A 144,179-nucleotide genomic window follows, 5' to 3' on the forward strand; every position below is an offset into this window, starting at 1 on the left:
AAGATTTACTAGAAAAAGTAAACCAAATTGTACTGGTTGTGAAAGATTTGTAGATAATTTAGATAATGGTTTCCAAATATTGGTAGAATAAATCCAGTAAACAATCTTCACATGTGTGCTGCAATGGATCGATTATATTTTGAATAAAATAACTGTGTATAGATAGTTTAAATAGTGAGAACTTTCAAAGAGATTACAATGACAATGCCTTCTACTCAAGGGGATTTTGCCAAAGAATTTATTCTTCCTTGTAGACAAAAAAAGAGGAGATATTTATTTCTAACTCTTACAAAACAGGAAGTAAGGAAGGAAAGAAGGAGAAGGAAGGGGAGGAAAAGGAAAGGAAATAAAGGAAGACAACAGAATAACAATAAACTGTTGGTTTTCTGGAACCTTTTACTTTTTGTATAAAATTCAAAAATTAATCTGAATGCCAACCAAAATGTAAAGGCAATTAAATTTCATAACTTATTTACAACATATGAAAGCACTGGATGGTTTAATTACAAAATGAATGAATACCAGTTTTTTTAAAATTGTAAGTCATTGCTAGAGGATATGTGTTACATGACACTTGAGTGATGCTGATATGTTTATGCCTGCCCATCTGTATTGCTATCTCAGCAGTAACTCAAAGAAAATGGTAGCAATTAAGTAGTGTTTCAGATTGCACAACATCGCCCTGAGGCATGTATGGCTTGCAAATTGCAGAAGGAAAATGTGCACACCATCTTCTGTACCTAATCAAAAGAGGTTCAGTTTCCTCCAGTGGTGGCCCAAGGCATTTTGTGGAGCACTACCTGGCCTACTGGAACACATGGGCAGATACTGGTCATTATGTGTTTTGTGAGACAAGTTTTGGTAAGAGATCTTTATATTACAATGGTATCCTGATGAGTTTCTAATGTGAGTAATTTCTAGGGTCAAATGGAGGAAAGTTTCCTTGATGGAATAGGGATTAGGGAGTTTCAACTTCTGCTTACTATAGAGTATCCTAGAGTATTATACAATAATAAGTGCATCGTGACATAAATACAATGCCAAATAGGACAGGTAAGACAGACTAGCACGGGAGTGTCTTTGGGGTTTTTAAAAATCAAGATGGCGGCAAGGCACAAACAAATATGCAACAATTTAACTCCATGCTCATGGTTACTATCTTGACTTTTTTTAACCATATCCTGCAGATGTCTCTGACTTTTGTCATAAATGGCATTTTTAGATCACCCAGAACTCCTTGGGAAATATTTGGAATGTAGTTCTTGGGGGGAAAATGTACAAGCAATTCCTTAATAACCTGATCTAATACATTTCAGTTTGAGGGGAGAAAGGCAGTGGCTTACCTAGAAAATTAATTTCCATCCTCCCAATGACATAATCCACTAAGTAGCATGCACCAAAGTGAACACATCAGGGAGAAAGGTGGAGATAGAATTTACTAATGTATATTTCCACCTTCACATCATTTCTACTCATCATTTAAATACAACTTTTTAAATACAAATACAAATACAAAATACAACTATTTAAGTCAATAACAATCATAACTTCTATGTCTGGTGTCAAAACAAGCAGCTTATTTGAAGGTAAGTCTAGCAGGCTTTAAGTATGATTTAAATATATGTACTTGCAATATCTTTGTTAAATCAAACTAGTCAGGGGTGGGTCTCCCATTTCGGACTGATTTGCCTGAACGGGTAGCAACCCACTGGTGATAAGTTCTGGCACTGTGCATGCGGTCGCCATCTTTTTTCAGATCCCCCCCCCCGGGGTTTTTGTTACTGCGCATGTGTGCATGCGCAAAACATGCCCACGCAGCACAGGAGAGAGAGAACCAGCAGCGAGGTAAGTTGGAACCTACCCCTGAAACTAGTACATTAAGCATTGTGGACAATTTTTGAAATCTCCAAATCTCTTTATCAGGCAAGAAGAAGAGAAAAACAGTTGGACTTCTACTGCAGTCATAGTAGAAAAGCATCATAAGCAAGTCATAAGAACTTGCACAAACAGGTACCTTCAGAGGTAAAACCATTAAGGTGTCGATACATCTTTAGACAAGCTGCAAAATACTGTTTCTTGGCAATGTCAGAATGCAAACATCAGGAGAAGAGCATTACTTGTTGGATCAGGAAATGGACATTTTTGTGAGAGGCCATTGGAAAAACACTGAAATATGAATATCTGATTAAGATCAGCGATATGGAAACTGCTCTAATTCTTTCTCTGTAATAATGAATTCTACAGTGCTGGAGCCAATTACAGAATTGGATTTGATGTTTTAAGTATTTATTTTTATAGGGGCTTTGATCTTATATTTATTGTTCCTACGAAAATGAGAAAAGTGTGCAAGACAGACAAGCACAAACCAAAAAGAATTCAAACCCAATAGGTGAAGCTATACTAATAGAGACATTTTAAAATTATTTTTCTAATGTGTACTTTAAAATGCTACCATATCTAAGCAGCAAATATCCAGACAATCAGTAGATTGTGTCAAAGACATGGCCACATCCCTTTTCTGAATGTTTGCATCCCAGAACTGTTAGCCTGAAGCAAAGAAATCTGAGAAGCATCTTTTGCAGTTATGCCAAGGTTGACCTTTAAAGATACAGGACAGAACCTGTATGCCACTGAGGATCTAAAGCATATCATTAAGTATGCCAGGAAAGTTATTTTCAGAAGCATTCTTCATACTGTTCCCCTATTACCACTGCGATGCTGACCGAACACACAGAAGGTGAAAATTGTATTTTAAGCACTATGAAGAAAGAAATATATTGAATTGTCTGTAATTTGGTCACACAAAGATCATTTGAAATGTGATGCTTGCTTTTACGAGCCAAAACTTCCTCACAGTAATTTTAATCTAGATGAAATCTTTTAAACCCAAAATGCAATTATTCTTGTAAATCTTCCGCATGCTACATCTCAGCATGCACCAGATTTCTTAGTTCAGGATTGGTTGTGCTTGCTTGCACAGTATCAGTGTGGTAAACTGAATGTGCTAAACAGAACAGAATAACAGTTGCAAGGGACCTTGGAGGTCTTCTAGTTCAACCCCCTGCTCCAACCAGTGTTCCCTCTAATTTTTTGGGGGGTGGGCGGAAAAGTATAGTGTCTGAGCGGCAGTTCCTTTGGGACTGGGCGGCACTCTTTCCCTCTCACTCTTTCCCTCTCGGCTTCTGGGCAGGTTTGAAAAACTCTGAGTTGATGATGATTTTTACGTGAGCGATTGCTCACTGCTCAGCTTAGAAGGAACTATGGCTCCAACAGGTAACCCTATACCAGGGGTAGGCAAAGTTGGTTCTTCCATGACTTGTGGACTTCAACTCCCAGAATTCCTAAGTCAATCATGCTAGGTCAGGAATTCTGGGAGTTGAAGTCCACACGTCACAGAAGAGCCAACTTTGCCTACCTCTGCCCTATACCATCCCAGACAAGTGGCTGTCCAGTTTCCTCTTAAAAGCCTCTAGTGATGGAGCATCCACAACTTCTGGAGGCAAACTGTTATCCTGATTAATTGTTCTCACTGTTACAAAAGGTCTCTTTAGTTCCAGGTTGCTTTTCTCCTTGATTAGTTTCTATCCATTGTTTCTTATCTTGCCTTCTGGTGCTTTGGAAAAGCACTTTTTGTGGCAGACTTTCAAATATCAGAATACTTCTCTCATGTCATCCCTAGGCCTTCTTTTCCTCTACTAGACAAACTCAATTCCTGCAAACGCCCTTCATATGTCTTAGCCTAAACATCTGTCTGGGGGAAAAAAGTTTAATGAAAATGAGGAACATGGTTGTGGTTTTTAAAGGTCATCCTTCTTAATTATGCTTCAATAAATAGCCAGATCTGGTTGGCCTTGCCTAAATTTAGCAGCAAAATAAGGTTGGTCACCTCGAGGCTCGACTACTGTAACGCTCTTTACATGGGGCTACCTTTGAAAAGTGTTCGGAAACTTCAGATCATGCAGAATGCAGCTGCGAGAGCAATCATGGGCTTTCCCAAATATGCCCATGTTACACCAACACTCCACAGTCTGCATTGGTTGCCGATCAGTTTCCGGTCACAATTCAAAGTGTTGGTTGTGACCTATAAAGCCCTTCATGGCACCGGACCAGATTGCCTCAGGGACCGCCTTCTGCTGCACGAATCCCAGCGACCAGTTAGGTCCCACAGAGTGGGACTTCTCCGGGTCCCATCAACTGAACAATGTGGCTTGGCGGGGCCCAGGGGAAGAGCCTTCTGTGGCGGCCCCGGCCCTCTGGAACCAAGTCCCCACAGAGATTAGAATTGCCCCCACCCTCCTTGCCTTTCATAAGCTTCTTAAAACCCACCTCTGCCGCCAGGCATGGGGGAATTGAGATACGCTTTCCCCCTAGGCCTTTACAATTTTATGCATGGTATGTCTGTATGTATGATTGGTTTTTATAATAATGGGTTTTTAACTGTTTTTAGTATTGGATTATTGTTATATTGTTATATGCTGTTTTATTATTGCTCTTAGCCGCCCCGAGTCTGCGGAGAGGGGTGGCATACAAATCCAATAAATACAAATACAATAATGCAGAAAATCCTTCTTGTAGCAATCCATTTAGTGACCATTTGATGTTGCAATGGCACTAAAAAAACTGACTTAGGATCATTTTTCATACTCACAATACCACCATTGCAGCAACGCCATAGTCATGTACTCAAAATTTGGATGCTTGGCAAACCAACTCATATTTTTAATATGGGATCACGCAATCAACTTTTGTGACCTTATGACAAGCAAAGTCAATGGAGAAGCCTGATTCATTTAATAATCATGTTACTAATTTAACAACTGCAGTGATTCACTTAACAACTAAGACAAGAAAAGTTGTAAAATGGGGCAAAATTCACTTAATAAATGTCTCTCTTGGCAACAGACATTTTCTACACAATTGTGGCCATAGGTCAAGGGCTACCTGTATTTGGATGAGAAACCAACAGGAAATACTATAGTATAACTATAGGATAAACTGGAAAGTTGATCCAAGGTCTCAGGACAAGGTAAAAGCAGGCCGCAACCTTTCATGAGGGAATCCAGGAAATCCAGAAGAGTTAGGTTTGCCTTAAGAACAACAGTATATTAATTTAACATTACAATAGCATATTTAGCTTTTAATTAAGTGGGGGGGAAAAGCAACAGGAGATATGTAGATATATTGCATTGCTAGTATTTTAAACATTATGTTAACAAAATGGTACTCTTAATGTCTTAATGTCAAGGTGTCACATATAATACACAATTTTTTTATTTTCATAATAGCCAGAAACCACTAAAATAAGTTTTGATTGGCCTAAAATCCCTCAATGAACTTTCGTGATTTCTACTCTAACCCCCGCAGTCTAGTCCAATCAACGAATCACAGGGTTCATCAAGCATCTCTTATTTGCTTATCTTAAGCATGCCAATAGGGATAATGATACTCAATTGGTTCAAATAAGACTCTGAATGATAGTTCTTCCCTTTAGTCCCAAGATAAAAGGACATACTTTGGCTTTCATCTATATACAGTAGATGAATTTATATATTTATCACCATAAATACCTAGTGTCTTACTTCTTCTCTTTTCTTTTACTTTGCATTACCTTGCATTCCACCATTATGAACTCATTAATTATGGTAGAAAATATCCAACATTATTAATGAGTTCACACAACACAAGTCCTAGTAAGATTTCTTCATTTTAATGTATTCAATTAAATAAAAGTATTGCTTTTGTAAATCAGTTCATGGTTGAAGACAGAGGTGGGTTCCTCCCGGTGCAGACCAGTAGAACCAGTAGTAGCTTGGTTCACTAGAACCAGCAGCGACCCATGCCTACCACACCCCCTAACCAGCTCCCTCAGCAGTGCTGTAGGCAGCGCCATTTTGTTTTTTGTCCTTGTGCGTGCGCAGAAGCTGTTTTTTGCTTTTGTGTGTGCGCAGAGGTTGGGGTTTTAGCACTGTACATGCACCCACTGGCATACCCACATGGTGCATCAGGGAGCTAGATAAGCCTGAACCTACCCCTGGTATGAGGAACCTAAACAAGGTTGGTCAGAAGCTTCCAGGGATACCTGAAGTCAACTCCATCTAACCAGTTTAATTCCTAGACATTTACTATAAACCCTTTTCCATGACCCTCCTGACTCCAGTTCTCAAACAGGTAATAAACCAGTACTTCAAACAATATCTGTGAAAGTGAATTGTGCAGATTTTGCCTTATTTATTTATTTATTTATTTATTTATTTATTTATTTATTTATTTAGTTAGTTAGTTAGTTAGTTAGTTAGTTAGTTAGTTAGTTAGTTAGTTAGTTAGTTAGTTAGTCCAATACAAATGGAAAGTTAAAGAGAATAAAAACATGTAGTAGTAAATATCTGGGAAAGGATAGGAGAAAAGATATGAGACGTACTAAGATTCTCTTTCTGTCTGCTTAAAGTTACATTCTAGAAAAGGGCAAATCTTCTGAGTTCCTCCTTTGTTTTTAAATATGTGAATGCAACCTTTTGATCAAAATAGTTTCTGCTGTTCTTTTTTTTTTAATTTGGGGAAAGTTTTTTATGCTGCTCACTTCTTCCACTGCATCATGATGTTTTTAATATGCTGTACAGGGGCAAAAGGGACAAAAACTAGCTATCTTTACTTATCTATCATCTCACTACACACACATACACAATAGATTTTGCAGAATTCCAATTTATAGGATTGCAAATAGATATTTTTTAAAAAACAAAGTGAAGGCATAGTTAATTTATGCTGTGGGTATTAAGAACAACTCATTCACGGAGTAACATTCAGGTAACAATTAATTAAAGGACTACTAATGTAAGTGCAGAGAGCCAAAAGTAAAGCTACTTTAAATCAACCTAATGAATTTATAATACACATTAAAAAATAGAGGAGAGAAGGGTGAAAAAAATGATTTGCAGGAATGCACTGCAGGGAAGGAAATGGTTCTACATTCTTTACTTATACTTTATTATGGCCAAAGATCAGCATAGCATAATTCAATATAAAAAGTTTCTAAATCATGATAAAGAGAGGGAAACATTCAAAACCCAACAAGGGTTAGTCAAAACTGTATCCACAGTAAGTATTAAAAAAAACAAAATAAAAACAGATAAAAATAAAAGAAATACATATATGTATAGAACAAGCAAATTCATCCTATACAGAAATAATATGGACAAAATGGAAATAAAATTACTCTATTACAATATATACTTGACCACATGTAATGCAGGAAAATACCAGTGCAGGAAAGAAGTAAATCTAAAAACAGTTTTCTGTTGAAAACAGAAAACATAGAAACATAGAAGACTGACGGCAGAAAAAGACCTCATGGTCCATCTAGTCTGCCCTTTTACTATTTCCTGTATTTTATCTTACAATGGATATATGTTTATCCCAGGCATGTTTAAATTCGGTTACTGTGGATTTACCAACCACGTCTGCTGGAAGTTTGTTCCAAGGATCTACTACTCTTTCAGTAAAATAATATTTTCTCATGTTGCCTTTGATCTTTCCCCCAACTAACTTCAGATTGTGTCCCCATGTCCTTGTGTTCACTTTCCTGTTAAAAACACTTCCCTCCTGAACCCTATTTAACCCTTTAACATATTTAAATGTTTCGATCATGTCCCCCCTTTTCCTTCTGTCTTCCAGACTATACAGATTGAGTTTATTAAGTCTTTCCTGATACGTTTTATACTTAAGACCTTCCACCATTCTTGTAGCCCGTCTTTGGACCCGTTCAATTTTGTCAATATCTTTTTGTAGGTGAGGTCTCCAGAACTGAACACAGTACTCCAAATGTGGTCTCACCAGCGCTCTATATAAGGGGGTCACAATTAAATACAATTAACATTATTTTAAAAAGCTATTACAAGTAGCTTTGGAGAAGAAAAAAAGCTGGTCTTAGGGGGAAAAAAGTACAGGTAGTCCTTGACTTACTTTTCATTTAGTGACTGTTCAAAGTTACAACAGTACTGAAAAACGTGACTTATGACCATTTTCCAGAGTTATGAACTTGCAGCGTTCCTCTCATGTGGTCAAAATTCAGAGGCTTGGCAACTGACTCATATTTATGACCGTTGTTGTGCCCCAAAGTCATGTGATCACCTTTGGCAAACTTCTGACAAGTAAAGTCAGTGGGGAAGCTGGATTCACTTAACAACTGGTTACTAACTTATCAACCGCAGTGATTCACTTAACAACTATGGCAAGAAGAGTCATAAAATGGGGAAGCATTCACTTAACAAATGTCTCACTTCATAACAGAACTGTAGGACTCAACTGTGAATGTAAGTCAAGGATTACCTTTATTGTTAATATTTTGGAGGGAAATTATCTTTCTCACCTTAAATGCCACCATGCAAAACTTCACTGCGTTGTACATTATGGTAAAGCTCTTGCCATACAATAGGGAAGAGAGGCTGATGTGTCTGGGATGACCTGCAAAATCTAGTAGCCCTGGTATAACAGATATAGAGCTGATTCTCAATATATGGCTATATTATCGTCAAGCAAGTAGCACATGCTCAGTTGTGTCTAACTCTCCATCAATCAAGTGCTGGTCATGACCTATAAAGCTCTTCATGGCATTGGGCCAGAATATCTCTGAGACCGCCTTCTGCCGCACAAATCCCAGCGACCAGTTAGGTCCCACAGAGTTGGTCTTCTCCGGGTCCCGTCGACTAAACAATGTCGTCTGGTGGGACCCAGGGGAAGAACCTTCTCTGTGGCGACCCCAACCCTCTGGAACCAGCTCCCCCCGGAAATTAGAATTGCCCCCACTTCCTTGTCTTTCGTAAACTTCTTAAAACCCACCTCTGCCACCAGGCATGGGGAAACTGAGACATCCCCCCCCCCCGGGCCTATACAGTTTATGCATGGTATGCTTGTGTGTATGTTTTCTTTTTAATAAGGGGTTTTTAATGACTTTTAATTATTAGATTTGTTATATACAGTGATCCCTCGAGTTTCGCGATCTCGATCTTCGCGAAACGCTATATCGCTATTTTTCCACCCGATGACGTCACTCTCTTCCTTCCTTTCTCATCTTTCTTTCTCTCTCTCTTTCTCTATCTTGCTTCTTCCTCTCTCACACTCTCGTCCTCCCTCTCTCATCTCTTTCTTTCCTTCTTTCTCTTTCTCTATCTCTCCCCCTCTTGCTGGCGGGCGGCGGGCGGCGGGCGGGCGAGCGGGGGCATCAGCGAGGAGCCGGGGTTTCCCCTTTGCGTGGGCGGCTGGGAAACCCCGATCTTTGTCTGCTCGCTGCTGCTGCGCCGAGCAGATCAGCTGCTGGGCGGCCGAAGGAACCTTCCCTGGGTCTTCCCCCTCTTGCTGGCGGGCGGGCGAGCGGCGGGCATCAGCGAGGAGCCGGGGTTTCCCCTTTGCGTGGGCGGCCGGGAAGACCCAGGGAAGGTTCCTTTGGCCGCCCAGTAGCTGATCTGTTCGGTAGCGCAGCAGCAGCGAGGAGCCGAATCGGGGTTTCCCCGCACGCAAAGGGGAAACCCCGATTCGGCTCCTCGCTGCTGCTGCGCTACCAAGCAGATCACATCATTCATTTGCCAAAGGGAAGCTTCTCCCACTGTGTCTTGATTATCCAATTTTACTTGCAAAGAGAATTATACCATGTTTCTGCTTAGCGAATTGCTGCAATCAGACCAAAAAAAAAAGATAGGCCAAACAACAACAGCAACAAATAACTCCATCAGTCATTTAGTTGCTGTGTGATTCATAACATACCTGGAGGGTAAATTTTTGTGACTATTTGTCCCCTTTCAGATGTTCTGCATTTTTTTAAATGGCTATGTTAAAGATGTGCCTTAAAGTAATCTATTCACAGTTCACCTGCTTAGCTACTTTTAGCCCTTGCTTTAAAAGATTACATTGTGATTTGTGTTTGTTTTTGCAAAAAATGAAGAAAAATACCAATTCAACTATCAGCCGAAATAGATGTACAGTGATCCCCCGCTCGTTGCGAGGGTTCCGTTCCAGGAACCCCCGCAACGAGCGGGTTTTCGCGAAGTAGCGCTGCGGAAGTACAAACAGCATCTGCGCATGTGCAGATGGTGTTTTTACTTCCGCAGCGCTAGCAAGGAGCCGAAGATTGAGGACTCAGCTCGGAAGCTGCACGGGTGTTTTAAAAGGTCTCCGCCGGCATGGGGGGCTTCTTAGCACCCCCCCAAACCCGAGTTGGGGGTTCGGGAGGTGGTAGGAAGCCCCCCATGCCGGCGGAGACCTTTTAAAACACCCGTGCAGCTTCCGAGCTGAGTCCTCAAGCCAAGCGCAGAAGTTAGCCTTGAATCCCTTTGAATCCCGCCGCTTCTGCTGGATACGGGCGATGGGGGGGCGAGCTGCCACAGCCCCTGGCTTCCGCGCCGCTCGTCCCACCCACCGCCCGTATCCAGCAGAAGCTGCTGGATTCAAAGTGCTGCTGGGAGCCACAGGCGAAAGGAGCTCGGGCATCGGAGCGCGGCGCCAGGCATTGTTCTCCGGACCCCGCCCGCTCAGCCCCGCGGCGGCCCTTTCCCTCTCCAGGCTGCGGGTGGGGTCCGGAGAACAATGCCCGAGCTCCTTTCGCCTGCGGCTCCCAGCCCACCGCCTGTCTCCTGCTGCCCGGTTTAGCCAGGACACGAGCGGCGAAATGACTTGGAGGAATGTGAAGCTGAAACCGGCCGGTTTCAGCTTCACATTCCTCCAAGTCATTTCGCCGCTCGTGTCCTGGCTAAACCGGGCAGCAGGAGACAGGCTTTGAGTTTTGGCTGCGGGGGGAGAAGTAGGACTTTCCTAACTCCCTCGCCCCGCAGCCAAAACTCAAAGCCTGTCTCCTGCTGCCCGGTTTAGCCAGGACATGAGCGGCGAAATGACTTGGAGGAATGTGAAGGCTCAGCGGATCAAGGCCGGCTCCTCTCGGCCCAAGCGGCTGCCTTGATCCGCTGATCCTGGCTGGCCCGGAAGATCGTAGCGCGCGTTGGCTGCACCGGCGGCGACATTGCTGCCGGCTTGGCTTCGCTCGCCGCTGCAGCCAACGCGCGCTACGATCTTCCGGGCGAGCCAGGCTCAGTGACGGAAGGCAGCCGCTTGGGCCGAGAGGAGCCGGCCTTGATCCGCTGAGCCTGGCTGGCCCGGAAGATCGTAGCGCGCGTTGGCGGATCAAGGCCGGCTCCTCTCGGCCCAAGCGGCTGCCTTCCGTCACTGAGCCTGGCTCGCCCGGAAGATCGTAGCGCGCGTTGGCTGCACCGGCGGCGACATCGCTCGCCGCTGCAGCCAACGCGCGCTACGATCTTCCGGGCGAGCCAGGCTCAGTGACGGAAGGCAGCCGCTTGGGCCGAGAGGAGCTGGCCTTGATCCGCTGAGCCTGGCTGGCCCGGAAGATCGTAGCGTGCGTTGGCGGATCAAGGCCGGCTCCTCTCGGCCCAAGCGGCTGCCTTCCGTCACTGAGCCTGGCTCACCCGGAAGATCGTAGCGCGCATTGGCTGCACCGGCAGCGACATTGCTGCCGGCTTGGCTTCGCTCGCCGCTGCAGCCAACGCGCGCTACGATCTTCCGGGCCAGCCAGGCTCAGTCACGGAAGGCAGCTGCTTGGCCCGGGATGCTGGGCCGAAAGGAGCCGGGCTTGAAGATCGCAGCGCGCGTTGGCTGCGGTGGCGAGGGCTTGCAATGGAGGGTGGAGGAAGCGGCCATGGGAGGGCGAGCTGCCTCAGGGAGGAGGATCGGGCGGGACCAGGTGGGGGCTGGAATTTCTCCGCCAGGGCGAAGGGCGGGCGAGCGGCGAAGGGCGGGCGAGCGGGTGCTGGGGAGGGCTTCTCGCCCTCCCGCCAGCAAGAGGGGGGAGCGAACGGCGTGGGCAGGCGAAGGGCGGGCGAGCGGCAGCGAGGAGTTTGCGTGGGCGGTGGGGAAACTCCTCGCTGACGCCAGCAAGAGGGGGAAGACCCAGGGAAGCCGCTGCCATCTACGCATGCGTGCCCGGCACGCATGCGTAGATGGTATTTTGACTTCCGGGTTGAAAAATCGCGAATTACCCTGTTCGCAATGGTCGGGGACGCAATAACCGGGGGATCACTGTATATGCATTGAATAAAAACGCAGTCTAAATTAGGAAAAGTGTAAACACAGTACCTAATATATTAATATGTTCATACAAAATTCCAAAATAGAAATAAAAATAGTGGAATATATAATCAAGATGACAACTAAAATTAGAACAGTTTGCTTGGCAGTCTTATTGCCTTTCTATTGAAAAAGAGCCAATTCAAACAATGAGAGAAAATATATACCAACAATCTATTGCTACAAATTGAGATAAGAATGATTTTTTTCAAAGCTCTGTAATACTTTTCGGGTTTTGCCATTTGACTTATTCTTGATACACAAAGATAGAAAGGCAAGAAAACAGGTGCATGTTTAACAATCAGCAGTAATTTTAAAATCATATTAACATTATGAATTTCTCCTCAAAGTTAAGTAATAGAGAAGGCCGGATTCAATAATTGTTCTGGAACTAAACTATAATTCAAGCTACATGGAATCTGCAATTAATATCACTTATATGCCACTTCATAATACTCTACAGCCTTCTCTAAGGAGGCTTACAGAGTCAGCATATTGCCCCCAACAATCTGGGTCCTCATTTTACCCACCTCGGAAGGAAGGAAGGCTGAGTGAACCTTCAGCTGCTGAAAATTGAACTGCTGACAGTCAGCAGAATTAGCCTGCAATACTGCATTCTAACCACTGTGCCACCATGGCTCTAAATTATACCGATAGCTATTTAATATTCACAACAGAATATTAAAATTCAGTTTGAAATGAATTTTAAAATGAATAAAGTCCTCAAATTACAATGGCAATTGAGACTGAATTGTCATCATTAAGTGAAGTGGTCATAAAGTATGACACCATGTGACTACGTCTGTCAGTGATGGTGATTCCAGACATCTTCTATCTTGTCATTAAGTAAGGACCACATGGGTCATTAAGTGACTTCCTGGCAACTTCCCCATTGAATTTGCTTGTGGGAGGTTGTCAGGGAATGTAGGAAATTGTGATCCCATGGCCCAGGGACACTACAACAACTAGAACTATATCATCCTTTGTAACTAATTTTTCTTCAGCGTGATTGCAGTTCTGAACAAATGGTTGTAGACAAGGGCCACCTGTATAAACATATTTCTATTGCATTTGCCTTCTGCTGAAAACCTGATAACAGCAACCTTCCATTGTAGGTAGAACTGTAGCAGATGCTACACATAATAAATCCAAGGTAAAAAGAAGAGCAGTGGTAGCATTGTGCTACAGAACATATTTATTCCTAGATGTTCTGCTATATGGGCAGTATTGGTTATCATTCTTTGCTACCTGCCCATAGGATATCTCTTATAGTCTATACCAGTGGTTCTTAACCTTTTTTTGGCCATGCCCCACCTAAGTATCTCTAAAATCCTGAAGCCTCCCCACCCTCTCATGACATATAATTCTTATTATTCAAAAAGTGAACTACTGACCCGGAGGAAGCCTAAACTAGGTTTAAACTAGGTTTAAACAAGGTTCCAGTTGCCCCCATTAAAAATGAAATTGCCGCCCCGTGGGATGTGTTGGAACAGAGGGTCCTACCGGAACAGAGTGCTCAGCCTGTTAGGACTGAGGTAAGACCTTCTGGAGGCAGATGGCTATTAAAGTACAAACAAGCATGTTCGAATGAACCAAACTTTTATTAGAAAAAGTAGAAAAATAAAGTTTGTCTTAAGAGACATAAAATGAACGACTACATTCCTAAAGAACATAGATCGTAATGTCCGCTTAATTGCTTCTCTTCCTGCAAGAAGGAGGATGTGAGCAAAGCAGTTACATCATAGAGGAGGGGCTACATTAATAAACAGAGTTAACTATCTAACTACTGGATGTTTCTTAATGTCTTTGGAGGCTGTCAATCTACAGCGTGACACCCCTTCTTTGGCAGTCATCACAGACATAAGGGACATCAAGACATCAAGGCATTAATTCACTTAAGGCATATTTTGTTGGAGAGGTATTCATGTTGATCAACTGGCAACCGCTTATTCAGCAAGTCAGCGATCTGCTCAGCAGTAGGCACATACTGAAGTTTCACGAATCCTTCTTTCACACTCTCTCTGGTATTTCTATAGCGGATGTCAATATGCCGTGAACGAGCTCCAACAAATTCAGCTTCAGCAATATATGTGACTGAAATATTATCCTCCATAATAACAATTGGTTTCTTTGGACATTCCCAAATACTATCAATGAGAGGAGAAACAAAGGTTAATGCATTACAGCAATCAGAAACACATGCATATTCAGCCTCAGTTGAAGAGCAAGAAATAAACTTCTGCTGCCTAACTTTCCAAAAGAAAGGACAACCATTTAAAAACAGTATATAACCAGAAGTACTTTTTCGTGTTTCTGTGTCACTTGCCCAGTCAGCATCTGCATAACAAATCACTTCAGGGTACTTAACATGTTTCGGCTCGAGGAACAACTTCTTGTCCTTAGTAAGCTTCATGTATCTCAACAGTCTCTTTATGCAAGACCAGTGGAACGTGGTTGCGTTGCCAACGTATCTGGACAGTAAATTCACACTCAGTGAAATGTCAGGTCTTGTCCAACTGTTGATGTACAATAGCGATCCAATCACTGACCGGTACAGCGTTTTGTTCTCAAAATCAGGATGTTCTTCTCGGGTTAACCTGAAAAAATCAGTCTGCATAGGGGAACGACAAGTGTTCGCATCAGACATGGTACAATTCTGCAAAAGCTGGTCAACCTTACTTTCTTGTGAAAGAGAGAACCCCTTCTCAGTTTTCTCAAACTGAACACCTAGATAATCATTAATATGCCCTAGGCTTTTTAAGGTGAAATGTTTCTCAAGACCCTTAGCAAAAGTTTGACTCATGCTTTCATTGGGACCAATGTAAACAATATCATCAACATAAACAAGAACAATTTCATAAGTCTTACCTTGCCCTTTTGTAAACACGCATTCATCAGAGACGGACTTAATAAAGCCCATTGAATTTAGCTTTTGGGTTAAGAGACGGTGCCACATAAGGGCACTCTGTTTGAGGCCGTATAAAGACTTGCTCAGAGACCAGACATCACCTTCTCAGTCCTGGAACCCAGGAGCACCTTTGACGTAGATCTCTTCATTCAGATCAGCATTCAAATAGGCAGTCTCTACATCGAACTGAAAAACCTCTAAGTCCAAAGCAACAGCAGTGATCAGAGCAATCTTGACACTCTCATTTTTGACTGTGGGTGAAAATGTGTCAGTGTAGTCATCTGGATAAACTTGAGAGAATCCTTGAGCTACAAGTCTAGCATTGTACAGCTTTCCTTCATTAGGTTTTTGTGTGACTTTATACACCCAGCGTGTGCCAATGACTTTCTTGTTCTTGGGAGGCTCCACCTGTTGGAACACCTTAAGTTTCTTTAAACAGTCCAGTTCGCGTTCCATAGCCTCATACCATTTTTCTTGTTCAGATTCAGGCAAAAGTTTGATCTGGTGAAAATGATCAGGTGGAAGTGTAAGATTATTACACATGAAAAGAAAAGGAGATTGAGATACTTGCTGTGCAAATCTCTTTGGAGGGGTCCCTTTAGTGGTTCTCTTTGAAAGTCTTGGAACGCTGGTCCATCCTTCATCATCATCTCCGCCTTCAAGTTCATCGTCAGGGATTTCCTCTGCGACTGTCGAAGGCTGTTCATCATCTGGAACATCAGGAACATCTGGGACAGCTGCCTGAGCATCAGGTTCTGCCATACTGTCCTTAGGAAAATAAACTGAAGTATCATTACTATGTATACTGGACCAATTTGTGTCTTCCTCAAATTTGTCTGAATTAGAAATATATACTCTGTGATGAGAGTCAGCAAATTTGTGGTACTTGGAGGTTTCATCAAAGCCGATGAATCTCAATCTTTCTGACACAGGACCTCCTTTCCTTCTTTGTTCAAGTGGAATGTTAACAGTGGCATAACAACCAAAAATGTAGATGTTTTGGACATCAGGCTTCTTAGCATGAAGCAAGTAATAAGGAGTCTCTTGTATTACGCTACTCCATGTTCTGTTAACAATGTAATTAGCATACCTTAATGCTTCGCCCCAGTATGAAAAGTCCAAGTCTGCATCCTCAAGGAGACAACGAAACATTGTCTGCAGGACCCCGTTACGGCTTTCACAAATACCATTGTGAGCAGGAGTCGCAGGTGCTGAGGTCTGCTGGCGGATTCCATTCTTGGCCATCCATCCTTGGAACTGTTGCGACATGAACGGCCTCCACGGTCACTTTGAATTCGCTTGATCCAGACGTCGTGTTGGGTATCTCTGCAGCAAAGTCTTTAAAGACCCCAAACGCCTCAGATTTTTGCTTTAATAGAAAAACATAGACAAATCATGAGTAACTGTCAACTACAGTTAAGAAATATTTACGTTTACTAACAGTAGGCCGAAATGGACCGACAATGTCGGTGTGGACCAATTCAAAAATGTGTGTAGACAATCGAAGAGCAAACTTAGGTATGGGAGATGTTTTGGACTTTGCTGTGTTACAAACTTTACAGTCTAAATGAACTTTGCAAGCCCCATCAATGTTAAAACCATCAACAAACTCAGACATCTTTGCTAAAACGGGGTAAGAAGCATGCCCCAAGCGACGGTGCCATCTGTGAATACACCTGGAATGAAAAGATTTGTTTGTTAATACATGTTTAACATTTGTAACAGTATTAGGAACCTCAGGGATTTCATTGGCTTTAGAAGCCTCTGAACTAGTAGTTGCACCAGGTTTTCTCTCTGGACCTGTGCTTTTGCCCACTGGAACGTTTATACTTACACCACCTTTGCTTGGAGGTTTAGGTTTTAAATAAAAAACACCTCTGATGGGAATGGCAGTAGCAAGAATTTTGCCATCCTTGGTAATGTAAGTCTCTGTAAGTTCATGGGTTACTACAGTCCCCAATTCTTCTCTCAGGCAATATACACTAAGAATGTTGTTCTTGGCAGTTGGAACGTAGAAAACACTTGAGATATGGCAGTCCAGTTTTTTGACGTAGACTTTTCCTTTTCCTTCCACTTTGGAGAGTTGCTCTGCAAATCCAAACACCTCTTTGACATCTGTCTGGTGTAGCTCAGTGAAGGATTCCTTCCGGTATGCGACGTGCACCGCTGCTCTGCTGTCTAGGGTCCATAATTGACGTATGTCATAGAGTGGACCCTTCTCGGGAACAGTTTTGAGGAGGAGAGTGCTAACATAAGTAGTTTTCTCACCTTTAGAGTCTTTGGGAGTTGACTTTGCAGTCCCAGAACTCTTTCCTCGGGATCCTTTCTTCTGTGCCCCCTTTGGTTGAGTTGGATATGCGGGAGGATCAGATTCGCCAGATTGGACACTTTGCAAATCAGCAGACTTACGAGTGTCATCCTTCTTAGGTTGCTTCTGGCGTGAGTACTTTGGTGTACTGGTTTTCTGTTGACCGCTCTTAGCCAAGCTAGGTTTGTGCGTTGCTGACATTGGTCTAAAGTTACTGTGCAGCAACTCTTCTTCTTCAGTTAGCATGTTACAGAGTCTCTGTGTTGTCTTTTGGGCCAATGGGTACATATTAAACTTGTAAATGGCTTCCCTCCATTCGGGGCCAAGGGAATTTACAATAGCAGCATTGACTTGGTTATTGTCCATGTGATATCCTCTCTCCTCCAAATCTTTATGCATTAATAGCATCTTGGATAAGTGTGGAGCAATTTCATTCCCAGTAGGAAGTTTAATATTGTAAAATTTAGATAGCAGAATGAAGTTGCCTTCATCTGACATTGGCCTAAACATGCCATCAAGTGACTCTAACAGCTCAGCAGAAGTGATGTCAGGTGTGTACCTGATTGACAATTGTGAGTCTATGCTCATAAGAATGAGGAGCTTTGCTTTTATGTCAGCTTCTCTTTCTTCTTCAGTCCAGCGCCTTACTGGGGGATTGAGGGCTATCTGATCAATCTGATGAGCCAGTAGGTGCAAATTAATCCTGTGAAGCCACATCTTATAGTTCTGCCCATTTGATTTCAACACAAACTCACCTTTCAGTGCTGAAGAGGTGATAGTTTGCCTTGTAGATGCAGCCATCTGAGCTGCTTGCAGCTGTTGGGGTTGAGCCCCAACACCCGCTGGCAAACCTGGAGGTTGAACCATCTGGGGAAGCTGTGTTGGCATCTGTGGAGTTAGGACTGGAGGTCTCTGTGGTGAAGCAGAAGTTCCTGGAACTTGAGGACCTGAATCCTTTTGCATTTGTGCGGCCTGAGAAGCTCGAGAGACACTTGGTTTAGCATCATGATAAATCACTTCATGCATACTAGCTTCAGGAAAAACTTTTGCCTTCTAAGCATACCATCCACTAGTGGCCGCTGTTGCGTAACTTGCTTCGGTGGGTAAGATGCCCCCCCCCATGGCTTGCAAGTGGAAGGGGGGATCCTCCCTCCTTTCTCCTGTAACTTCTGTGGGTAATCCACCCCCCTTTTCCTTTTTTGCTTGTAAAGGAAAGGGCTCTATTTGAGACATATGAGCAGGGTAGAAATGTGAGATTAACGAGGCGTGGCTCTGTTGCGCATGTCTGCCTTCAGCTGGATAGGACAAAGACATTCCTTCCTTATCAACTTGTTGGAATTGGGCATGCGTGGCATTTGCCAGACACACAGACTCCATCTTTTCAGTTATTAACTTTAATTGGAGTTTCTTTAATTCTCTTAATTCTGATCTTGCCTCAGTTGCTTGCTGTAGGTAACTGAAGTAAGATTCTCGCTGCTCATTATTTTTAATACTGGGTAAATTATCAAGGTGAATACAGAATGACTCTAAACCATGAATTTCATTCTCAAGTTTTCCAATTATTTCCTCAATTCTTTGCAGATTCAAGGCGGTTCCCTTAATTCGAGTAGAAGTGAGAGAGACCGGATCATCAGAGTGCTTTGTCTTAGCGGAAGCTTTAAAAGGCAAAGCTGATGACTGGAGACTTTGAGATTGGGAGGGAGTTAGAGTTTCTTCTTCTATCTCCTCGTCACTGGGCTGATTCGAAGTACTGTCTGTGGGTACCCCAGGGACAGATTTAACTTCTTCTTCCCGACTCTCAAACGCACCCTCAATGAGATAAGAATGACTTACGATTTGTTGAGTTTCGCCAGCTTCAGAGGGTTCCGACTCACGCTGCTGAGACATGATGAATTTCCTTTTATCCTCCGTGGCACGGATGATTTCTTTGAGGTCAGCTAACTGCTCCTCGGAGATTGCATCGATGTAGCTTTGTGTGAGGGGATTTCTCGTTCTTTTGGCTGGCATCGGGAGAACAGCCAGTGTGCTTACGGAATGTAAGCGTCTGTTGCTTTAATAGTCGACCGAACTCTGCTTACCATGTTGGAACAGAGGGTCCTACCGGAACAGAGTGCTCAGCCTGTTAGGACTGAGGTAAGACCTTCTGGAGGCAGATGGCTATTAAAGTACAAACAAGCATGTTCGAATGAACCAAACTTTTATTAGAAAAAGTAGAAAAATAAAGTTTGTCTTAAGAGACATAAAATGAACGACTACATTCCTAAAGAACATAGATCGTAATGTCCGCTTAATTGCTTCTCTTCCTGCAAGAAGGAGGATGTGAGCAAAGCAGTTACATCATAGAGGAGGAGCTACATTAATAAACAGAGTTAACTATCTAACTACTGGATGTTTCTTAATGTCTTTGGAGGCTGTCAATCTACAGCGTGACAGGCCCCACGTTGGGAACCAGGGGTCTATACCCATGATGGCGAACCTATGGCACATGTGGCATTTCACTTGGCAGGTGTGGCAGTGTTCAGTCCTCTTCCGGGTTTCTTCTGGTTACTGGCATGTATGTGCACACGGCTACCAGCTGGGCTTCCATCAGGTAGCTGTGCCAGAAATCAGAAGATCAGCAGCCAGCCAGCTGATTGATACGCATGCATGCACCCTAGTGAACAGAAGAAAAGCTGCCCAGTGCAAATGTATCAGAAACAGGAAGTTTATCTAACACAGCATGCACCTCCTCTTATCAGGCATGAGCAACAACCACACCATCAATACTCGGTGCCCAGGATCCACATTGGATGCATTCATTTATTTATTTATTAGATTTGTATGCCGCCCTTCTCCAAAAACCTGGGGTGGCATACAAACCGTTCATGTTGGCAAAGGAGCGTGGGCACTTTGCCTGTGCCACCGTCTCTTTTCAGAGGTAGCAGTGGCTTCCCTTCCTCCTGCCAGCCTTGCTGTAAACTTCAGGATTTGCCTTACAGGGGGGAGAGAAAGGTCCTGGGGGGGAACCCTCCTTGCAGAGGCAGTGGCAGTTTCTCTTCTTCCTGCCAGCCTCACTCTATACTTGGCGGTTTACCCTGGAGGGGAGAGAAAGGTGCTGGGGGAAACCCTTTTTGCAGAGGTAGCAGCAGCTCAACTTGTTTCTCCTGCCAGCCAGGCTGTAAACCTCAGGGTTTGTCTTACCGAGGTATGGGAAGAAAGGTCCTGGGGGGTGGGAGACATCCATGGTGCCAACTGTACCCATGCTCCGGAGAAGCCCCATTGTAGCACCCATCAGCTGTTTGCCTGGTGACAGCCAGCGCAAGAGAAGCAGGATGCCAGAAGTTCAGCTCTGAAGTTCCAGCAAACTATGCACTGACAAACCTTTTTATGGGAAGTCCCACGCCACACCAGCATGCTGGAAATCTCCCAACCGGCTCCGCGGGGCTACAGAGCTGAGCATCTTGCATCCTGCTTCTCTTGTGCTGGCCTCCGCCATGCACCCAGCTGATCAGCACTCCAATGGGGCTTCTCTCACAGCAAATGGTATGGAAGGAGGGTATAGGGTGCCGTTCAAGGCTTTCGCCCAGCTGCAGAGGATGTTCCTCCTTGTCCAGCAATAGGTTTGCCATGCCATTCATGGCTACCATGGTGCCCGCCAAAAACAACAAGAACCCACATAGCCGCCCCGTTTTGCCTGGCTATCTTCTCTTCTGGGCTCAGAGCAGTGTGCAATTGAGATAACACTCCCCATCCTGGGAAATCGATTGAGAGGGACCACACATGTTCCCTGGGGTCATACCCACCCCACTATTTAAGAAGCACTGCAATAGACCAAGGTGAATGGTGTGTTTGTCTCTCCACTAGTGTGATTACCACCCAGTTGCTTTGCCCAAAGTGCTATTTTTCCTCATCATTATCATAAGGAAACTTCTGGTTTTCTTCTCATTTTGCAGTCCAGTTCAATATGACTTACGAGCCTCTTCTTTGGATACAAAACTGTAATGTGCCATGAAAAGCCCACAACTTCCTGTGTTACTCTGATAATATACATTTGATTATATATAATTAAAAAGTCAAGATACACCACCAAAGAAATGTCTCATGGAATATCTTTTGTCTTCCATTAATTCACTGTGAAAACATGAAGCAGTTCTCTTCCTTAACATCTCCTCCAAACCCTGTTATTTGTTTAAAATATAAAGGAACAGATGATTAAGATACCATATGCTTTTGTACTCTGTCACCAGATAACATAACATATCCAATGCTCTACCCAAAAAAGATAGAAAGCAGTCAGCATTTTATTGACTTGCAAGCAGCATTCAGAGGACTGTGGATATTATTTTTCCCAGCGCTTTGAAATGTTACCATTCTAAATGGTCAAAGTTTACTTCATTTTACATTAAATTAAGCTCAAGAGCAAGAACGTAAATCACATGCTCACCAAGTCTTCTTCCGACAAGCCTTTGTTACCATGGAAACATTCCCCCCCCCCCCCACAAGCATCAATCAATGAGCTGGTAGAAAACAAAAGATTATAGTGCACCAATTATACTTCAGCCAAATTAGAGAGGAGAAAACTGATAGAAAATAAGATAGGAAGAACAAATGTAACAAGAACTTTGCAGAGGAAAGGAAAGCTTCATAATCATACCCTACGACATTAATTTCAAAACCTAGAATTTTGGAGGGGGAGGGAGAGAGAAAGAGAAAGAGAGAGAGAGGAGCAGTTAAACATGAGTGATAGGAACATTTTTGTACTATTTATCAAAGATTGGACTGGCTGAAAATGCGTTATAGCTCCTTGCTTGCCTCCCAAAATAATGCTTTTTTTATTCACATTTAATATTAAAACAAAATATTTTGGAAAAGCTGCAAAATTTCCTTATTTAAGCTTTGCCATTTATAAGGCAATTATATTTCTGTGTCTACAAGAGAGCTCTGAGTTGAATATTAAAATGGGCAAGATGCTTTGTGCTGATGCATCGGAATGACTGTCATTTTTTGAGGAGCTGGCAATATGACAGACAAGTTAAGGCCAAGCTTAATGTAAGACTATGAGCCTTTAAAAAGGAAAAGACATCCTGTCTGTCAAGACAGCCTGGCTGGGTATTCAGCAAAACAGTCCAGACAGTGACCCTGAGCAGCACACAGTGGGGGTCACAATTACATGCCCCTTTGCTTGGAGTCATAGCTTCAGGCAAACAATAGACATTGTTCACACTCCATTGTTCAAGAGCATTTGAAACATTCTATGGGGGGGAGGGAATCAGTGTTAAAACACAGCTGGAACATTCCGCTATTCTTTCAGGAAATTAATAGTATCAACTTTTTATATCCTGTTCTTTCTTCAGTAATGCTGCATGGTACATTTTAGCTGAAGAAGAACTACAGTATATTCTCCAGGATAGGCTAGTATATGATAAATAGATTGGTATTTTTACAGAGTGATTCCAGATTTTCCCTGGTCAAACCTGACCCTGATATCTGCAAAAATAAGTTGGTAGTTCTTTTCAATGCCTTTATTGCATTTGTTCTTACAAGCTTTATAGCAAAAGCATCTGTGATCTTTTCAACATTTATAACCAGACTGGTCAAATATGATGCTGCTGGATGTAATGGGCTTCTATATGCCTTCTTTTGGGTATGCTAGTGTTCCTGCCATTCGTGAAGCTTTGAAGATTATAACAATACATAGTAGCATATACTATTTACTAGCTAGCTAGCTGTCTGTCTATGCTAGGCATGTCCTGCAGGCTACATATTGCCCTGGACAGCTGGAGTTACAAGATTGTAAACTTTTATCATTACTGTGTGATTTATATACATTAACTGAATTATATATTTTGTATGCAGCCCAGGACAAAAGTTGGACATTCATGGACTGAAACTGGTGTATTGAAAAGTAACTTTTTTGCTTTGCCCCCCCATCGTTTCCAGAAATGTATTTGTCTGCAAGTATAGTAGATATCTAACTAGAAGTGGTAGATAAATATAGTTTAGTTGTTGTTATGAAGTGGCCCGAAAACATAGGGACCAAAGTAAATGTTAGAAACTTTCTTCTGAGTTAGTGCTGGAGTTGATTTCAGGAGCTAAAAAAAGGGCTTTAATATCTGTAGTAAACTTGGTTAGCCGATTGTGGTTTTGTTGTGGTTTGAGGGAGTTTGGAAGTTTTTATGTGCAAAGATATATATGCCTCTATTTCAGAATCTAAACAGGAATATGATTATCTAAATCTAAATCTCAGAATCTAAACAGGAACATGGGTGGGAGGTGGAATGGAGGGTAGATTGAAAAGTCAGAGAAAGTGGCAGAAGACCACAGCTGTGGAAAACCACATCCAAAGGATGCGAAGAAAACTGCATAATTGAGTTTGTGTAGACCAGGAAAAAAAACATAGTTCAAACTCACCAAATCTTGTCTGGAAGCACTCTTTGATTCTTTACAACCCACTAGGTTGTTGGAAAGGAGTCCAGCAGCATAATTGTGTAAAGTGAAAAGTAAGGCCCACATATAGTAAGGCAGAAGAAACCATGAACAAGTTTTAAATGAGTAGGTGGACAGAAGGGTGGAAAAAAAGTTTCCCACAGGATCACAATGGGAAAAGCAGTTGGGAAATGTCTCAAAAGGCTGCTAATTGCTCAATTCATTCAAAATAAGTCCCATTGAGAACTAGAAGAACAAATGACTTTCTTAGAGTGTATTTTGGAGTGAAAATTTTCCTTTTGTTTTGCATTTAAACTTTGAAAGGTAGTTGTTTTACACACACACACACACAGAGGAAATAAGTGAAGTGTTAGTTGTTAGGCCTGCTCACCATGGCCATCATCATAAAGTATTTATCTAAAGATAAAGTATTTATAATAGGTAGAATGGATTCATAGAAATTTTTCATAACACACTTTCTGTGTATTTGATACACTGCTAGAAAAATGAGGTTATTGGGTGAATGTAATGAATTTGAACAAAATATGTGCTGAGAAATTGAGTTTTGTTATACCATCTGGGAAATCTCTTTCACTCAATAGTTATAAAGGCCCCAGTTTTCCAGTATTTTGCAAAAGCTTCTTGTTTTCTTTTCTTTTTAAAAGTGTTTTAAAATAAAGGTCCAAAATCATTTTTTTTTCATTTCACTCACTGTCCAGTCTTTAAAAGATTGGATCTACAGCTTTATTTTCTGCTGGGATTATTCTCCAGAAATAGGTAGTGCTGAAACTCAAAGCAAGTTATGATGATTTACAATAGATCTCATTTACTCAAAATAGATTGTAGGGATTTAAATGGCACAATCCATTTCAAAATCATCATCTTGATCCACTGATTTAATGCATTGCAAATGCAAATATCTTAAATACTATTCAGTATACTATTCAGATGCCAAAGTAATGAGGAACAGAAGTGAGTACTAGTTTTAGTGATCCACAGTTTTAGGTTCAAAATTATAGCAACCATGTGAGCAGAGCAATAAGCATAAGTCATTGACTTTCAATGACTGTGGAGCAATTGAACCACGGAAAGTAATTTATATAGCCTGCAGAGGAGGCCAAAATAGAGAGAGCCCTATCAAATCCAACACCTGTTAACAGCAGCATCGCCCAAGGCAGTGTTTTAGGACCCACACTCTTTGTGCTTTACATCAGCGAACTATGCGATCATATTAAAAGCAGCTGCATCCTCTTCGCTGATGATGTAAAATTATTTAATACCACTAACAATGCTGTTGCCCTACAAAGCAACCTTGACTATGTGTCAGAATAGCCACAAAATTGGCAACTCCAAATTCAACTAATAAATCTCTGTCCTACACATTGGCAATAAAAATCAGAACACTAAATACAAGTTGGGTGGAAATCAACTTGTATATGACCCTCACTCTGTCAAGGACTTAGCAGTACTCATCTTAAATGATCTAAGCCCCAGAGCTCACTGTAACAGCATTGCCAAAAAGGCACTAAGAGATGTTAACCTAATTTTGTGAAGCTTTTTCTCTGGTAACATTGTTTTGCTAACTAGGGCATACAAAACCTTTGCCAGACCAATTGTTGAATACCGCTCATCCACCTGGAACCCAGGTCAGCAAGCGTTATATTGCCTCTGTACAAATCGATGGTGAGACCACACTTGGAGTACTGTGTACAGTTCTGGACACCGCAAAAAAGGGCAACAAGAATTATAAAGGAAATGGAGCACCTCCGTTATGATACCAGGTTAGAACGCCTTGGTCTCTTCAGCCTTGAAAGACGGCGTTTAAGGGGTGACTTGATCGAAGTGTATAAAATCATGCATGGGATAGAAAAGGTGGATAGAGAAAAATTCTTTTCTCTATCACACAATACTAGGACAAGGGGGCACTTCCTAAAGCTCATAGGTAAGAAAGTGAGGACTAATCAAGGGAAATATTTCTTCACTCAGAGGGTCGTTGGTTTATGGAATTCACTTCCAGAAGAGGTCGTGACAGCTGTCAGCCTTGATAGCTTCAAGGCAAGATTAGACAGATTCATGGATGCCAAGCATATAGATGGTTATTGAAATGGATGTCCAAGTGCTGCCTCTATGTTGGTTGAGGCAGGCAGGATTCCTTTGAGTGCCACTTGTTGGGGGTCAAGGGAAAGGGAGGGTCTTGCCTTCTCTTTCTGCTCAAGATCCCCATGACAATTGGTGGGCCACTGCGTGACACAGAATGCTGGACTCGATGTGCTTTGGCCTGATTCAGCATGGCTCCTCTTATGTTCTTATGTTCTAACCCAGATTGTATATTGGACATGAACATGATTGAGCAGTTTCAGAGGTATTTCACAAGAAGATTACTCCATTTCTCTACTCACAATAGAATTCCCTATTCCACTAGGCTTGAAGTTTTGGACTTGGACAATCTGAAACTACACCTGCGGTCCAGTTTAAGCATAGGACATAAAATTGTCTGCTACAACGTCTTGCTTGCCAATGACTTCTTCAGCTTCAACAATAATACATGGGCAAATAATAAATACAAACTAAAGGTAAACCGCTTCAAACTCGATTGCAGAAAATACAACTTCAGCCACAGAGTGGTCAGTGCCTGGAATGCTCTGCCCAGCTCCATTGTTACAACCTCAAACCCTTCAAACTGTCTACTATGGACTTCACCCCATTCTTAAGAGGTCCATAAAAAGGACGTCTATCATCCCTGTCTTAATGTCTTCATTTATCTGTATTTACTTCCTTTGTTCAGGTTTATGTTCATGCCTATATTAGTTATCTTGTTTGACAAACAAATAATAAATAAATATGTCAAGAGGACAACAGCATCCATGTGACTGAAGCTTAATTTTTTTTTCTTACAGATGTCAGAGATGTAAAATAATGGTTGAGAATAGTGGTTGAGAATAATCATGTGATCATAGCCAAAATCTTGATTTTGTTGGATCATCCTGTCCTTACATCCCTGATTAGATTCAGACTGGACAATTTCTCAGTGATTGGGACCTATCATCTCTGCCCCAGATCCACTCCAGATTTGGTCTTCTCCAGATATCCCTTCTTGTTGGAATAGGATAGAATATTTTTTCCCTCGTCAACATCTGCTCTACCTGTCCAAAAAACCACAGTAGAGAATTTCCCTTTCTCTTGCATGAACCATTTTAATCTGTGAAATATGTTATACATTTTCTCCACTAAAGGAATTATTTTTGCTCTTCATTTCACTGTATTCCCCCCCCAAAAAAATTAAGAGTTGTAAAATATTTATAAAGAGCGTGTAATGTGAGAACATTTGCACAGATTTCTAGGAAACTGATCATATTTCAGTCTTAATAATAATCTAGATTTCCTGTAAACATTATCCATTAAAATAAGAAAAACATGAGCCCTTTAAAAAGAGATTCAGATTAATACTTGTTCTGGCAAAAATTGATGATTCTAACCTTTTTTTTTTTTTCAAAATTTCATCCTGTTATGATAAAAAGAAATAAAATCATTGTAGCCAGTTTTGTTTCCCCCAAATGAAATAATAGGAAGGAAAATATTCTGATCTTGGATTCAAGTCAAGTCATGTGTTTCTGGAAGGGAAGTAGAATGTATTGGGCCTACATGGCATCGGACCAGAATACCTCAGGAACTGCCTTCTACCGCACGAATCCCAGCAGCCGATAAGGTCCCACAGAGTTGGCCTTCTCTGGGTCCCGTCGACTAAACAATGTCGTTTGGCGGGCCCCAGGGGAAGAGCCTTCTCTGTGGCGGCCCCAGCCCTCTGGAATCAACTCCCCCCAGAGATTAGAACTGCCCCCACCCTCCTTGTCTTTCACAAATTACTTAAGACCCACCTGTATCGCCAGGCATGGGGGAATTGAGACACCTCCCCCAGGATTTTATATTTTATGTATGGTATGCGTGTGTTGCATGGTTTTTAAATGATGGGTTCTTTAGATGTTTTTTAATATTAGATTTTTTTTCATTGTAACATTGTTATTATTATTGTTGTGAGCCGCCCTGAGTCTTCGGAGAGGGGCGGCATACAAATCTAATTAATAATAATAATAATAATAATAATAATAATAATAATAATAATAATAATAATAATATATGTTTATAATAATATATGGTTATGTAGAGACCAATTGTTGTTGTTGTTGTTGTTGTTGTTGTTGTTGTTGTTGTTGTTGTTATTTATAAAGGTCTTGAAAAAGATCTGGTTGGTCTCTATATAACCATACTAAATGCATAATTTAGGGCCATGAGATTTAACATTATTGGAAGAACCCACTACATATTTAAATAAATCATGCATCTTTGAGCATATTTAAGTGTTTGGTGGGGAAAGTAGTCCAAGAGAAGGAAGAAAAGTAGGCAGGACAGAATCTGTTTTTTTCCATTTTCTTGGCAAAAAATAAGATTGAGTTTCTCTTAACATCATTGGATTAAAAAAAACCAAACGCTTGGCCTACGTGGTGATGACTGGGGTGGGAGGCAGAATAACTACCATAAGAAAAATATATATTTATGCAACTATTATATATTAAAGTGTGGATTTGCCTTTGTATACTGCTTAGCAAACTATAAAAGAGTTGAAATGTGGAGTCTCGGTTCTCCCTGAGCTTGCTTGTTGGCTTTCAGATGTTTCATTATCTATGCACTGATAGTCAGGTAATGAAATGTCTGCAAGGCAAGAACCAATCTCAGAAAGCACCAAGGACTCCATAACAAACCGTGTTGCCATATGGTGAAGTCATTTTTGGGGAATATCACATAGCTACCTTGTTTTTACAGGGCGTGCACCAATATATATTCACAATTTGTGGTCATCGGTGATGATGTCATCACTTCATTGATTAAAATTGGATGGCTATTATTTCACAGTTCCCATAAGGTTCCTCTCATCATTGGGAATGTAAAATGGCAAACTGCATCTTTTTAATATTGCCAGAGAAGCTCAGAAATCCTTGCAGATCATTTCATCAGCTGACTTAATAAAGACAAGAACCGTGGCATCCTCATTTCTCCTAAATACAATGGAATCATATATAATATATATCACTTAACATACCAGTAATCTAATTTTGCTCCTTTCCCAGAGCCAGAAAAAAACAAAACTCAATACAATGGCAAAAATGGCCTGTGCCTTATTATAAACACTCAAACATTAAATCTGAATTAATACCTCACTTTATCCTATTGATTTGCTACGTTAAGAGCAAATTAACCCAGAGAAAGTTGGAAAAGTCAGGCAGATTTACCCTTAACTCAACATTGGCTTTCACACTAATGGGATTTTATGGACTTTATGTTACAGTAGAGCTGAACTGTTTGCAATTCTTATTTGTTCGTGTTCATACAAGACAGCTTATTCATATTACAGCTAGAAAACAGCCTTTTATTAAATTGATCCAATGTTAACTAAGACAAGAATAACTTTATGGAAGGAGATTTCACACACACACACACACACACACACACACACACACACACACACTATATCTGCTGATCCTTGCTTCATTGTGTGAAGGTACTTAGATGTTTCTTCTGACAGAAGTCCTCAACAGCTGTGACTTAATTCTTGTTCTGGCAAAAATGTTTCTAATCTTTTCTACAAAAGTTACCTCAGCAGAGTTTGTGGCTTCAACTCTCACACTAATAACTGCAATATGAATTGCAGTCATATTATGCAATTATTATTATTATTATTATTATTATTATTATTATTATTATTATTATTATTATTATTATTATTTCAACAGAGAAAAAGCTCTGAGATGCCATGGTGATCGGCTGACGTAAGGTTCAGTACCTGCAGGGTTTTTTCTCTGATGAAAAAGGCTTTAATTTAAAACTATGATTGATTTCTGCCAACTTGCATTAAAAAGTGTTCTTGGTACATCACTTCTTTCATTATAAGCAACATTCTAAAAAACAAATCCTTCACACGCAGAGGTGAAAGTGCTTTAGCATATTCAACAAAATTTCTTATACATGATTTGCTCTAATCAGTGCATTTTAGATAGAAGACGTGACTCTTCCACCTCCTCTAGGTTATTTTGGCTCCCCTCACCCCCTTTGTCATTTTATATTAAGTTTACACATGCAAGGTTTCTCACTGCACAAAATTTCCCAAAAACATCCTGAAATAATGTCACAGAAATCCGTAGAGCTGTTCTGTAATAGATGTTTTTCCCTCACTAAATCAATTCAGGGGCTAATTGGGGTGGAAGGTGACTATCTCTAGTGGTTATAAATACATTTGCATTGCTATCAATCTTTTTCCACAGCCAACATTTAAGCAGGCAGAAGGAAAAAGGGCCATCAAGTTTAACTACATAGGCAATGCTGCCATCCAGTGGCAAAAGTAGGAGTTGGCACCAATGTGAAATAAAGTAGGAGTGCATTAACAGTGACAGGGACAAGGAAGAAAGGAGACTGGCTTTTTAAAATAGATTGTTACTGGAATGGACTGAAGCATTTACGGTATAGCATTGTTTGTGGTTCATGCTGGTACATTTCCAGATTTTACTACTAGAACATGGTTTTGATAAGTCATCTTTCAAAAACTGTCAAGTGCCTCTGGTCATTTTGGCAGTTCTTTCTACACATGGGCTGCTGATCCTCTTTGTGATTACTATATAAAAATACTCCTATTTAACCTTTCATGACTTAACAGCCTCAAGCACCGGGTATTCGGAAGTCTGCTATGTGTTTGCATCTAAATCTCTTTTTATGTCCCTATTTAAGAGTCTTGAGGGACAGTTGAATTCTTACCCACCGAACCTCCCACATATTTTTCTTCCTGCAAAATAGCACACGTGATCAAGCAGCCTTAAAAATGGAACAAAGATTGACAGGAAGTTGTTCTATCTCAAAAGACTCTTAACTAGGCAAATAGTAACTCAAAATAAGGTTCTTAGTTGTAGGTGAAATACCAGATTGCCATAGCATCAAATGCAGTGGTAGGCTGCAACCAGTTTAACAACTGGATTGATGATCGCGTGCTTTGTACGTACACGTGACCTTATGTGCCTAACACACTTGCACACAGGGTTCAAACATGTTAGTTATGACCTATAAAGCCCTACATGGCATAGGACCAGATTATCTCCGAGACCGCCTTCTGCCGCACGAATCCCAGCGCCCAGTGAGGTCCCATAGAGTTGGCCTTCTCAGGGTCCCGTCAACCAGACAATGTCAGCTGGCAGGCCCTAGGGGAAGAGCCTTCTCTGTAGGGGCCCCGGCCCTCTGGAACCAGCTGCCCCCCAGAGTTTCGCACCACCCCCACTCTCCTTCCTTTCCGAAAAAGTTTGAAGACTCATCTTTGCCACCAGGCCTGGGGTCATTAGATCTTTCCCCCTCTGTCCAAAGGGTGTATTTAAGAATAAATTATTGATTGAGTGAATGTTAACTTAATCTTTTAATTTTTAGGATGTTTTAAAGGTTTTTTTAATTATTATTAATTGGATCAAATTGTTTTATTATGTATTCCTTGTTTGTTGTGAGCAGCCCCGAGTCCATGGAGAGGGGCGGCATACAAATCCAATAAATAAACAAACAAACAAACAAACAAACAAAGAAATAAATAAATAAAAAAAATACTGCAACTTGAAGCTCAGCTGCTTACCTTCTAAGGCAGTCCTTGTCAGTAGAACAGTGGAGGCGCGGAATCAGCTGTGCTCCCCGAATCAGCTGAGCCTGAAAGGGAATATAGGCCAGGATAGTGCAGGGGTGGGTGGACGGGGCCACCCGACTGTCAGAACTACCAGTTTGCTCAAACCGGTCCGAACTGGCAGCAGCCCATCATTGATCAAATCTAATGTCTGTCCTGTGTCAGAATCATTTTGCATATGGACAGGTTTTCCAGGATGCCAGATAGATGATTTAAACTAGATGGTCTTTTACAATTTCAATTGTTTCATTTGTTTGATAGCACTCTTGCTACTGGCACTGTTAATTAAAAGTTTAAAAGCATTGGTCTATGATTGCCTTGAGAATTCATTTAATTCAAGGGCCGCATTACAAAAATGAGAACACACCATTTTGTGATCTGAAAGTCACATGCACAACTTGAAAGTCTGGGATTTAACCTCCAAGATCATTTGAATGATTGCCACAGAATTATGTTTAAAGTGATGGGGCAAATCATTACAGACATGGGATTATAATAACTTTGATAGTACAGTGGTACCTCATCATACGAAGTTAATTGGTTCCAGGAGGAGGTTCGTAAGGTGAAAAGTTCATAAGATGAAACAATGTTTCCCATAGGAATCAATGGAAAAGCAAATAATGCGTGCAAATCCTTCAGGAAAATCCCAAACTTTAGAAGGGAGGCGAACAGAGGGCAGGGAGGAGCAGCTAAAGGGGGCGGGTGGAAGAAGCAAGGCTAGGCTAAAGGGTGAGTGGGAAGGAAGGAAGGCAAGGGGGGCGCCCCTCCCTTTTCTTTCTTCAAAAGACACCGTTTCAGTGCCTTTGCAAGCAAAATTTTTCCTCCCCCAAGCTGCCCCTCTCTCCTCCCTTTTCTTTCTTAAAAAGACACCCTTTCAGTTCCTTTGCAAGCACCTTGTTCTCGGCAAAATTTTCCTACTCCAAGCAGCCCCTCCCTTTTCTTTCTTCAAAAAAGGGGGGGGAAAGAAACCCCTTCATCCCAGCAGCAGCTGCTTGGGTTCGTAAGGTGAAAATAGTTCGGAAGAAGAGGCAAAAAAATCTTAAACACCGGGTTCGTATCTTGAAAAGTTCGTTAGAAGAGGCGTTCGTAAGATGAGGTAACACTGTATTCAATTTTAATTTATTTGCCAGTTTATTTATTTTTTTAATTTAAATTCTAGCCTATCCAATAACTATTCTCAATTTTATTTAATGAGTTCTATCAGTGATGTCCATGTGAACTTTCATTAATATGAAGGGGCCTTTCATTCCCATCTCCCAGCATTGCCTCCTGTTAAAGAGTAGAATTGGGAGAGAAACTTGATAAATGCAATGAGCAGGGAACTTTGCTTAACCAGCATTTTTAAGGATGGATATGGGGAATACTAAATAGCACGCTGCTTGCAATTTCAGAACATAAATTCCTTTGTCGAAGCAGCCATGGATAACTCATCTATTACTTTACCTCAGAGGTCTTCAAACTTGGCAACTTTAAGACTCCCAGAATTCTGGGAGCTGAAGTCCACAAGTCTTAAAATTCCCAAGTTTGGAGAGCCCTGCTTTACCTGTTTTAAATTATGAACTGATAAAAGAGTATAAGATAATAATTATCTAAGGGAAGACCATGGTCTATTTATAATGTTTCTCAGTTCAGGATAAGGAGTAGCTGCCTTAAGTTACATGAGAACAGATTCTGGTTGAGGATAGTAACAAGCTTTCCTAACAAAACAAAACGAATAGAACAGGGAAATTTATCAAGCTAGTGAAGTAATTGGTAAGGGTTAGGTTCTTCAAGCAAGAGCTAGGCTACCATTTTTCAAAGATACTTTGATTTGGATTTTTTCAGCAATAAGGTTTTACTTGGGTGAATGCCAACTCTTCTGATTCTACCTTAAGCTCTTTGTATTATTATACATTAAATAATAATTCAGTGAGTGTATTATTAAAATAGAAAAGTAGATGTATGACCTGTTCAGTTTTGTTACACTTAATTATGCTAAATCTTCCTCAAGTCTGATGTGTGATTCTTTAACAAATGACTCCTCTTCACTCATGGGAATAATCTTGTTAGAGTTTTAGATATCAAATTTATTATACCTTTGTACCTCTGGAATGCTTGTTTCATCATTCTGAGTAAATGTATGTGTCATGCGGAATGAAAGTGAAGTGTTTCTTCAGAACAGTTTTAAAGAGGCAAACACAATATATGGCACGCAAATATGTGAAAGATGTAGCATATGAAATAAATATTGGCTTATTACAGCCAAGCAACACATCAGAAGATAAAAGCTGTTAAGTTGGAGGAAAAGAACTGTATAAAAATTACAAAAAGAAATGTTTTTTTTTTAAAAAAAGAAAAAGAAAAAAACACCTCCCTCCACATGCCAAATTGTGTTACAAAGCAAGGCCATTTATTTAAAATATTTCTATCTTATGTAGGCAATTAATAACATCAGTAAGAGCTAAGAAATAAAAACATCAAAACAGCAGAGAATTGCTAAAACAGCAATTAGAATATTAAAAGAGGAGGTTGATTTTTTTTTAAAGAAAAAATATATTGAGAGAAGGGGGTTAACAGATAAGGTGCTACAAAGTAACAGAATTGGAAGGGACCCTGGAAATATTCTAGTCCAGTGATGGCGAACCTATGGCACGGGTGCCACAGATGGCACGCGGAGCCATATCTGCTGGCACACAAGCTGTTGCCTTAGCTCAGCTCCAATGTGCATGTGTATGCTGGCCAGCTTATTTTTGGCTCGCACAGAGGCTCAGGGTCAGGGGGAATGGGGAAAGCATTTTTACCCACTCCTGGCTCCATGGAAGCCTTTGGAGCCTGGGAGGGTGAAACATGGGCCTACTGGCCCCACCAGAAGTTGGAAAACAGGCCATTTCTGGCTTCCAGAGGGCCTCTGGGGGGTGGGAGAAGTTGTTTTCATCCTCCCCAGGCATTGAATTATGGGTGTGGGCACTTGCACATGCAGAGTAGCACATGCACATGCTCTTTCGGCACCCAAGGGAAAAAAGGTTCGCCATCACTGTTCTAGTCCAACCCTCTGCTCAAGCAGATCCTATGCCATTCTGTACAAATAGCTGTACAATCGCTTCTTAAAAGCTTTCGGTGATAGAATACCCACAACTTTTGAAGGCAAGCTGTTTCACTGATTACTATATTACTATATTTTTAACACTATAAAACTCTCCGGCTGTAAGATGCACGTTAGCTTTAGAGGAGGCCAACATCCATCCGGTATTCATATGGCTAGCGTCCTAGCAGCAAACATCAACTCCAGAGAACACTGGAGCCTCTGCTGAGTAGTTGATTGGTGGTTGGATTGGCCTCCCAGAATACTGCAGATCAACTGTTCTAGGGGACTGCGATTGCTATCACTGCCTATTGATGCCTATCGTCACTTGTTCACCATTGCCGCTCATTCGCCATCACTGCTGATCACTGCCAGCTGTTTGCCACCAATAGGCAATGATAGGTGGCAGTGAATGGGCAGTGGCGATCAGGCATTGGTAGATGAATGGGTGGCAATAGGCCACAGTTGCAGCAAATGAGCCGGGGTGGCAAACCAGGTAGAGTGCTGTACTGCAGGCCACTGAAGCTGACTGTAGATCTGTAGGTCAGCGGTTCAAATCTCATCACCGGCTCAAGGTTGACTCAGCCTTCCATCCTTGCGAGGTGGGTAAAATGAGGACCCGGATTGTGGGGGCAATAGGCTGGCTCTGTTAAACAGTGCTATTGCTAACATGTTGTGAGCCACCCTGAGTCTGAGAAGGGCGGCATAAAAATAAAATCAAACAAACAAACAAATAAAATGGGTGGGGCGAATGGGCGGCTATTGTCCACAGTGGCAATACCCCAAGAACAGCTGATAAGTGGTACTAGGAGGCTGATTCAATCACCAAACAGCTGCTCAGCAGCAAAGGCTCCAGTGTTGCCAAGGCAGAAAATGCCGCCACTGCCAACCCCACTCCTCTGCCACAATATCCTCTATATAACACACACACATTTACACCACATTTTGGGAGGGGAGTGAAAAAAATACAGTAATTGTTCTAACTGCCAGGAATTTGTCCTTATTTCTAGGTTTGTTCTTTCCTTGATTCAATTTTCATCCATTGCTTCTTGTCCTGCCTTTGAATGTTTTGGAAAGTAGATTGACCCCTTTTCTTTGTGGCAACCCCACAAATACTGCAACAATAGTATCATGTCACTCCTAGTTCTGACCCTTTATACTACAAGCAGAGCCCCAGTTAAGACCTGAGCACATTTATCCAATATGCTTCCAATTTCTCTTTCTAGGCTGGAGTTAACCCCTCCACTCACTCTATTCTATAGATAGTACACACTTAATGTCAGCACATTTAATAATAGTTCTAATTAACCATCATCTCAGAAAGGGTGCTTTATAGTCTGTAAAACACTTTGGACTGCTGCAAAATGTCACCCATACTGACATCGTGTAGTCACATCGTTGGGATGTTGTCAAGCAGTCATGTGATTTCCATTTGCAATCTTTTCTGTCAGATTCCTGAGAAAATCAATATGGAAGCAGTCAGGGAAGGTTGCAAGGGTTTGTCATCCCCTTCTACCGATTGGTAAGTGCAAAATACTTATAAAGTGAGAATTGCACGGAGTGTGCATGACTTTGCATATTTCGCTTTCTTTTCGCAAGGGTGGTCTTTAATTTTCCTTTCAAACACAGATTATTTAACCTTTCACAGAATATTACACAGAACAACACCCCATATATACATGCTTCAATCAGATATATCATTGACATATTACTGTGCAAAGTCAATGCAATATGTGGTTAATAGCAATAGCATTTAGACATAAACAGATTCCTAGCACTCTCTTAAGTGGTTTACAAGTTATTGTTCCCAACAATCTGGGTTCTCAATTTACTGACCTTGGAAAGGTGGAAGATTGAATCAACGTTGAGTTGGTCATGATCAAACTCCTGGCAATGGGAAGTTAGGCTGCAATATATGTATGTATGTATGTATGTATGTATGTATGTATGTATGTATGTATGTATGTATGTATGTATTAATTTTATGCCACCCAACTCCCAAAGGACTCTGGGCAGCTAACTAGTGCACTAACAAGTTCAAGGTTCCCCTGAATAGTACAAATGAGTATGGAACCTTCTTGGAACTGCTGAAAGGACTGGGTTGTAAACAGGAGATACGTGGTGGTGTATCCCTCCCCCTCTGTTGAGAGAGCTGTTCAATCTTAATGTAGATGGCCACTGACCCCTTTCAGGGTCATCTATATTCATGGTCCTCTCTAACCAGAATGTGGACTTTTACTATCTTCAAAAGACCTCTCTTTCAAATCCAGTTGGCTGCTGAATCTTGTCCTGATGGATTTGTTCTCCTATGTTGTGCCATGCGTTTGAGGTGGTTGTTTTGTTTCTTCATTGTACAGATCTGCATGTCCGCAATGTACTGCATATACCATCTTTCCCTGAAACTAGGACATGTCTGGATAATAAGCCAATTGGGCTTTTGAGTGCATGCACTAGAATACGCCCCCTTGAAAATACGAATCCCAAAAAATACTTAGACGCATGCACAGCTGCTGAGGAGAGGCCAGAGAGGGAAAGGAAGAGGTCCCACATGCACCTGCCATCCACACAGAATGGCCTTGCAGAGACCGCTCCCACAAATCCTAGCTCGTGCACCCCTTCTTACTGGTACTGATATCCACAAAAAAAGCTTCTGCACAGGCATGAAGCAGGATCGGCATGGCCAGTTCTTGCCCACAACATTGCCAGCGAGGATCGGGTCAGAACTGCTGCCGCTCGAGATCAGCAGGCCACATTCAATGAGCCAGACACATCGCTGCCTCTCAGAAGAGAGAAGACGCACTACAAGAGAGCCCATTTCTTACATTGTTAACCCGGGCGGTGGAACTGCATTCAACTCCTCGAATCTGGTCTTCCGATTTCCAGATGCACGCCTGCCACTCAGGAGAAGGGGGAGAGGAGGCGCTGCGAGCCTCCGGAGAAGACAGGCGGTATTCACCCCCTCGCTGGCTGAGATCGGCAGGCCAGATTTGGGGAGCTGAATGTGCTGCTGCCGTTTCAGAGCCTCCCCTCTCTCTCCTCCCAAACGGCAACAGTATATCCGGCTCACTGAATCTGGCCTACTGATCTCAGACAGCAGTTCTGAGCCAATCCTAGCAGGCAATGGTGCGAGCATGAACCGGTCACAGTGATCCCGCTTCATGGCTGTGCAGACAGCCCACACAGGCCAATGCTCGGAGCTTCAGCACTAGTTGCCCTCCCGACAGTCCTAGGTCGACAGGGCTAGGGTTGGCAAGGTTTTTTTGCAGCTGCTCTTTTTATGGCCGCCATTAAGAGAGGGGGCGCATGAGCTAGGGTTTGTGGAAGCAGCCTCCACAGTGCCATTCCACATGGATAGTAGGTGTGTGGGGCATGTTTCCCCCTTTGCCCCCCCCACCTCACTTCATGCTGTTTGCATGGGAAGTGTTGAGAAAAATATTCATGAAATAATTCCACAGGAGCCAAATGAATAGAAACAGACTTTTACTATTTGATCAAGGAGGTCAAAGGCCAACTCAAGTCAAAGATTCAAACCTGAAGAAGGCAACTTACATTTCCAGATAACTGTTTTTATATGTCACAAAAACATGTTTGTCTCCCAATATTTTACAACCTCCCATTCCATCATGATACTAGTCATGACATAAATACTTCCCTAATGTGTTTTTTCTTCTTTCTTACAGGATTTCCCCAAACAGAAATCCCCTAGACACAGCTCTTCCAATCTGTATCCTGTTTTTCATTTAGGCACAATGGCATATTGAATGTCTGCACACATGATTATATAATTGTACAGAAAAGGTCATTTAAGTATAATATTTTTGGTCATGTAACACAATATGGCTGCACTCTTGTTCCTTTCTTTACAAAAATAAATCATCATTCTTTACATTTTCCACTCAGTAAGCAACAAAAAATGTGGTAAAATGGTAGCTGTGACCAAATATTGGAGTCCATTGGAGTCAGTCACAATAAAGGACACTTCAGGTATTTATTTGGAAACTCCCACCCCCACCCCAAATTCTGCAGGCACCTCATCCACTGTGCAACTTACTGAATTAACCAACAAAGCTTAAGGAAAGACTGGCGACAGTAGTAGACATTTAAAGAGAGATTTAAGCCCCAGAGAAAGTCCTCAGTTCTAAGAGCAACTTAAGCATCTGGCTTCACATATGACTTAATTAGAATCCAGTTATTTATGACCTTGGCTTGTTGACCAAGTCCTCATCCCTTCCTCAGTTTCATATGGACCCTGGATTGCTTGATATGGAATTTACCTTCACCCAGCTAAGTTCTTATCTAAAATGAACTGTGTTTTCCTCCTTTTGCACTTTGCTAATTTCTGTTTCCTTGCTGTTGGGATTTCTAAGACTTTTCCTTAACACTGTGGCTTGTTGAAACTACATCTGGTTACTGAATGGTTACTGAAACCAGACCTCAAAGCTTCTGCTGGGGTGCAGTACCCCCACTATTGCGTAATTTTGATTTGTGTGTCCTGCAACTGACCCAGTTTTCCAACTGTCACTGCATTCTGTATGATTTGAGACCCCCCCCCCCCCAGCTTCCTGTAATGTGGAAGCTGGTAGGAAGTTGGAAGTTGTGATCACAAGATCTCCACTTAATGATAACCATGGATCTCTGTCATGTGGCATGGTCACATGACATTCTGCTTTATAACAAATTGCTTAGCAAAGGAAATTGAGTGGAGTGGTGACCTAGAGATGAAGATGCTCACCCCCACTCAGAAGGTTGAGAATTCTGGGCAGCGGCACATGTTTCTCTATGAGTGCACAAAGAGAAAATATCTGCTGCAAACTTCACATAGGCATCAAGAAGGGCATCCGGCCAGTAAACACTTAGCTCCACTCAGTTGCCCCTACTCCACTCTGAAACAAGGAATGAAAGGATGGTAAAAACAAAACAAAACAAAACCCTTAACAATGCAAATTCTGGTTCCAATTACTGTTGCTAACCAAGGATTACCTGGTACAAGTAGAACAAATAAATGCAAATAAATATTGCAATTTGTTTCATTCTACCTAAAAAAATATATGTAGAGCTAATGCTTTGAGAACATCTGGGAGGTAAGAAAATATTAAGTTATCCATAGATAAAATATTGGGGGTTTTTTAGAAAGTGTTCAATGCAGGTATTAAATAATTTTATTTTGAGCAGCTCTATCTCCAGTTGAAATATTCCCCCAGTAAGTTTGAATTTGTGTCCTGTTAAGGAAGTAATTTAGATGTTTTAAATAAGAAACAGTGGGATTTAGAAACATTTCTGGTTTCCGCCCTCATCTTTTGGTAAAGAAGCCTTATATATGTATATATCATCTTATTTTTAAAATTAGGCAAAGGGGATTTTTCATCCCAGCTCCCATACTGGTCAATGAAAGCAGTGATTCGGTATATAAGGAACATATTTACTTGGCAGATGATTCTTAGGCATGATGGATTAGCAGTTTAATTATAGATAAGAATAATATACACATGATTTGGCCCTTTCATGCAAAGTCTTTTCTAAATTCCAGAAATTAAACTCTAGGCTTTTTCTTTCCACCAATGAATGTTAACTTGGCAGTTTGCTTGGTGGCCTTAGGCTACATAATAGTATTCTCTAATCCCAGAACTGCTAGTTGCTGCCTCATTAGATCTGCAACCTGCCAGTACAAATAGGCATGGAACTGAGCTAAGAAAAGAAACAAGAGCAATGAATTCATTTCAATGTGCTTCATGAATGTAAGATCAAAATGTACATTTCTCTGACAATTTTATGTGGTTTCAAGCATGGAAGCCTTGCAACAATCTATTTCAAGTTTGGTTCATTTCAGTTTTCTGTGACCATAACATTTGAAATTTGCTGCTCATAATGGATAAGTTTCATTCTCAGTTTGGAACAGCATATTTTGTTCTAACCTTGAAACAAACCCTTGGAATACATGAATATTGTTTCAAGCTCATACACTTAAAAAGATATCTTGAGCTTCATACATTTTTACATGATGATATTCGTCCATCATGTTTGAAGAGAACCTTGACATCTAATGGGTTGTGGGCTGTACACGATGTGTCCACAAGGCCTATACGGGCACAAAATGTTTTGCCACATATTGGGCAGATATGTGTGGGCACCATTGTTACAGCATTTGCAGCTCTGGCTTTGCGGAGTGCTCGCTTCTCTTCTGCTGTGAATGTTCTTCTGGCCTCAGGTGTCTGGCAGTCTTGGTGGATCAGCATGTGCCATTTTGGTCGATCTTGCACCAGGGTTTCCCAGGAGGTTGGTGTCCATATGGAGGGACTTGAAGGAGGCCTTTAACGTGTCTTTGTATCACTTCCTTTGTTCCCATGCAATCGTTTTCCTCACCATAGAGGAGCTGTTTAGGGATGTGATGGTCTGGCATCCTAGCAACATGGCTTGCCCAGTGTGTCTGAACTTTCATCAGCAGGGTGGGAATTGATGGCAGGCCTGCTCCGGAGAGGATCTCAGTGTCAGGCACTTTATCCTGCCACCGGATCCTCAGAATTCCATGGAGGCAGGTCATATGGAAATTATTCAATTGCCTAGCATGTCTCCTATATACAGTCCAAGTCTCACTGGCATACAGCAGGGTAGTTAGCACTACTGCTCGGTAGACTTTGAGCTATGTAGCAAGGCTTATTTCATGTCGGTTCCGCACGTTGGTCTTCAGTCTGCCATATTTTTACATACCCTTAAAGTTTGCTAGTGATATTTTATCTTTTCACCTTGCCACCCATCTCTCTCCTTTCTTGGGTTCTCAAAGTAGAGTGGATCAACAATTCCCGAGGATGAGGAGTTTTTGACCCCTGCAGATCTACTTCCCCTTTGGCTGGACGTTCTCTATAATTTTTCTCATTTTCAAAATTGCAAACTAGTTTAAGATGGACTTTTAATATTAGGATCACACCATATCTTCCACTTCCAATTATTCTAGGCACAGGCATTTAACATTAGAAATAAAGTTAAATGACTATGATACCTGGCAACGTTAAATGAAAACACTAATATTTGAAGCGGTCTGCAAGGATCCACTTTCTTATTACTTCATTAGTTCAGTGCTAACAAAAAATAATGAAAGCAAGGGTTAAAAAAAACTACCTTTATTTTTTCTTCTTCATCCATTACATATTTTTAAACAGGGATGTGTTTTATTATTCATACATTCAGGCAATGTTGATTTTATTAGTTTAGACCGGGAAAAAGCATATAAATGCAGACATTGTTGATTTAACCTGAACACAACTGTGTAACTTTTTACTGACCAAGTCGTGTGTGAGAAACATTCTCCTTAGCATTAAAATGGTGTACTTAAAATATTGCTAAACAGCAATGTCTAGATTCCAGTCTTTGCAGTAAACGAACAAGCTTTACATTGATTTAATCTTCATCATAACTGGATTAATATACACAGTGTTATGTGTAAGGAATTCAGATCATATAAACACTGTACAGGGAAAAGAAAACCTTGAAACGGCTAGGTGTATGATAAGAAATATATTGCAAGTATTTACAAATATAATAGAGAAAAGAAATTTGGTCAAATACTGCAAAGAAGGTGTTAACCATCGACCTTCTTCTTTTTTGAAAAAAAGTCAGCCTCTTTTAGTGCTTAAAGTATAATCAGCTGAAATGGTCAAGTCGAACTTTTTTACCAAATCATTTAGTTTATGATTTTATTGATCAGATCAAATTGGTAAATTAAGAATTTATTATAATTATTAACAGCAACAGTGATTAACAATAGCCAGATTTGCACAATGTGTTTATATGTGCGCCTAATTCAAGATAACACACTGCAAGTTTGGCAATTAAGAAAAATAAATTATAAAACAATCCCTGTAAATGCAATAATGAATTCAACTGGTGTGCATTTATCAATTAATACACATTTTGAATGTTACCATAAGATATTAAAAATAAATAATTATGCCCAAAGGCATGCACTGATAGACAAAAGTTAGCTCTAGGAAACCCTTTTTTATAAGAAGACACATAATTTGAGTTTTGGTCAACAAATCAGTCTAGCCATTTTATTTCCTTTACCCAAATTCTTGTGATACTGGCAGCTTAACATGATAAACATACGCTTCTGTCATTATGGCTTTAAACAAAGCAAACTGAAAGGAGAAGGAGGAAGAGAAAAAACTGCCCTTTCTAATGAACTGTTATTTCATAACACAGGCACTTTAAGGAATTATCAGGAAAGTACCTAATCAATCCAATCAGCTGTATTTTAGTGATTCAGTATTTTGTTGAAATGTAAGAATGTTCTAGGAACCCCCTGTGGCAATCGTAAACCACAGGCTAACATTAATTGAAGGAAGCATTATGTTTAACCCACTTCCATTTTACCTTTCTTAAATCAATAATATGCATACTTCAGTTTGTTACTTGGCACATCCAGACCTTCATTTTTAAAACTATCATTCAACAATAATTAAGGTTTTGTGATTTCCCACACTACATGTTTGCAGTTACTTCCTAGGAGTGTGGTTTTATAACCCTTAAGCAACTTTCAGTTGATGTTTCAGCACTGATGTCATACATAACTGGAAGCACAACTTGCATTATACAAATATTTGCATTTCAGTACAAGCACTATTGCCACTTTAATACACCACATCTCAACTAGAGGTACAACAAAAGCAGATTTGAAAGCCCAGATTTTACAAACACTGATACACTTCCTCCCTTAGAAAGCACAGCATTTAGGCTTGTCTTGATTCATCCAGCTTCTGTCTTAGTACCACCAGACAGTAACACTACCATATTTGTAATAATATTGTGGCCAGTTTGCAAATGTAGTACCACCAGAGCAATAACTGGGAAAAATATTTTTAAAAAACCTATTACTGTGAAAAGAAATCTTAAAGCAAGACATTTTAAATGCTTGAACAATAAGAGTTTAATTTCATGTGTTCCTTCTTTTAATTGTTTTCCATTGGCATTCCCACAAACCTTAGAAAATACCAGGTTTATACAATATCTGGCCTTCAGCTAATCACTGCTAATGTCTTCTAAGTCAAATTTTCTCAGGAAAAAGACCATTTTTTTGTATCTTGGTGATCAAAAGGTACTTATGTTGACACAGCATTAAGCTCCCAGAAGAGATGATCCAAATTAAAAATATGTTGAACCACAAAATCAAAGCAAGTATGAAAACATTCTCACTTAAAGATGGTGCTGGAAAAATGAGTGGTAACTAGAGAGATGACTTATCATGATATAGCAGATGAGTAAGTGAGTAATTCCACACCGTCTGCTTTCCTCCAAAGTCATTTGTGACGTTGAATGGTTTTCCTTTTCCTTCGCTTGAAGAAACAGCAGCACCTAAAATTGTTCATACAAATAAATCTTAGGTAAACAGAAGAATCATGCTTGATAAAGGTTACCTTGTTAGTTATCATTTTGAAATTGAAGCCATTCAGATAATATTAAAATGCATTATAACAAACAAAATATATAATAATGAAGACACATAATACAGGCCATTCCATTATATATCTAAATAGATGGTATAATGAGATAGTAAGTCACAGAAAAACATCAAAATAAACACAACATCAAAATAAGCACAATAAGCAAAATGCAGGCATTTTCTTATCTGGTTTAATCAGATAAGTGTTTAGAAACAATATATTAGGTATGAATTGCTGCTATGTCCCATTATTAGAATTATCCTATTCTTTTAATACATTGGACAGATTTTGTGTTTATTCGAGAGGGAAGTCTTCCCCTGGACAGCTGAGAGAACAGCATATTACTAAAATTAGGAGTAGTGTGTAGCAATATACAGTATCTCCATAATTCTAGGATTTCTAAAAAGCCTCTAGATAACTAATATCTGTTTCATTTCTTTGTTGTTTAATGTTAGCTGTAGCATTACTAAAAATTAAACGCTTATAGTATACTATAGAATTAGGATTGGCAAACAACAAAGGTACTGAACATTTATACTAGTTTATTAATAGGAAAGCATTCTGGACTGCTTGTGCAGAATAGTGTACAGAGCATATTATAAAAGATAATTATATCAACGAGCGCCAAGGAGCTGTCTCCTGAAGCCGAACACTAACTTCCGCTTTTGGCTTCAGGAGACAGCTCCTTGGCGCTCGTATCCCGCGTGTTTTAAAAGGTTGCAGCCGGCCTGGGGGGCTCAGGGGGGTGCTGGCAAGCCCCCCAGGCCGGCTGCAACCTTTTAAAACACGCGCGCCGCTTCGCAGCTCTCTGCTGAATCCGGAACGCGGAAGTTAGCGTTCCGGATTCAGCAGAGAGCTGCGAAGCAGCGCGCGTGTTTTAAAACGTCACAGCCGGCCTGGGGGGCTCGGGGGCTTCCCCCCGAGCCCCCCAGGCCGGCTGCAACCTTTTAACACACGCGCGCTGCTTCGCAGCTGTCTGCTGAATCCGAACGCGGAAGTTAGCGTTCCGGATTCAGCAGAGAGCTGCGAAGCAGCGTGCGTGTTTTAAAACGTCACAGCCGGCCTGGGGGGCTCGGGGGCTTCCCCCCGAGCCCCCCAGGCCGGCTGCAACCTTTTAAAACACGTGCGCTGCTTCGCAGCTGTCTGCTGAATCCGAACGCGGAAGTTAGCGTTCCGGATTCAGCAGAGAGCTGCGAAGCGGCGCACGTGTTTTAAAAGGTTGCAGCCGGCCTGGGGGGCTCGGGGGCTTCCCCCCGAGCCCCCCAGGCCGGCTGCCACGTTTTAAAACACGCGCGCTGCTTCACAGCTGTCTCTGAACGCTAACTTCCGCATTCGGCAGCAGCGGGTTTTTTTGTTGTTGCACGGATTAATTGACTTTACATTGTTTCCTATGGGAAACAATGTTTCGTCATACGAGCGTTCCGACTTACGAGCCTCCTTCCGGAACCAAATAGTCTCGTAAGTCGGGGTTCTACTGTATTGGGCTTGCAAGGTAAATTGCATCAATTGCATATATTCATTTTAGATTTCTTGGTGGGTCACTACTGCCTACAAAATGTATGCATTTTCCAAGAGATATCAGCAATTAAATGAATAACAATAAGATGATTTTATTCCTATTAAGAATAAGAAATATCAAAATTTCTTCAAAGTTTGGTGTTTTTGTCTATAAGAACTACTATTTCTGCAATGTTCATTCAATTTCTAAGTATATTAAAAGAAATCTTTGTTTGAATGAATGGTAAGGTGAAACTCAGAAATTCAAGAATATGAACCAGGACTTAAACTTGGACCTCCAAATTGATTTATTATAATATCAGGGAATTAAGCAACATATTGACTAGGGACTGAACCAAGCCTCATTTTAGAACAAATTCTGTGGGTTGAGCTGAGTATAATCCCTTAGCAGAATTTATCACCTAGCCTTTAAAACCATGACAAATCAAATATTGTCCCATCAGAAACTATAAATTTCTGTTCTTCTATATTTTTAATTAGCAATGACATATTGATGTGCCTCATTGTAGAACTGAAGAAAATGAGAACAGTAGCATGACTAAAATTCTAATATCATCTCTGTTTCTTTGGAGAAAGAGACATTCTGTAAGATTTCAGCTGTATTAAAAAGTACAGCATTTAAACACAATAAAAAACCTAACCAGTGAAATGTGTGCTCTTAAGTAAATGGTCACTAGAGGGCCTCACTCTCATATGTACTAAACATTTGTTATTTCCACATTCTTCTCTCTTTCTTCAAGGGCTCAAATGTTTGTGAAGCTATTCATATTAAAACTGTTATCAAAAGTTAAAGTCAGTCTATACTAATTTGTTAAATACATTACATGCATTAAATACTCTAAAATGTTTCAGACTTTATACAGGAAACAGAAATTAACAGTATACCAGGAATTTGTTGAGAAACATTTTTCAGAGAAACTACGTTAGAGAATTGCAAACATATCTTAATCAATTAGCATGAATATAGTGGTTAATAGATCTTAAATGGGATTAATCAGATAATCCTACTCAGAATGGTGAATTGTTTTTCAAGAGACCATTATTTGCCTTATGGTAGTGTCTCTACTGCAGCTTTTTTAGTGATGAACTCTGGAAGAAAGGTACTTTTAATTATGGACAAGCCCCAACCATCTGCCATAATATGAAAATAAAACTGAGAAGTACTTTTTCTGAAAAGTTATACTGGAAATGCTGATAGTCAAAAATGTGTATGAAGGATACTAACAAAGAATTTATTTGGCCTAGTTCAGGGGTCAGCAACTCACTGCTCTGGAGCTGCATATGGCTCTTTGGGCCCCCTGCTGTGATTCCCTGTCCCACCACTGGCTGGCCTCACCCTCCCCTCTCTCAGAACGTAAGGGCAATGGCATGAATGGAGAAGCAGCTGGGGCTGATTCTCTGGCGCTGGTTGAGGAATATAGCCAGTCCCAGCCGAGGCTCCTCCCCCTCTCGCGACTCACTAGTTGGCTATGGCGGTATCAGGAATATGCACATGTGTGGGGAGACGTCAAGCGAGCATCAAAGCACAGCAAAGGCATGCTCGGGGAGCAGGCACCTGCTTGCGAATCTGGCCATTGCCTTGCTGTATCTCCCACCGCAGCTCTTTGGTTGAGTGGGGTGGGTTTAAGCTCCAGCCCAAAGCAGCAGAAAACGAAGACTGCCTCCACTCCAGTGACCCTCCTCCCTCTCCTTCTCCTCTCATGTGGGGTGGGGTGATGGCAAGGTGATGGCCAAATCCTTAGGACAAGAGAGAAATGGCCCGGTAGCTGCCTTCATGCCACATTTGTGTTTAAGGCAGCCTTTGCTTCCTGCCACTTTGGTGCTCTTCCTGCCCTTCCTGCTCGTCCGAACAGCTGCGGGGGGTACAGGATGGGACACGGCAAGGCAATAGCCGGATCCTTAGGGCAGGGCAGGAGAGAAGTCGCATTTAAAGACCCTCCTTATGCTAGCAGCTGCATACCACCCACTCCCCGCATGCGACTTTGTGCCTTGAGGGGATCTCCCCGTGCCAGCCACAGAGTTGCAAGGGGAGGAAGGTTGCCCGAAGAGAAGGTGGGGGTGGTGATCACTCCTCTGCATACAGAGAGAGAAGGGGAGAGAGGGGGGGAACGATGGGGGTAGGGAAAGAGAGAGAGAAAGATGAGAGGCAGGGAGAGATATAGGAGGAGAAAGAGAGAGGGAAAAGAAACTTTTTTCTCATAGAAAAGAAAACAGAGCCACAGAACCTGGGTAGGCATAGCTGGGGGGGGGGGGGTGTCATATGGGGGGTCGGTGAGAGTGAAGAGTTGGCCATGCCCATCCAGGTTTTGTGGCTCCAGGTGTTTTGTTTTCTCTGGGAAACAGGTCCAAATGGCTCTTTGAGTTTTTAAAGTTGCTGACCCCTAACCTAGTTTCTTGCTATTAGTGTCAGAAAAGAGACGCTAGATATACATTAGTTTAGTTTAGTTTATTCTTGATTACCAATATTGACACCATAGCATACTCTAACCAGTGGAGCAAGTATATTTTGTAGTTTCTGTACTCCAACTGAAGCATTGTTTTAAGCTAAAGAGACTCGCCTTCAAATGTTAAGCCCTTGGTACTAGCCTTAGATTCAGAGAAAGGCTAAAATCACACGATATAGAAAAAATAATATCATAACTTTTGATTCCAACTGTGTTATGAGAATGTATTGTGTTTAAAAGAGTTCTTTAAAAAGTGGGATCTTTAACTTATAAGTTTTGTTCCTTGGGTAGGCAACATTGATAATTTGCATCTAAATGTTCTTCGAAGAGAGAAAGCCATCCTAATTTTCAAGCTTATCAGGGGACACCGCTAGGTTTCAGCCACTTCAATTCTAATTGAATTTACCAGAAGGTATCTAATAAGAAACAACCTTTATAATTTAAGCTGTGAGCCAGGTTGCTCTAGTGGCTAAGGCACCAACAAGGCATTGTGAGTTCAAGTTGCACCTTAGCCAAGAAAGCTGGATGGGTGACGTTAGCTGGGTCCCTGTCCCTGAACATTCAACACGGAACTCTGATTCTAGTGGAAGTCTGCATCAGTCAAATGGTCCCCAGACTGAACAGTGGAAGAGAATTACACCAAACCAGTACATTCAATTAATGCAATTAATTTGCTAATGCAAATCCATATAGTTTCCTTGAATTGGAAACTACCCCTGATGTGATGATCACCAAGAAAAATTATATTGGATATTGGTAGGTATATAGACTAGACCAAGACCTTTTGGACCTCAGGGACCACTAAATTCATAATTTTAAATTCTGTGGACCACTAATATGAATCCAGTGCGCCTGGACTCCCAGTGACAGGATGGGGTCCTTCAGGCACGAAGCTTGGCCGCCTGTTTCTGCATCGCTCTCTCTCTCTCTCTCTTTCTTTTCCCTCTTTTTCCTGTATCTCTATCTTTCTCTCTCATCTCACTTTGTATCTCTCTCTCTCTCTCTCTTGTCTATTTCTCTCTCTCATCTCTTTCTCTCTTTCATGTCACAGGCCAGTCAGCGTCTTGGAGCAGAGAGGAAGCTTCATGTCTCCCAGCTGCGTAGCACCAACAAGGGCTGGAAGAAACGGCTGCGAGACCCAGCAAGAAATGAAGCTTCATTCCCACCCAAATCTCTATCCCCTGCCTTTCCCTTTTCACGCCAGCTAAGGATCAAGTGGGAGAGCAAGAGGCACAACCAGCCGGGTTCAGCTGACAGAAAGCCACAGCAGGGGGACAAAAAAACCTGTGGATTACCACCACCAATTGCTTCGGCCTGCCTGCACTGCCAACCCCTAGCCCCACCCCGGGCTGCAACAGCACCATTACCTGCACTACTCCTTGCACGTTGCACCACCTTCAAACTTGTATGTTGCATGTACCAACCTCTACAGCGGAGATTTTCAGCCCCACCATGAGCTGCCTGGCGAGTCCCATATTACAAAGCTCTAGTCACAGGACTGGCCCATCAGTCATCCTGGAGCAGCTCCTCTACCTAGATGTACTGCGGGCCACCAGTGGTCTATGGACCACCCGGTTGGTGAACTCTGGACTAGACTGTCTCAACAGCAGCAAAATAAAATTCAAAGATTCCTATCAACCCAATTACCTCCCTTACAATCCTTGTTCCATTTCAGCTACGTGAATGTCCATCTGTATTAGTTTCCAAGTCCAATATATGTTGCTGATTTTGGCCTATAGTCTTAGCATAAATACAATGGTTAATAGATAACCGCTTGGCCACTGAGTCTCTTCCCTACCTTGTTCACCCAAATTCTGACTCACCGATTAGCTATAGCTAGGAGAAATGGCTACAAATTCCACTTTTGGGTGGGGGGTGAAGCGAAGAGGCCCTACTTTTCTGTTGCAATGCTGACACTGTGTGTGGTATGGCCCCTTTCTGTAGAGATTAGACTGGCTTCTCTATATTAATTTGCTATAAGCACATCAAGATCAAGATTTTTTTATGTCTTCCCCTGATAAGAGCTGTTGTTGCTATTCTTAATTCTCTTCCCATTTTTCTAATGCTGATGTAATTTTATTTCTTTTTAGGGTTGTTTTCTTTTTATGTAAGCTGCCAAGAGTCATATTTTGACTATAGCAGCATACAAATATGGTTAATAAATAAATAAATAAATAAATAGATAAAATTACAACGAACTTCAGTAGGCATACATTTTCCACCAAAAATCTGCAACTGAAATAATGTTATTTTTGTGGTAAAATTAGGCATTACTTCGTTTTTCCTATACTTTTTACTCCCTGGTAAGCCAGCAATAAAACTCACTTTGCAATATAAATTGTAATGGGTTGTGTGAACAGATACAAAGAAAGAGACAGGGTTTCTTCCCGTGTAAGTTTCAGAGATTTCTGGCGATGTTTCGACGAGGTCCCACTCATCATCTTCAAGCTGATGCTTTTGTCCTTGTGCTAGGGCGAACACAAGGACAAAAGCAACAGCCTGAAAATGATGAGTGGGACCTCGTCGAAACATCGCCAGAAATCTCTGAAACGTACATGGGAAGAAACCCAAATATGCCAAGACCTTCATTTATTTTTTTTATTTTTTATATATATATATATAAAAATATTTAGAGGGACTGTACTGATATTTTTGCTTCTATCTAAATACAGTGGAACCCCGACATAAGAGCTGCTCTACTTAAGAGCAACTCGAGATAAGAGCTGGGAGGGGAGAGATATTTTTGTTCTACTTACAAGCCCAAATTCGAGATACAAGCGCCAAGGAGCTGTCTCCTGAAGCCAAACGCTAACTTCCGCGTTCGGCTTCAGGAGACAGCTGCGAAGCGGCGCGCGTGTTTTAAAAGGTTGCAGCCGGCCTGGGGGGCTCGGGGGGGTGCTTGCAGCTTTCTTTCTTGCTCTTTTTCTTTCTCTCTTTTACCTTCCCTTCCTCTATTTCTTCTTTTCTTTCTCCTTCCCACCTTCTTCCCTCCCTCCCTCCCTTCACTCATTCCTCTCTTACTCTCCCCTTTCATAAGTTTCCTTGCTTCCTTCCTCTGTTCCTGTCCCTTCCCCCTTTCTTTCTTTCTTGCTCTTTTTCTTTCTCTCTTTTACCTTCCCTTCCTCTATTTCTTCTTTTCTTTCTCCTTCCCACCTTCTTCCCTCCCTCCCTCCCTTCACTCATTCCTCTCTTACTCTCCCCTTTCATAAGTTTCCTTGCTTCCTTCCTCTGTTCCTGTCCCTTCCCTCTTTCCTTCCTTCCTTCCCACCCTCCGTCCATTCATTCACCCATTCCTCTCTTGATCGCTTAAAGCCGGTCCCTGGTGCAAAAAGGGTTGGGGACCTCTGTCCTACAAGATTGGGTGGCAGAGAAGTTGAACATATGTAAATTTAAAAGTTTAAGAAAGTTTACAAGTTAAGTGAAAGAAACTTCATTATTCATTTATATGTACATGTACATTTCTTCATTTAAAACATGTCTTTCTGCATAATTTAGACTAACTTTGTGAGTTTTTTGAGGGCTGGAACCAATTAAAATTATTTACATTAATTCCTATGGGGAAAAGTCGTTCGAGATAAGAGCTGCTCGACTTAAGAGCCCAGGTCCGGAACGAATTAAACTCGTATCTCGAGGTACCACTGTATAGTTGCATGATTTAAAAAAAAATGTGAATAATCTATCCTAGCCACAGCAATTAAAATTCTATTTCAAACATGAAAAATAGGTTAGAGACCAATAGTCAGAAAGGTTTGACATAATCTACTGTACTTAACTATATTATCCTATACATAACTTAGGATATATTATCATGGTCTCTCCAGGATCTTTCTTCAAAATGAAGGTGCATTATTTTATTAGAAGGGCTGGTAGTTTTATACAACATCACTGCCACTTTCTGTAGTTTTAGTGTAACATTTCTATATACCGGTGTCTTTAAAGCTATGGTTTTTATGATATGCTTATGATAGTTTTATGTCATGATGAGTAGCTACGAAATGACTTTTTTAAACCACTATTTTCACCTGCATTTTTCTGTTTATACCATGTATGAAAGATTGAAAAGTAGTGGAAATAAATGTTTATTAACCTTTTTTTCCTCCAGTTTTGATAATGGAAAGTTAATATTGAGAAGTTAGGAGAGGGGGTTAAAGAATGAGGTGTTTTTTCCAAACCAATAAATACAATTTCATTAATTATATCCAAATATTAATTATTTAAAACATAAAAGAACTTCCAATAATATTATAAATATAGCTTCCCTATCTGTGTAATTATAAGCATTCATAAATAAGGTGGTGGTGGTGGTGGTGGTAAACCATCATTTTAGAAAATTTGTCATTCCATCCAAAACTAAACTTGCCAATAATACATTAAACGTGAAAATATCTTGTAGACTGCTTTTTGAGGGGAGTACAATGATTGAAATGTGGAAATGCACTAAAATACAAATTTAAGTGGAGTAATTATTCTGAGTTTTTTAGTTACCAATTATCAATTACTAACAACTCAGTAAATATGGGTGAAAACATATACAGTGATACCTTGTCTTACGAAATTAATTGGTTCCAGAAAGAGGTTCATAAGGTAAAAAGTTCGTAAGATGAAACAATGTTTCCCATAGGAATCAATGGAAAAGCCAATAATGCGTGCAAGCCGAAAACTCACCCCTTTTGCCTCATTACCACCGGCATTCGGATCCTTGTCCGGGGGTGGGTGGAGGAGGGGGGGAGACAGGGGAAAAGCGCAGGCTGCCTGGAGGGAGCCTCGTGGGTGGATTGACCGAAAAGTCAACAGTTACTGTCCGGCTGCAATAACTTAAAGGGAAGGGAGGGAAACGCACGGGTCGTTTGTATGTGCGTCTTCTCCGATTTTTTGTGTCTGGGAGGTCCCACTGGGGTTCGAGGATCATCTTGCGGGAGTCCAGCAGCGGTTGGGGAAGCCCTTGCCGGATTCACGCTGCGCCGCTACCCTTATTTGTAACTTCAAGCAGAAACCTCTCTCTCTCTCTCTCTCTCCCCCTCTCCCTTCCTCCCTGCCTCCCTCCTCCTCCTCTTCCCATATTTCTCCTCCCTTCCAGCCTCCGGGCTGCATTCGCTTTCCTCTGCCGCCACTGGCGCCCAGCTCCTCCTCCTCCTCTTCTTGCTTCTTTACAAGATGACAGCCGGGCGGCGGCGTGGTCTTTCCCCTGGGGGCAAAGGTGGTGGTCACGGAGTGGCTTTGCTGCAGGCAGGTGTCTAGACACCGCAGCTCCCCCAGTTCTCCCGTGGACCTCTTCCACACACCCCGACTCTCCCAGCCTCCGCGCTTTTCTTTCGGCTTCTGGATGGACAGGAGGAGCTAAGCGGCCGGAGACCTTAAATGTAAAAGGAATCAATGTAAAAGCATGGAGGTTGGGGGAGTCGGGGAGTGTAGAAGAGCACGCTATCCCTGGGGCTGAGCAGGAGGGCAGCTGGTGCCCGCAGAGAGGATCACAGGACAGAACCCAGCTTTTCATTCTGCACAACAAGCGCGCTGCCACCCCGGCGTCCTGAGCAACACGGAGCCTTCACAGAAGCGGCGGGGGCTTCGGTGGAACCCAGGGGTTTCCCGGCAGCTACCTGTCAGCGTAAGCTTTCGTCGCCTGCGTGGAACAGAGCAAACAATTCAACAAGGGCTGCTCCCTGTGGGAAGGGAGAGCTTCACCCTCGGCTCTCCTGAAGGCGTTTGCTCTGTTCCACAGTTTCTTTGCAGGCGATGAAAGCTTAGGCTGACAGGTAGCTGCCGGCCGATTGGACGCCCCTTGGCGGAGCAATGGCTTCCTCCACTAGTGCTGGGAAAGGGCTGAACTGCCCCGCTCCTGGCTTTGTGCAGGTCTCCAGTAAGGGCCGTTTTACCCTTCCGCTCCTGGCTTGGTTCAGCCGCGGCCGCCCTCACCGGTGGGCTGACAATGTCTCTGGCCACTTAGCTCCCCCTGTCCAGCCTGAAGCCGGAGGTTCCGCCCTTCCCCACACCTGGCTTTGGCCCCTCACGAGCTTCTGGCAGGAAAAGGCAGTGGGCGATGGATGACCAGGGCTCCCACAGACAAATTTTGCCGCCACTTCCTTGCCTCGCCTCTGTCCCCACTCTGTTCGCCTCCACTTCACCCACCAGCCTCTGTGCTTTTCTTTTGGCTTCGGGCTGGGCAGGAGGAGCTAAGTGGCCGGAGACGTTGCCAGCCCACCGGCGCCTTTACATTGATTCATTTTACATTGAAGGTCTCTGGCTGCTTAGCTCCTCCCATCCATCCAGAAGCCAAAAGTTCTGCCCTTTGTCCACCAGCCTCCATGCTTTTCTTTCGGCTTCGGGCTGGACAGGAGGAGCTAAGCGGTTGGAGAAGTTGCCAGCTCACCGGCACTTTTACATTGATTAATTTTACATTGAAGACTTATGGCCACTTAGCTCCTCCCATCCATCCAGAAGCCGAAAGTTCTGCCCTTTGTCTGCCAGCCTCCACGCTTTTCTTTCGGCTTCCGACTGGACAGGAGGAGCTAAGCGGTTAGAGAAGTTGCCAGCCCACCGGTGCTTTTGCATTGATTCCTTTTACATTGAAGGTCTCCGGCCGCTTAGCTCCTCCCATCCATCCAGAAGCCGAAAGGAAAGCATGGAGGCTGGGGGAATCGTGGTACGTGGAAGAGGCCGCGGTTCCCCCCAGTTCTCCCACGGACCTCTTCCTCACACACACACCGCCGCAGCCTCTGCGCCGCCACCCCGCTGTCATCTTGTAAAGAAGCGAGAAGAGGAGGTGGAGCTGGGCGCCGGTGGCAGCGGAGGAAGGAGAGTGTGGCCCGGAGGCTGGGAGGGAGGTGGAATATGGGAGGAGGAGGAGGAAGAGGAGGAGGGAGGCAGGGAGAGGGGGAGTGAGGGAGAGAGGGAAGGAGGGAAGTAGAGGGAGGGGGAGGGGGAGAGAGAGAGAGAGACAGATGAACTTGACTGAGTTCCTCTGAACAAAACCTCCGAGAAGGGAATCCCGGCGGAGCAAATGGAATTCCCTGCCTCCGACAGTTAAGGGAATCCTGACAAAGTGCGGGTCCTTGCCACGGCCAGGATTCCCCGCCTCGGGGCTGCTGGTGCAAGCAAAAGGAGGTGGGAAATCCCAGTGGGGCGACAAGCAAATAGGAAATTCCGGCAGTGACAGTCACAAGGCAGGGGAATCCCTGCCGTAGTAAGAGAGCCCACGGTAGAGCACATGCGCAGTAAGAGAGCCCACGCCCCCGGCTCGGGTTCGTAAGGTGAAAATGGTTCTTAAGACAAGGCAAACAAATCGTAAACCCCAGGTTCGTATCACGAAAAGTTCGTATGACGAGGGGTCAAGGTATCACTGTACTATAATTTAGTGCTATCAAAACATTTAATTACTTATGAAGTTAAGGTATTACTGTGGAAGTTAAAATACCTGCAATTGTTGTTTTCCCTTTAAAATGCCAATTCGATGGGCAAAACAACTGTATTAGAGCATAAATTGAAATTAAAGCATAAACTCAGATGTATTAGATAAAAATACATAAATTTTACATCACTTCAAAACAAGTAAGAATTGAAGCAGGCAAAAGTGCTCCTCAATATGCTAGAAAATTTCTTGTATTAAAGAAGACCAATATTAAAATAATTAAAATTATTTTGTTTTTGTTTTTTTCCAAATTGTACTTTTGTTTTTAAAAGCTCTGGAGCTATTTCTGCCTGCCTATGCTTTAAAACTCACCACATGTTCAACACTTTCTGGCAGCTAATATGAGGAAAATACAAGGAAGGAAAAAAAATCAGAATGTAGTACACTGTAAAAAAAAACCCTTACATTTGAACATACGTATAATCAAACAGTCAAGTAATGAGTAAGGCAGTAACATCAGTTAAATTAATGAACCAAATGAACCAAACCAACAATGCCATTTAAAATATTATAGTATTTCCTTTTCAAATTTCAACTTGTAGTTTAGGAATTTCTTCAAATAGTTTATGGCAAACAAATATAGATATCTTGCTTAGTTTGTTGCATAGAATTATTTCTGAGTGTTTTAATGTGATAGAGAATTTCACATCCAGAGATTAAGATATTTTCAGTTAATTTCAATTGTGCCTGTCACTAACAATAACCTTTGTAGATGGCAATCTTGACTTTGGGTTATATATCTCATTCCCTATGAGGTTTAGTGCACCTCAATAGAAGAAAATAGACTGAAGTACAGTACTTCCATGTATTAAAAAAATACACCATTTGCTGTATTGTGGGTGAGAGTATTTTGTATATTATTTTAAAGTGTTTTGGAAAATGCTATTTTTTTTCCTTGCTTATAGGTGAGCAGATTGCAAAACCTCTCTATCACAGTACTGTACTAGTATTTATTCCAGTAATATTCTATATATGGTGGGGAAATTGTACTGCCTGGAGTCTAATAGGTTCAACTAAGAAACCATTTTATAGATAAGTAAATGAAATTTCCCTGATACACACTTCCCTTTGTCTCTTAGAGTTTAAAAAAACCTGTTTAATGGATTTGTGTATTACTTGTCACAGTTAAGAACTTAAAATATCATGGGAATTTCAACCAGAAAAAAAAAATCTTGTAACCTGCAACTTCTTCACTGCAAAAACATATGGACTACACATCTCGATCAGAGCAAATCAATAGATGCAATTTACATAGGCTTTTTCAAAGCCTTCGACTCAGTGGTTCATGACAAACTATTTCTAAAACTGAAATCCTACGGCATCTCAGGATCCCTCCATGACTGGATAACTGCATTCCTATCAAACAGACAACAAATTGTCAAAATAGGGAGCTCCATATATAATCCTGTTCCTGTTAACAGGGGTGTACCCCAAGGCAGCACATTAGGACCAACACTCTTCATGTTCTATATAAATGGCCTTTGTGACCACATTGCAAGCAACTGACTTCTCTTCGCTGACAATGTAAAACTGTTCAACACCACAGATAACATAGCTACCCTCCAAAAAGACCTTGACTTTGTGTCAGAATGGTCGAACATCTGGCAACTCCAAATCTTAACCAAAAAATGCTCTATCCTACACATTGGCAAAAAAAATAATAATATTCAGAACAACCAAATATAAGCTAAATAAACAAGACCTTACAGACAACCCTCACTCCGTAAAAGACCTTGGAATACTTATTATCAAATGACCTAAGTGCCAAAGTCCACTGCAACAACATCACCAAAAAGGTTTCAAGAGTTGTTAACCTAATGCTACGTAGCTTCCTCTCCGGTAATATCATTCATTCATTCATTCATTCATTCATTCATTCATTCATTCATTCATTCATTCATTCATTGGATTTATATGCCGCCCCTCTCGGAGAACTTGGGGTGGTTTACAACATATTAAAAAAAATACAAAAAGTCCTAATTCAATTAAATTTAAAAACTAGCTAATCTAAAACCCAATATTAAAAACCAATCATTCCCATTCAAACCAGCAAACATGCATTATCATACATTGGCCAGAGGGCTAGACACTAATGGCTACAAGCCTGATGGCACAAATGAGTTTTCAAATTCTTGCAGAAGGTGAGGGTAGCGGCAGTGCGAATCTCTGGGGGGAGTTTATTCCAGAGAGGGCCCCCCATAGAGAAGGCACTTCCCCTAGGCCCAGACAAACGACATTGTCTAGTTGACAGAACTGGAGAAGGCCAACTTGTGGGACCTGACCGGTTGCTGGGACTCATGCCACAGGAGGTGGTCCCGTAAGTAATCTGGTCCAATGTCATGTAGGGCTTTATAGGTCATAACCAACACTAAAACGGTATCATACTACTAACCAGAGCATACAAAACTTTCGCCAGGCCAATCCTCAAATACAGCTCATCTGTCCGCATTTCGGACAAAAATATATTAGAAAACATCCCGAAATACTTCACGAGAAGAGCCCTCCACTCCTCCACACGCAACAGAATATCCTATGCAACCAGATTTGAAATCCTAGGGTTAGAAAGCTTAGAACTACATCGCCTGAAACATGACCTAAGCATAGCCCATAAAATCATCTGCTACAATCTCCTTCCTGTCAACGACTACTTCCGCTTCAATCACAACAATACATGGGCACACAAAAGATACAAACTCAAAGTAAGCTGCTCCAAACTTGACTGTAGGAAATACAACGTTAGCAACTGAATAGTTAGACTCAGTAGTATCATCACCAAACCCCCAAAACTTTACCCCTAGACTATCCACTGTTCACTTAACCCAATTCCTAAGAGGTCAGTAAGGGGAGTGCATAAGTGCACCGTGTGCCTGCTGTCTCTGTCCTAATGTTTATTATTAGGATCAATATCATGTATATAAACATTGTTATATCTTTGTATACTAACAATACATACTTGACAAAATAAATTAAATTAAATTAAATTAATAAATAAAATCATTTCAAACTATACATACTTGGTTTCATCCATAACTTCTACTTCAGTAGGGGCTGTGATGGGTGCATTTGAACAACCAGCAGTAGGATCATCAGTGTTGAGTTCTCCATTTGTTGAGCTTACAACCTGCAATGGCAAACAGATTCAAAAATTATGCAATAATTGCCTATATTTACTACACTGATTTATTATGACAGCAAAGAGTGGGAATTAAGCATATGAACATATTATTTCATAGATGGTAGTATGGTGTATTTTTTAAAAATTCAATTAGGTGTTTCTATTACTAACCATTGCAAGATCCAATATGAGTCAATCACTGAGACCTGATTTTTACTCTTCTGATATTTGGCCTTGTCAGGGAACTTTTCTCTACTGGTTCCCTGAGGATAGGCTCCAGTACAAGTCTGAAAGCTCAGAAAAATAAATCTTTGGTCCTGATGACTAACCCAGTTTGGATCTTGCAACATTGTCCTGCCTTTATTCATTATTAATCATTCTCCAACTGCTTGTAGAAAAAGCCATCTACAAAAATGGTGCTAGCAATACAAAATATTGCAACACTTTTTTCCCTTCATGGAGATGGGGTGGGTGTGGCCTGTGCATGATGCATCCAGCCTGCGGGCTGCCAGTTTGTCACCCTTGCTTTAGTGGAAATGGAAAATGCAGAATAAAACTGAAGGCAGAGTACAAAAACAACCAAGTTGCAATTCTGAATGACTTAAGAATATAATAATTACCAACAGATTATTTCAAGTCAAGTCAGCTAATTTTGATTCCAAAAATCTTCTCTTTAAATGCTGTTGATTGCTTTATGATTGCCAAATTTAGTAATACAGACTAGTATTTCAAATGCTGGGAAACTATTTTAAAGAAAGAAAATAGATGAAGTCTATTCATTATCAGGAACAAAATTTAGAAAAAAAGAAATCACTTTGCATAGATGAACTACTACTTCTCATCACTGAGAATCTTTAGTTATTTCCTATATTATAATAATAATTATTATTATTTGGATTTATATGCTGCCCCTCTCTGTGGACTCGTGGACTATATATTTTACAAAGGTTGACAAAGTGATTACGGAAGGCTGAGTAAGGTGGGAAGTACTCAAAAGAGAAATCAAATCATCTTTTCGACATGCTGTTAACATGTATCAAAGAAGTTTGTTACATAGTTTTCAAAAACTGCACTAAGCAAACACTAAAATGTTAATTGCTACAAATTGTTTTAAAAGTCTATATAAGTTTAGGACTACAATCTGACATTTTACAGGAACAACATAAAAAACAATAATTAACAAAATCCATTTTCTTGGAGATAATGTTATACTTCAATATTAGTTACAATGCACATACCCTTTTTACTTAGGAATTATGGGCAGGTTTCAAAAAATGAAGCAGTCTAATTTTCTTTCAACAAAGCAGAATGCATCATGCAGTAGAGCAGGGGTCCCCAAACTTTTTACACAGGGGGCCAGTTCACTGTCCCTCAGACTGTTGGAGGGCCGGACTATAAAAAAAACTATGAACAAATCCCTATGCACACTGCACATACCTTATTTTAATGTAAAAAACAAAATGGGAACGTACTATTTGGGGGGGGAAAGAAGTCTGAGATTCATATATGTTTATGTTTTGTTTTTAATTTTCTTTTGTTAACATCTGATTGGTTATACAAGGTTTTCTTGGTTTATAGAAAAATATAGAAAAATATTTATAGAAAAATATATAAAGAAAGAAGAAAGCACTTTGGCATAATGGTTAAGTTAGAAATATAATTGGTGTTGTACTTTTAGAAGGAACATTAAGGAGGGAATTTAATTAAAAGAAAAGTATGTACCTGGATCACAACATTAGAAAAAAAAACTTTTGCAACTTTTTTGATGATTGATATTAGTTACTGACAAAATACTGCATTTCATTCAGGGAAAATTAGATGGTACATTGTATTGTTTGAATGTATGTTGAGAGAAATTTTTTAAAAAATTTACACCGCCCCCCCCAAAAAGTCCTTCCTTCCTCCACCCCTCAATTCATTTCATTCTTCCTTCCTTCCTTGTTCCCTCCATTTCTTCTTCTTTCCCTCCCTCCCTCCTTCCCACTTCTCTTCCCTCTCCCTTTTTTCCCTTCTGTCTCATTTGTTTTGTTTCCCTCTCCCTCGTTCTTTCCCTCCATCATTTTCTCATTTTTCTCTTTCTCTCTCTCACATTCCCTCCCCCTCTCACTTGTTTTCTCTCCCTCTCTCTCATGCTTTCCTTCTCTCTCTCTCCTTTTCTTCTCTCTTCCTTCCTCTCTTCTTTTTTTTTCTGCCCTGCAACGCGCCGCGAGCCAGTCGGCTGCAAGCAGAAGCTCCAAGACAGTGGCACCAACGTCGGGTCGCAGTACATTGCTGGCGCTGCGCTGGGCATGGGCACGGACTGGCACTGGCCCACTGGCTGGGCCGGGACAGAGGTGCCAGCCCCATGCCCAGCGCAGCGCCAGCAATGTGCGGCGTCCTGCAACACATCAAGCTGCCGCCGGCGCCAGTGCCTTGCAGCCAACCGCCCCACCGCCACCCTACGCAACTGCTCAGTGCCCTCCCGCTCGACCCACGTTTGGCTGCGCCACCTTCGCGGCTTGCCCTGCTGCCCCGCGCCCGCCAGAGCTGCCCGGTGCAGACTAAGTGCGGGGCAGAGTAGGCGGCGGCGGTGGCTTCAGGCCCGCCCCCAAACTGAGCTTCCTTTGGCTTTCTTCGAGGCAAAACTGCAAAGCTCACCTGCCGCCTCGAAGGAAGCCAAAGGAAGCTCAGCTCAACGAGGACCGGCTGTTGGTCTCTTGAAGCTGCAGCCGCCGCCGCCCACCAAGGAGATCCCTTCGCCCGAACAGAGGCGGCGGCGGCGAGCTCAAGGAACCAAGAGCCGGTCTTTCTCCGCGCTGAATTGTTGCAGCTTCTGAGGCCGCATCCGCCTCCAGGCGAAGGGATCTCCTCGGTGGGCAGCCTCGGTCCGAAAAGGACCGGCTGTTGGCCCCTTGGCGGAGGCGGATGCGGCCTCAGAAGCTGCAACAATTCAGCGCGGAGAAAGACCGGCTCTTGGTTCCTTGAGCTCGCCGCCGCCGCCTCCGTTCGGTTTTTTTTGCGGTTTTTTTGCACTGGTGAGGGAGAGAGAGAGCGGGAGAGTGCTGCTTTTTTGCTTCTTCGCTGCCCGCGGGAAGAGCCGGTCTTGTTTACTGCCCCCTCCAGACGCTCTTGCAGGGCTTCCAGGCTCCCCGCGGGCAGCGAAGAAGCAAAAAAGCAGCACTCTCCCGCTCTCTCTCTCCCTCACCGGTGCAAAAAAAATGCAAAAAAAAACGAACGGAGGCGGCGGCGGCGAGCTCAAGGAACCAAGAGCCGGTCTTTCTCCGCGCTGAATTGTTGCAGCTTCTGAGGCCGCATCCGCCTCCAGGCGAAGGGATCTCCTCGGTGGGCGGCCGGGCCGCCTCTGCCTCCGCCAAGGGGCCAACAGCCGGTCCTTTTCGGACCGAGGCTGCCCACCGAGGAGATCCCTTCGCCTGGAGGCGGATGCGGCCTCAGAAGCTGCAACAATTCAGCGCGGAGAAAGACCGGCTCTTGGTTCCTTGAGCTCGCCGCCGCCGCCTCCGTTCGTTTTTTTTTGCGTTTTTTTTGCACCGGTGAGGGAGAGAGAGAGCGGGAGAGTGCTGCTTTTTTGCTTCTTCGCTGCCCGCGGGAAGAGCCGGTCTTGTTTACTGCCCCCTCCAGACGCTCTTGCAGGGCTTCCAGGCTCCCCGCGGGCAGCGAAGAAGCAAAAAAGCAGCACTCTCCCGCTCTCTCTCTCCCTCTCTTTCTTGCGTTATTTCTCTCTCACACTCCCTTTCTATGTCTCCCTCTTTCTCTCTCTCTCTCTCCCTCTCCGCAGCAGACCCCCCACACGCCAAAAGTGCCCAAGCGCGCACAAACCTCACCGGTGCAAAAAAAAAAAAAGCAAAAAAGCGGCACTGGAGGGACAAAGACGGTCTGCAGCTGAGCGTCTGGAGGAGGAGGAGGCGGAAAGCCAGGGGGCGGGGAGGAAAGCAATTGGCCAATTTGTTTCTCAGAGGAACTGTTGCTGCTCTGCCATAGGGTGCTTTCCTCCCCGCCCTCCTGGCTTTCCTCTTCCTTGCCGCCGCCAGACGCTCGGCAGCAGAGTGGAGATGACATTCGGAACTTAGTATATTATAGATGGTAAAATCTCGTACGCTGCCACGGGCCGGGTAAATGACCTCAGCGGGCCGTAGTTTGGGGACCGCTGCAGTAGAGCATTATTATCTCTATGACTTATCCCTAAATCACTAATCCTGTCTCCAATGCAAATTACAGTAATTTAATATAGGAAATTAGATTATCATTAAGTATGAGAGACAACAGCAGACTAGCTAACTACAGCTAGACAAATGATTATTCAACTATACCTTTTTAAAAGGTCTGGGTGATTTGAAATTGCTATATAGCAATTCAAAAATATACAAAAAAGATACATAATTAGCAATGGAGAGATATTGGTGGTTTTAAAAAAGGAAATATGCCCTTTGGCAGAAGCAAAAGAAAAGGACATCAAAGTTATAAAAGGACTGCTGGGAAAGCAGCAAGAGATAATCCAGATAATTATTGAAACAGAGAAGGAATTGTAGGTGACAGGGAATTTTCCATGGGCTTCTCTCTTTTGCACAAATTTATATACCGGTAATCATAGATATATGAGCTCTCTTTACATCACAAGGACTTGCAAATACTTTTACTGGCTTTAGTAAACTTGTTTTTCAAGACTGTTTTAGGAAAAATGAATGGCTACATAAGTATAATATATTTGAGATATATTATACATTAATTAAGCAATGTTCACAAACCAGGCAGATGATATAAAGTGGGAGTTAGATTTGATTACACTTCCAATGGATTATTATAATAACAGGAATATCAATTTTGTTTTCAATCATAAGCATAAAAGGGCAATAAACAGGAGCTGGAAATTGTTACTATAAAGGGTGATTTATATGATGAAAATATTACTAGTAGTCAGCAAGCATTTGAAGCTCTAATGACACTGCCATTTTCACTACACATCATTCAGTGAAAACTATATTGCCTAAGAATCATCCAAATATGTTTTCTTCAAAATGCAGATGGCTGTTCTTCTACAAGCACTTGTAGAAACAAAAATAATTTTGCCTGATTTTTTTTATTATGGATTTTATAGAAGACGTATAGTTATGGACACAATTAGATGTAAATGGCAACTAAACACATGCCACTTTTGTCCAAGGAGTTTAAGATGTGGAAATAGTCATGCAAAAAACCAGAAAATACCTGTACCGAGCCACCATGTCTGTCTGCTGCCAGGTGAGCTCTCAAGTGATGGGGATTAGCTTGATGGGGGTCCCAAGCTGCCCTGTGGTCTGTTGACTGCCAGTAATATAATGCATTAAGCATGCATACAAGAGGAGGAAAAGAAACCCAAATAAATTAAACACATCATGCAGCTAATTAATTGTATTTTATTCTAAATAAATAGCTCAAAAATGCATAGAAGCCTATGCATGTATACTAAAACATGTACAAATGCAGAAACAAATCAGTTTAAAGCCCCCCTTTTGAAAAGATACATAACAATGAGTATAATCATTTAACAACACATAAAACATGGAATCCCATGCAGAATAAAAATATTTGGAGAACTAATTTTGGAAATTATACACTTTTTAAAAGAAAAATAATCTCTAAATTATTCTGAATAATTAGGGGTGTGCAAAATGATTCCAAGAACCATTTTGATTATGAATCAGCTGATCAAGCAATATCTTCCTGAAATAAAACCACCGTCTGAGGGTGTTTTGAGAGTTTGAGAATGGAACAAAACTGAACTTTTTTTATTATCATTTCAAGTATGGCTTCAAGCAACTTGAGTGTTTCTTACTTGCTGAAATTGGGATTTTATTTTCTGAACTCGATATCAAGTTTAATATATGCTTGGGTAAGAGAAAATGAACTACTGGAGCAAAGAAGTGGAAAGGTAATTATGCACCATATGCTTAAGTCAGTTGCCATTCCAGATTCAACTTTTGTTGATAAAAGCATAAAAAAAGGAAGAACAGGACTGCTGTGACTGTATACGATTGTGGTGGAGCCACAATATGCTTATATTGCTGACTATATTTTTATCTATGTGCTCTCTAAAACAAGCCCTCTTTGGGATTTCATTTTTTAATTTTGATTTTAGAGTAATGTAAAGTATTTAGAGTATTTTCTGATCTTATCTATTGTGCTTGTTAATACGGAGTTACTAGAGTACATTTAAAGTGATGAAAAGATGCTGTCTTAGTTTACTCTGTTGAAACTTTTGGTAGGCAGTCTGGACATTTGCCTACAGATAAGAAATCTCAGGCATTCATTTAGAAATACAAAGATGATTTTATGCTGATTTAATTTATTGAACTAGATGGAAGGCATTTTGCTGTCTTAGCACTTCTGTGCTATCGTGACACTGAACTTCAGGATCCCTTTCAGAAATTGAAAATAACATAGAATATTAAATCTCTGCTGTATTTTATTCTGCAGAAATATAGGTTTGAAATAAGTATATACAATAACTCCTGATTTTGCAGGTGAACTGTAAATGTGGGCATTGCTATTGGCAGAATCTGTCAAAATAGTTAAAGTGGGAATGAGTGGTGTTCATTAATACAAAGTAGTTGCATAATAAGCAACGCACTTCTGCACTCAGTATAGCTATACAGTAATTGTTATTCTTGGCTTCATCTTCATCACAAATCAATTTGTGCTTGATAAATTGTGTCTTTTTAATTGAGAGCATTTATATTTGTAGATGAAGATACTAACTGTTAATTGAAAAAGGCATGCACACATGTACAAACACACACTTTAGGGAGATAGATGTAACAATAGAGTTCTATTCTATCTATTCTTACATTCTCATGTGGATGAAAAACAAAGGGGGCAAGGAACTTCTTATGAGTGTTCACTGCTACCAATACTTGAAATGTTTTTAGTTCTGTTCCATTAAGACACAGCCATCTTAAAATATTCTAACAGAATGTTTTATGCAGGCTTTCTGTTAAAAATACTGTTTTGTTTCCCATTTCATAAACACCTCAATAATTTTCACTGAGGAGCACAAGATAATAAAATGAGAACTTCAGTATTTCCATGGCATGCACTCTTAACTTATACACATCAAATTATAGTCAAATTTAATGCTTAAATACTAAAAAAATGATATGTCCATAACCTATCTTCCTATATTTTAAAATTATAACTTATTTTATATTTAAATATAATTTCAAGATGACAAATTTAATATAAATTTTATTACTAGCAAACCAGTGCCTACTGTTTCAGATATATTTCCTTAGTGAGGAACAGAGAAACATGATGAGCACAAGTTTGGGGAGGGGGGGAGAGGAACAAGTCCTGCCAACTTCCCTATTGAGTTTCCTTGTGGGAAGCTGGCAGGGAGTGCTGGAAATCTTTTTCTTCCCTTCATTTCCTTTCTTCCTGTATCTTCCTTCCTCTCTGTTACTTCATGTATCTCGCCCTTCCTTCCATCCTCCCTTTCTTCCTTTCCCCTCTTCCTTACTTTCCTTCCTTACTTCCTTTCTCAGATTTCAGAGCTGGAAAAACTTAAATATCCACAAAGACAAAAATTAAGATAAAATAGAATAGCGTATCTTATCACTCAGTTAAAATAAAGTACAGTATACTAAGTCAGTGATTTTCAACCTTTTTTGAGCCGCGGCACAATTTTTACATTTACAAAACCATGGGGCACATTGAGGGGGGGGGGGGCGCTAAAAAAAATTGGACAAAAAAATTCTCTCTCTTCCTCCCTTTTGCTCTATTACTCTCTCCCTCTTTCTCTCCCTTCCTCTTTTTTCTCTCTCTCTCCATCCCTCTTTCTTTCTCTCTTCCTTCTTTCCTCTTTTTTGCTCTCTTTCTCTCTCCCTCCCTACCTCCCTCTATGTCTTTCTCTCTCCCACCTTCCCTCCCTCTCTCTCTCTCTCTTGCTTTCTTTCTCTCTCTTGCTCTCTCTCTTGCTTGCTTTCTCTCTTGTTCTCTTTTTCTTTCTTTCTTTCTTTCTTTCTCTGTCTTGTTTTCTTTCTCTGAGCTTCGCGGCACACCTGACCATGTCTCGCGGCACACTGGTTGAAAAACACTATACTAAGTTATCACTCGTTCTTGCTCACAAAAAATATTTTCCATGTTGTTATTTTCCATTCCAAAAACTTTACGAAAAGTCAAATTAGTTACAGGAATTATAATAATATTAATTTTACATTCAAATATCATTGTTTTACTTTTTTAAATAAAAAAATTCAGAATAAACAACTTCAATTATTACAAAAACATCAAATGAAAGTCACGGAATCACTTCTACAGAATGAAATTTCCCTTTCTTAGGCCAAATAAATTAGTTTAGAAGCATCAATATTACTTCTCAAAAGAAACAAAATTCAGTAATAAAATATGTAAAATATGTGTTTGAAGCTGGCTTCAAATCCTGACCTAAAGAGGATACTGATTATACAGAACTTTAATTAATTCCCATGATTATATGTTTAACCACTGTGAATAGAGGGGGAAATTTCCTTTGAAGACAGCAATGGGATAATCTCAAATGCACTATTAAACTTTCAAATTCCTTTTAATGATACCTGTACTAACAATAATAACTTTTAAACATTATATTGTACAATACAGTATTATACAAGATTATTTAAAGACTAAAGTCAAAACAATGATACAGTATTAGTAAATGTTTCTTCAAAGAAACAAATGATATATAATTTTAGTCAGAATCTATTACTATTACAATGCAACATGAAACTGGCATACAATATTGCTAGATAGCATACCTGATTTTTGGACTGCTGCATCTTATCTCTGTGTAGATGTGCTTCTCTATTGGAAGTTATCGCAGGATCTGAATGGATGGAACCCACTGGAGTAGGCTGCAAATAATGCATTACAGAGGCACATGATAAGAAAAAAGGGACAACAGTTAACTTTTTTTTTTTTTTGAGAGGGGGGAATAGTGAAAGTTTATTTTTAGTTTAGTTTTGACTTGCAAGCCTTTACTATTGGCAGATGTGGACAAAGGGAATAATTTCATTGATTAGAAGATTAATTTATAATAAGTAAATTAATCACCACAATAGACAAATCAATTAAATTCTTTTAAAACATCTTACATTCTGTAGTTTTCAGAGTATAAGATGCACATTTTCTCCCCTTAAAAGAGGCTGAAAATTTGGTTGTGTCTTATACTCTGAATGAAGCTTTTTCAAAGCTTTTTTTCAGCCATAAATGAGGTACTGAGTGAATGCCTGCTTTAGAAACTGATTTTTTTATCCTGCTCAAAACCAGCAAACTAATATACTGAAGTTGACCAGACTAAGGACGCTAGCCAGATGAATACCTGTAGGCAGGATTTTTACCCAACTATTAAAACTAAGCTGCGTCTTATCCTCTGAAAAATATGGTAAATCAAAAGACCCAGTAGCCCAAGAAAGAAAACAGGAGCCTAAAGGAGCCATTTACAATTTAAGTGTTTTAAGTACTGCAACAGCTATTATGTAGGATAGGCAGACAGAAACTAGCACACTGCATTCATTAACACTTAGAAGTACTCAGAAACAGGGGTGAAATGCTCCTGGTTCGCTTATACCTGTCAGTCGTCGGAGAGACAGTTGCAAAGAGAGCGTGAGGCTCCATCCACCTGCCCGGACATCACCATTTGAGTTCTTTTACTTTCTGTGCATATGCAAAGCGTTCTGTGCATGCGCAGAGGGTAAAAGAACCTAAATAGCAGTGCCCTGGAAGCTGGGAAGAACCTTGCGCTCCCTTCGCAACCGGCTCTCCGATGACTGACAGGCACAAACGAACCAGGATCATTTCACCCGGTCATAAAACACACAAAAAAATCCGTAATTTCACAACACATGGAAAAACTCAGTTTCAACTGGAAAACTGAGAGTACCCTAGAGCCTAGACCAGTGATGGCAAACCTATGACATGTGTGCCACAGGTGGCATGCAGAGCCATATCTGCTGGCACGTGAGCTGTTGCCCTAGCTCAAGGCCAGCATGCATGTACATGCCGGCCAGCTCATTTTTGGCTCGAATGGAGATGCTGGGAGGGTATTTTCAGTTTCTGGAGGGTCTCCGGTAGGCAGGTGAGGGCGTTTTCGCCCTCCCCAGGCTCCAGGGAAACCTCTGGAGCCTGCAGAGGGTGAAAAACAGGCCTATCAGGCTCACCAGAAATTGGGAAACCGGCTGTTTCAAGACTCCAGAGGGTCTTTGGAGTGGGGTGAGGAGGCCATTTTTTAATCTCCCCAGGCATTGAATTATGGGTGTGGGCACTCGGCACCCGAGGGGGAAAAAGTTCACCATCACTGGCCTAGACCAAGCTAAATTAAAAAATGTTGAGGAATTTCTGGAAGCTTGACATGTAAACAAATCAATCATCAATATACATATAAAAACAAATTATAGTCACAATTCAAAAGAAAAAACAAAAAGCTAAGAAGGAAACAAAAAAGACCAAAACACATTCCCCCACCTTCCATAAGCCAACACTCAAATAAGTAGGGATTAATACCAGATGAACTATCAAGCAGAAAACACTGCCCTAATCAGAATGTTAAAGCAGTTGTTAAGTGAATTGCTCCCAATTTATGACCATTTTTCAACAGTTGTTAAGAGAATCACTACAGTAGCCAAGTGAATCATAGGGCTATTTCATGAATCTGGCTCCCCTCCTTGACTTAACTTGTCAGAAGGTAACTGGGAAGATTGTAAATGGTGATCACATGACCCCACAACACTGCAATCATTGTAAATACATACTAGTTGACAAATTGATTATGACCAAAACTAGCAAAAAAAATCCAGATCCTTGTTAGGCATGTAACCTCATGTTGCTCAACTCTCAACTCTTCCCTGTTTGGCACATAAGAGAAGTATGATCCTCTCAACAAAAATGAACTACTTTCGTTACTTTTTAACAGAATGAATCAACATCTTATATTTAACAGGGTCGTTCTAATTTGAATTAGCTTTAGAGTGAGCTGAATGGCTTTAAAAAAATATTAACTATATGCTATGCCTTTTTACAACCATTTTGTATCAACGCATAGAAAGCTAGGATATAATCTTATCATAAAGAATGGAGCAATAAAATACTACCTAAATAATATAAGACCATTCAATGTAACCTAAATAAAGGCTACTATATTTTTATACTGTTCCATTTTTTAAATAATATAAAAACATATTGAAGTACTCTTACCAGTTGTTTACCAATCCAGTCATACTCATAATCAAACATGTAACCCTTCCGATCAAATAAGTCTGTAAAGAGCTTTCTTAAGTAGTCATAATCTGGTTTTTCAAAGAAATCTAGCCTTCTCACATAACGAAGGTAGGTAGCCATTTCTTCTACAGGAATAAAGAAACATTGGTAATATTAACTGCTAGAAAAATAGTGTCAATTTCTGTAAGTTTCTGTAAGCTTTTATGCTTAAAAAGAGAAATCTATCTTTATAAATTATCATTTAATATACATACTTCTTAACTATTAAATTTATTCAAATTATATGTGTTTTTTCTAACAAATTTGTCATCAAAAGATCTTGGAGGGAGTATAGAAGCATGCAACCTATTTTTCTAACATTTTACCATCAGGCTATTTTTCCAGTGAAAGGGTTTGGGTGAATGAAAAGCCACTATAAATTAATAAATATAACATTTATTAAATATTACTATAAAGCAATGCTGCAGCCAGTTCAATTTCAAAATTAATGGATAAAAATCAGTGAAGTAAATGGGGCAGGGCCAGTTAGAGATAGTATTTACCAGTTCTCCGAACTACTCTTCTGCTATTGATTCTCCAGAACTAGACAGAACCTGCTAAATACCATTTCTGAATTTATTCTTTTGTAATTCAATTGAATTTTATTTATTTCATTTACCACAATGTTTAGTGAATTCTGTACGTTTGGACATAAAATGGTCAGCAAAGCAATTCTTGTGAAGTATAAAATGAATACAGAAAATGTTTGGAGCTGCTTTTTCAAAAATCCCATAAATCTGCAACATTTTCCTTCCACAGAACTCTTATCAATTACACACAGCAATAATGTTCCTTAATGGATTGCTGGCATTTTCAATGTATGCTTTTAATGCAACAAAATTGATTTCCTATAGCTATAAGACTTTTTGTAGCTGCATATCTTCTTATAGGATATAAAGTTATCTTCAAAATATAATATTCAGTCCATTAATAAAACTTTGCTGTCCACAGCTTTATCCAACCATAGGGAGAATTTTATTGTTTTCAATATCATTACCCATTTCATCAATGTTCCTTTATACCACAGTATTACTATTTGGTAAGAGTTTCAACAGTTCAGTTAGTTCTTGATGCATTGCTATAGACATAACTTCCTGCAAACATGACATTCATCAATGCCATTTCAGAGTTAGTAATAAACTCTGTTAGCAATAAATTCTGAAATACAGTAAAATGAGTAACGTCTGTTGTGTCTGGCCTTCTTAGAACTTTTTTTTTTGTAGGACATATTGTTTAATGTTTCATAAATAACCTATGAACATTTCTGAAATAGTCAGTCTATCATTTTTGCCTGGATGTTTTTCATGAAGATGATTAAGAATTGAGAAAGTTTCACTGCTTCATTTGAAAATGTTTGCAGAAATAGTGAGCTCTTCTGATGATGTTCAGCCAATGTGTTCGAAGAGGATCTTGACATCTTGTGGGCTGTCCACGATGTGTTCGCAGGGAGCTGGTAAGGCCTATATGGGTACAAAATGTTCTGCTACATGTTGGGCAGACATGTGTGGTCACTATTATCACAGCATTTGAAGTTCTGGCTTTGCAGAGTGCTCACTTCTCTTCTGCTATGATTGTTCTTCTGTCCTCAGATGTCTGGCAGGCTTGGTGGATCAGCATGTGGCCTGTTGCTCAATCTTGTGCTAGGTTTCCCAGGAGGTGGAGTCAATATTGAGGGATTTGAAGGAGGCTTTCAAAGTGTCTTTGTATCGCTTCCTTTGTCCCCCGTGTGATTGCTTTCCTTTAGACAGCTCACCATAGAGGAGCTGTTTAGGGATGTGATGGAATGGCATAATAATATGGCCTGCCCAGAGTGTCTGGGCTTTCATCAACAGGGTGGGAATTGATGGAAGGCCTGCTCTGGACAGGACGTCTATATCTGGCACCTTATCCTGCCACCGGATCCTCAGAATTCTATGGAGGCAGATCATGTAAAAGTCGTCAATTGCCTAGCATGCCTCCTGTATTCAGTCTAAGGCTCACTGGCATGCAACATGGTAGTTAGCACTACTGACTGGTAGACTTTAAGCTTTGTAGCAAGGCTTATTCCACAACGGTCCCACATGTTGGTTGAAAATCTGCCAAATGCAGAGCTTGCTTGGTGATTCTGCAGTTGACATCAATGTCAATTGTCACTGCACGGGACAAGATGCTACTAAGGTATTTAAATTGGTCCACTGCTTGCAGCTTTTGTCCCTTCATTATGATGGTGGGTTCTTGGTATTTGGCTTTTGGAACTGGCTGATGCATCACTTTGGTCTTCTTTATGTTGATAAGGAGATCAAAGTTGTCACATGCTGCTGCAAAACTGTCCACACTGGCTTGCATTTCCTGCTCTGATCCAGCATTCAGGGCACAGTCGTCAGCAAAGAAGAGGTCACAAAGCACAGTCTTCTTTATTCTTGGTGACAGCCTGGAGTCTTCACAGGTTGAACAGTTTCCCATCAGTTCTGTATCTCAGGCTAACTCCCAAGGAACTGTTCCGCAAGGCATCTGACAGCATGGCTGAAAACACTATGCTGAACAAGGTTGGTTCCAACACATGCCCTTGCTTGATGCCATTTATAACAGAAAAGGCCTCTGAAGCTTCTCCATTGTCCAGAACACAGGCCATCATAGTGTTGTGAAACTGGCGTACCATCAGGATGAAACTATCAGGGCACCCAAATTTTGACATGATGCGGCACAGGCCTTCACGACTGACAGTGTCAAAAACCTTAGTAAGAACCACAAAGGTGGTGTACAATTCATGATTCTGCTACTTCTCTATAGCTGTCGGGCTACGAAGATCATGTCCACATATTCTAATTTATTCTGCTTTGTTAGAATACTGTATGACAGTGATGGAAAACCTTTTTTGGCTCGGGTGCCAAAAGGGTGCGCACATGAGCAATACAACATCCAAAATGCAATGCCCTTTCCTCTAGGCATTTATTTATTTATTTATTTATTTATTTATTTATTTATTTATTTATTACTTGGATTTGTATGCCGCCCCTCTCCGAAGACTCGGGGCGGCTCACAGCATGTAAAACAAATCATAGTAATCAGACAGATTTAAGATATTTAAATATTTAAAAAACCCAGATACTAACAGACACACACACAGACACACCATGCACAAGTTAAACGTGCCCGGGGGAGATGTTTCAGTTCCCCCACGCCTGACGGCAGAGGCATGCGCACAACTCCTGTGTTGCCTCTCCCCCCCCCCCCCCCAAATGCATGAGCATAGACCTCACTGAAGCCTCTAGACTTCTGGTAGGTCCATTCGTTTCCAAACTTCCAGTTGGGCCTTTGGGCCATCTTTTGCCATCCATAAGCTTCAGAATGCTTTCCTTAACCCTGGAGATGGTGAAAAAAAGGCCTAACGAGCCAACTGGAAGTTTGGGAAAAATCTTCTGGTTGGCATCTTCTGAAGCCTTGGGAGAATGAAAACAGCCAAAAGGAAGGCCAAAAATCAGTTGGCCAGCACGCACATGCACTCTGGGACTGACATAGAGCAATGCCTCGTATGCCCTAATATGACTCCATGTACATCTGTGGCACAAGTGCCATAGGTTCACTATCACTGCCATATGAAATACTATGTTCTGTTCTAGACATATAGTTTTAAGAAGAATTCAGTGACAGTGAAACTGGTTCAGAGAACAGCAATAAGTATGACAGAATACTAGAAATATTATACAATAGTCAGCATTCTTCAAAATATCCACTAAGCATATCATACAAAAACTAGGTCAAAACCTGGAATCTCTTGTCACAGACTTAAGACAGTAAATGGTGAATCTAAGTTACAGGAAGGAAGCTAGATTCTGGCTGAATGTTACACAAAGCTTCCTAACCTTATTAGCAGCTTCAAACTGCAGTTAATTAATCAGAGAAGTGATATGTTCCTCATCATTTGAAGTGTACAAGGGAGGTCTAGACAGATTTAATTTCAGTTCTCGAACTGTGCAGGAAGCTCTTTGGTGGCCTAAATGGCCTTTCCAACTCTATGAGTCTAATTATTGCAGCATTAATTGCACTATCTGGCACTATAATATATTGTATAACAAGCAATATAACCACTCATAGTCTACTCAATAGCAGAACTCTTTACCTGGGAAGTTTTCACATAGTACTTCAATAGGAGTTGCTCTCTTAGTATCTCCAATTTTCTGATACCGTTCTTTCAATGTATCTGCCTAAGTTGAAAAAGCATTGTTAACTGCTTCTGAAACATTCTAATAAACTTTGGTAATATCAGAAGAAACAAGGCAAATCAAAATAATTCATACTACCTTTAAGCCTTGCCAGGGAAGGCTGCCTCTTAAAAAATACATGAACATATGACCTAAAGCTTCCAAATCATCTCTTCTACTTTGCTCTGAAAATGTAAATTGAAAATATGAAGGCTAAATTTCTGAACTGATATATAAAATCAATGGAAAATATGTACAAATACATAATTGTATGAAACAATGTAACATTTTCTGAAAATTAGAAACAAACAGCTGAATTTGGAGTTAACAACTCCATCAAGTAAATCTGACAAATTCCAAGAAATGTAAAAGCTTTAACTGACTGTATAGACTCATCGCTGAACTAATTAGAATGTTACGATTCTACGCTTTCTCTTTTTTCCTTCTATATCAATTGATTATAGATTTCCAGAGACAGAGATCCCCAGAAAATGTTTTTTCCAACATTTTAACAAGTTTTCCCAGCAATCTATAAGCTTAAAATAAGAAGAGAAAATTGTAAACCTTCTTTAAATTTATATAAATCATCATTATGAAAAGAACTGGCACAAGTGCTATTTTTCAGGTTTGGGACCATTGATCTGAATGAATTTATTGTTCATTGGTTTCTCTTTGATAGCTATTTTCTCTTGTTTTCTAATGTGTTTTATTTTGTACTGATGCTTTGCAAGTAGTTTTCAGCTTATGACTGGTCATTTAACAAGTTCAAAGTTACAGCAAACTCCCCAAAAGTACTTACAACCCAGGTCCAAAGTTCCAACAGCCAAAATCATCTCATGTGACCGCATTTTGGGGGCTTGGAAATCAGCCCACATTCACAGTCATTTGCAGCATCCTACAGTTACATGACCATGATTTACATTTTTCCCAAATACAGTTTTTTGGCAAAAAAAAACCCCTCCCACAGCAAACAGGTTGACTTTACAACTGTGACATTCACTTAATAACTATGAATTCAGTTAATGACCAAGATGATTCGTGTAACTATTGAAAACAAAATCATACAATCAGGTTGGTCACCTTGATAACCTAATTTATGACTATCATAATGGACAGGCTACCTGCAATTGTGTTTGCCACCCGAAGCTGCGAGGTGGATGGATATTTAAACCTAATAAATAATGCTGCATTATGAAAATCCGAGGAGCTGTACCACCTATTTATAAATAATAAATAAATAAATAAAAATTATATAAATATACAAACTGCTTACAAAACTCTAGGGAAGCTGCTGTGTTCATATCCTTACCTACATACATACCTTTTCCTAAATGTGTATTTATACTCATGTATCTAGCAGTTCCTGTAAGACTTTTGTGTTCTCGATATGGTATGTGCTTCTTTGTTTCTGGATCTATATACTCTTTTGCCAAACCAAAATCTATAATATGAATAATTTGTTGAGTTTTGTTTCCTGGTCGTCCTATTAAGAAATTTTCAGGTTTTACATCTCTATATATTAAGTTCTTTGAATGAACATATTCCATTCGTGAAATCTGTCAAACAGAATGAAAGAAAGTTTAATGAAATTAAAATACTCATATCTTTATTAATAAAACAAATGAACGAGTTACTGTATTTTCTTCTCCCGAAATCCAAGATTTTTAATGACTTTCCTTATATTAATTTATTTTGCTTCATAATATAAATACAGCTGGTTATATATACCTATCCATTATACAGTAGCCTTGAAAAAACATCCTTTCATTAAATTATACACTGGTTGCCATCATGTGTTGTTAATGATAATTCATACAACAAAAGTATTTTTAAGCTTTAAAACACTGAAGACAAAATCCACACAGAAGAAAAAAGCTTTGTTAAATCTGCATACTTCTAATGTCCTGTAAATTAACTGCCAGATATTCATAGATCTGAGAATATCCTGCTACACTTGTACCATTCGTGCATAAAAACAGGTAATGTCTGCAGAATCACACTATAATTCAAATTTATTTCACTAGTAAACTTTCCATTATTTTTACTTATCCTCTTTTATAGATTGTGCAGGTATTGGCTATATGAATAGATACTAATGAAACAATTATATTACCTTCTAAACCTATGAAAAGATACCAACATCTTAGAAACTATCAAAAAATTACAATAACGTCTATGCATTCTGTTATCCATAAACAATATCTATCCAAAGCTAGTTAAGCAAAACCCAAAGACCAACAATATATAATGCAAGAACTGTGAAAACCCTAATTAATCACCCATTAAAAGATATATTGAAAAAAGCTCCATGTAAAAACCTTTTTAAGAAAACAAACAACCAAATCTAAAAGAAAAAGACAAATACATCCTTTTTCATCACACACCTATTAATCAATACCCAGATAAGGAACCAGCACCTAAACAGAAACTACAAAGTAAAAGATAACACCCCATTCTATTTTTTTAATGAAATAAACCTCAAAGTCAAACAAGTCTCCATAGTTTACATAACCCACCACTTATTAAACAGTTAGCAAACTCCTCCCTCCCATTCGACTAGTAATGAAACATCAGTAGTAAGATAAATAAGCTCAAGAAGGACCAGGAATCCAATAATGATACACTTTTTCTGCATCACTGATATTTTTATATTAAGTATAAGGTACAGAAGACAATTTATAGAGAAGCTATACTCACCAGTTGTATGGCTATCATAAGTACAGTTTTCAGGGAAAAAGTCCTATCACACAAATCAAATAAATCTTCCAAACTAGGTCCCAGTAGTTCCAGCACCATGGCATTGTATTTGCCACAAGGGCCAAAATAATAAACCTGAGGTATTCCATCTAAAAGATGTGGGGGGGAAATGATATTCATCACATTTAGTTGCATTCAGTTTTTAAACAAACTTTTATTTATCTCAGCTATAATATTTGCATCTTAAAATTTATCTTGCTTAGTTGTAATCATTAAATGAAAAACATAACAGGCAACCACATTCCTTCATGGAATTTTGCAATAGTTCAATTTATTATTTAACAATTTCCATAGAAAAAGTATCAAAGTGAAAAGCTTAAATATATGGAAAAACATAATATTCAGGTCAGCTCCACCATGCATGGGTGCATACCTCCCATCAGCCAGCTGGTTTTTGCATGCATGAGGGGGCAGAACATTTGTGGGAGAAGTGCATGAATGCAAGGGAATGGGGCAAACGCATGGGAGTCACATGCACATGCGCAGAGGCGCATGCGAGATTCCACGTGAATGTGTGGTAGTTTCACATGCATGCATGGGGGCACCCAGGAGCCCCACATGCATGGGATGGGGTGCACTTGGGGGTAACATGTGCATGCGTGGGGGACAAATCACACACGCACTGCATTATGAGTGCATACACACGCTTTCAGCACTCGGGAACAAAAAGATTAGCCATAATTGAACTATACAATACTATACTACCAATTTCATTTAATTCTTTTAATACAGTGGTACCTCGAGATACGAGTTTAATTCGTTCCGGACCTGGGCTCTTAAGTCGAGCAGCTCTTATCTCGAATGACTTTTCCCCATAGGAATTAATGTAAATAATTTTAATTGGTTCCAGCCCTCAAAAAACTCACAAAGTTAGTCTAAATTATGCAGAAAGACATGTTTTTAATGAAGAAATGTACATGTACATATAAATGAATAATGAAGTTTCTTTCACTTAACTTTTAAACTTTCTTAAACTTTTAAATTTACATATGTTCAACTTCTCTGCCACCCAATCCTGTAGGACAGAGGTCCCCAACCCTTTTTGCACCAGGGACCGGCTTTAAGCGATCAAGAGAGGAATGGGTGAATGAATGGACGGAGGGTGGGAAGGAAGGAAGGAAAGAGGGAAGGGACAGGAACAGAGGAAGGAAGCAAGGAAACTTATGAAAGGGGAGAGTAAGAGAGGAATGAGTGAAGGGAGGGAGGGAAGAAGGTGGGAAGGAGAAAGAAAAGAAGAAATAGAGGAATGGAAGGTAAAAGAGAGAAAGAAAAAGAGCAAGAAAGAAAGAAAGAAAGCAAGAAAGAAAGAAAGAAAGAAAGGGGGAAGGGACAGGAACAGAGGAAGGAAGCAAGGAAACTTATGAAAGGGGAGAGTAAGAGAGGAATGAGCGAAGGGAGGGAGGGAAGAAGGTGGGAAGGAGAAAGAAAAGAAGAAATAGAGGAAGGGAAGGTAAAAGAGAGAAAGAAAAAGAGCAAGAAAGAAAGCAAGAAAGAAAGAAAGAAAGGGGGAAGGGACAGGAACAGAGGAAGGAAGCAAGGAAATTTATGAAAGGGGAGAGTAAGAGAGGAATGAGTGAAGGGAGGGAGGGAGGGAAGAAGGTGGGAAGGAGAAAGAAAAGAAGAAATAGAGGAAGGGAAGGTAAAAGAGAGAAAGAAAAAGAGCAAGAAAGAAAGCTGCAAGCACCCCCCCGAGCCCCCCAGGCCGGCTGCAACCTTTTAAAACACGCGCGCCGCTTCGCAGCTGTCTCCTGAAGCCGAACGCGGAAGTTAGCGTTTGGCTTCAGGAGACAGCTCCTTGGCGCTTGTATCTCGAATTTGGGCTTGTAAGTAGAACAAAAATATCTCTCCCCTCCCAGCTCTTATCTCGAGTTGCTCTTAAGTAGAGCAGCTCTTATGTCGGGGTTCCACTGTATTAGAATTTCTGTTCCCTTAGATTTTGGGCAGCATGATTCATAAGCAAATGAAATAATAAATCTAGAAAAAATATGTACAAAGGCATAATCTTAGGTTGTCATTTCTCCTAAAAATCAGTGTATCTTCTTAAATTTCTATAATCTATATAAATATCAATAATCCATCTTATTATAGATAAAAAAAATTAATGAGACAACTTTAACAGAAATGAAGGAAATAGATAATGCTTTTTGTGGCAAGCCTCACCAATAGAATTTAAAAGTTCCCAGGATCTCAAACTATGTTAATTCATAAGTATTTCCAAATCAAAACATTTTCATCTTTCATTAGTATCTAAAATAGCAAATAGGTCCATTTAAATAATTCAGTGAAATCTTTGTTTATTATAAATTTGTTGTTATAAAACCTTATCCCACAATGATGACTTTTATAATGCTAGTCAAGGGAAATGTGTATAAAATGCTTGTAAATTTTTAACTACCGTATATACTCGAGTATAAGCCGAGTTTTTTAGCCCCAAAAATGAGCTGAAAAACACAGCCTCGGCTTATATTCGGGTCATTGACAAAGTCACCACACGAGGGCGCCATTGCTTGAGCCAGAGCGAGGAGGCACCAGCTTTTGTCCCCTCTGGCACGCCGTAGTTCCTCTCCCTAGCAGCAAAGAAGGCAGCCATTTGCAATGGTGAGTCGGATTAAAAAGGCCCCCTGCTGTCAGATTCTCCTCCCCCTCCTTTGAAAGGATTTAAACTGTTTAAAAAATGGTATTTTGTGGTAGTTGCTGTCCTTGCTTGGATAGGATCTAATAATGTGTTATGAGGCAGAGCTAGACAGGAATTCTTTTTCTATCTGTCTATCTTTCTATCTATCTATTTTTCTATCTATCTATTTTTCTATCTATCTATCTATCTATCTATCTATCTATCTGTATCTATTTCTTTCTATCTATCTATCTATCTATCTATCTATCTATTTTTCTATCTGTCTGTCTATCTTTATATCTATCTGTCTATCTATCTATCTATCTATCATCTATCTATCTATCTATCTATCTGTATCTATTTCTATCTATCTATTTTTCTATCTAACTATTTTTCTTTCTATCTATCTATCTATCTATCTATCTATCTATCTGTATCTATTTCTATCTATCTATCTATCTATTTTTCTATCTGTCTGTCTGTCTGTCTATCTATCTTTCTATCTATATCTATCTATCTATTTTTCTATCTGTGTCTGTCTATCTATCTTTCTATCTATATCTATCTATCTATCTATTTCTATCTATCTATCTATCTATCTATCTATTTTTCTGTCTGTCTGTCTATCTATCTTTCTATCTCTATCTATCTATCTATCTATCTATCTATCTATTTCTATCTATCTATCTATCTATCTATCTATCTATCTATCTATTTTTCTGTCTGTCTGTCTGTCTGTCTGTCTGTCTGTCTATCTTTCTATATCTATCTATCTATCTATCTATCTATCTATCTATCTATCTATCTATCTATCTATCTATCTATTTGGTTTTCTATGCTGATAACCTCACAGCAGCTAATGCTGAAGCTCTTCTTTGGATACACTTATTTGTTTGTTTGTTTGTTTGTTTGTTTATTTATTTAATTGGATTTGTATGCAATCCCTCTCCAAGGACTCAGGGTGGCTCACAGCATATATAAAAACAGAACAATAATGTAAATCCAATTAATGATGAGAAGGAATCCAGTTTTGAAGGATTTTAACTCTTAGGTTTTAGCTTTGTTCCTGATCGAGCTACTTTTTTTACTTTTTAATTTATTGTTAATATTGTTAATTTGTTTACCCTCTTTTAAATTTACAGAGCTGGTTTACTGGTTTTCTTTAAAATAAATATTCTAAAACATGTCTCAATTAATGTAATTTTATTGTTTTCCATTTTTATAAGTTACCAGTAGCCACTGCATTTTCTAACCTCGGCTTATACTCGGGTCAATACGTTTTCCCAGTTTTTGTGGCAAAAATTGGTGCCTCGGCTTATACTCGGGTCGGCTTATACTCGAGTATATACGGTATCTGTCTGTGAGAAATAGAACATCTTATTTAAATAGATGATGCCTTATCAAAGCCTATTGTAGCTTTAAAAAAACATTTACCTTGTGTATGTAATATCAAACCTACAGCCACATATGACTAAAGCGCATTAACTCCTTTTTGAAATTACAAGGCAGCTTGAAAAGGATGAATTATGAAGACAAAGGTCCTTCAATGGGTGGCTTTACCTGTGAATACCTTATCAGGCAAATGCTAAATGTCACTGCAGTAAAATGTGTAATTTGCTATGTATCAATAAGACATATCATTAAATGTTTCACTGGCTAGTACAGCAAAAATATTATAGTTAATTAGCTTTCATAATCTAAATGACAAGTTCCCAATTTAATACAGATATTGCATCGTAAAATATTGATAAAAACAAAGTTATGTTATTTAAATAGTTTTAATGTATATTTAAAGCAAAACAATTAGAAATTAACCAAGTTATTTAACTTTCAGCTACAAGTTGACTTAAGGGTAAACAACTGAGTAAGAATTGATCAAATCTTGCCTGCCTTTACTCCAGCCGATGATATGAGTATATGAATGTGATAGGATGAATGTGGGTGCCTGTTTTTTAATAATCTTGGGGAACTAGATTCTATGTTTGGGTTTTCTCATATGTTTTATTTTACATTATTCCTGTTTTGTAAGCCACCCTGAGTCTATGGAGAAGGGCAGTATAGAAATCCAAACAAACAAAGAAATATTCCACTACAAATTATACTTACCTCCAGATCCTAGCTGCTTGTAGAATCTGTATTCCAAGTGCAGTTGTGGTGCTCTTGACTTCATTGGCTCCTGGAAAAACAAAAAAAATTGTTTTCAAAATCAAAGTCTACACTAATATAATACCGATAATAAAAAGAGGCAGGTAGAAATAGATTTATTTGCAGATATATAATTTATTTGTTGCACTAGTAATTATCCCGTTACTTTCTCCATGGGAGAAAGAATGCCTAAGCGCTCTTAATATATCAATCAGATGCGTAAATAACTATAAAATATATAGTACATACACAGTGTTTCTAATCTCAGCAATTATGTGGACTTCAACTTCCAGAATTCCTCAGCCATATACTTATTCTAGTTGGCACCTTATACCTCTATAGAACAAGGATATTGTCTGAAATGCTCAAAGACTCAACCATCTTACTGGAGGATAAAGTGACCTCTACGACTATGTAAACATGTATTACCACCTTTGATTGGTAAATGTGTTTACAGTTTTCTGGACAAGAATAGACTAGCCACCATCATCCATGTTTAAATTACTGCAGTACGACTTATTTGTGTCTACACAAGTTGCTGATATTGAAGTTACAGCGACCTACCTATGCATGCCCGTACTACACCAGTGTTGAATCAACTGTGTGACCTTCCTACTGTTACTGAGCCAAATTCAAAGCTTTGCATACTCAGTAAAGGCTTAAACTGCCTTTCTGGAAACAGACTGGATAGTGGCTAAGATTATCAGATGCAGTCATGTGAATTCTGCCACAACTTCATATGGAGTTATTTCAATTTAAAATAATTGCAGCCATCCATACATTCATGGGCCAACCTCGCTATTCCTCCCCCCGAGGTCAATGGCCCCAGGCCTGTCGGAAAAGCCAGCTCTTTAAAGCTTTCCAGAAGGCCAAAAAGGTGAAGGCAGTGCAGATCTCAGGAGGTAGCTGATTCCAGAGAGTCGGGGCAACCATGGAGAAGGCATTTCATCTCCCAGTGCTCCTCAGTAAACCAGGGAACTTTCCTGGATCCACTGCCATGGAGAGATCACAAAGGCGCAATCCGATCCAGTGCCCCAGATACTTGCCTTATTCCAGGCAACTAGTAGGGACTCAGATGGATTATGGACAAGGGATTCAGGTATCTCCCCAAGCTCCTTCTGGAACCCTTCCGAATCCATTAGGCGTCTGGGGCGGAATCCATTAGGTGTCTGGGGTGGAATCACTTAATCGGTTCTGCCTCCCTGTGATGGAGGAGTGGTTTTTTAAAGTCTAACCTCAGCAGGAAATGATCTGACCACGAGAAGGGAGAAACGATTATGCCCCTTAATCTCAGATTATCTCTCCACTGCCCTGAGAGAAACACTAGATTAAATGTGTGACCTAGTGACCTTTTTATTTTGTATCAAATGTTTAAATATCAGAATTTTTATTCTCTGTATACTTAAAGATATATCAACATTCCAATTCAATATCTAAAGTCATTAAAAAAAATTCCACAATTTTCCAGAGGAGAATCGAATAATATATTTAGGGGCATGCAAAAGAGAAAAAGCTAACTGAGGTCAAAATCTCCAGAAAATTTGAAACAGAAGAAAATAAATGGGAGCGGTGGGGAGGGGGGGATTGAATGCATGAAGTACTTTTTTTATTACACTTATAGGTATGTTTTGTTATGCATACTATAACTACACTTATCTGTAAAAAAAATCTAGTGATGAAGCTTTTATTAACTGAATTTATCTTTACTGAAAATGCAAAGTTAAACTGTACTTTAAGAAATGCATATTGTGTGGCACACTTGAGAACTAGTCCTGAAATCTATTTTATTTATCCTTAATATTCTTTCTTTGTGTGTCTTACTCATGAATACTCAATTATTACTTGCATTTGGTAATTACTGTTAGGCTTATCAGTGTGAGAAATTAATTCTCACTCAACGCTGATAATATTCAGATCTATTAGTTTTTTGAAGTCTTTGATGAATGCATATGGTCAGCAATATTGAATGTCTTATTAACGTTTCATCTTCAATATCCTTTTATCACCTCACTGTATATGGAGATTGGTATGTTTCAGCCTAATAGTCCCTTTCCTTCCTTTATTGTGTTTTCTTCCAGTCTACTGATTCCCAAATTATTTCAGTGTCCTCCACAGAAGTCTCGGGGTTTTGCCTTACATTCAGTCAATTCTATTCCAATTCATGACTTCCACAAAGAAAGTTGTATATTTTTGTTTCATAAGCATTCATAGGATCAGGGAGTTTCTGATGGAGAAATCTGGCATTTTTTCTGTTTTTTTCACCTTGGTTATTTCACACTCAGATTAGCGGTCACCTTTTTGCAGATGCTCCTGACTTCTCCCTCCATCCTTTGAATTCAGAATACCACATTTGCATATTTCTAAACTTTCCATGCTATATTTATGTCTCATTACTCCACCGATTCCCATTTCAAGCCAGCATCCAGCATGCCAATGCTTTTATTTAAGAGCTTCTGGCCATAAACCAATCAGAATTTGCCTGCTTGTTTCTCTACAACCATTCTCTTCCTACATTTGAGCAAGGCCTTTTTTATATAGATTAGAAATTCTCTACATTTACAGCTTCCAGATTGCAGGCACCTGACCCCATGGTGGTGGAATTGGCTTCCTTGTTCCTTTCATTTTTGAAATGATTTGATAACCCTTTAAAGGGGGTTTAAAGACCTATTTATTCAACTTGTGGGTGGGTGGGTGGATGTGGGCCAGTTTTTTTCTGCCTTATTGCAGCAGTTCTAGTTTAAAACATGTCTTATATTAAATATCAAAAAAGCAAGTGTGTGAAATATTCTAGGGTAATTATCATTTAAAGCACAGCATTTTAGAAAAAATGTATCAATCTTTTCCTTTCAATTTAACTATAACAAAAATAAAATGTTAAGGAAAAATATTGTGTTTTTATTTTATGTCTTCATGTCTCCACTCTTTTCCCATTTCATTAAAAGAAGCACTTTATTCAGCAAATCAACCATAAATTCCACCCTTATTCAATAATAAAAAGAAAGTAAACTCATTACTGCTTAAATGGCATAAAGAAGTTCAAATAATGTCTTTATTGACTGGAAAGTAATTTGGCTTCTAAGGTTTATAGCAATAATGGAGGCAATAAGACTATTTTAAGTCTTTAGCATAACAAATACAGAGGCTGGCTAACATTCCAACATCTTAGAAACTTCTGGAAGTCATACTTAAGTTTGAACATATGCAGAAAAAGAGATTCCTCTTTTTGACAAAGTGTTTTAATCTAAAGACAACACTGGAAGATTTCACTTTCCAACTAAGAAGATAGAATAACTTCCAATATATTATAAAAGGAACCACATAAAATGGATATACTTGTAGTGGCTAGTTGCAGCAAGATTGATAAAGAATAAAAAACAGATATAGAAGAATACCAAGATTAACTGGATAGCATAAAACCCAAGATGTATTTTTGTACAATCCAAAAAAAGATAGAAACTTAAAATTATTAATAACTAAAATGGATGAAAGGCAAATCAAAATTGGTTCCAAAACAACCCAAAATATCCTCAACATATATGAATCTTTATTGCAAGAGCATGTGGGCACTATGCACAAAGTCTGTGTACTTTAAGGTCAGTGGGCTACCAACCACAAGGGATTAATACACACACTCACATATGACTCCTAAATTAAAATGAAAAAAGGGGCATTGGTCCTACCTGATATGCCTCTTCCACGATGGTGGATATAGCAGCCATGCATGGGTTAATCCTATCTGTTCAGTGATTGGACTGAACCTGCCAAAATCTTGTATTTATGTTGCTGATGTCCTTCCTGGCTCCAAGAAAAGGGGATAGGCTGGCTGCTATATCCACCATCATAGAAGAGGCGTATCAGGTAGAAGCAACACCCCTTCTCCCTGGTGGATATAGCAGCCATGCATGTGCCATATACCTAATCTGAATGTCCACTATGGGAGGGCTTCAGTAATTGGCGAGGTCTCAATCTCTTTTTTTAAAAATATAATTTTATTGATTTTTTTGAAAATTTTACAAAAAACAAAACAAAAAGCATAAAGTGTACCATCACCAAACAGAAAGAAAATCCCTTCACCAGGGAAGATTCAATTTTGTATCCTTCATTTGCTTTGTCTCTGGGTTACATTGATCATTCTTTATAGAGTGATTGAATTTTATTTCTTACAATCTCCCACAACTTTCTGAAGAACCCTCCGACCGAACGATGCCTCTTTAACAACTTTTCTATACTATCCCATATACAATATGTAATTACATATACAATATATATTATAGTCTTTGTGCAGTATAAATAGACAGATGAATGTGAATGTAGGCCAAAGGTGTGCAAAACATTTATGCTTCAAATTCAAAAGCTTCATTTGAAGTTCAGAGCATGGCCTTTGAATTTCAAACAAGTTACACTAAACATTCCAGAAGTGCACTGAGTTTGAATTCAAACACCTTTTTTGAGCTCTGAAGATTTCTATCATAGTCAAAGCACCCACCTGTTGGATCCACATTTTGGGGGGCTGGAAATATTTTGTGCAGTTATAAATATAAGCATGCACATTCAAACATTTCACCCCTTAATATCAATTTTTTTTCTTTATACAGTCAGAAATAAGAGTTTAGGTACACTGCAATCTTGGAAATGTTTATAACTTTTGCATTGAATTACAATATGGGATAAAGGTGTTCCATATTTCTTACATTAAAATGTCAACTGCCATATTGTTTAACATTTAATTATTAATGATCAATCCTGTAAGAGATTGGAAAATACAATATTGCTCCTGGGTTACCTTTTCTTAACTTTATAGAAATGAAAAGTAAATTGAAAGCATAAAGGAAAATGTAGTTCACAAGAAAATAGTCTCACTTTTTAAAATCACACAAATACTTTTCTTCCAATCCTAAGAAATAAGTTATTCAGATATGAATAATGAAATTATATTGCTTTCAGAATTATCTTATGAGGCAAACCTCTTATTATGTAACATGGTAAAGCATCAGCAGAGTTTCTTTATTATGACTTTCATGTTAAAGTATATAATTTGAGATGATTTATATCTTGCAGTCTTCTAATTTAAAATCTAAAAGAGTGGTGAAGGAGGGATATCCACATAAAAGAAAGCCTGTATTCCACTAAAATTATTTGAAAAAGCTCAACGATTTTTTTTTAACTTCTGGAAAATCTTTTCCATTTTTATCTCAAATAATAACTAATGTTAACTTACCAGTTTAATTGCCACATATTCATTAGTATACAAATTTTTTCCTTAAAAAAATGAAAAACAGAAATGTTAGAATGTATAACTCTCTATATAATAAATTCATCTTATTAGTCAAATCTTCAAAGTTTCACAAAAAACGTAAACATATTTAATAACTTAAGCAAAACTAACATGTATTAGTTTACAGATCAAAAAACTCTAATATAATTCAGTCTCCTGCTTTATCTTATTATTTCAATGTCTGAACATTATTTTAATATTTTTTACCTGTCCTCATAGTAGCTAACAATTTAATACATTCAAATGTTACCTTAGTTAAAAAACAGCAATGCATACCTTAAAATTTTGTTTTTAATTCTCACCTTTCTTCCATAGTGCACAAAAGACCCTCTCTCTACCCCTTGTTTGGAAGCTTGAAAATAGGGATATTAGGATTTGTAGGAATGAGTGAAAGGGGGAGTACAGGTGAAGAATTATCCCATTATGTTAATGGAAGAACAAGCCACAGCAAGTATATTATCAATATGTACATTATTGTGCAAAAGTCCAAGGCCACCACCCACTTTGTTTCAATGAATTTTTCGGTCTCTGTATTAAGATTCAAATGGAAAATATAGGAAATATGTACGCAAAATTTATATACACAACCATTTTCAGAACAAAATGGCTTCTTCAGGCAAAAAAAATCAATATTTAGTGTGACTTCCCTTGGCTCTAAATATATCTTGAACTCTGGGGGAGATTGTCCTGAGGTTTTCTGAGGTAATCTTCTGGTATATACCTGGCTTTTTTCAGCATTTCCAAGGATTCTTCTTTAGATTCAAGTTGTCTTTCTCCGTTTCTCTGTTCAGGTGATCCCATACTGCCCCTATAATATTCTGATCTGTGGAGGCCAACCCATGACTGTCCAATCAGCTGTTTTTTCTTGCTAAATATGATTTAACTGTAGTAGCAGTATACTTACGAGATAATTATAACCCATCCCCAATTGGGTATTTTCCAAACGGAATAGCATGATGAATTAAAACTTGTTTGTATTTTTCAGCATATCTGATCCCATCAATATGGACAATATCATCAACACCACTGGCAGAAATGAAGTGCTAAACCAGGGTTCCCAATGAGGATGGTACCACCTCCTGGGGGGGGGGGGTGATTTAGGGAGGCGCTAAGAGGCAAGGGTGGTGGCAAGGGGACACTAAGGGGGCAAGGGGGGTTTGCCATACCGATTGCAACAGCTGGCTGGCCACACCCCCAAATCAGTCAGGTCCCCATGTCCCCGCCACCCATACCCACTTTTACCGCTTTACCTGCCACTGTGCTTGCAAAGGCAAGCAAGCAGAAGGCCACATGAAGGAAGGAAAGCATGTTGGGGCAGTGGCCAAGGGGAGTAGCAGGCTATTCCCTTTCCACAGTCCTGCCATGCTTGGCGGCCTTCCACACAACCTTCCTGGTGGTCCTACACACCCAATTGACTTCTGAGGACAGCGCCAAGCCTAGCCTGGCCAGGGGTGGGCAAGCGGCCCTTGGAAATGCAGATGCTGAGAGGGGCTGCTGCAAATGCGGCCACAGAACCCCTCTTTGCAGGGTGATCCAAAGAGGGGAGGGGGATGCTGCAGAAAAGACCGCCTTCCACCTTTGCTGGCTCCATGACGCCTGTGGCTCCAAAGCAGCCCACTGGCTTCTCAACCAGCCACCTGCCTGCTCGGTTTTCAGATCAACCCAGCCAACCACTGGCATCATGCTGGGAACTTAGACCGCGGTGCCGGGTTGGAAGTCAGTGGGCTGCTTTAGAGCCCCAAGTCCCGCAGAGCTGGCATGGGAGGAAGGCGTCTTTTTCTATAGCTTATCCCTCCACTGTTTAGAGCACCCCTGCAGGGCTCTGCTTTTGCAGAAATGGGGTGGTTGGTTTTACAAAGGATTGGTGGAGGGATGTGCGGCCCTCCAGGAGGGAGAGCAGGACAAGAAAAAGCATAATAGGCTATGCTGCCCTGGCCCCGTTCAACCGTGCTTCTTTCAGCCCATCCACTCCACAGGACAAGACAATCAGCTGCACTCCTCACCCAGCCTTCCTCACCGGGGTCTGCTGCACCAAGGACTCTGTCCTGCCCAGTTCCACCCGCTGCCACTTCACACAAAATTTTTCAGGAGACAGCTGAAGCAAGGGACAGGCGGCAGCACATGGGCCCAGCCAGTGCTTGGCTTACCTTCCTGGCAAGGCTTGGAAACTGCCCGGCATTCTCATCCACTGGTGTTCCACTTTCTGTATGCCCCTCCACCAGCCCGGAGATTATGCTCCCGGCATGGCACATGCCAGGGGACTTGACGTTGCTGGAGTGCGGTTTCTGCCACCCCTCTAGCTTCCAAGCTTCACGTCCGGGACTTTGCAGGCTGGGAAGCATCAGGGCATGCATCTATGGAGTTCTGTTGGGCTCCGGGCTGGCAGGGACCTTGGCGGGGCAGGCAGAAAGTGGAGAGCTGGCAGATGGGTGTGTCAGATGGTCTCCAAGCTTGCCAGGAAGGTAAGCTGAGCACCGGTCGGATCCACACGCTCCCATGAAAGAAAGATGTAGGTAGGTAGGTAGGTAGGTAGGTAGGTAGGAAGGAAGGAAGGAAGGAAGGAAGGAAGGAAGGAAGGAAGGAAGGAAGGAAGGAAGGAAGGAAAAGACATGATCACAATTGAGCCCAAAATTTTGGTGGCTAAGCAAGAGCATTGTTAAGTGAGTTTCATGACATTTTACAAGATACCCAGTCACCTGATTATCAAGCCACACACACCTGAAAGGGGTGGCGGCCACTGAAGATGAGTTTGTAGCACCAAGTTGGTGGTGGATTGAAAGATTTGGGAACCATTGCCCTAAACCAAGACAGACCCCCCCACACCATGTTTCATTGAAGGCCGCAACAACTCATTCCTCCATTTCTCTCCAACTCTATTGCTAAAACTTTCAAATTTGGATCCATCACCTCAGAATATTCTTTTCCAATTATCCTTAGTGAGCTTTCTCATACCTTAGCCTTTTAACCATGTTCCCCAAAAGTGGTTTTTTGATTGCTACATTTCCATTTCCCAATCAAAATCATCCCCAATCAAGCTTCTCAGACTGTAGAGGGGTCAACCATACATCCTGATGAAGATGCTAGATGCTGAGCCATTTCCTTCCAGTCTCTCAAAGTAAAAACTTTGAGGAACTTCTCATAAGAATTTCAAAGTTTCCCTGGATTTCCAGTCCTTTTTCTGTCTTGACTTCTCATGCTCTCAAATTTTTAATAGCATTAGTACTTAGAATTATGTACCACTTCACAGTGCTTTACAGTCCTCTCTAAATGGTTTACAGGCAGCATATCGCCCCCACAATCTGGGTCCTCATTTTACCCACCTCAGAAGGATGGATGGCTGAGTCAAGCTTGAGCCTGGTGAGATCTGAAATGGTGAATTACAGCTTGAATAGCAAATCTTGAATATCCAGTTTGTTTTTGAGAGTGGCCTTGCAAAAATATGGTTTCACGTCTGTCACATTCTATGATCTTTGGCATTTTGAATGGAATGTGATTGAAAATTGTCTTATTAGCAAGCTTCCAACGAAGTGGTGGACTGCTGCATGGTTGCAAGGATTCAAACAAGCCTTTAGCTCTGATTTTTCATTGGATTTGCCCTTGTTTTATTCTATCGCTTTATAACTTACTTTCTGGTTCATTGTCTGACCCAGCTGTGTTCTGCGGTGCCCTGCTGTTCTCAACGGAGCTTCCTAAGCTGATTAGGAGCCTGTTTGAAGCTCCATTTTTCTCCCAAAGGGGCACACACAAGTGAAGCGAGTGCACTCACAACCAGTGAACCCTTTGTTAAAGCAAGTGCAGTCCATCTCTGATTACAGTCATAATATGTATGTATGTGCTATGTAATTCTCAAGCATGTAATAGACCTTTTTGTACAACAGTCATTTTGTACAAAACAGTCAAACAGTCGGTGTTAGGTTTTAGCAATGTCAGCATATAGTGGTGTAGGATTTCCTGCTGAAGCAGGGGTTTGGACGAGTCTACGGAGAGGGGCGGCATACAAATCTAATTAATAATAATAATAATAATAATAATAATAATAATAATAGAAGACCTCCAAGGTCCCTTCCAACTCTGTTATTCTATTCTATTCTATCCTATCCTTTGTATCAACAATTATAAATAGTTACCTCTATCTCATCGGTAAAAGGTTGTAATTACTGCATGATACAATAACTGACCTCATAGTACTGTCTTTTAATTGTCCAAACTGTCCTCCCACTTAGCTTCACTAAATGATCATGGATAATAATTATGTACAGAATAAAAGGAATTAAAACTGATTCCCCAAAAGCCTTTATTCTTGCTGGTGTTAATTTTATACAACTCTATGTCAGCATTTAACTTTCCTTTGTTTCCATAAGAAATTAAGCTAAGTTATAAAGTCCTGAGGAGATATTGTATCCCTCAATATTTGAGATTATCCATAGCTTCTTTAAATAATGTATAATAGTACAAGTTAGCTATCCATTTCCTTCTTTGTGAACTACTCATTCGTCTAAAAGCCTAAGGAAAACTCATTAATAGCTTCCCTGTCACCAGCTTGGCAAGACAATCTTGAGACATGAGGAGACAGAGCTAACTTCCTTCCTCCCTCCCTCCCATTTCAGCACTAAGAAAGTAACATCTCTGCCATGTGCATGCATGGTGCATGGCAATAACCTGGTCTTCCAAGTGCCAAGACGTGCCTGGACTGCACTCAGCAGAGGACCATCAGCGAAGTCTGTAGTGGTGAATCTCTGGCAAGTGTGCCAGTTGTGGCACGCAGAGCCGTATCACCTGTCATATGTGGCAATGCCCACATGTCGTCTGGTGGGACCCAGGGGAAGAGCCTTCTCTGTGGCGGCCCTGACCCTCTGGAATCAACTCCCCCCGGAGATTAGGACTGCCCCCACCCTCCTTGCCTTTCACAAACTCCTCAAAACTCATCTTTGTCATCAGGCATGGGGAAATTGATTCCCCTGGGCTGCTTCCATTTTACGCATGGTCTGTATGAGATGTATGATTGTTTTTATATTAAGGGTTTTAAATCGTTTTAGTGTTGGATTTGTATTGTTTTTGTTGTGAGCCGCTCCGAGTCCTCGGAGAGGGGTGGCATACATATCTAATAAATAAATAAATAAAATAAATAAATAATTTCTCTTCTGAGTTTCTGGCACACACATGTGCACCAGCCAGCTAGTCTTCTGGTTACTGGTACGCACGTGCACACGTCGATTAGCTGGCCTTCACATGTGTGGCAGTGCCAGAAACTGGAAGATCAGCCAGCCAGTTGATTGTCGCACACACATGCGCACCAGTAACAAGACGACTAGCTGGCCGATGCAAATGCGTGCACCAGAAACTAGAAGTTCATTTCCCATGCATGTAGGCCCACCTGGCAGCTCCTCTTAGCGCGCGTGTGCACCAGTCATGCCGTCTATGTCCACATGCAGCCCCAGGACGTTCACCCCCTTACCAGACAGGAGTGTTGCCACCAGTCACTCACCTGCGCCTGCCTGCCTGTGCCAAGAAAGGCCCCAAAGCTGAGCTGCCTGGGATCCACATGGGCTGCCGCAGGGAGAGACCTGGCATGACAGGCAGGCTTGCTACTGCCCAGAGCACGAAGCTGGCCGCCACGTCTAAAAAGAGGCTGTGGCGGCAGGCTGTTTCTGCTGGCAAAGGTTGGTGCAGGCGGCTTTCCAGACCCCAAACAGAGGTGTGGGGTTCATACACGGGTAATGCACATGCATGTGTGGGGTGGGGCTCATTCATGGGCAGAGTGTGCAGGTGGTCATACGCATATGCACAGGAGGTGCATCGTATTATCGGTGCTGGCACGCACACTTGTACACTGCTGCACATGGGTGGGCAATAAAAAGGTTAGCCATCACTGCACTAGGTTATGGATATTTTGAGTCATAATCCAAAACTCACAAATGCTGCCCCCCCCCCCCCCCGGCAGATGTTCATACTGCTCCCACTCTACTGGTCTCCGAAGACCTGGCTGTGCTGGCAGGCCTGGGGCCGTGAATACTACCATCTATCACAGCCGAATAGTGTTGATTGGATAGGTATGTAGATTTAGTTGATGGGATTGCTGCGGGGGTAGTAGTTCCTTTGCAAAGTAGTTTCTTTACAAAGCTACATATGGCCACTGAAAGAAGACAAATAGACAAGTAGTGGCCATGGAAGTACACTCTGTGGTTGTAAAATCCAGTAGGCCCCAAATGCCCAAATTTTGATTGCATCGCAGGGATACTTCTATTTTGTGCTATTCTAATTTGGAATGCTAGTTAAGCAAAAAGTAACTGTATGAAACACAGCATCTCTACCAGGTCAAAATAGGAAGTCTTACAAATCAGGTTTAGAACACTTCAGAATGAGGATTGAAGGGAGAGGGAGAAGAAGACCCAGTGCGATGCAATGAATAAAGTATTAGACGAGAAAAGGGAAGATCCTGACAAAGTTGTTATTTAAAAAAAACAGGTCTCTTTGCTCAGTTAAAGTGAATAACAAATAAAAATACTAAATTCTACTAGAATATTATTTCTTAAAGCAGCTGCACCTTTTCCAGATATCATTTAACTGCCTCTTGATACTCTAATACCAGGTATAGTAGCAAATTTAGTTCAAAAAGTTGTAGAAAAGTACTACATTCAAGTCTACAATATGTTCTATATAGGATCCTTGTGTCTTCAAATCTAAAGAACCAGACCACTCTAAATATTCTCCACAAAGGTAATAAATAATGGTTACTCAGTTTTAAATTCAGACCAGCCTTCTTCAAAACATTGTGGGGCTTGCAAACCTCTTTCATTAAATAGCTAAAAAGAATCTTTGCAGTAAGATTTGAATATCTCAGGTTTTGTTCAACTGAGATGAAATAAGGACAATGGTTATGGATATGTGAAAACAATTAAATACAAGGGTTGAATCACACATCAAAACATCTTATTTCCTGAACTCTGCCTCTAAATCAAGTTTATGTAATTCATAGTGTTTGATGAAAGTGGTAGAAACAGCTATATGGTAGTCCAACAAACTTGGCTGCTTGTCAAGTAGAAATAACCATTGTCAAGAGCGATTTGTTTCTGCCCTGTGAAGTTTTGTTTGTTGAATCATCATGGCAATAAAATCTTTCCACCAAGGACTCAAAGAAACAAGATGTATTAAAAATACACCAAGACATTAAAAAACTCTTGTTTGTTCTGTTGCATATATCTAGTTTATATCATTCTGGCTCCATTGGTAAGAAAAAAAGGAAGTTAAAATATATCCTTGGTGCTGGAAAAAATGAATTTGTTTTAGAAGTGAAAATATAATGATGCAGCAATAATTTCCATGTGAGATATTTAGGTTTAGAGGAACAAACATATTTTAATATGTATAACCTGAGATAAAATGATATAACTCTCATAATTGAAATATTGAAAACTTGAGGATACAGTTAGTTCAAAAGAACACAAGCAATAGAAGGGATGGAAATCTAAGGGAGCAATGATAGTGATGCTGCTGAGAACATTTAATGCTATGCTGGGAGAAGATAATGCAGAAAAGGTTGAGAGTTCATAAAAAAGGGGAGAAACTTAAATAAAATTGCAAATAATTTCAACCACAAAAAGATAGCAGAAGCAGACCAAGGCCAAAAGATAAAGATAAGAAATAAAACAAATAAACCAAAACAAAAACATGTTAAAAATGGAAAGTAAATCAGGTCACAAAAAGACATAAAATTAGAATTATAAAGTATTCAAAAAATTATACAGAAGGTATTCAAAAAAGGTAAACAAATTCAGGGTAGAGAAACTCCAGTAATTACAAAAATCAGTGCAGATTTGTGAAGAACTAGTATTTTTAAACAATTTTTTGTGGATTAACTTCTAGTTCTGGATATATTCTAAGAAAGATGGAGAAACCGTAATAGTTTTAGAGAAGTGAAATAAATATGATTGTGGGATTAGAAACTTTAAAGTTGAGACTGGAGAAAAACTGATGATGAGATAGAGACATAAATAGACAAGCACTTTTCATCTACCTGAAGAGAGATCTTGCACAAAAGATTAGTTTCTTGTGTTCTAGAGTGTAAGACATATAAAATGATCTAATGATCTATAAAGTTACAGGAAAGTTGACAGGGAAAACAATTATCAATGAATGTGGTGAGTTTTACTTCACTAGCTTAGGAGATACCTTTATTAAGTAGGTCAAACTTAGAGACATAAGACTTTCTACTTGGAGGGGAGGGGAAAAAAACATTCCCATTCATTTTCACAGGGAATGTTTGGAATTACCATACTTTTTCTAAAAGGGGAGCTGACATAATGTCAGCCTCCCCAGGTAAACCAATCAGGAAAAACAGGAAAAACTAGTTCTTCTTTACTGTAAAGCTACATTACCAGAATACTGTATTGCAAGTAATGCTCCTTGTCCAGTTTGAAATTACATTTGACCAGTTGAAATTACAACAGCACTGAATGAAAAGATTTATGGCCTTTACCTGAAATTATATCCGTTGTAGTCATGTGAACAAAATTCAAGCACTTAGTAATCCAACCATCCTTATGACCAACCACAGGGATGCTGAAGAACCCGCCCTCCCTTATCTTCCACCTTATCTGGGGTACTTCAGAAGGTACTTGGAGGACAGGGAAGTCCTGGGAGATCTGGGCAGACCATGTGGAAGTTGTGGAAGTGCTGCAGTGCAGACATGGGACTGTGCCAGGCATCTCAGGGCCTCCTCTATTCTGAGGCACCTGGTGATCCTCAATGACCACAAAAGGAATAGCAAAGATTTCTATCAGGCTCAAGGAACTGGAACAACCACCTAATCAGAGTAGGTTCTTTATTGTTGCATGTCTATTTGTAAGAATTTCAGGTAAGGGTTTCAGGGATTCTAGGGGAAATCAGTTCTCTGTCACTTCCTGCGGTGCAAGGACACTAGCTAATCTCTTCACGCCTCTCTCTCTCCTTCCCACACTCTAACTGGAAATACCATCACAATTTTAGTCATTCAGCAATGTGATCACATGAACACTTCACTTAATGACTGCCACAATTTATAACTACATTAAGTAGTATCCCAACTTGTAATAAGTGGGCTTACTATGGCTGTTAAGTAGACGATTACCACAAAATCTTGCAGGATCTGAATTAGTTACCATTAGGTTTCTGGGCACAATTTGAAGTACTAATTCTTATTTATAAAACATTATATAGGTTTGGCACGGAGTGTTCCTTTGCCCAAGGAGAGATAATCTCAGAAGAATATGCTGATAATATCCCAATTTCATGCGGTGAAGGAAGATGAGACTTGAAAGTAGTTTTTCAAGTAGGGCACTTATATTTTGGAACAACCTCCTTGTTTAAGTTAGACAGCCCCCATACATACACACATACTAATAAAGGTGATATTCCAGAGAGCTTTGGGAAAGTTATTGTTCACCATAATTATGGGAGGGAGGTTGTCTTTATTGTTACTGTTGGTTTTGATTTTAGGTTTTCTGTATTACTTGGATAGCAGGTATTTAACTATTTCTTTACTGTGCATGGTACAGCACATTTGGAAGTCATACCAAAAGGTTTGGCATGACACTTAGAAAACCTGTGCATTGACAAAATCTGTGCATTGACAAAATTTACAGTTATCTACTTTGATCTGCACAGCCTAGATTTTGGGAAGAACCTGATATGAATGTGAGACAACACCAACTAGCTGTGATTTCATATGGTTGTATAGTACAGTATATATAATAACAAGATAACAGCCATAATGTACATCACAGGGGAGGAATCTTTCCTGAAGCATAACTTATTACATCTCTTATTTTCCATGCTGGTTAGGTTAAAATTGGAAGCACCGAGTCTCTATTGGCGTTTCTGCTAGGATGTTCATGTATGAAAGGAATATAAGAACACTGCCCAGAAGATTTCTGTAAACAATTGTAACAGAGTTCTATTTCGTCTGTATTCAATGAAAATTATCCCTTCCTTTTAATTCTTAAACAACACTGAGGTAGTTTGGACCAGAGACTAAAACAACGCTCTGCTAATATATACATTTTCTTTTCACTACAGTGGCAATAAAATGAAGAGAGCAATAAGACAACGAAAGTTAAAAGAAACAGGAATGAAAAGTTGAAATTGAATAGGAATATCACTTTGTTAAATACGGTAAGTGATAAATAAATAAGGCTAAATCAAGAGTTTGGTGCAAAAGTAAAACTATTGGAAAAAGACTTAAATATTGCAAAAATCTGCTTATCTTTAGGGCCCTTGTCCAACTAGCTGTTTGCCACTAAATAAATAGTAATAAACCTAACCCTAATCTAATTTTTAAACTTATTATATAATCTACTAGTACAGTGATGGCGAACCTTTTTCCCCTCAGGTGTCAAAAGTGTGTGGGTGGGTGCTATTGTGCATGTGCGAGTGCCCACACCCATAATTCAATACCTGGGGAGGGAAAAACAGGTTCCCCCACCCCCCGAAGACCCTGTGGAGGCCAGAAACGGCCTATTTCCCAACATCTGGTGGGCCCAGTAAGCTTGTGTTTCGCCCTCCCCAAGCTTCAAAGGCTCCCCCATTCCCACAGAGACTCTCTGGAAGCTAGAACCACACTATCAGAGCCAAAATTCAGCTGACCGGCAAACATGTTGGAGCTGAGCTAGGGCAACAGCAGATATGGCTCCGTGTGCCACCTGTGGCACCCGTGCCATAGGTTCACCATCACTGTACTAGTACATCTAGTTTCTGAATGTATTTCATTACATACACATACATAGACACACACGCATACATACCACATATACATACATATATAAATATTTATGTTTACAATTTTCCATTGCCTATCACCATTGAGGTGGAATCAATTACTATCTATTGCAGAAATATTGCTTTGAATACTGTGAATTTGAATAATGCAATTATTTGATGGTTTAGCCCCACTAATCAAAATTTACCTGTCTTCATATCAATATGTTGGACAAATAATTAGATCCAGCAACATCCCTTTTCCCAGAAATCCCTTTTACTATCATGTACCCTGCACACAGATTCAACACACCATTGGAATCCAGGTTATGGTACCAATTTCATCTTTCCTATGCATGGGATCTTGTTAGGTAACCTATCTGCAGTTGTTTCATCATCAAATTAAAAGCATCACTCCACTATTCAAATTCAAAATTTTCACAATAATTTACATCCAAGCAGTAGTGTTTATTATTATTATTATTATTATTATTATTAATAATAATAATAATTAGATTTGTATGCCGCCCTTCTCCGAAGACTCGGGGCAGCTCACAAGATACAATATAAACAATGCAAACAACAAATCTACCGTAAGTAATTAAAAATTTCAAACTAAAATTCCAATATATTAAAATCAGTCAGCCAATTCATTCACAACCACACATCACATTTAGTAAAGGGGGAGGGAGGGTTGATCTAATTCCCTCCTGCCTGGTGACTTAAGTGAGTCTTAAGACTCTTGCGAAAGGCGAGGAAGGTGGGGGCAGATCGAATCTCTGGAGGGAGCTGATTCCAGAGGGCCGGAGCCACCACAAGAAGGCTTTTCCCCTAGGCCCCGCCAGACAACATTGTCTGGCCAACGGGACCTGGAGAAGGCCAACTTTGTGGGACCTAACCAATCGCTGGGATTCAGGCGGCAAAAGGCGGTCCCGTAAGTAATCTGGTCCGACGCCATGCACAGTATGAAGAGCTGCCAATTTGTTTCCTGCTATTCTTCAGCTTTCTTTTATAGATACGTTTTACCACACACTCTGTCTCAGGATCTACCTTATTTCATTTCCTTTAATGTTCATTTTGTTGTCAGTTTCTGCTATCTGATTTAATTATCTTAAATCTACTCAGTACTTCTTGTCCTTTCTGCCTTCTTTCTATCTTCTGTCTGTATTCCTCACTAAGTTTTGGCCAATTTGTTTAAAATGTTTTTAATAAAGAACATTTTTGTGTCCAACCATATTTATTTTTTACATGGCAGGGGTTTTTTTAATCTTACTCTCTCAATTACATCTCTATAAAGTTCTATTTTCCTAAATTGCTTTTCACCCATCCAAAAAAGCACTTTTGACTATTGTTTTTTTTATGCTACAATTTTGGGTTTTTTGGTGAGTGAGGAAGATTATACAGTTGAATAAATCAATTCAGTATGTTTTATAAATATAGTAATAGATGAGCATGATATGCAAACCAATAATTTATTAGTAAACCATAGTTAAAACAATACATGGCTTAGAGCTATGTACGAAATCATACAAAACATTATTCTGAACTGCTCTCTCAGAAGTTTCTATCTTGGGCTCAATCGTGGATCCAAAATTACATTTATTTGCAGAAGTATTTTCAAGAAAACTAGAATTGAAATTAAATTACTATCAGATTATAACTCCATGTCACAATAAAACTGAATTCATAATTTCTTAATACATTACAAAGTTAATTTTAACACTAGATTGAACCATTTAGTATATATTTCTTCAAACAGGCCCATTAAATATAACTTTTAGTGGAAATTGTTTGGAAAGTATAGTTTAAGATTAAACAAGCAGTATTCTAACATAGGCTGCTTGATCATTTCTGTTTTCCATTAGGAATAGCTAAAAATTATTCGATTATCTTTTCAACCTTATACCCAATATGTTTTATTCTGAAGTGTGGCCCAACTGACTATAATGGTTCAACAGATTGTAGTTTAAAGTCCCAACTTGAATGTTATGTGTGAATAACTCCAAAGATCCAACCTGGTGCTATATTATTAATACTTCCTGATCAAACATAATAGTGGCAGAGCTGTCAATAAAGAAATATAAGTGGATCTGATTTTAAATGTGCTAGCAAATGAAATTATTCTTTAAAATACATTGTCTTTAGGAGTTTTTACTGGACTGTTTAGATAAGGAAAAGCTTACCTAATCGTAGCTCCCCAAAATTGCCACAACCAATTTTCTTTCCAACTCTGAAGTTAGGTCCAACCATTAATACACCAGAATTTGATGAGCTGCTACGTGGATTGTGACTTGAGCGTCCACTTGGCCTTGCCATTCTATCATCCAGTTTGTCTTTGTCTTTTTTTTTATCCATATCAAGTTTATGGTACTCCACTTTGAATGTCTTCCCCCAATCAAGGCACGCCAAGTCAAATGGGGTAAAGTCGAACTGAAAACATCCTTAGTTAAGTGCTCCACTTAGTTACTGTGAGTTATGAAGCTGCTGCAGGCAGTCACTCTTTGCGTATTCATCCCATTCGCAAAGTGTTTTTCACTGGTAGCTATTACAGCAAAATCTCAGTAGATCTTCTATCAGCACCATTTACAGTTTAAAGTGCTTCTGTAAAAAAAAAATAACCTTTTATTAAATAATTGTGTTGCATATAGCAGAAAATTAGATTTTGTTAAACCAATAAACACTTAATAAAAGCTATGCACAGGCTATTAAAATGCCTGCAATGAAAAACAGCAATAAAGATACCACAAATAATTATTCAGAATAATGCACACCAAACTGCAATTAAGTTGCAGAAATTCACATGAGCACAAATCAAAACAACTGTACAGATCAAGTTTGATTTTAGCAGTTAGGTTTATTTTTTGTTATTTATTATTACAGTTGAAAGGGACCTTACAGGTCATCGAGTCCAACCCCCTGCTTAAGCAGGAAATCCTACAGCACCCCAGCCAAATGGCAGTCCAATCTCCTCTTGAAAATGTCCAAAGTTGGGGAGCTGATAACCTCCGCTGGCAGGCCGTTCCACTGGTTGATCGCTCTCACCGTCAGGAAGTTCTTCCTTATCTCCAGGTTGAATCTTTCCTTTGTCAGCTTCCAACCGTTGTGCCTCGTCCAGCCCTCTGGTGCCCTGGAAAATAGTGTGACCCCCTCCCCTCCATGGCAACCCCTTACGTACCTGTATACAGCTATCATGTCCCCCCTAGCCTTTCTTTTTACTAGACTATCCATGCCCAGTTCCAGTAACCTTTCCTCGTATGGCCTGGTCTCTAGTCCCTTTATCATTTTAGTTGCTCTTTTCTGCACCCTTTCCAGAGTCTCTATATCCCTTTTGAAGTGTGGTGATCAGAACTGGATGCAATACTCCAGGTGCGGTCTGACCAGGGCCTTATAGAGTGGTATTATTACCTCTCTGGTCTTGGAGTGTATCCCCCTGTTCATGCAGCTTAGGATTGTGTTGGCTTTTTTAGCCGCTGCTGAACATTGCTGGCCCATGTTTAGCTGGTTATTCACCAAGACTCCAAGATCCCTTTCACAGTCACTTATGGTGAGTGTGGTGTTTGTACGCGTGTTTTGAGGGTACTTTTGCCTAGGTGCAGGATTTTACTTTTTTCTACATTGAACTTCATTTTGTTTGTTTCGGCCCACTGTACAAGTCTGTCTAGGTTGTAGGTTGATTACAAATATTGTGGACCTTAGGTTGCAATACAGCCCCCATTCAAACTGTTTTAACCTCTTGTACATAATCCAATTGTCTGGATTTCCAAAGGCATTAAGCACACTGTTTGTTGTACTTTTTGCCCATTGCAGTTGCAATTTCTGAAATAATGGCTTTTTAAAAGCAAGTGTCATGATTCAAGTTACTACTCCTATCTGCATAGAAGTACAGTGGTACCTCTACTGAAGAACACCTCTACTTAAGAACTTTTCTAGATAAGAACCAGGTGTTCAAGATTTTTTTGCCTCTTCTTAAGAACCATTTTCTACTTTAGAACCCGAGCCCGGAAAAATTCCCTAGGAAATTTGAGAGTGGCATGAAGGCCTGGCCAGTTTCCTGCCATTTCCCCTTTAATCCTGGCCATCTCGGGCTTTTCTGGGCTGCCAGAGGAGCCTTCGGGTGGTGCTTAAGGAGGCTTTAGCAGCCCAGAGCGAATGGAGGGAAGTGTGTGCTCTTCCTCGCCGTCTCGGAGTCCCTCTTTCTTTCTTTTTTTAAGCCTTAAAGTTTTGGATTGTTTTCACTCCCCTCTCCTCATCTTCTTCCCTCGGCAGCAACTGTCCTCCTCCTCTTCTTCCTCCTCCTTCTCCCACCCAAATTCGGAGCTTTTATTTCTTTCCTAATGGGTTTGCACACATTATTTGCTTTTACATTGATTCCTTTGGGAAGAATTGCTTCTTACAAATTCTTCTACTTAAGAACCTGGTCACGGAACAAATTAAGTTCTTAAGAAGAGGTACCACTGTATACTATAATATTAGCTAAACTTAATTTCAATTCAGTGTAATCCATATTGAATAATGATGCTAACCTATCACCAATACAAGAGTTGTTTTGACTAAATGGAATGTTTTGGAAAAGATAAAAACGGTTGCAGGTAATATTGGATTTATCAATGGAATTTCTGTCACTCAGCAATGCAGTCATAAAGTATGATGCCATGTGGCCACATTGCTTAGTGATAACAGTACAGACAGTTTCTGTTGCCATTGTTAAGTGATCCCAACAGCTAAGGATTCCCCTCAATTTTACTCCTGTATTCTTTTTACTGAAATATGATGTAAATGTGCTATACAATAAATAATTAAATCCCGCCCTCCAATCCAATCCATTCCCAACTTTGATCACTAAAAAACTCAAATCTCAACTATCCCCTCTGGAAATCCCTGCTTGCCTATCCACTCCCCCCAATCCTTCCCTTTTGGCTGTCCATCTAATCAATACTGCCATCTGCCCTTATCACCTAGTCCTACAAACACCACCAATGCATTTTTACAATCCATTTCATCCCTTTGTCTTCATTTTCTTTTGGAACACATCTTTTGGTATTTCCATTAATAACAAGTATTCCTCGGGTTACAACCACTATTACGGGACTGCCTCCTCCCTTGCTGCAGCAAGTAAGGGCCCACAGAGTTGGCCTTCTCCAGGTCCTGTCCGCCAAACAATGTTGGTTGGCGGGACCTCGGGAAAGAGCCTTCTCTGTGGCGGTTCCAACCCTGTGGAATCAACTGCCCCAGAAATTCGTATTATCTCCTCTCTACCGGTCTTCCGAAAAGCTGTCAAAACCTGGCTTTTCCGGCAGGCCTGGAATAGATTGATTGTTAGTACGCATGTTTTTTGTTTTATGATATATGTGATTTTATTGATGTTCTTTACTGCTTTTTTTACTTGCACTGTATTTATAACTGTTTTTAGCCTCTCAGAGTCCGTTTGGAGTTGAGCGGCATATTAATGCAATTTTTTTTAATTATTATTATTATTATTATTATTATTATTATTATTATTATTATTATTATTATTATATGACAGGCTGTATTTACCAAGGAAAATAGGCGGCAGAGGACTTTTGCAAGTGAAGCAGACAGCGGAAGAAGAGAAGCATGCATTAGCTGACTATGTGAAGGAGAGCAAAGAGTCAGCGTTGATGGAGGGCAACAATAGGAAGCTTCTCAAGGTGAAGTAAACTAAGGACCAGTACAGAAAAACTGTAACTCAATGTCGTATGGACAGTTGGCAGAACAAAGCATTGCATGGCCAGTTCTTCGAGAAGATTGAAGGCAAAATGGATAAAGAAAAGACCTGGTCATGACTTACAAGTAGAACACTCAAAAAGGAGACAGAAGGACTGATACTGGTGGCACAAGAACAGGCCATTAGAACAAATGCTGTCAAAGCCAAAATTGAAAAATCAACAGACGATCCAAAGTGCAGACTCTGTAAAGAAACAGATGAAACAATCAATCACATACTCAGCTGCTGTAAAAAGATCGCACAGACTGACTACAAGGATAGACATGATGCTGTGGCACAGATGATCCACTGGAACTTGTGCCGGAACTACCATTTCCCAGTGGCAAAGAACTGGTGGGATCATAAGCCCGAAAAAGTGGTCAAAAATGAGCAAGCAAAACTACTGTGGGACTTCCGACTTCAGACTGACCGAATTCTGAAGCATAACACACCAGACATCCTGATTGTGGAGAAAAAAGAAAGTATGGATCACCGACATCGCAATCCCAGGGGACAGCAGAATGAGGAGAAGCAGCTAGAGAAATTAGTGAAATACGAAGATCTAAAAATCGAGCTGCAACGACTCTGGCATAACCAGTGAAAGTAGTCCCAGTGGTACTTGGCACGCTGGGCGCAGTGCCAAAGGATCTCAGCGGACATTTGAAAACCATCGGAATTGACAAAATCTCCATCTGTCAATTGCAAAAGGCCGCTTTACTGGGATCGGCAAACATAATTCGCCGCTACATCATGCAGTCTTAGGTGCTTGGGAAGCGCCCGAATGGTGATGAAATACGAAATCCAGCATAGTGATCTCATTTGCTATGTTGTATTGACATAATAATAATAATAATAATAATAATAATAATAATAATAATAATATTACTATTATTATTCAGAGGCCTTTCAAAGTTATGATGTCACTGAGCGAGGGAGACTTGTGATCCTGAAATTTGAAATTTGGCCGTCACAGCCCCAGTTTCTCACTTACAACAGCTGCAGGACCCACAGTCAAGTGATCACTATGTACAACCTTCCCTGTCGGCTTCCACAAACAAAGCCAATGAGCACGCTAACAGGAGACTGCAAGTTGCCCGTCTCTGTCAAGCGCTGGGGAAATCAGACACTTTCCTGTACGTTGCCTCAAGACTCAACGCATGGGATCACTTTGTCCTATAGCGCTATAGACTAGGTCTAAACTGAAGACCCGCCCTCTGCTGATGTTCCCCACAAGATGTCTGTTTTCCTTGCTTAAATAGGCTATGGGAGTGGTCAATTATCCCCAAACCTTACTCCCTAGTCCTTCTCAGGTGCCATTCCTGCCTTTTGGCAGCTCTGCTCATTCACACATTGAGAACAGGCTCCTCTTCTTCTTCTCCTCTCGTGGCAACCTCTGGAGGTACTGAGGGCCTGGCTAAATCCAAGTCTTCTCCAGCCTCCTTGCTGTCCAACTCTGGTATTAGGTACACAGGTCGCTGGCAAATCTCAACCCACCTCCTTGCTGTCTGAATTAGCTAGCAGCTGCACAGGCCTTGAACTCATGACAAGTTTTTATTTACTGTGCAAGGGCCAGCAGTTGCTGCAGGCTATGAGGCTGCAGGCGCCAGAAGAGGGGAGAGAACGCTGCCTGGCTGCTCCCTCCTGAAACAACCTTGGAAGTTTTCAAGCTCGTCTGGAGAGGCTTTTTTTAAAGAAAACTCTGAAAAAGCCACAAGATCTGGAGCTGCCAGTCTCTGGAAAGATGCGCATCTTGTGGCCCACAGTCAGAAAACCTCTCCACATGCAAACTACGTGGAAACAAATATGGCCGGGGAGGGGTGCAGAGAGGAGGGGGTCAGCTGAAGAACTCTCCGGCCCAAATCCCAAACCAGATTTTTTTTCACAACTAGGATTTTTTACGGGGGTTTTGTATGCATGCATGTGCCATCCGTATGTGTGAATATAATGGACACACATTGATAGAGAGATGAATGAAGTTGCTTGCATTGCTTCATTTTGATGTTACTTGCTCCAGGTATTTTAGTGATCTCCTCCAATATTGCATCTAAGGCCCAATAGGAGGAACCCAGGGTGGGGTGAGGGCAACACATGTGACTGAAGGGCACAAGCATGTATGCGCAATCTGGGCTTTGAAATTTCCCATGGCTCCCGCCGCACATGGAGGTGCAGCCAGTTTCTCCTCTGCCCCTTGTCCCAAGCCAGGATGGAGTGAAATTTCCTCCATTCCTCCTTCCCTGCTTGCACAGTTCAGAGCCTCACCTGCATTTTTTCCTATCTCTCACCATTTCCTTCCCATTGTCTTCCCGCACACTTGCCCTCCGGATTTATAAACATAGGCGTATCCTCTGGGCTTCAAATTTGAATCCCTCGATTCCTTCTAGGAAATTTAATGGCTTTTCCACACCCTAAATCCTCCAACAGACTATTTGGGGGAGTTTTTCCCCATCTCTTCCCTCCCCGTACTTCCTTCTGTCAGAGTCCCAAAAATTTTCACCACCATTTCAGTGAGCATGGATAGATGGGGGGTGGGTGGGGTAGAGGTGTCATGTGACTGAGTATGTTTGAGTGATGTCAAGTTGGCCATGCCCACTTAATCACATATCCCCACCTATCCGGACCCACAGAACAGGTAGTAAAAAAAATTAGAGCCCACTTCTGCTGAACTCCCTACAACTACACTTATTATCTAAGAGTCCTTTCTTCACCCTTCTGTAAATAAGATAATTTATGAATCACACTCACCCAAGAAAATGTTCCACCTTTTTCATATTTTCTCATCACAAGTTATACACAATTTTATATGTGCATGGCATCTGAAAATAAAAATTCACTTAAGATTAGCAATAAACATGATTCAGTATTTTAATACACATAATAATGTAATATAAATACTTCCTAGTAAAATTAATACCCTACAATTTGCCATATCAAATATATGTGTACACATGTAGGCTAATAGGAAAAGTACATTGGCAATGTATTTTGACTGAAAATGTTATTGTAAACATCTTTCTGATCTTTGTAGATTTCTACTCCTGTATTACTCCACAATAATACATTTCAACCATGTTGGTCACCTTTCTTGTCACTGAAACCTGGCATTCATGCCAGGGGACTGACAGGTAGCTAAAGTGATAGAGGTTCAAAAAGCAATAAATGGGATGAATATCCAGGAAAATACAGATCAGTTAGCTTAACAAAATTTGAACATGCTTAAAAGAGAGCTATCATCGTCACATATCTGCCTGATGAAGAATCAGTGTAATTCTTGCAAAGACAAGATCTATACCTTTTTAGGCTTTCAGTATTAACTAGAACTGTGTGATCTAGTATATTTCATATGTCAAGTTTTGATTGATTTGAACATGTTCAAACATTATGATGCCAAAAAGTCAAGTGTTTCCATTTTTTTGTCTGCCCCCTGTACACTGAACATAGGAATCACTTCATGGAAAAACAGGATTTGGGGAAGACAGGGTAGTTTAAAATGTTTTCTATTTTTTCCTAGTAATCAAAGCTTTAAAAGTATCATACTGAGACATACATTATGAACTGCTGTCTCAATTTGGTCTACACCCTACTGAAATTCCAGATGGTATCTTTGGAATACAGACAAAACAGATATGTGGGAACACGAGCAATGGAATGGGGTATATAGGATATGGCAGACAGAAATTTATGCTCTAATTGTTTTGCTTGCTTTATGCAGGCTACAAGAACAGAATATTGACATAGAAACATAAAAACATAGAAGACTGACGGCAGAAAAAGACCTCATGGTCCATCTAGTCTGCCCTTATACTATTTCCAAAATTCCACCAACAAACAGCCTTGCAGAGTTTCCTTGTACAGGTAGTATTTATGTCCATTTATTCAGCAACCAACCATTCAAAGGTATGGCAATACTAAAGGGCCTAACACATGACTACTATTTGTGACCTTCCCTGTGGCTCCTCTATTGTTTAGAATAAATAATTCTGCTACAAATTGCCTAGATATTTCATGCAACTAATGTTTTAAAAAATACTATAATAATTCCATTTTACTTTGTGATAAAGTAGGGCTACTTACAATAAAATCTGAATTGACTTGGTAAATGCTGACACAACAGCAAAAGCAGAAAATTACAACAATAAAAAGTGTTTGCTTAAAAACAGATTTATACAAAGAACTATATATTGGGACCAGTGTGGGTAAGAATGGGTTGTTGCAGATTACAGTTTACAGTGGTGAATCCAAAATAACTACAAAGAGCTGAAACAGCTCTTTCACCTTATGATGGGCAATCAGAGTGCAAACACAAATGCTATTCAATGTAAGTACAAAGAGGTATACAAGTAGGGGATAGGGTAACCTAATATCACATTACTGAAGAAGTCCAAAGATGAAATGCTTAGTGCTATTTGTATATAATTTCTGGAAACTAAAAACAGGAATATCTTTTTCCCCTTTGCACAACTGGATAGAGATTTGACATTCTAAGTAAGTCATGTGTATACTATCAAAATGACTGGAACTGGAAGTACCATTCACTTATAACAGGTGGCAATCAGTAATGGAATATCAGTTTCATAGGAAACAAATAAACAGAAATATACTCCTTCCTCAAATTAATTACCCTGCTGAACACCTTTAAATGTTTTCTATAACCCTTCATTGTTTAGGAATATAGAGTGGGGTGAGGGACCTTTGTGAAGTTTTGACCTTATGGCCTGTGGTGTTTTCCCCAGTTTAGGATGAACAACTTATATTCAATACAATTATACAAAGCCTAAAGCCCGTTAACATTTTTTCAGCTGGAGGTGGGGCAGAACATTACATCTGACTGTTTAAACTTTGTCACTGATGTCTTTGTTACATTAGTTGCTATGCTTTCAAATGTTCATTCAAACAATCTGAACATTCTAAGATAATGTATAACATTTACAGTACAATCTTATGATTGTTTGCTCAAACGTTAATGCCAAAGTAATGACAATAAATGGATAGGATCGCATATTTTAAATTACATACATGACCAAGCATGATTTAAAACCCTTTTATAACCCAAAGAATGCCTTTTATAACCCCAAGAAATGAGAATGGCATAGGAGTAAGATTTTTCAAAGTATGCTGAGTTTGAGACAAAAAAAAAGTTCAAAAACTTTTTGAAAATCTTCTAGGATACAACTATGTATTTTACCCTTAAATTTTTATGCTTGTAAGATGAATAAAATAATACAATGGATTGTATTAGTGTGTTTTAAATATAGAACAAATCCAATTTTCTAGTTTTAAATATTTATTTCCTAATTGGTCTTATATGCCGCCCTTCTACGAAGACTCAGGGCGGCTCACAAAAACCCAATACAAAAAACAATTCTAAAGCCCAATAATAAAACTATTCTAAAAACCCAAGTCGTAAAACCATAACCACACTCATTCCCATTCAAAACAATATAATCACACTTATTCACATCACAGTGATGCTAACAACCAGAGCAGAGTGTTAAAGCTCAACAGCTCAATATCCTATTAAATATTTCCCAAAAAGGCAAATCCACACTATATTATAAAACTAGTTCAACTCAAAATGTTATTCATTAATTCTTTAGACAATGGTGCTTAAGTTTATTAAGTTTATGAAAAAGTTCTATTTTGGTCTTATCAAACCCATTTGCATCACGGGCATATTGTGACATATCAGGATGTTTTTTGCCTCTGTGGAGTTGGGGTTTAGTGGCCTGCCCAGATAGTATCTGGCTTGCAGGCCACCAGTTTGAGTGGCCTGATTTGGGAGGATGAGGGGAAGAAATGCTGCCTGGGAAACAATCAGATAAGAAAGGAGAGAAAGTTGAACTCAATGAATTAATGATTGAAGAAAAGTCAGGACCTGACTTAATTGATCAGGTGGTTGTAAGTGCAAAGTTTATACCTTCAGAGTTGTAAGATTATGCTAATGTATCCTTACAATAAAGTAGAATTAGCTTATCAAGTCAGGCTTTCTAGTTGGTTTAGGACTGACATAGTTGGATCTATCTGGTTTAGGGATGGCATGTTTCCTCTCTGGAAGGGCTGATATTGTGGAACTGCTGCAAGGCCAGGGGAAGAAGACACAGGGTGTGATGAGTGAAAGGGTGTGATGCATGGGAGCAAAGAAAGGCAAGAGAGGTTGGCGACTTAACAAAGCAACTTGCAAGATTCATTGCTGGCTTACCCACCAACATTGCTTGTGGGAAGCTTGCAAGGTCACAAATAGTGATCACATGATTGTAAGACACTACAGTGCAAACTGGTTGCTAAGTGCCCAGATTTTGTTCATGGAGTCTGTAATGGCCAGAACCTTGCATACTCTCATTCTAAGTCCTTTTATCCACTGCTGTCATAACTTCAAACAGTAACTCAACTAATCGTCATACATCAAGGAATACCTGTATGTAGGAAAATACATTTTTCTCAATAAATACACGGACAAGTATATTTTGTACTCACTTAATTGGGTTGTTTTAGGATATATGGAAAACATAACTTTAGGTTATATTTATGCAGAAATATTGAACATTCAAAAGGTTTCACAAACTTTTAAAATACCATTGTACATAAATGCTACTTATGTTTGCAACGTAGCCATTTTATATTAAGGTCATAGGTTAATACACAAATAAAAATACCACAAGGAAGGACAAGAGGGAAGAAGAGGAAATAGATAGGAAGGGGAAAGAGGGAGGAGAGAAGTATGTAAGACAGAGAGGGAAAAAGAAGGAAGAGGGAAGAGAGGGATATAAAGGGAAGGGAATAATATGAAATATAGAAGGAAAACAGATGGGAGATAAAAGTACAAAAGGTGCAAATTTAGGATATTTGTTTATGACATTTTGAATAAATGTGTATGTAATGTTTTGATATTATGGTATATGTATGGATGTAAAGTTTGTGAAAAAATAAAAAATATATTTAAAAAAAAAGGAAAAATACCACTATTGCCTAAATTAGATGGAACAAATGCCAGTGAAATAGGAGAGGGAAAGCTCTTATAACCAATTTAGTTTTCCTGGAGTTTTATAATAAAGCCTAAGAGATTATCTCTGAAAATCTACAGAAGTAACATGTAAACCTCAAGAGGATAGATTAGATAGATGATAGATAGATAGATAGATAGATAGATAGATAGATAGATAGATAGATAGGTAGGTAGGTAAGTAGATCATTTTTTAGTACATAGTACATAGTCCATATTATTCATGTTTCTGAAAATGTTTCCAAGAAACATTAGAAATTTTCCATTTCCAAATTTCCAAACATTAGTTAACCCACCCACCCACCCCAATCCCAGATTGTTACACTCAAAACAGCCTTTTAACTTGGGATAGGGTATTAGAATTAGCCATCAAAATATCATCTTGTCTTTTCTTTCTCAGCTAATGAATACAATAAAAACCACTGGGCTCTATGTAAAATTTTATGAATCAGGGAGGGCAACTACACGATAAAAGCTTCATTGGAAAAGTTCATGTTGGTCAGTGAAATAAAATTACTTCAATTTAGGAAAAGACATTTCTTTTTTGCTGTTTACTTAAAATAACTTATGTAAAGAAAAAGGAGTAAATCTTCTTTAAAGCTTATTCCCCAATTTAAATATAAAAACTATTGAATAAATCCCCACAGTTCCCTCCTGGAACAGCTACTATGTTCAGAAACTTTTTTTTTTTTTACTTTGGGAAGTAATGATATACTGAGATTTCCCAATAGCGTGATAGTTGAACATTATGATTTTTTTCCTTACAAATCTTATTAGTCATGGTAAAGCGTGGTGCATAATCTTAAGAACAGATACTGCATAATGCTATTTCAAGCTGTGGGAAAACTGGTAACCAAATGTAACAGATCTGAGGTTGATCTGAGAAACAGAGTGGGGTAGGTTTTGAAGTTCAATGGTTTTCTTTGGAATACACAATAGTTTTCATGAGTTTCCACTTCAAAATGAAAATAAAATTTATAAGAATTTGTTATGGTCACTGGTAGCTTCAGGGCCTAAGGGCTGTCATCCTGTTTTATTTAAACTATACCGCAACAACAAAAAATGGAATAATTTTGAAAGACCCACAATCCTGCAACCACACAACACTGAAGATATGAACAGTTTTTTGAAACACAATGTTTTCAAATATATTATTTGTTTGTATTTTTAAAAGATCACATATCACGATATAACACTTTATTTTCAAAGACTGTGAAACTAAACAATAAACTATATTACAATGAATCAATACAGAAGCTAAATTAATGATGGTTTACAGATTCATTTAACATTATTATAATCTTAACTCAAAAGATATGCAACCAGACATCCTCCAGATATTTTGGATTTCAACTCTCATGATCCCCAACTACAATGAAGGCTTATGAGAATAATATAGCTTATAAGACTTATCAGAATACTAGCTCACATTAGGACAACTTTGTGACCAAGAAAAAGGTCTTTCTGATTCTGTAATAACCAGAATCAGATTGCCTCTAATAAAGAGGTTTTCTAGGAGAGAAAGTATTTGAGCATTTAGCATTTTTTTAATCGGAGATGAGGAATCAATACACCTCCTAGATCAGTGGTTCTCAAACTTTCTAATGCTGCGACCCTTTAATAGTTCCTCATGTTGTGGTGACCGCCAACCATAAGACTAGCACCAATTCTCCCAACAGAGCTTTAAGGTAATGGGCAGGAAGATCAGAGGGACACCCCCACTGTAAACGCCTGATTGGTCAGATTGTAAAAATATGTTCCAAGGTGCCAGAATAGAAGCTTTAGTTCCTAACACCATGGGAAATTTGTATTTTCAAATAGTCTTAGGCGACCCCTGTGAAACGGTCGTTTGACCCAACAAAGTGGTCCCGATCCCCAGGTTGAGAACCACTGTCCTAGATTATGTGAACAATTCCAACCAGGAATGATGGGACTTGGCGTTTGCATACTTAAGCTCGAATATTCCCCATTCTTCTTCTATATTATGATGAACTTCTTAAATTAAGATTGATAATGAGAAAAACAGTGATCAGACTGACAAAACAGAAATGTTGTGCCTTAATTAAATGGAAAGCATTATTACTAATGTTTTGCTTACAACAAAAGGGTTAATCACTATTTCTCAGCCTAACTTAACACATTTATTTACTCATTATCAACTTTATACATGAACACCACAGAATCAGACATTTTTAACATGAATTCCAACAGCATCATATATAAACATCTATAAAACCCAGATCAATATCAAATGTTATAAATACTGTGGAAATAAGGAAATGTTTATTTATGCAAACATCTTTTCATTTTTAAAAATATTATCCAGTAGAGATAAAGTCTCCACTAGACATTCACAATATTGGTGCCACCACTGAGAAGGCCCTCAACCTAACCATCTCTAGCCAACCATTCATTTTTCAGATGCTCTTACTATGAGCCCATAGATGATAAACAGAGATCCCAGTTAATAACATAAAGTTGTTATTTAGATAAAGAATACAAATCTGTAAAGTTTCTATATGTCAAAAGAGACACTCTGAATTTGATTTAGGTAGCAGTGGGAAACTAGTGCATCTGAGCCAGAGCTACATGCTTTCAACAGAGAATGCAAGGCAGAAATCTCACCACAAGATTCCTGAATCATTGCAGTTTCAGGATTATTTTGAAATGTAAAGTGTAAAGTGTTTTACAGCAAACTATTCATAAGGTAATGAATGACTCAATTTAGCCCTAACCAAGAAATTTGAATGCAATAGAAAAAAAGAATACAGTGGTACCTCATGATACGAACCCCTCGTCATACGAACTTTTCAAGATACGAACCCAGGGTTCGGAATTTTTTTGCCTCTTCTTACGAACTTTTTTCACCTTACGAACCTGCCGCCGGCCGCTGGGATACCCCACGTCCAGACTTGAGTTCCTCCCGTTTTTTCCCACCCTGTCCTGCCCCATTCTCCCCTCTGGATCTCCATGGGTTTCCTCCGTTTTTCTGCACTCTTTCCTGCCCCATTCTCCCCTCTGGATCTCCATGGGTTTCCTCCGTTTTTCTGCACTCTTTCCTGCCCCATTCTCCCCTCTGGATCTCCATGGTTTCCTCCATTTTTCTGCACTCTTTCCTGCCCCATTCTCCCCTCTGGATCTCCATGGGTTTCCTCCGTTTTTCTGCACTCTTTCCTGCCCCATTCTCCCCTCTGGATCTCCATGGGTTTCCTCCGTTTTTCTGCACTCTTTCCTGCCCCATTCTCCCCTCTGGATCTCCATGGGTTTCCTCCGTTTTTCTGCACTCTTTCCTGCCCCATTCCTCCATGGGTTTCCTCCGGCCGCTGGGATACCCCACGTCCAGACTTGAGTTCCTCCCGTTTTTTCCCACCCTGTCCTGCCCCATTCTCCCCTCTGGATCTCCATGGGTTTCCTCCGTTTTTCTCCACCCTGTCCTGCCCCATTCTCCCCTCTGGATCTCCATGGGTTTCCTCCGTTTTTCTGCACTCTTTCCTGCCCCATTCTCCCCTCTGGATCTCCATGGGTTTCCTCCATTTTTCTGCACTCTTTCCTGCCCCATTCTCCCCTCTGGATCTCCATGGGTTTCCTCCGTTTTTCTGCACTCTTTCCTGCCCCATTCTCCCCTCTGGATCTCCATGGGTTTCCTCCGTTTTTCTGCACTCTTTCCTGCCCCATTCCTCCATGGGTTTCCTCCGTTTTTCTGCACTCTTTCCTGCCCCATTCTCCCCTCTGGATCTCCATGGGTTTCCTCCTTTTTCTCCACTCTTTCCTGCCCCATTCTCCCCTCTGGATCTCCATGGGTTTCCCTCCCCCCACTCCGTTCGCCTCAGCTTCGTCTGCCGGCAGCTTTTTTTTTTTAATGCCTTAATGTTTTGAATTTTCCTAATCGGCTTGCACGCATTATTGGCTTTTCCATTGATTCCTATGGGAAACATTGTTTCATCTTACGAACTTTTCACCTTACGAACCTCGTCCTGGAACCAATTAAGTTCGTAACATGAGGTATTACTGTACATCAGTCACCTGAACTATCAGACTATGGGAAATCAACAAATATCACCAATCCATCCATGAGCCTTTTTCGGTGAGTTTGAAATCCCATATGCATTGAGATTAAATAATTTGGTACAATCAAATGATGAGAATGGAGTTATTGTGGTTTACAAATCTTCAGTTATGTATTACTTATTCATACTATTTATTCAACAGATCAGCTGAAACCAGATCATGTTTAATGCTATGTAAATCCTGCTATATTGTAAATATGGGGTTTTTTTCAATTTTGTTGATAATTTACTAGTCCATACTCATAAAACAGCAATATGCATCAAGAAATACCAGAAGCTTTGATAATGCTGGTTATATATTTCAGAAGTGGGGATAAAATCAGTTGCCATCTCTGTTATCAAAACAGATTTGTTTTATGACAAAATTATACATTACATTTTTAAAATCGATATGTAACAAGGCTAAACAGAAATTTAATCAAGCAAATCCTATATTAGGTAATTTTCCACTTAGTATCAAGTTTCTCTCTGAATAAAGCAGGAAGGTTTGCTTTATTCTGCATTAGCAGCCTTCACAAAAATCATAACCAGTTGTTCCATGTAGCCAGCTCATAAACTCAAGAGTTTATCCTCTTCTGCAGAAAAGTTTTTGTTTATGCTACAACCAGTGTTTCTCAACCTGGGTAACTTTAAGAGATCCAGATTTCAATTCCCAGCTGGCTAACTTTCAAGCTTGATTAAATTTCCGATTAGCCTTAAAACATGGTTGACTGGGGAATTCTGGGAGTTGAAGTCCAGACATCATAAAGTTGCCCAGGTTAAGAAACACTACTAGACACATACACTCTAAAAGCATAGAATATTCTAGCAAGACTGAATTATGTATTTTCCATACACATGTGTTAAAATCATTCTATTCTTGAACAACTTAAGGATATTCTTTCTATTTTCCACTTCCTGAAGAACACTCAAAATTAAAAATATAATTCAGAACTCCATAGTTTGTTTACAAAACATACTTTATGTAAAGAGTGCTAAGCAGTCAAAACCTTTGTTAAACTTTTTCACATAGCAAGGAGCAAAGTATTAACACATATACTGTCATAACCTAACTTCTCAAAAACTATAACATAATTTAGTAACAAACATAATGCAAGATCTTCTGAAGTTATTTCATACAAATGTTTTAACAGAAGTTAATAAGAATATCCCTGATATAATGTACGTGTACAGTATATTTGTGAAACTGAGTTTTAATAATCTAAATATGAGAACAGTATTGTATGAGAATATAATGTGCCATCTATTAAAAACATGACACAGTGTTATATTGAATCATATATACAAATCTTGAAAGAAATGGTATCAAATTATAAACATAGATATATAGCAATAGGAAAAGTCTTATAAAGAGCTATTAATACTACTATGTTGTCTTCTGCTATTATACATTAATCCAAACTTTACCTAATAGCTTTACAAAAGAAAGGACAACTTTTCAGAATGGATTCCTTGAAGAGATCAAATTAGTTCAAAATGAATTTGAATAGGCTAAAAATATGATACACACAAAACCCTTGGTAACAACTCACAAGTAAAAGTAATTACCAACTTGGAAAGCTAATTGGGTTTCTACACATTGTATCATTTTGGATTATAATTTGACACCTCAATATAATGTAAAACTTGCAGGTAAGCCCAGTATAATGTGTGCAACATTTAAAGATCTTCAAAAATCATTTGAAAGTAAATAAGAGTGTTCACTCTTAAGATAAATCAGTGCTCATTGTAAATACCTTTTCCTCAGTTGAACAATTCATAGAAGTCATAACTGTAGCTTATTAAAATCATTTTTTGAAGGAGAAAGATAGGAGTAAGCCTTCAGAAAGAGCCCTTCACAGGATTTTGCTATGTTGCCATCAGTTTTTTAAAACTCTTAACAGCAACATATATTTTACAGAAAGCTTTTCTGGTTTTTCAACACAAGCCATCAGTGATCAAAAGTAATCTCACCTGTTTTCTATCCAGGGTGCCTGGGAAAAGGAAGATCCGAACAAACTAGGCAAACACACACGCACACACACACACACACACACACACACACAGAGAGGTTTCTTACCATGATAATAAATCTCGTCTGCGGAGGATGGTTCCTCATTGGAAAAAGGACCAGGCTGCTAACTGTCTTCTGCTTTTCGGGCTGAAGGAGCAAGCCAAACTGCGAAGCCTCGGTCTCACCTCTCCCCAATCTTCACATCGCCTTAACACTCCTTCGCAAGAAACGGCAGATGCGTGCGCGTTGCGAGAGCCTTCCACCCTCATGTATTATGCACACATAATCCTTTCCACTGTAAGCGCTCTGGAGGGGGAAGAGGGAAAAAAACCCGAAAGAAAAACCACGCATACACAACACGCTCCCATCTTCCCCCAGCACGGAGGAATTTCAGAGCAAGCCAACCTCTCCCGTCTGTTGTTCCCGGCAGAAGCTCTGCTTCGCCCTTCGCGACGAGGACTCCAGATTGTTGGTATCTTCTCCCCCCCATCCCCAAAGGAAGCCCACGCACAAGGAACATAAACACCTCCAATCCGCCGCAGGGTTATTACGACTCCCATTTCCCACCAAAAAAAGGTGGGGGAGCAACAAGCCTCACAACTACGAGGCGGGCCCTGGTCCTTCGCCTCTTCCGCCCAGACCTCCCCCCTCGACACCCCCCTGCCACCTTCTCCATTGTACACCGTTCAAGTAGAGCCACCTTTCCCCGCCGCCGCCTTTTCCCTTTCCCCTCTCCATCCCCGCCGCGGCCGCCCCCCACCTCCCCCCAGTGGCTGGAGAAGCGACTCTTTACCTCAGAGGAGCCACTGCGGCCGACTCCGGCCTTGCCCTTTCTCTCGCCGTGGCGGGGAGGTGCAGGTGCCTCTCAGGCTCGGGAGGAGGGGGGGCAGCAGGAACCGGGAAAAGGAAGGAGGGGAAGGTGGCGCTGCCTCTGCTGCTGCTGCGGCGGCGGTGGTTACGGGGGAGGGTGGGAAAAAGAGGGAAGGGGAGGAGTTTGCGCTGCCCCTGGCCGGCGCGAGGAGGCGGCGAGGGAAGGCTTTCGGGGACTGCGAGCGACTGGACTGTCGTCCTTCTGGTTTGCTTCTCCTCAGTTCCCTCTGATGGGGGCGGGAGGGAAAAGCCGAGCCCCGCGAATCCTCGTCTGGGTGGCTTCGGTTCAGCCAGGAGCCCGGCGGACGGAACTCTTTTCCGGGACTTGGCTGCGACGATTCGATACACGGAGCTTCCTTCGCGGGCTCCTCTTGCCCCGCCTTCGCGAACCCGAGGAGCTGTAGCTATCCGGGCCGCAGGCCTGAAGTGGAGGGGCGGAGCCTCCGTGGAAAGGGGTGGAGCCGCACCCACGAGCGAGCCGACCATGAGGACTGGTTTTTTTTTAAATAGATTCAATGAGGGGAGTGGGCGGAGCTGAGAGCGGGGATGACTCACGCCGAGAGGGGGGGAAAGAAGGAGGAGCCTCGGGAACGGAGGACAGCTGGGGAGAAAACGCGCCACGGCGGAGCTAAGCCTCTGGTTGGAAGTTTGGAGAAGCCGCCTTTCTCTTTCATTTGAAAGACAGGGTTTATGTCCAATCAAACAAGAAGAGGCGTGCTTAGCGAAAGGGGGAGAGGTTTCCGTCTTTTGCAAGCGATGTTGCCCGGAAGAAAGACGGACCTGTGGGACGGTGGTTTCCTTTCTTGTTTTCTTATCCGAGTAATGATTGGCTTGAAGGCATGGTTGGCGCGTCTGTCCTGTGTTTACCCGAAAGAGGTAACCTGACGAAGGATTACGGGTTTGTAAGGCTTACCTGGTTGCGTGGACTGCAGAAATCTGTTCCTCTGATTATAATGGTGAGCAGACGGAGGATTTATATCTGATGGGGGCACCATGGCCTTTTCTGTAACCCCTTAGTGTTCCCGGTGGATAGGTGAAAAGGGGATTTGCCAGGTAGCTCTCTCCTGGAAGGATTGTTGCTTTCCCCAGCGGTAAGTGCTAAACTGCTTTAGTCATTAGTAATTCTGGACATATTAGGGTTTGTTTGGCTTTTGTAACTAGAACAAGGACAGTTTAAACAGCGTATTCTATTAATTAAGGCCAGAGTTTGATGTATTTGTTAATCCGAGGCTTTAAAAACAATTAAAATTTAATAGCAATATAAGAAATTAAATGAGTATTTAATATAACAGTTGAAATGTTTTAATAGCAATATAAGAAATTAAATACTTTTTTAAAAAAAAAGGTTTTTTATTCCTTTCCACAAATTCCATTTTTATAACAAAGCACAATAGTGTTGTTGTTATTATTGTTGTTATTATAATTATTATTTAGATTTGTATTCTGCCCTTCTCCTAAGACTCAGGGCGGCTTAAAATATACTGCTCAAAAAAATAAAGGGAACACTCAAATAACACATCCTAGATCTGAATGAATGAAATATTCTCATTGAATATTTATCTGTGAGATTAATTTCCAGGATTCTTGAAAAACTGATTAGATGACTTTGGGCTAGACCAAGGGAGTCAAACTAGCGATAACATGTTGTCACATGATGTATCACAACTTTTCCCCCCCCTCATTAAGATAGGGTGGGCATGACCAATGCATGACACATCTGGTCCATGGACCATAAGTTTAGCGCTTCTGGCCCAACTCACTTCATAGGGTTGTCATGGGAAAAATAGTAGTATATTCACTGCATTGAGTTGTATATGAATAAGGATAAAAGAAAACCTAATTGTATTTGCCTCAATTAATTTTGGGAACATATTTCAATTGTTTCAAATCACTGTGGCTTGACTCCCTAAATTCCACAAGTGTGGTCTTCAGCAATTCAGTTTATGATAATAGGTGAGATATTTTTATATAGGTAATGGGTGGGAATACACACATGCACTTAATTTAGAAAGTTCCTTTTTTTTTTTACTAAGTTGTGCCTCAAATTGGACTGTATGTACTGGACTGGTTGTTGTTTTTTGGTTTTTCTTTAATCCTGATCAAGACTATTCTTCACAATGTTATTGTTAACACTATGAAGTTTAGACAGATAGCCTATTGATCAGGAGTTAAATGCTCCAAGTTCGAACCGGATCGCACAGACCAGTAGGGCCTGGCACTGGTGGTTCAGCACACAGGTAGTGATGGCTGGCTGGCCACGTCCCCAAATCCCTGCCACCCCCCAGAACCAATGGGGAAAATTTTCACATTTCACCCCTGTTATTGATGTTTAGAAACATTTCTGTGATCACTGGAAAAAATCAGAGCAGTTATTCAACAAGTGAAATTGCCCTAATCTAAATTGGATATAGTCAGTATCAGTTTTCTTTTTTCATACCAAAGTCCTGCCTGCTGAAGACAATAATTTTCTCAAAAAGATTATAAATACCATAATAGTTATATTTTATTGCAATGCCCTTGATTGCAACATATGCATTCACTTGCAATTGGCCTTATGAATTCTCCACACAAAGCTCTTATCCTTTGATGTAGGAAAATTGGTTGTTTATTCTCATTCTATTTTGGATCTCCCCATTGATTGCTGGATATGGTCATTGTCTGAAAGGAACCATATAACTGCTGTGTCCCTTGATTCAGCTTAACATTTGATGTTTTTCTTATTTTTTAACTGCTTGATAAAGAAAAGAATAGTGAACTCTGGAATACTGTATTTATGGACTGGTTTCCTGGTATAACCACTGATACTGCATATCAAATGATGCCTTAAAGTATACATATAAATTGTGAAATCACTGTTGTTCAGTGCCATGATTGGTGCATTCAACCAGAATTATTTTAGGTCTCCTGATTGTAGCACTGTTAGTATGTTATGTACTACTACATTGTTTTCTATTTTGCAGATTAAAACACATATAAGTTAGAAAATTATATTAGCATTACGCCGGGACAACAATTCTTGGTGTAATATGAAACAAGTTTGTAAGCATCTAAACATGGGCAATTAAGCATATGTATAGACGAAAAAGTTTATTGTACAGTATAAGATAGCCAAGGTCATTCCTTTTAAATCTCTTTGCTTAATGTAAATCTAAGATTCAAAATGTACCTTTTATGATTATTTTAAAAATAAGCCATGTCTTTTTTTAAAAGTTCATTTTGTTTAGTTTTTCTCCTCAAATAGCAAAGATAATCAAGAGAAGAAAAAATAGGAATTTTAAAAAAAATCTCCCATGGAAATTCTATGTATGATATTTTTGAGAGCTTTACTTCTAAAAAAAATATGTTATTTTTATTTAAAATAGCATTTTTGAGAAATTTTATCACTATAAATTATGTCACTTTTATTAAAAATATATTGCACCTGCATTTTTGTTGAATTATTGTTTTGTAATATGTGTTTTAAACAGTCAATATTTAGCATGCAGTTCTGTTCGTTCTTGATTCTGCTGTTTTATCACATTTTTAGCTTTGAGCTTTTTAGCTTAAAATATCCAAAGTTGTTATTGATTATGTAACTCAGACAAACACAACTTAAATCATTAAGGAGGTCATCCTTCTAAATGGCAGATTCAGTTGGATATTAACTAGATTTTAACACAGCATTTTAATTCAAATTCGGCTTGTGCCCCAGGGGTTGATTCAGTTTATATACCATTGGAGTTAAATATTCTGTAGTGATAACCTACCTTGAATGTAACAGGACATCTTTTTTTGTATAATTGGTGGAGTGTGCATGTATTAAAACACAGTTTAATTAAAGGCTTCCTGGAGGGGAGAAATGCCTCTATGTCTTCCTCTTTGTTTGCTTATTTGTACCCTGTGACAATCATTGAGTGTTGTAGCTCATGATTCTTGACAAATGTATCTTTTCTTTCATGTACACTGAGAGCATATGCACCAATGTCAATTCCTTGTGTGTCAGATCACATCTGGCCAATAAAGAATTCTATCCTATTCTATTGTATTTGTTTTATTCAGTGGCTGCCACTGGTACTACAGTAGTCCCTCGCTATACCGCGCTTCACCTACTGCGGCTTCACTTCATCGCGGGTTTCTGAGGAAGTCGATCGGCAGATTTAAACAGCCCGCCGAAATCGATCAGCAGGTTTTTCAAAAAAAATATATATCTAAAATTGTAAATACTGTATTTAAATACTGTATCTAAAATAAATACTGTGTGGGAAGGGTTTATAAACACTTAAAACAATGAAAACTTACCAAACAATTACAATATAAATACTTAAATAAGTACTATCAGTCGATAAATTCCCCATCGCGGATTTCACCTATCGCGGCCAGGTCTGGAACGTAACACCAGCGATAGGTGAGGGACTACTGTATATGTAATCAGCTAGTAGGAGTCAAATGGGTGACTGAATTAAAAGAGAGTGGTCCTGAACAATATATGACAATACAAAAATGAGAAGGAAAAACATGAAGATAAGCAGTGCCAAAGTGATCAGAAGCATCAAAGACCAGTACCAATTCAAGAAAGACAAAAGATAGGTTTTACTTTTGCTGAAAGTAATTAAAACTATTCTGTTGGCTTTGTTGCTAGCTAAATGCTACTTCAAAATCCCATCATGAATCTTCATGGTGGCTCTCATAGCAAAATGTACTTATTAAAAACTATTTCCGTGCCAATTTCAGTTTATTATTTCACATGCTCAGGAACCAAAACCTATTTGTTGAAGATGATTAGGAAATGGCCACCATCCAGTATGCTGTTAAGCACATTCCCATTTTGTTCTTTTTATTTCAAAGGAACTTAAGCATCCTTCATTGTACATTGGATTGTTGCCTCTTCCTGGGCCCTGTTCAAAAAATGTAATAAACATTTTACTCACAATCTGCGCAGAGTATAAAATGAAAAAAAAAATTAGAGAGATTGGTTTGCATAGTCTTCAGTCAACCCCATTTCTTTAGATAAATAATGCATGATAAATCCTGAGATGTTGCACAAGCAGCGGGCCAGGTCTGTTTCTTTTTTTTTCTTGTCTTGTTATTTAGTTGCATTTTACTCCTTTGATTTTTATCTGTTATGTGGTGGGGGGTACATAAATATATATTTTTAAATGTTTGTAAGACATAATGGTTGGGAGTCAGGCAGTATATAAATTTAATAAATATTTTAAATATACAAGGATTTTTATGAAAAAGTAAAATTAAATACAGTATAAATTTTATAATTGTCCTTCCCTACAAAACTTTTCTTTGCATGATTACAGTGAAAAACTGTTACATTTTGTTTAATCCTCTGCAATTCGGAGAATAAGGGGTGTACTGCAAAGTCGGACTATATAGGGCTATATAAGCCATGGTGGCGCAGTGGTTACAGGCAGTACTACAGACTACTGTCGGCTGCAATTCAGCAGTTCAATTTTCACCAGGTCAAGGTTGACTCAGTCTTCCATCCTTCCGAGCTGAATAAAATGAAGATACTCCCACCCACCCCCAGAAGCGCTTGAAAAACACCTGATTTAAACATGTTAAATACCGATCTTCAGTTAACAAAACAGCTTGGAATGCCGCAAAAAGATTATGTCTCCCAAGGCCTCCAGTCAATATCCCCACACACCCCTTCCATGAGTTCAAATCATGCAGACTACACAATCTATAACGTAACTTCTCTTTGGACCCATTGCACTGAATAAACCTTGCAGAGACATGGGGTAAAGTATCTGCAGAAAACCTGTATTAATACTGCAGAGTCTCCAGAACCACTCTCCAGAACCTTATCACAAAGCATGCAGAAGGATGAATATGTTGCTATAAATTACAGAAAAGTCGAAATAGCTGATGAGACCAAGCTCTTCAGCAAGATCATTCAAGATGACCAAATTCATTTCCGTGCCATATCTCACTTGAAAATGGCTTGAAGTAAGACTACATAGTCAGTAATATCCAGGTGTGTCCTAAAAAGGTTTTTTTTAAAGTTCATTTAATAAAAAAACTTGTTGATTTTTTTAAAGCAAGAAAGAACAACTTTCTCTGATAAAATAGTGTTTCTGATTTCAGTGAGATAACTCCTCTTTCGGGTAGTCTTATGGAGCAAGAAAAGCAAAGTTGATAGTCTTTACCAATTCATCAATCAATATTCTGAAGATTTCCAAATCAAAGAGAATCATAAACAACATCCAAATGACTTCTGATGCTGGAGCCAAAATAATTGTGGGTCATTGTTGTCAAGGTGTTTTCCTGCCTGAGAGAGACAATGATTATGTAAAACTCAGTATGTTAATCTGGGTGTGCAAGAATGAAGAGGGAGAAGGGCGGGCGTGAGTTCTCCCCCATTGCACTTGATGATTCTGATGGAGAAGGATGTCTGTTGAAAGTGTTCCTGTAAATATGGTACTGTAATCTTTATTTATGTATCTATAAAGTTTGTTCTGAATCTCAGCCACATGCAGTCACTTGTTTCTCAAGCTTCTGAATTTAATGTGCGCTCCAACAATTGTCCCCCCAAAATAAGCATCTCCCTTACACACACACACACCCATTTATATGTAACACATGAAAGCTATCTTAAGAACAATCGGGGTGCTATATCTCTATATCCTATGTAGAATGATTTGCATGGCTGAACATGGTTTTTGAGAAAGAGCCTCCTTGTTTCTAATCTTACTCTCCAATGATTATATTAAACCGATTTACAGAAGAACATCAGCAATCTAATTTGAGAATCCAGTAATGATAAAACACTGTTGGTTTTGAATGTTTTTCATTGCTGTAGGCTATATATCTTCTTTTTTTTACTGTTCTTCCTTTTATTAACAATATCCTTTTTTTTTCTAAATTAATCTATAGTGTCCTGAATCCACTGAAAATTGCAGAATAATGGATATCTGCAGTTCTTCCCAGCATAAAACTTATTCAGCTAGAATTTACATCAGACTAAACTGATCAGATTAAATCGTAGAACTGCAAACACAAATGTATTGGAATTTTTTTAAAAAAACTTGAGGATATGTTTCCATGCACTATTATTGAGGCTAAGGCCAAGTAACTTGTTTTTAAGGCAATGTGTATATAATTATAGCATAAATGTTTCTATAGCAATATAATGTATAAGCACTATTTTGGTTTTTTATTAGGGTGTTGATATTCCTGCTCATTTTTTTTAGTTACATATTACAGTAGCTAGGATAAATTGCCCATCTGACAAACTATGTGGTTTTCCATATTTCTGTTGAAAATGTCTAGCTTTAAAGAGCCTATTTTATTTTGCAAACAATTCAAAGCTCATAAGTGACTATGTGCTTCATAAATCACTATACAAATAATCTTTAGAACACTTCTTATTACATTTCCTTCCTAGAATAAAATATTTCCAATTATACATAATTTGGCATCTGTCATTTCTGCTGCTATTGATTTTTAAAACTCTTCATAAAGTAAAATTTCTGACTGCAATATTTTAAAACAGGTATAAGAATTTATAAATGTAGTTCAAATGATATATTCACTATTTCTACCTAGACAAATACTTGTTATAAAATATTAATATAATTTTAAAATGGAAAACAGATTAAACTAAATGTAAATTCTTTTGAGCTTTTTGCTGTTCTGTTTGCTGTATTTTAAACTTGCAGTTTCTAGCAGCTAACAATAAGAAAATAATTGATTTCTTATACTACACCGATTTATAAAGCTGATCAGTAAACCAATAGCAGAATTGTGAATAAGTGAGAGTTTCACAATTTCATAAAACTTTTATTAGAACAAATAACCAAATGAGCATGCTGTCCAAAAATGGCTATATAATTCCCCCAACACAATGAAGGAAGTTTGCTTTTATTACAATATGAAATGCAACTTGATAAGAATGTAATGCTATCTTTTATGTTTAATTCTTTGATAAATAGCCAAAATAGATTTTAAAAGAATTTATGCCACAAATAATTTTAAATAGAAGAAAGAGCCTCCAAGTATTTTTCTAGAATGTTTGAACCTATCATGTTTGAAATACAGTAGTAATACATTTTCCTTATACAGTGGTACCTCGGTACTCGACCACAATTCGTTCCAGAAGTGTGGTTGAGATCCGATTTGGTCGAGTACCGAATTTATTTATCCCATAGGAAATAATGGAAATGGATTTAATTGGTTCCCAGCCCCTGTTAACTCGCTGGGAACCAATTAAATCTATTTTCTTTATTTCCAATGGGATAAATAAATTTGGTACTCCAAGCTGCAGGAAGGGTGGGGGCTGCTGCAATTCCGGCAGCTTAAAGGGGATGAGGAGCTCTATAAGAGCTCCAAGCTGCAGGAAGGGTGGGGGCTGCTGCAATCCCACTCCTTTCTGCTTCTCTCCTTTCCTCAATGCTTCCTCTTATTACCTGTAAGCAGCTGCAAAACTTTCTCCCTCCCGTCGGCTGCAACAGCTTCCCTTCGAGGAACAACAGCGCCGGGAACGTCACGTAATGAAGGGAAGCTGCTGGAGCGTCGGCAACTGCTGAGATGGCTCCGGCGGCTTCCCTTCATCACGTGACGTTCCCGGCGCTGTTGTTCCTCGAAGGGAAGCCGTTGCAGCCGCCGGGAGGGAGAAAGTTTTGCAGCTGCTTACAGGTAATAAGAGGAAGCATTGAGGAAAGGAAAGGAGCAGAAAGGAGTGGGATTGCAGCAGCCCCCACCCTTCCTGCAGCTTGGAGCTCTTATAGAGCTCCTCAGCCCCTTTAAGCTGCCGGAATTGCAGCAGCCCCCAGCCTTCCTGCAGCTTGGAGCTCTTATAGAGCTCCTCAGCCCCCCAAAGCTGCCGGATAATGAACAAAATTTTCTCTGGCTGTTCGGTATCTGAATTTTTGTTCAGATACCGAAGCAAATTTTTGCCGAAAACTTTGTTCGTTATCCAAAATGTACGAGAACCAAAGCATTCGAGTACCGAGGTACCACTGTACTATATTTCAGTGTTGAAACTACCAAAGAGCTTCTGTGGTGAAAGGATTAACTGGTGACATCTCCAAGGCCCCGGGGACACCCAGTTGGGGGTTCCTTTCATGTTTTTGTTAATGAGCCAGCCCACCAAAGTGATACCTATTTATCTACTCATGTTTGCATGCTTTTGAACTGCTAAGTGGGCAAAAAGCTGAAGCAAATGATAGGAGCTCACTACAGTACATCACAAAGCATCACTTGGGCTTTGAACATGGGTTTGCAGATTATCAACCCAGTATCCTAACTATGTGAGCCACTGCTCATATATTACATGAGATAGATCTGTATAATTCTGGTGTTATCAATTGTTAATATTTTCTGGTAATCTTTTAAAAAATATGTAACTTGACTTATGAAATCATAGTGAAACAGGGATAGGTAATATCTTCAATATATTCTATTGAAGATTTTTCAATACTGTAATAAAAACGAATACAAGCTATATTCAGAAAAATAAGGGAAAGTAAAAAGAAGTAAAAAGTGCAAAGTAGGATAAAGACAAAACAAAAAAAGGAAAGATAAAATACAATGATTTCCAAACTCGACAGTGTTCTGTGCACGGCGCTCGTAGTAAACCCACCGACTCAAAAATACTTTATTTCATGGGTAAAATCAAACTCTTTATTGATAAAAGCACACATAGAGAAAAGCAGATTTTAAACGGCAAGGGAAAAGGGGGTTATTTTTCTCTCCGGAGCTAAGCATCAACAATGTCTGGGAAAGCCGCCCAACTCAACCTAATTAGCATTCTTTGGATAACAAGTCCATTTATCATTTAAGCATATGAATCAGCTCACCGAAATCCTGAGCAAAAATCCTCCAACAGAGAATGTTTTTTATTGAGGCAGAAATCATGGTTTTGAAGCCTTGTTCAAGCACTCCCCCACTCTCCAAACTCTTCCATTGAACGGCATTGAAACCCCACACCCAATTGCCCAAAATCCTTTGCTTTATACTGCCTGGAAGTGTCATCACATCCCAAAGAAGCTAAGGCTGTAAGCTAATATCTTTAACTAAGCAACTCCCATTCTCACCAATCTTCTATATCAAGGATCTATCCACTGACTATCCACCATATGTCTTCCTCATCTTTCAACTAAGACCACTCCCCCATTATATCAGCCCCTTCTAGTGGTTCCTTGGGTTCACTCAGGTCATTTTTTCCCTCACTCTCACTTTCTGCATCAGCTGGCAAACCCCCCCTGGCCCAGGGTATCCAGAGGGACCTGGCTCATTATCTTCAGAATCTGACATGACCTGAGATGGACAAAGAACACTCACAACAGACCGCAAATATAAACAAGAAAATAAATATATCATCTTCTCTTAATCTATCCCTTATCCAACCTCTTCAAGATTGAAAAACATTCAGAATTTGGAAGGTTTGTATTCACTGAGTGAGCCTTTCTTCTATCAGTTTAAGAAGAAAAACATTCGTTGCTGGTTTTGTAACATTTTATTTTAAGTAAAAGTTGCCAAAGAAGGCGATAATGTTGTTTTAGCTTTTAAAAACTAGGAATTTAGATGAAACTGGTTTTTAAAAAGGTGTAGAAGTCAACTAAAAATATCCTTTCCTGTGGGAGGAGTGAATGTGCTTATAAATTGCTGATAAGAAGTCTTTGAAAATTTCTTCTAATGCCTTCTAATGAAAACATTAGAAAACACCAGATGGCCTCCTTAAAGAAAATGTACAACTGATGGGCTCAAGAATTCTGTGAGTTAACTCTATTGTAACCAAAAGTTGAAAAGAATCAAGTTCCTTTGAATAAGATTGAATGTTTCTCAGGGGTAGGATCCTACTTACCTCGCTGCTGGTTTGCTTCCTCCCCCACGTCGTGTGGACACACTTTCATTTCATTTCATTTTATTGGATTTGTATGCCGCCCCTCTCCGTAGACTCGGGGCGGCTAACAACAGTAATAAAACAACGTGCGACAATCCAATACTAAAAACTAAAAACCCTTACTTATTTTAAAACCAATCATACATACAAACGTACCATACATAAATTGTGGAAGCCTAGGGGAAAAGATTATCTCAGTTCCCCCATGCCTGACGACACAGGTGGGTTTTAAGAAGCTCGCATGCGCATGTGTGCACAGTGGTAAAAAATCCATTTTTTCTTAAAAAGCCAGAAAGAAGGAGCCAACCGCTTGTAAAGTGCCAGAAATTCAGCTATTGCGCATTCTCAGAAGGAATTTCAAAAAAAAACTCTCAAAAAGAAAAAGATGGTGGCATCCAGGAACTAGCATTGATCTAACCAGGTTAGTGACGTCATCGTCACTAGCGGATCGCTACCGGTTTGCCCGAACCAGGAGAAAACCACCCCTGATGTTTCTATTCTCTTGATGCCTGCTGAAGTTCCAAAGTCATTTAATTGCTTCATCAAGTATTCTATATTAATTTGAGGGTCTCATAGAAATATAGCCAACTCATCAGCAAAAGCTTTTAATTTATAAACCTCCTTTTTAATTTTTATGGTTGTTATTTTCTCATCATGTCTAATATCTCTAGTCAAATTTTTTAACATTAGTATAAACAACAAAGGAGATATGGGATATCCTAGTCTCATGCTCTTTTGAATTTCACATGGTTTATTTAAGTCTCAATTAATAATATTTGCTTGTCGTGAAGTTTAAATCACTGTAACTGCTTGAATAAATTTCTGAAGTTCACATCTTCCAAGATTTTAAACACAAAGTCCCAATTTAAATTGTTAGAGGATTTTTCCACATCCAGAAGTGTTAGATCTATTTTTCTCATTGTTGCATTGTAAATATTCGATAACATTCAAAACAGTTCTCACATGTACTGTATCTCTTAATTGTCCTTTTAGCAAAAAATCAGATTGGTCTTCATGAATACAAGACTAAAATCTTCTTTAATCTTTCTGCCAATGTTTCAGTAAAAAGTTTATTCATTATTTAATAATGAAATTGGTCAATGGTTTTTTATTCTCAGAGGATCTTGATCCTTCTTTGATAATAGCGCTATGTCGGCTTCTCTCCAAGTGTGAGACATCTTTGTTCCCTGTAATACACCATCCATTATATCTTTTAATGGCTGTAGGTATTGGTCCTCAAAACATTTATAGTATTGACTTGTGGGATTATTTGAACTTTGAGCTTGTTTAATAGTATCTGATACAGGTAATCCTTGACCTACAACAATTTGTTTAGTCATCATTCAAAGTTAACGGCACTGGAAAAAAATGACTTATGATTGCAGCATGGCAATGGTCATGTGATCAAAAGTCAGACTCTTGGCACCTGATATTTATTGTGCCCCAGAGTCATGTCTTTGGCCTTCCTTAACATATATTTCAAGTGCAAAACTTTGCAATAAATATGAGATTTATTGCAAATTTTTGCACTAATAATAATTAGTGCAAAATAATATTTATCAACAAGATGCATACAAATGTCCCCTATTTAATTTTAGTGATGCTCAATCTTAGAATGAGCATTGACAAGCTTTTTGTTTCTGTTATGACCATGTCTAAAAAATAGATACCCTTGTCTCAGACAATATGAAAGAGAGTGCAGGCCCTTACTAGATGCCTTTGAAAATTTATCATGGATCAAATGGTTACTTCAAACAATGTAACAGCTTATTCAAACTTATGATGAATGAGATCATGCCATATAGCAAAAACTAAACCAGATTTACATGACCTTCATGCACAAGAATATATATTCTTATAAACAGGGTCTGTATTTATTTAAAAGAAAAGCCATTCTCTTTTGTCTATTGTAAAAGAAGCATGATTTTCACTGACCAATGTTTTAGTTTGTAGAATTGGATTATCTATGACTAATCAACGGAGTTTCCATTTTTCAGGATATTTGGCTGAAACTTCATAATCAGTTTATGTTAGTTTTGGTTGCTAACCTCACCTCTCCAGTACAGCATTTAATTATTATGAACTCAATAAAAGTATTTACCTTCATTGTTTTGATTATAAAGAATCATTAAGTATATAAGTTGTCAATTTTACTTATATAATGTATTTAATTAAGTTTTTACTTTCAGCTAAAGTGTTGAAACTATTAGTAATTGAAGCCCCAATTCTAATTGCAGTAATCATCTTTTTGCAATCCTGCTATTATAATAATTTAAATAATTATTTTACAGGAATGAGGACAGTTTATATATTTGTTTTACTATCCTCATATTCTGAAAAATTCTGTGATTTTCTTTTTCAAATTCAATTTTTACAGTAGTTTTTTGTACTATATGAAGTTTATTAAAGGAATAATTAGTCATTCCGGCACAACCATTTCACTTTAATATAGTCTACATTTTGCCTGAACTACACACTTAAAAGACCTCTTTCTTAGTTCGCTCCATAGTTGAGAAACTCAAATCCATCTTGGCAAAAAGATCAAAGTACCAGTTATTTGTTTCCACGATCCTGTTCTGTCAGCTTATGCCGTGACTAAATGGATTGACAGTTCAAGGCTTTCAACAAATGACAAAAGCAGAGATATTCCATCACAACATAAGTTCTTCCTCATCTTAGTAAACCCAACATAGCAGAACCAACATAATATATAGAATAGAATAGAATAGAATAGAATAGAATTTTTTATTGGCCAAGTGTGATTGGACACACAAGGAATTTGTCTTGGTGCATATGCTCTCAACGTACATAAAATAAAATATACATTTGTCAAGAATCATGTGGTACAACACTTAATGATTGTCATAGGGGTCAAATAAGCAATGAAGAAGCAATATTAATAAAAATCTTAGGATATACGCAACAAGTTATAGTCATACAGTCAACATGGGAGGAAATGGGTGATAGGAATAATGAGAAAAAATAGTAGAATAGAAGTGCAGATTTAGTAGAAAGTCTGACAGTGTTGAGGGAATTATTTGTTTAGTAGAGTAATGGCGTTCGGGAAAAAACTGTTCTTGTGTCTATATAAAAAGGATAACGCTACCATGCATCAAAAATGTTTCTGAATAATAATAATAATAATTTATTAGATTTGTATGCCGCCCCTCTCCGAAGACTCGGGGCGGCTCACAACAATGATAACAATATTATAGTGGCACAAATCTAATATTAAAAGAAATAACTAAAACCCTATCATATTAAAACCAGACAACACATACATACCAAACATAAATTATAAGGAGCCTGGGGAAAAGATGTCTCAAATCTCCCATGCCTGGCGGTATAGGTGGGTCTTGAGTAGTTTACGGAAGACAAGGAGGGTGGGAGCAGTTCTAATCTCTGGGGGGAGTTGATTCCAGAGGGCTGGGGCCGCCACAGAGAAGGCTCTTCCCCTGGGGCCCGCCAGACGACATTGTTTAGTCGACGGGACCCGGAAAAGGCCAACTCTGTGGGACCTTATTGGTCACTGGGATTCATGCGGTAGCAGGCGGTTCCGGAGGTACTCTGGTCCAATGCCATGTAGGGCTTTAAAGGTCATAACCAACACTTTGAATTGTGACCGGAAACTGATCGGCAGCCAATGCAGACCACGGAGTGTTGTAGATATGTGGGCGAATTTGGGAAGCCCCACGATGGCCCTCGCGGCCGCGTTCTGCACAATCTAGAGTTTCCTAACACTTTTCAAAGGTAGCCCCATGTAGAGAGCGTTGCAGTAATCTGAAGCATTGCAATAATTCTGAAACCACCAACGAACTATTATAACCACATGGAATTAGTATAGCACATAAATCAGCTTTCCAAAACATTCTAAGAAAACCAAAACACCCAGCTGCCTCAGAATAAAAACCAGAGAACATCTACAACATATAGTATAAAGACTGCAAAGCCACTAGGTAAGACAAATAAGCAGAATACGAACAGAACATATCTATGAACATCAGCAAGTACTGTAGTTAGAAGACAGCAGCACTTGTTCCCAGTATATAAGAGACAATAGTTTCAAATGGAAAACACTGACCCTTCTAGATCAAGACAAGTCCAAAATTGCTAGAGAATTCCTGGTAACCTGGCACTCTGATAAATTGGACATCAATAAACACATAGACACAATAAACACATAAGCAACATCTGCATACTGCACAAAAGAGACCCAAAAAACCAAAATACTGTACCTTCTCACCAGCAACCAACACCCAGATGAGCATAGATTAACATCAAACCAACAGTCAAGAAGTAAAAAATACAGTACCCCAATCAAGGAACTGTCAAACAAGCTAACAGTAGACAGCCCTCCAAGACCATTGCACCAACAGTAATAGGACAAACCACTATATAGAGAGTAAGCCCACTCCTTACTAGCAATGATTCTTAGTACAGTATTTATCATTTGATTTTTAAATGACTTTGCATCTCTCGGTGGCTGTGTTCACATAATAGTCTTGTCCATTGTTAATTGAATCATGACATCTGATTCTTTAGGTTCATATAATACATTGAACATTGAACTTAGTCACAAGGGATAGGTATGTACAAGATTAATGTAAAATATTTACGAGTCTACGGAGAGGGGCGGCATACAAATCCAATTAATAATAATAATAATAATAATAATAATAATATTCTGTAGTTTGTGGTTCACTGTACAGATTAAACCTCGTTAAGAGCATTTTAGAACTTTCTGCTATGGTAACTCGTTTTATCTCTTATAATAACAAAGATAGAAAATAAATGAATTGTATCTCTTTTGAATAACTGCCCTGCCCTTTTAAAATCTCAAACCTTCTGTTGATTCCCAATGATAGGTGTGTAATCACAGAATTAGGTCAGCTGCTGAGCTAATCCCATGATGAGGAACTGGAAAAAGGCGCCTGTAGGGACTATTTCCATATTGTGACATAGTTCACATAAACTACAGTACTCAGTTTATAATCTATAGCTTCAGATGAATAAACAAGTAAAATGCTTCATGTAACATGTGCACTATTAATCAAAATGCAATAAAAAATCGATCCGTATGTCCCAGGACATGAGCTCTAACACAGTGACTTTTCCCCCAAGCAATTTATATTATAATTTATATTGTATATTGTATATTATAATTTATATTGTATATTTATATTATAATTTATATTGTGGAAGTTCTAGGCTTAAACTGGGTGACAAACAAATACAGAGTAAAGTAATCGTAGATTTAACCTATAATATTTCTCAAGAAAATCCTCTTGCTAATTCTGGTTAAGAATAAACATCTGTTGTCAGATACCACTTCACATACAACTCAAAAGCTTTTGAGAGAGAATGCTGTTGGGCAAGGAGCCAGGAAAAAGCAACACCGGTTCTGCGAGATGGGAAAGTCAGAGCAATACACGTCCATCTACTGACAGAATGTGCCTCCTAGGAATTCTTGGCAAGTAAATTAAAATCCCTGACTTATTCATAGCAACAACTGAAGAAGCTCTTATTTCTTATCGTAAACAACCAAAGCCAGTTGCTGGGCTTTCTTTACTGTATTTCAGGTATGGGGATGATAACTCAGGTAAAAGTAATCACTTATAACAATCCAAATAATAGTTAAATATATGTATGGTTCACATGGTTAGAATGCTGGGTTGACAACCAGTAAGCCTGCATTTGAGATCCAAGTGTTGCCATGTGGTGAGTCTGCTAACCTAGTAGTTCAAAAGTGAATAGGTACCATTGGGTACACTAATGGTGACATAAAAGGAGCCCCAAACTGGACGTCTCCTGAGCAACAATAGTATCACCACCTGATCCTTTCACTCTGGAAGTACCATGGTGCTTCTGACATGAAAGCAGCAGCAAGCAGCAGCTCATCAGTGGAAGAATGATTTATGTATTTTTTTTAATTAGTAGAGAACCTAACTTTATTTAATTTTCTGCACTACACTCTGTCTCATTTGTGCCCAGCCATGTCACCAAGTAAAAGATCCTTTTGAGTGTACAGTGATACCTCTTCTTACGAACTTAATTGTTTCCGGGATGGTTTGTAAGGTGAAAGGTTTGTAAGATGAAACAATGTTTCTCATAGGAATCAATGGAAAAGCGACTAATGCGTGCAAGCCCAAAACTCACCCTTTTTCCCAGCCAAAGCACCCATTTTTGCGCTGCTGGGATTCACCTGAGGCTCCCCTCCATGGGAAACCCCAACTCCGGACTTCCGTGTTTTTGTGATGCTGCAGGAAAATCCTAGCAGGGGAATCCCAGCAGTGCAAAAATGGGTGCTTCGCTGGCAACGGAAGTCCGGAGGTGTGGTTTCCAGCGAGGGAAGCCTCAGCGAAATTGCAGCATCGCAAAAACACGGAAGTCCTCAAAACCCCACCTCCGGACTTCCATGTTTTTGTGATGCTGCGATTTCGCTGAGGCTCCCCTCGCTGGGAAACCCCACCTCTGGACTTCCGTTGACAGTGAAGCGCCCATTTTTGCGCTGCTGGGATTCCCCTGCATTATCACAAAAACACGGAAGTCCAGAGGTGGTGTTTCCCATGGAGGGGAGCCTCAAGGGAATCCCAGCAGCGCAAAAACGGGCGCTTCACTGGCAACAGAAGTCCAGAGGCAGGGCATCCCAGTGGCAGCGGCTTGGGTTTGTAAGGTGAAAATAGTTTGGAAGAAGAGGCCAAAAAATCTTAAAACCCGGGTTTGTATCTCGAAAAGTTTGTATGACGGGTTTGTAAGACGAGGTATCACTGTATTCTGATATGTAAAAATGTGTTTTTTAAAAGGTTGCATTCTTTATCTTCAGATTCTCTTCCTTTTATTACACCAAAATACTCTAGGTTCGCATGCCACGTTATGGCTCAAAGTTATTTGCTTTATGATTTAACATGTTATTTGAATTAAACCTTTGTGACTTAGTCAACAAAACACATTTTAAAGAAATATGTTATAAATAAACCTAATGTGTTCTCATAGTTCCTTGAAGCCCAATTCAACTATTTTTAAATGTGTAACTCAACATTGTGAAAGGGAAAAGGGCTCTGCCAAGTGGCCTCATGTTTGATATGTCACGTACATCAAAGTTCAAATCCTAGAATAAAAGTGAAATAAATATTCTGCTATAGAGATTTTCATAAGTCCTGTACCTAAATTCCTGCAGCTCATTCCCCTAGATTTTTCACCGCTCACACAACTAACTTTTCATTCTCTCATCCCTTTTGACTGATGAATGATATTTTGAGTTTAAACCAGTAATTTCCAACTTTTTTGAACTTATCTTTAATGTCAGACTGCAGTGTGAAATGTGCTCAACTTTTTTTCAACTATATGAGTTCATTTTCATTTGTTCTTTTTGTTTCACGACATTGTCCTATTTCTTCTACAAAGTTTTCCACAATAAGTGAATTCTGCTGTGTGACTCAGCTCATACTGAATATGACCCAGGCATGAATCATAACTTTTTCCATCCAGCAGTTTTAGACAAATGTGTTAGACAAAGCAAAATTCTCCAATTAAAAAATAACCTAGTCCATTTTAAGAGTTTTCCCAGCTGTTTCTAATGTTTGCCATTTTATCTTGTACAAGTCTAGGTTTTAATATTTTTTTCTGACATTTAAAAAAAATACATTTCATATTCCGTTTGTGAAATTTTGTAATGAGTATGCCAAATGTATAATTTAGATTACTCTGCAATATGGCTGTAGAACAACTTGTGATACTGGTATCTACCTTTCTGCTTTGATTAGATAATTGTATACCATCTGGGATAAATTGGTTTTATGGTTGTGTAACTATCTCAGCTGGTACAGTATGATACAGATTTATTATTCACTCCTTATTTCTGTGCACGGTGGAAAATAGGCAAAGAGATTGCCTGAAGACTGAAAAATACTGTAGCAAGCTATTAACTTCAGCAAGTATTAGATCAAGTCCAAAATGAGCACATACTGTAATGTTATTACAGTGGTACCTCGAGATACGAGTTTAATTCGTTCCGGACCTGGGCTCTTAAGTCGAGCAGCTCTTATCTCGAATGACTTTTCCCCATAGGAATTAATGTAAATAATTTTAATTGGTTCCAGCCCTCAAAAAACTCACAAAGTTAGTCTAAATTATGCAGAAAGACATGTTTTTAATGAAGAAATGTACATGTACATATAAATGAATAATGAAGTTTCTTTCACTTAACTTTTAAACTTTCTTAAACTTTTAAATTTACATATGTTCAACTTCTCTGCCACCCAATCCTGTAGGACAGAGGTCCCCAACCCTTTTTGCACCAGGGACCGGCTTTAAGCGATCAAGAGAGGAATGGGTGAATGAATGGACGGAGGGTGGGAAGGAAGGAAGGAAAGAGGGAAGGGACAGGAACAGAGGAAGGAAGCAAGGAAACTTATGAAAGGGGAGAGTAAGAGAGGAATGAGTGAAGGGAGGGAGGGAAGAAGGTGGGAAGGAGAAAGAAAAGAAGAAATAGAGGAATGGAAGGTAAAAGAGAGAAAGAAAAAGAGCAAGAAAGAAAGAAAGAAAGCAAGAAAGAAAGAAAGAAAGAAAGGGGGAAGGGACAGGAACAGAGGAAGGAAGCAAGGAAACTTATGAAAGGGGAGAGTAAGAGAGGAATGAGCGAAGGGAGGGAGGGAAGAAGGTGGGAAGGAGAAAGAAAAGAAGAAATAGAGGAAGGGAAGGTAAAAGAGAGAAAGAAAAAGAGCAAGAAAGAAAGCAAGAAAGAAAGAAAGAAAGGGGGAAGGGACAGGAACAGAGGAAGGAAGCAAGGAAATTTATGAAAGGGGAGAGTAAGAGAGGAATGAGTGAAGGGAGGGAGGGAGGGAAGAAGGTGGGAAGGAGAAAGAAAAGAAGAAATAGAGGAAGGGAAGGTAAAAGAGAGAAAGAAAAAGAGCAAGAAAGAAAGCTGCAAGCACCCCCCCGAGCCCCCCAGGCCGGCTGCAACCTTTTAAAACACGCGCGCCGCTTCGCAGCTGTCTCCTGAAGCCGAACGCGGAAGTTAGCGTTTGGCTTCAGGAGACAGCTCCTTGGCGCTTGTATCTCGAATTTGGGCTTGTAAGTAGAACAAAAATATCTCTCCCCTCCCAGCTCTTATCTCGAGTTGCTCTTAAGTAGAGCAGCTCTTATGTCGGGGTTCCACTGTACTAAAATGCTGAAATATAACCTTTTGGAATGCTGTATCAAAGTCTATTTCTTAGATGATACTTATAGAAGACGAATTGGACTAAAGATCAAAGTCACAGAGCAATATAACCATTGCATTATCAGGACTATGATGACAGAAGTGCATCTCCACAGCTGAGCAGTTTTTTTTTTCTTATTCAGTGGTAATTCTTCTGAAGCAATGAAGCCAAAAAAGAGCATTTAACTATAAACAAAGAAATATTGTATATGATCACACCAAAGACTAAAGGGTTTTTACTCATATGTCTTGCTTATAGACCAAAGACTTTCCCATCTTGGCCATAGCAACTATTAAAGGGGGGGATTGCACATAAAGGTCCTTTTTTCTTTAACTGTTTTTTTCAAGGAGGAGAAGGAGAGGGAGAGGAGGAGGAGGAGATTTTGCTTCTCACCCAAGAAGTTTGATCAGTTCTCATAGATCATTGAGATTGGATGGTGGGGGGGATGGAAGAATAGGTTCTGATAGGATGGTGAAGCAGGGATGGAAGGATTGTATTTCTTGCAGTCATCTGGTCATTAGCATTCTCTGAAGGCCACTTGGGAGTTTATCTGTCATCTCAGGTTCACCTTAATCAGGGTGCAATTGGTTGTGGAATCTTCTTAGAAATAAAGCAAGGGATGCATTGTGAACTGGAGATAAGTGGTGTCTTATTCCTGTCCTTTTGTTGAGGCATCTGTACATTGGTGAAACAAAACAACCACTTCACAGCACATGGCACAACATAGGAGATGAAACCCATCAGGATAAGTTGCCTTCCATCCCCTGTCCAATTGTCTCTCCTTATCTCATTTATCTTTTCTTCCTTTCAAATATGTTCACCTATACTTTTATATCTTTTCTTCTATTCTTTTCTTTACTTATATTATTACATATCTTTCTCTTCAATGTGTATTATGTATTGGACTAACTAACTAAATAAATAAATTAATTAATAAATTAATAAATTAATAAATTAATAAAATCTGCATTTGAAAGACAACGGCCACTCTTGAAGGCAGTTAAAAGTCCAATTCTTAAAAATAGCTGTGTTTAATGGGGATCTTTTTCAGCATGGATGAGGCTCAGAACTGATAAATGAAACAAAATATTTGACCTAAGAAGGATTGTGCCAGTTTTGAAACCAGCAAGCAGAAAAGCTAACAACATAATTCCTTTTACTTCTAGAAAGGGGAGAAGAGACAGCATAATGTACTCATTACTGGCCAGCACAAACACCAATTAGAAACAGTACTTGCCTGTTAGCAAGAACGGCAAGTTGTTACCGACCATTGATTATGAGTGAAATAAACTCAGTAAAGAAAACAAACCCATTCTGATTATTTAAACAATCGGGACAGTTTGCTGAAATTGTATTTTATTTCACATGATTGAGAAGACTCGCCTGAAGTCACCCGCTGAGTTTCAGGGACTGAAGCTTGAATTGAGCTGAGCCTCCCTGGTTCCTAACCTGTCCCATGGTGAATCAGCTGTTACTTCTTTTCAAGCAAACAGGTAAAGGTTTTTAGTGATACTACAGTGTTATGGGTTGTGTGTAGAGGTGGGTTCCTACCAGTTTGGACCGGCTCTATAAAACTGTTAGTAACTTGGCAGCCTGGGTCGTTGGAACCGGCAGTGACCCAGGCCTGCCATGCCCCTGAGTTGGTTCCAAGATCTTGTTTTTTGCTTTTCCACATTGCAGAAGCTTTTTTTAGTATGAGGCATACATATATGCAAAGCATGCTTGTGGAGCACAATGCATGCCGACCCGTGCAGCTCATCCCTGAGTGAACCAGCAGTAGCAGAATCCAGAACCCCTGGTTGCATGGCTAATGAAAACCCTATAATAACTTTATAGATGTCTCCGATAGCTGTTAGAGCACTTCGTTACTTCAGGCATGGGGAAACTAAAACATCTCCCCCTTGCCCATGTTGTTTTGCCGTTTTATTGATTGACTGTATGCCTGTTTTTTATATATATTGGGACTGTTTTATGAATTTCCTAACTTAAATTGTAATTAGATTGGTGGGTTTGGATTTGTTACTATGTACTGTTTTTACTATTGTTGTGAGCTGCCCCGAGTTTACGGAGAGGGGCGGCATATAAATCCAATAAATCTAATCTAATCTATATGATATATTAAGGCCTCTGGGAGAATGACTAAATCGTGAAGAACCATAAGAAAGAGGATCAACAGCAGCCCAATGAAGGTATTGGAGCTATAAGCGAAGCATACGTTCTTCTCTTCTGCCATCTTTTATAGGAAATGGTTTATAAACACATTCAAGATTTTTATGATAGATGTCACCAGGAAAATGGGTCAAGCAAATAAGTTAATAAAGAATTCCTAATGACTGCTGATCATGGCGGGGAAAAGGATTGAGTGAATTAAAGTATTTAATAACGTATCATTTGTAATTATCGGTATATGGATTTATGGCATAATTAATTCCCCAAAGAAACACATGCCGTATGCTTCACTCAGAATCAATTCTGAGTATTTCATTTAATGTTTACTATTAAATTTATTCTTATAATGCTACTGATAATTTGCAATATGTGAAAATATTAAACCTCTGCTTTCCTTTTTCAGCCTCCTTGACAAGTTAAGGGGAAATGGGGTTTGAAGCACAAGATGTAAAATGTATATGCTGCTGACTGACCAATTTGATTTTTACATGATAAATGAATATTTCTACTACTAAATGGCTATCTTAGTATTATTAATTTGTGCAGCATAAACACAAAAGAAGCAACGGGATTTTTATGTTTATGGGGGTTTTTTGGAGGAAAAGAATAATAGGGAAATGGATTCACTGTTCATTTTCCTAACAGCAGCCGCAAAACAAACAACATTAATTATTTTAGTAATGTGAATGATTTGTAAAATATGCTACATATATTTTATGGCCCATTAATGGATCGTGATAGCTACTCAGTCCAAAAGCTATTTTCCCTTTTATATGAAAATAGTTAAAACTATTTATTTATAAAGAAATAATAACATTTCAATTGTGATAAAATTGTGCTCCTGAGCTTTGTTATACAAGTGAAATCTAAAAATAATCATGGTGCATAAAGAACTAGCCTTAACCAAGCCTTTCGGTGACGATAAAGTATCAAAATACTGGCGGATTCTCAAAGATAGAGCTACTGGGGAAAATGAAACAGGCAACTTCATAAAGATCTGTCACCAGAGAGCATTCCTTCCAAATGAACTTGATTATATTCTTCTCAAGCACTTCTAAAGCTGAAATACTTTACAAAAGATCATACATGATAAACATAATACACACCAATAAAAGACTTTAGAAACATTTTGAATCCAGTTTGACTGATTTTACCTTACCTTAGTCAATATGATATGTAAACCATAGTTTTTATCATTTTCCCCCCTTTGGGGCTTCTATTTTTATTTTATTAGATTTATATTGCTATTACAGACATATCACAAAGATATTGTGTGTTCAGTTTCAGACCTCTATAATAAAGCAAATTGCAATTAAATGAATGACACATTTTTCTTTGATTCCCAGTAGTGTTGGGCGAATGCAACAAAGTTCAGGTTCGGCGGGTTCAGATGAACTTGGCGGCCGAGTTCGAGTAAATTACCCGAACCCGAACACTTCTGGCCCCGCCTTCCCGTCTTCTGCCAAAGCAGGCCGCGGCTGCCTGTCTCCTTTTATTTCTTACGGAAAAGGCTCGGACACAGCAGCTGCGCCTTTTCCGTAAGAAATAAGGCGGCCGCGGGCTGCCCTGGACAATGGGCGCAACAGGGGGGGAGAGCCGCGCCGCCTCAGAGCCCAAAATTTCCCCGCCTTTGGAATGGCGCTGCAGGCAAAAGGAGGTGGGGAATCCCATGATGGGATTCCGGGGGCGGAGCTTTGACGTCACGGAGACTCCTTCCTGGCCAGGGCCGAAACGGGGGAGTTGAGGAGGAAATAAAGCCACGGTCCAGGAAGGAGTCTCCATGACGTCAAAGCCCTGCCCCCGGAATCCCAGCGTGGGTGGTGAACAAGAAAAGCAATAGTGGTGTGTAGGATTCATCTTTAACAGGGGAGGAGAAATGATGCTGCCCAAGTCCCATATAGTAAATAGTTGTGACATCAGGTTTAAAGCAGCAGTAAATCAATCAGGTCTATCAACATCATAAATTCAGTCCACATTTCAGGCACACTTATCAGGTTCGCCAGACAGAATAAATTTGAAGGAGGAAAAAGGGAAAATAAATGAGAGAAATAGTATCTAGGAATTCTAAGGCAGGAATCAGTAAGGTTTTCATAGAACACCATTGCTGAATCCAGGTTGTTTTCTAACTAATTGCTGCTTCTCCTGCCTGATCACAGCTGACTCAAATCTGGCTCCCATCAGCAACTTAGTGCAATGGAGCCTTGCCAGGTTAGTTTGAAGACTAAATATTCCTATGCCACCTTTTGATGCCTTCTCTTCAGTGTTGGCAGTCTTGAGGACTGGGGAAAAGAGATAGTGGTTCTGGCCTGGGCCAATTTCCACTGAGTCCAGAGCCAGAACAGTGAAGCTAATTGCTGATTCAACATTTGCATGACCTCAATTTTCACATTGAAGAGAGTGGCAGGTGTTCCTACTCCCCAAATAGCACATTCTGTGTCAACTTGTCTATTGTTTTCAGAACCCCTACCAAGAAGCTTCCTAGGATAAAATAGCAATTAGAAATTCTTTTGGAGCTCAAGAACTGCTTTTCTTCACACAGAAAAGTGCATGGAACAAGAAAAAGCCGAATTGTCACCAAAGGAGGCAAAATGTCTACTATAAATAAACTAAGAACCTTATTACTCAATCTTTATTTCAGTAATTGAAACATGGGATGATGGGAATAGAGTTTTCTTTCCTTGCAAAATGAAATAAAGATTTTTTGTTGTGGGCAACAAATTTGCCTCATCTAGATTTTGATTTTCCCCCCTAAAAGCATTGACATCTATAATATCTAAATATTTAAACCAATGGGCAATTAGCCCAATGTTACTTAAGTATGTAGCTGGCATTTTACAAAATCTTGGATGACATGCCACAGAACGATAATGCAGGGCTTATATTTGAGTTCTGCGTCCACTAAGAAAAAAATAATTGAAACAACTTCAATAAAATTGCACAAATGTATGGCTTTGAATATACATCTCAATTACTTGATGAAAAAGTTTGGGATGCATGCTACATTAAAAAATTGGAACATAAATCCTCTTCTTCAGCACCTTTCCAATTTACAATTTTGGGAATAACTAATGGGGAAAAAAACCTAGAAATAATATAAAAAATAGCCACAAATATATAGTTGAAACCGTATAGTTAGATCTTGAGGCAAATTTATTTGTTTGCTTGCTTGTTTGCTTGTTTGTTTGATTTTTATGCCGCCCTTCTCCTTAGACTCAGGGCGGCTTACAACATGTTAGCAATAGCACTTTTTTAACAGAGCAAGGCTATTGCCCCCACAATCCGGGTCCTCATTTTACCCACCTCGGAAGGATGGAAGGCTGAGTCAACCTTGAGCCGGTGATGAGATTTGAACTACTGACCTTCAGATCTACAAATCAGCTTCAGTGGCCTGCAGTACAGCACTCTACCTGTAGTTGAATTGATTCCCTCGACTGCAGGAATGATAACAATATGAAGATACTTTGCCATTCAATTTTTTTAAATTTCACTGTCTCAACTAAAATACTAAAAAACATGAAATAGGAAACAGCAGACAAAATAGTCTTCTATAATAGGCATTTATTCATAACAAACAAGTTATTGGTAAAATGCAAAGAATTTACTTTTTAAAATTAATTCTACTAATGCTGATACTAAATCAAAATATTGGGAAAGTTAAGCAAATAATAATTTTTGTTCCTTTCATTGGCATTGTATCATGTATTGTTGTGAGCCGCCCCGAGTCTTTGGAGAGGGGCGGCATACAAATCTAATATATTATTATTATTATTATTATTATTATTATTATTATTATTAATTATTATTATTATCATTCCCACACTGTTTCCAGCTTTTCTCATAACTAACTTTTCTGAAGACAGATTATACTGAAGATGCCCTTGTGTCCCTGCACAATTACAATGGTATAGAATTCAATTGGCATGCAAAGATCTTTCTTGGCTCCTTGCTTTCTCTGACCTTTAACCAGTTATATAATGTTACATTTAAAAGTGGAATACAGTAGTCCCTCACTTATCGTGTTACGTTCCAGACCCGGCCGCGATAGGTGAAATCCGCGATGGGGAATTTATCGACTGATAGTACTTATTTAAGTATTTATATTGTAATTGTTTGGTAAGTTTTCATTGTTTTAAGTGTTTATAAACCCTTCCCACACAGTATTTATTTTAGATACAGTATTTAAATACAGTATTTACAATTTTAGATATATTTTTTTTAAAAAACCTGCCGATCGAGTTTTGCGGGCTGTTTAAATCTGCTGATCGACTTCCTCAAAAACCCGTGAACCAGCAAAGATCCGCGAATGATTTTTCTCATTAATATTTCTTGAAAACCCGCGATGAAGTGAAGCCGCAGTAGGTGAAGCGCGGTATAGCGAGGGACTACTGTACTGGCATGCTCTAAAGCAAAATGCCAGCTTTCTGCATCATTAAAGCACTCTTCTAAGAGGCGGGGGGGGGAGGATGGGTATCTGTATTCCCGTACTGCCTTTAAAAGTGTATAAGCCATTCCTAAATTAAAAAAAAAAAAGTTGAACGCAATGTTTTTGGGTAACTGTGAGCTCAACAAAGACTAACTCATTATGTGGTATAAATGCATCCCAGGTTGTTTGGATGCATACTGCTGGAAAGCTGTGCAACTGATTTGGGTAAAATACGTTGTAAAAAATATCATATGGTAGTAATAAAAGCAGATTTAAAAGCATGTTGAAAGTAGGAGGTATTCTGAAGAACATGGAAATGTAGGAATCAGATTGTGATTGATTATAACCACCTTTCAAGATGATAATGCACCAATCCATAGAGCAAGAATTGTTAAAGAATGGAACAAGGAACATTCTAATGAAGTTCAGCATCTCATCTGGCCACCACAATCACCAGACCTCAACATTATTGAGCATTTATGGTCGATTTTAGAGATTTAAGTAATAAGTCAA

At 39.7% G+C, this 144,179-nt stretch overlaps 1 protein-coding gene across 6 annotated transcripts; it reads right to left on the minus strand.

Annotated features, from left to right (window-relative positions):
• Positions 1–41,603: 41,603 nt before the first annotated feature.
• On the minus strand, positions 41,604–117,517 carry CSNK1G3 (casein kinase 1 gamma 3). Of its 6 annotated transcripts, XM_070742851.1 has the most exons (17): positions 116,961–117,514; positions 116,234–116,473; positions 105,853–105,923; positions 103,195–103,314; positions 99,569–99,986; positions 86,598–86,638; positions 81,341–81,410; positions 76,561–76,709; positions 75,185–75,419; positions 73,963–74,048; positions 73,782–73,866; positions 69,620–69,768; positions 67,186–67,281; positions 63,623–63,718; positions 58,320–58,426; positions 55,618–55,641; positions 41,604–43,849 (listed from the first exon to the last, which is right to left on the minus strand). In XM_070742851.1, the coding sequence occupies exons 5-17, from the start codon at positions 99,738–99,740 to the stop codon at positions 43,795–43,797; spliced, it is 1,365 nt and encodes a 454-aa protein (XP_070598952.1). In that variant the 5' UTR covers positions 99,741–99,986; positions 103,195–103,314; positions 105,853–105,923; positions 116,234–116,473; positions 116,961–117,514; the 3' UTR covers positions 41,604–43,794. The 6 variants fall into 6 exon arrangements, with proteins under 6 accessions (XP_070598952.1, XP_070598953.1, XP_070598951.1 ...); XM_070742852.1 differs by lacking the exon at positions 103,195–103,314 and having other exon boundaries at positions 69,620–69,765; positions 116,961–117,517; XM_070742850.1 differs by lacking the exon at positions 103,195–103,314 and having other exon boundaries at positions 116,961–117,517.
• Between the last annotated feature and the right edge of the window lie 26,662 nt (positions 117,518–144,179).

The sequence above is a fragment of the Erythrolamprus reginae genome, chromosome 2 (genome assembly GCF_031021105.1).
Source record: "Erythrolamprus reginae isolate rEryReg1 chromosome 2, rEryReg1.hap1, whole genome shotgun sequence".
Taxonomy (NCBI): domain Eukaryota; kingdom Metazoa; phylum Chordata; class Lepidosauria; order Squamata; family Dipsadidae; genus Erythrolamprus; species Erythrolamprus reginae.

What these genes read in the sequence shown, in the direction of transcription:
- CSNK1G3 (XM_070742850.1), bottom strand. Translation starts at nt 99,740, where the DNA reads ATGGATAAAAAAAAAGACAAAGACAAACTGGATGATAGAATGGCAAGG. An exon ending in ACTATGTGAAAACTTCCCAG is followed by an intron (nt 69,769 to 73,781) that starts GTAAAGAGTTCT and finishes TTATTCCTGTAG; the next exon opens with AAGAAATGGCTACCTACCTT. An exon ending in ACTGGATTGGTAAACAACTG is followed by an intron (nt 67,282 to 69,619) that starts GTAAGAGTACTT and finishes CATTATTTGCAG; the next exon opens with CCTACTCCAGTGGGTTCCAT.